Source organism: Pinus tabuliformis, chromosome 4_1 (genome assembly GCF_031772625.1).
Source record: "Pinus tabuliformis cultivar Carrire ecotype Pingquan chromosome 4_1, CPIR1, whole genome shotgun sequence".
In the NCBI taxonomy this organism is placed as follows: Eukaryota; Viridiplantae; Streptophyta; class Pinopsida; order Pinales; family Pinaceae; genus Pinus; species Pinus tabuliformis.
Genome location: NC_142303.1, coordinates 248,397,365 through 248,541,543, shown reverse-complemented (window position 1 = coordinate 248,541,543; position 144,179 = coordinate 248,397,365). Strand labels below are relative to the sequence as shown.

Genomic DNA, 144,179 nt, shown 5'->3' with positions numbered 1-144,179 from the left:
TATAATACTAGTGATTACCCCATTACTATTGTAGTTATACCCCTTATTTATATTGTTGTGCCCCTATTGCCCCCATATTGTTATTTCTGTGCCCCATAGAATCCCTCTATTGTTATTTTTGTGGCTTTATATTATTATTGTTAGGTCGGCTGGATTATATTGTGACTCCTTAGACTCCTATATATAGAAAGGAGATTTTGTCATTTGTATCATCCAAGAATTGTTCATTTATGTAATGTAAAGGAGGTTGCCCCCTCGAAGAGGCTGAATTCTAAGGCGTTGATCTTTCTTTTCTATCTTTTCTTGAGCTGGTTTCATAACACTCAGATTGTACTTCAGGCATGGCTCTCCCGAACTGTGATCAAAGCTTCTGCACTTAGTCATCTTTTCCATTTAATTTCTTTAGTGTGCAAGGAAGATCATAGGTGGATTGTTTCCATTCAAGACATGCTCCATTAATTCATTATGCACAATTGTGGTTCATGTTGCCTTGACTCAATATTTCTTGACAATCGTCGTTTCCACCAGTCTTCAAAGATATAGTTGCCGACATTTTTCATGCTCAGTGGCATTGTGCTCATAAATAGTTTTTGTGTCATTTATTACCTGCATGACCCAACTATGGTGAATAGCCACTTTGGTGTATCTGCCAAATATGGCACATAGTCTCCAAGAGTTGTCGAATCGTTTCGTCCATTAAACATATGTCCTTAACGCTTTTGCCTACATCCCAAGGCTCGCAGTATTTCTTATTGAAAATGGTTCGTAGGCTCATGGTCACAAAAACACATGAAAACCACTGCAAAACCAAGTCCTAGGTGCACCTTCCGTCATTTGACAGAACAGTCAAATGGAGGAAAATATTCTATCTCTCAGCTCTGTTACTTGCCATAAAATCCCAACGGTTTATTGTTTTGACTCTGCATTGTTGGTCATAACTGTTGCAAGTTCCCTTGTTTCAGTGCTAAGCTCATAGCCATCAAACTCGACTATTTTGTTTTGGATCCTTTTAAAACCATTGGGGTCCTACTAGTGGGCTTAGTTGTCTCGTGACCCTCTCACTCTAACAAGAGCCAATAGCATTGTATCCGGGCTCAGTCAACTCTCACACCACCACGTATGCTTGATGCCCAGTCTGCCTGTCGCATCCTTATTGCCCTTCTTTTCAACCTTCTAGGCTCTGACCAACGGGATGACGCCAAGCTAATGTCCTTAGTGCCACATTGCACCTCTAGAGTGGTGACATGTGTCACCTATATTTGGCCCAATATGCTACCCAAAAATGACGAATGTGTTTGCCACGTGTCCCTTTATACCGACATCATGTTGACATCACTTTGGCCATTCCAATGTTGCCATGTGCCTTCTTCGAGGAGAAAGAAAAGGGGTCTTGGGCCTTGTGTTTTACATTGATTTCCTTTATAAAATTTTAGAGGTCCCCACCAAATTTTAACATTGAATTTCTCTGCCATTATTGAATTGTTTCCATGTTTCCTCGGTGCTTCCATCCTGAGCCTCCTCCTCTACATCCCTTAAAAATATTCTAGGGTCCTCCTCCGGGGGAAGCCTCGACCGAGATGAGTTGTAATGGGCTCCACCATCGGCCAATCATTGCACTTCTTGTTGTTGTCATCATCTCGGCTGTGGGTCCCTATCTCTTTTCTCATGTGTGTTGTTACTCCAAGTCATATTGCTCAATCTCCTTGTGCTCCTTACCATTCTGTCAGGATGCACTCGTTGGGGTACTGCCATCGGGATGAGTTGTGTGATGGGATCCACCACCAGCCAATGAAAATGTTATGTCGTTGTAGATCTGTCTACCCACGTTCATCTATCACTTTGTTAGAAACTTTGCCAAGGAGCTCCATCATATTTGGCTCAGCTGCCAAACTAAAATGCCACTTAAGAGTCCTCTATTTGTTTTTAACACTACAACTTTGACCGTCAATAATTTTTTATCGAGGAGACTATTTCTGGATTTCCACATACCGTTGGAAATCTCTTTATAAGAACAATCCAACTATGCCATCTCTAAAAGCATCTGATATAATCTCCTAATACAGAAATTCCTCCAAAGCCTGGGTCTCCCTAACCATCATAAGTACAATATTTTAGCTTCTTACCTCATCCTTATATTATGATGGTTCTCTACTAGACACTGCAGCAACCATGGGACTCCCCCTAAGCTTGACACACCAAACACAATAATGTTATTCTGGTTGACATCAATGTCAATTGTCCAACACATATCCCCCATGGTTGTTGACAGTAATGCCAACACAATTGCTACCACTATCCATTAGACAATGCCAATTGTTCAACACATCTCCCCCATGGTTTTTGACATTAATGCCAACACACTTGTTTCCACTAGCCATCTAGGTAATCCCAATTGTTTAACAAATGGAATCTTGATTCCTTAATATACAATCAATGTCCATACCCAAGAGACACTCAACAATGTTTGAGCCAAAGCAGGATCATCCCTAACAAACAATGTGTATCAATTATGATATAAAATCCTAAATCTATAGTAACTCAGTATCAAAGGAACACAAATCAAAAATTGGATTCTTGGCCGAATATAGGCCTAAACATTGAAGGAAATCAAATTTGAATTGCAAAAGTGAAGAAGACCTAATAAAGGTTTACTTGATTACACGAAGTGAATCGAATATTTACTTTTCCTTTAATATGATGTGAAAACCACCTTTTTTAAAGGTTGCAACTAAAGACCATGAAAACCATGAACAAACATTAAAATATAAGAAATGCATGGATCATAGAAAACTTTGAAGAGATGGTCATTCAAACAAAGGAAATGTTTGCTAAGATGATGGAAGAAGGCTTATAATACGCTATCAACGAAGCCAAAAACATCCATTATTTTGTCAATTCTCTTATGTATGTTTTTCTATCTCACAGTGCAAAGGATATTGTGTTACTTCTGCCAAAACATTAGAAATGAAATTCATTACAGAGGTTACTCTAGTGTTAATTTTGATTACAAGCATATTAAAAAAAGATTATAATAACTTGTTTTGTGCAATAAGTTTAGTTTAACTTGCAAGGTTTGTCTATATCAGTGCAACCCTTTGGCACGACCTTGCAATGATGTACAATAATTTACAAATAATAATTGTGATATTGATCTCACTTTTTGACATCACCATAATAAGCATAAAGAAACCACCAATATTACATATGTCAAAATTGGGAAAATTTTGTTTTTCAGTTGTTAGTATGCCTTTGGAGTTCAAATATAAAAATCAATTTGAAATGTTTTGCCAGACTTGAAGGCCCCCTAATACTTTCAAATTAAACTATTCTTCATAAGTGTTAATTTTTCATAGGTCTTCTAAACTGATAATTACTTCTTATGAATTCTAAGGTTAAATCTTTTCTTGCATTCACATTCATGATAAAGTAATTACACAAAATATCTTAACAATAAGAATAAAATCCCAGTAGGATCATAAAAAGACAGCCAAACAAGAGACATAACAATTTACCTTGGGAAAACCTAGCAACCCTTTCCTTAGAGAAATTATTCATTTCAATAGTGATACATCTAAATATTCTAGCCAAGAACAAGGTCAACCTAACTAGCAATATCATTATGCTCAAACTTGGTCAAACTTCCCTTATCTCAAGTCAAATTGATGCCCAATGAACTCAGCCTTGTTGAATCTACTAGGGCTGACTTTCGGCCTACTTCTACACAAAAAATTTAAATCCTACTACTTTGGTATGCCTAGAGATTCTATCTTCCATTTGTCCTTAATCTCCCTCAAATTCATCTTATTCTTTGCCTCAGATTCAACTTCTTCTTTGCCTCAATTTCGACTTCTTCTTTTCCTCAAATTCGACTTCTTGTTTGCCTCAGATAATCTGAATTGCTTGCTTGAGTAAGAGGACGAAATGGATTTATATATAATCATATGTGATGTCGAATGGGTGTCTCCTCCAACTAGGCCAACTTGACATTAGGAGGGTTGACTCAATCCTTTTGGATCCAAAAATTCGAAATTCTTTATTTTGAAACCAACATGAAGACCATGTCTTGTATTTTTCATTACATATATATCAAGGTCTAAAATATTAATTATGAAAATAGGCCATAGCTACAAAATTCAACACTCCCTCTTAGTTAGGGAGGTATTCATAATGATTATCTAGATTTTCTCTTGTTGACAAATTTCTCTAAGAAAAGGTTATAACAATTCATAATCAGCATCAACATCATTTAATTACCATAGTCTTAGTCAGCAACTCTAGCCCATGGTAAATCAATAGCATCAATTAGTTACCTATGACATTCCATCATCCCAAAAATCTCTAAGGGGTCTCAATAGTATGCTTCAAGGAGATAATGCATCAAATCTAGGTCTTTCATCTTGAACTCAGAGATTAACTCCCTTTGAAGCTAGAATAAGGTTTCTTGAGGAATCCATGGTTGCTCCATCTATCACATGAGTCCTACTTTCATCAAAAACAAATCATATAGGATCAACCTTGATCCATCAACCCAAACCTAAGCATAATTCTTCTATTTGCAATCAAGAGATTCCTTCATGACCCTCAAAGCCTTGAGGTGGTCCCATGTACACTTCTTCAATTTCTTCATGGAGAAAAATGGGCTCTACATTCATCTGATGTAATTTCGTAACAGAAGCAACAATAATTCTAATAGAAGTGTACTTGTCAACGAGAGAAAATGTATTTTCATCATCCTCTCCCTCTTTCTGGGAGAACCTTCTAGTCTTATGTTTCCATGTATTGCACGCAAGATCTTATAGATCCGTTTAAAATTCACCATTGACTTCCCTTTGGCACAATCAAGGTATACTTCAAATTTTCTATTATGGCTGCTTCTGAGCTCGAATCTCATCTAGTGCAATATATCTCAACACAAATCATTGATTCTTTGAGAGTCCTCTTGTCACAAGATTTGCTTTGTTATTCCACTACTTTCATCTGTTGCCAAAGCCTTGGTAGCCTTCACTACCTGCAATCCTCACTAGGAGGCCAATGAAGAACGATTACAACCCATCAAAAGAAACAAAGACACGAGGCTAGATAATAGTGAAAAAAACAACAACAATAAATAATAATCAAGGAAGAGAGATGTAAAGTACTTATCCTTTGAGGATTATAGGGAAATGTTAGCTCCCTCTTGATCTTAGCTTCCTTGATTCCATTTTGCATATTTATCAGCCTCGTTCTCACCATGATGTCATTTCTTCCTTGCATGAGCTAGGGTTTCTTCTTTCAACTGAAACATTAATCTAGGTCCAAATCTAGGGCTTTTTACACAAACCCTGGGATTTTCATATCCAAAACTTTTAGCCTTCTAGGATAAATGCTAGTTTTTCATTTTGCACATATTGCAAGTCTAACGGGATCTTTAATATGCAAATTCTCCTTTCCATATCCAAATGTCCCAAAACCATGCAGCCCCAACACCTTAGCAAACAATTAAGGACATTCCATCCTAATATCAGACTAAGCAAAGGTGTCAAGATCGGGGATCTTCCAATGAGATGTCTTCACTAAATATGAGAGAGTCACAACGTACTTGGTTATTGTTTCAGCATTACTAGTGTTGTGGGGAAAAGTATCCGACTCGGATGACCCTATCCCTACTCTAAAGGTGACAGTCTTTAGCAACAACTGAAAGTAAAGCTTTAATGTTTTCCTTTATGAAAGTACAGAGAGAAGGAAGAAAAGATTAACCAACCGGTGTCTTTCGCTTTTGTCGATCCTTATCCTCTCTCTTTGTCTCTTGTTCCCAGCTCCTTGCTCCCTTTGCCGGTCCAGCTACACACAGATCCTGCACAACAGAGAGAAGAAAACTACAAGATACATGTACTCATAACTGATGCATGGATTAGAGTGAATCAAATATACAAGTAAATACAATACATCAATGCAATACAAGTATATAGGAGAACATTCAAAGCTTTATTGATAAAAGTAACAGGGTTCTGAGAAGGTTACAACCATCAATGGCTCCAATCCAGCAGCACCTCCCCAGCAGCAAGAAATCTCCTCTTCACCTCTATAAAAGCAATCACCCAATAGCTCTAACTGTAAACCAACAGCACTTCCTTGCTTTGCACAAAATTCCAGCCCCCCTAGACCTCATAGAAGAGCTCTATATATAGGAGAGAAGAAGAAAGGATGAGTCAGCTTGAGACTGACATAAAGCTGCCTTGTGTCCTCTCCCTCTTCAGTTAAACTTCAGTTCTTGAGTCCACTTGGAGATCCTTGCTTACACATGGAGATCAAGTACCTCTTACTCATCACAGGGCGAATCTCTTGAACCAAGTGTCAGTTTGGAAGCTTCCTGGGCAATTGACACCTTGCAGAATGATTGTGCCACTTGGCCAATCTCGCCCAGCGCAGGTAGCCTTCATTAGATTTGACTTTCAGCGCAGGTACAAGGAGGAGCAGTTGCATTCCAGCGCAGATGCTCAGTGGAGCAGCTGACATGATCCAAAAATAGCCTGTTTTTGAGTGTTTTCAGGTGGAGAACTGATGGGAAGTGCTGTGGTTTGCTGACCTTGTTTCTTCTAGGGGTAAGAACAACATGTTTAGGGACTGAGGATCCCTGTAATTATCGACATTTCATGCTCCATGCTGCGAGGCACAAAAATGTCTATAACAGTTGCCCCCTAAAGTATGAGGCCGTTTATCGGGTGAAATGCTTTATCTAGAGGGTCCGAAGTTCATTCCAGTGCTGAGGAGGCGCCCTGTAATACAATACAATACATTATTTTTCATTCTGTTTTCATGATCTAGCTGAGGCGGGCATTCCCATGCTCAGCTTTATAAATACATTTTGGTACATATAACAGACGATCGTCTGATGGTAGACTGATAATTCTCTGCTGAAATTATCATCCTTTGAGTAGGATGATCATCTGCTGCCTCGCAGCATGGAGCATGAAATGTCGATAATTACAGGGATCCTCAGTCCCTAAACATGTTGTTCTTACCCCTAGAAGAAACAAGGTCAGCAAACCACAGCACTTCCCATCAATTCTCCACCTGAAAACACTCAAAAACAGGCTATTTTTGGATCATGTCAGCTGCTCCACTGAGCATCTGCGCTGGAATGCAACTGCTCCTCCTTGTACCTGCGCTGAAAGTCAAATCTAATGAAGGCTACCTGCGCTGGGCGAGATTGGCCAAGTGGCACAGTCATTCTGCAAGGTGTCAATTGCCCAGGAAGCTTCCAAACTGACACTTGGTTCAAGAGATTCGCCCTGTGATGAGTAAGAGGTACTTGATCTCCATGTGTAAGCAAGGATCTCCAAGTGGACTCAAGAACTGAAGTTTAACTGAAGAGGGAGAGGACACAAGGCAGCTTTATGTCAGTCTCAAGCTGACTCATCCTTTCTTCTTCTCTCCTATATATAGAGCTCTTCTATGAGGTCTAGGGGGGCTGGAATTTTGTGCAAAGCAAGGAAGTGCTGTTGGTTTACAGTTAGAGCTATTGGGTGATTGCTTTTATAGAGGTGAAGAGGAGATTTCTTGCTGCTGGGGAGGTGCTGCTGGATTGGAGCCATTGATGGTTGTAACCTTCTCAGAACCCTGTTACTTTTATCAATAAAGCTTTGAATGTTCTCCTATATACTTGTATTGCATTGATGTATTGTATTTACTTGTATATTTGATTCACTCTAATCCATGCATCAGTTATGAGTACATGTATCTTGTAGTTTTCTTCTCTCTGTTGTGCAGGATCTGTGTGTAGCTGGACCGGCAAAGGGAGCAAGGAGCTGGGAACAAGAGACAAAGAGAGAGGATAAGGATCGACAAAAGCGAAAGACACCGGTTGGTTAATCTTTTCTTCCTTCTCTCGGTACTTTCATAAAGGAAAACATTAAAGCTTTACTTTCAGTTGTTGCTAAAGACTGTCACCTTTAGAGTAGGGATAGGGTCATCCGAGTCGGATACTTTTCCCCACAACAACTAGTAGTGATATTCTAACAACCATGTACTGTCAACTAAACATTGGTTTTGACCCTTTCAATCAAGTAGCATATACTTCATCATAGTAGTGATAATAAGGACACATCAAGTTATACACATAACTCATCTTTCTTGAGAGTATTTTGGTCTCCAAACTTGAAGGGGACTCGACTTCTTCATTGTAATTTTATCAAAAAGTGAACCTGCTCCACCAAGGTGTGCTTTCTGCATATTAGTGATAGTGATCCTTTTCCTTATTTTCTTGCAAAGAATAGATTCCAATACTGAGCATCCATATTTCATAAAATAATACTTCAATACCCTATCAGTATGACAACAAATGACATCAATGCTTCAAAAGCTTTCAAAACATCCTACTTTGCAACATCTCCAAAGAAAAGCACAAGTTTGTTATATCATACTTAAAATGTTAAGCACATGTGTGTAGATCATATATTTCCCTTATGTGGATTTGTCTTGTTTTGGGCCACAATCTGAATTACTTCTTGAAATGATTTCATACTTTAGATCGGAGGTGTATTTAGAAATATGAGCATGATTGAAGATCACTTATGAATCTTATCATTGAAGATCATATCTTTGCCTCGGTCCTATGATCTAACTGAGAAGTAGGTTAGAGTCATTGTTTTAGTCTTTCATTATATATTTGGCACAAATGAATTTTCAACCTTCAAGGCATACTAAGATTCAACCTTACTTCATTGGACTAGAGGTCAATAGCTTCAAGGAAAATTTTGATACAAGTCATACTACAAACTTAGATCTATACTTGGTCCTTATTGATCAATAGTCTTCAAGAATGTTGCCAAAGGAACTTTTGATTTCAAACAAAAATCATTGTAAGTGATGGTACATGCCTTTCATTTCAAACATCAAACCGCTTTGCTAGTCTCTTTATATGTTTGTTCTATAAAACCTCGTATTGGTCATTGAACATTCCATCATCGTGATGTGCTTTGCATGGAATCTCATACAACATAGCCCTTCAAACGATGTGCCTTGAATCTTTTGTCAGTCTTAGAATGAATTTTCAAGGAGAAATGATCATGAGTTACATGAAATACTTCACTCATGCCATTGATATTAAAGTGTCAACCCTTCTTCTATCCATAGTGTCTTCCACAAACCAAATATTGAAACTAACTTTTATAGATATTATGCACAAGAGATGAATTTGTTGGCTTATCTTCATACAAATATTTTCGAACTTCTTTTGGCTGCTTCTTGTTGTACTATGTAACAACCCCCCATTTATACGAATAATAGTTGATATTTGACATATAAATGGGGACCCTTTTTAAATTTTTTAGTCTTTGAAAAATAAATCCTAACTCTAAGAAATTGCCTTGAAAACTCTTAGAAAACAACCCAAGTTTAGGATCTTTATCGCAAATCGCATTTCACATTTTTCCCATGTGATAATTATAAACATCTTTAAGTAAATCCCAAATTGCGATATGCAATGAAACCCCCAGCTGCAATATTCTAATCAGAACGCCTTGATAACAAGCAATTTCACTTCGCAGAGTCGCAAATAAATAATGCATGCCATTATGTCATCCTTTAACAATTTGAGAAATGCGATATTGTGATTTTCGCAATCGCATTTCACATTATCTCCAGGCAGTGCTATATTACAACGTTTAAAAGTTGTGATGCGCGAATAAAGCACGAAGCGTGGGAAGTTCATGTGTTTTAATATAATAATGAAAGGTTTGACAGGGTAATTAATGTTTAACAGCCCAAGGAGAGGTAATGATGTTTCAAGTTATAGCTAGTTAACACTGAATATCTCATTTGAAATCCTCCCACGATTCAAAGTCATTTCAGAGAGCTTTCAGCTTTAATTACCCTATATCATCTACGCTGATATATATCTTCCATTTCAGGCAAGCTTCAAAAGACATGTCATTGCGGAAGGTGATGCAAAAGCAGAAAAAGCAGAGCATTACAGAGTCTGAGCTATCAGAAATGTCTCATATATTCTCTGATACATTTTGCAGCGCTGTTGGGGGAGCGATTGCATGGGAAGTCATATACAATAGGCTTGAGGATGAGCATCCCAAAATTATTGTCGTAAAGGCAACGACTGATTCAATAAAACCTTCAAGAGTCCAATTCAAAGATGTTGCCTATTCTTTCCTTCACAGAATAGGAGCGAGAGTGAAAATACTGCCATATACTGATATGATTAGGTGGGTGGTGGAAAATATCATTATTGAAGACAGGCAATTCAAGAACTCAAGGATGGATCTCATGGGGTCATTCAAAGCTGAAGACCTGAATAAAATGTACCATATACCTGACCCTCAGGACATATATGACAAGTCATACCTAGCCAACTTTGCAAAGAAAAACAAAGAACCTTTCAAGATGATCCAGGGCTGGAGGGTACTGGAGAACAAGTTCAAATTTGATCGAACGGGTATGTATCCTGTAGCTTCCTTAGAAAACCCCTACAACTATGCAGCTACTATGTTATGTAGGATATATGGGTTACCTAACAATGCTAATTTTTCCGTAGAATGGATTCCTTTAATCGATGCCTGTGTCAATTCCCACATTATGAATTAGGCCACTATCCTATCTGATAACCTAACCATTGCCATCTCCGAGTATCGTCAGAAGATATCCTCCTCCACGGAGAACCTTCCTCCATTTTATTTTAGTGCATAGATCATGGATGCCATCTGTTTCTGCACTAAATTTCCAATCATGGGTTGGAAATGGACCTTGCAAGACCCCTACCCTATCCATCTCAACCATAAACAGATTTGGGAATCCCATTATATACCCCATTTTTATAAAATATGCCATGTTGTTATTTTTCCATTACATCAATTGACTTTTAATAAGAAAGCCCCCAAGTTTTCCAAAGAAGCTACTACAGACCTTCTCGTAGTGAGAAAGTATTTTGTTGAAGAATGGTTTCCATACATCAGGGTTTTTGGCAGTACATCAGACCCGCATCTCCTCCCTTTGTATGTCTCTGATAAACTATTAGCAAGAGAAATAGCCCACCAGACTATGGGAAAAGGCTTGACCAAGACCCTAAAAGACAACAACAAATCATTGTGGTCATATTTTCCCATTCGGTGTATTTCCTTTTCGTTAGCAAATTTTAACCATGCAACCAAGGAATCAGTAAGCCTAGAGAGCCTTAGGCTCCATACTCTGCCGAAAAGGCAATTTGATCCAGACAAAATAGCACATAATATTACTACTACAGTGAAGATCAAGCCCTTTAACCATGAGGCTAATAATTTTGAAGACCTTTTACAGTCAGCTGAATCCTTCGAACAAGCATTCGAGTGGGCAAAGGCAAATCTGAGTCCTGAAGATTTTGAAAGCTTTCAGGAATTCAGAAACAAAAGGCTTGAAATAATTCTGTTGCATTTGTTAAAAACCAAGGACAAGCCTACACCTAGTGTGACTGTCAACAGCGAGGGACCAAATTCTCTCCGAGAGTCCCAAGTGGATACAGGGAAAGAACTGGATATAGGGAAATCCCAAGACACCGAGAATACAGCAGAATCCAGCAGGAGGTCAACCGAAAAGCAGGATAAGAGCGACTCGGCTAAAGATATCAGTTCTGAGATCAAAAGCATCAATTTGGAGCAGGAGTGGGACCAATTCAATAAAAAAACTACAAGACACTCATAAGACAACATATTCTCAGGAAAACACAGAATATCACACTCCTATGCATACCCAAAAAATTACAGAGTCTGAGCCGATGGATGAGCAAGGGACAAGTTCGCAGTAGACAGAAACCAATCATGTTTTGCCCACATTAGAAATTGTCCTAAAGTTGATTGAAATTCCTCCTTTAGATGTGTTCTACAGCCCACTTCACAAGGTTGTAGTAAGGAGACAGAGGAAAAGGAGGAGGATAGAGACACTCGAGATCCCACCTAGGAATGAGACGATGGACATAGTCTGGAAGGATATTCCTTCCAACCCAGCTGAAAATTTGACCAGACTATCACAGTTTACAGTGGCTTATGCAACTGCCACCATGGATAAAGCTACCAAGATATCTATTTTTTTAAGGGAAAAGGGCGAGAAGATAGCGCAACTCGAGAAACAGCTGCAAGTTGACAAAGAAAATGTGAACCAGCAAGCTGTTGAACAAATTGCTCAATTGCGGGAGAATATGGAAGTGTTAAAGATAAGCCATTAAGCAGACATTTCTGCGAAGAACATGCAAGTTCAATAATTGCAAGAGGCCATGGAAAAATATGAAGATGTCCCTATTGTCGAGGAATTCATCAAAGAAGCACTAGAGCTAAATTCCCTCCTATCAAAAAAGCGAGAACAATTTTGCCAAAAGATGTCACATATCGCTCCTTATCTGATCACCAGTGACCAGTTAATGGATAAAGAGATTGACCAAAGAACTGAATTTACTAATCTAAACACAAGAATCTCATAATTCATTGAGTGGAAAAAAACAGAAGAGGGAAGGAGGGTTAATTTCCCTGAGATCGAGGAGACACATAAGGACATTCTATTCACGGATTAGGATGGGCGGATCAAGCAAGTTGAATTAGAAATGCAAGAGCAGTTGGCGTGTAGAAGAACATAGTAAAAGTGGTAAACCACACTTTGCATGCCCCCAACCTAGTGAAAGAAGGCAACCCAAAAATAATACCCGATTTAAATGACTTGCATAAACGCTGGAAGGAATGAGCGGAAATCCAAAGAGAAGCAATCAAAAAGTTAGCAAAGACTGACTGGGAGGCATATTGGCAATACATTTTCAAACCACGCAGCCAAATCATGACCCTCAATTGCTCACTCCATTCAACTCGGATGCTGCCACCTCTCACAGATGTTATTTTCATAGGACAGGTCAGAACATAGTTTGGGGCCCCTCCTCAAGTCAAACCGATGGTCAATACTTGCGATTTAAAAGAGAAGCTGGAAGACAGCAATTCATCATTATAACCCTGCTCATCAAGTCACTTTTATTTTTAGAGTTAGTTAACTAGTTAGGAGGAAGGTTGTTTAAAACCTCCTCAAATTTTTGTATAATCTGTTTTTTAACATTAGGTAGAATAGTATTTATACCCTTCTCATGAATTTAGAGAAGGGCCCAAAATTTTATCAAAAAACATTTGCAAAGAATGCACTTCTATAAGTTTGTGAATGCCTTGATGAAATTATGGAACATGGTCATTTCTTTTAAATATCAGACTACTTTCCTTTGTTGATGCACTATTGTATACTTGGAAGATAATTTGTTCTGAAGAAAGGAGTTAATCTATGTCATTAGCCAAATGAGCAGAACTTCACACATATGGTACTTATATCTTGTATGATTAGTTCTATTTCGGTTTATAGTGATAACACTTCATTTTCATGAATTGTATATGAGATATGTTCTTTCTATTAAGCATTAATTGCACTACTGTATGATGCCTAGCTGAAATTGTTTATTTTCATATATAATCATCAGATATATTCGATATAGTTTATACATTTCTTTGACTAACTATTTAGTCCGAAGAAATTATCTTTACACGTTATCACCTATGTTTAATAAGTGATTGATCTTTATTATCACATGTCAAATAGATATCTTTTTAGATCGTGTATCGCACAGAATACCAGAGTTTATATTAGATTAAGTTAGTCAGAGATTTGCATGATAGAATAGGCCATTTAGTTATCACTATCCTTATTGCAATCGCTTGAAAACCACCCACTCTCATTTTAAAAACCACACTGGGAAACTGGTCCCATCATCCCTAGTTGGACCCACCACTTTAAACAGAAAAGGAGTTGTCTTTAAGGTCCGGACCGGGTGGTTATCCCCCATGTTGGAGCAGCAGATATCAGAGGCTTCAACATTTTGGCACTAGAAGGAGGGTTATCTGACTATGAATGGCATATAAACCTGAAGATCAATCGAAAAACATTCATAAGAGTCAAAACCCCTCCACAACTTCTACACCTTCTAGATCTCATTCAAAATCTCTAGATCAAAAATCTGTTAGAAATTATATATTATGGAGCAATGGAACACATAAAATATTGCAGAAATATAAACACAGAAAACGCATAAAACAAGAGAGACACAGATATACGTGTTTCAACCAGTTTGGGCTACGTCCACCCCGAACAGCCAGTCCTTCCTTTCTATTATCCAGCAAAATGAAGAGACACAACCTACAGCAGATCCGTTGTAATATCCTCTGTTTTCTCTCACAGTCTCACCTCTCTATTTCCCGCTCACACAATACACATCTATTACACAGCCTCAAATACAATACCCTCATACAAATAGAGGGGTTGCCTACTAGGGCAAAAAACCCTAAACTAAACACAAGTTCTACCGTAAGATCATCCGCCTAATGAACGGCCCAGATTGACTAGAAATTACTATACTTTTACAAGGCAATTTTATAGCTGTTTTTAGCTTCGGGGGCGCTACCCCCGAAACCCCCGGCCAAGGGGGCTCCCAAAGGTCGCAGCCGCCCCCCCCCCCAGACCCCCCCTGCAGCGAATATTTTACGGGCGGCGTTGCCGCCCCCATTTCGAACTGGGGTCCAATGTGGCGATACCTTTGAATATAGAAGATAATCAGGCTCCACACCCAACAATCTCCCACTTGGAGACTGATTGTAGCAACTCCACCGCTGCTCCATATGCTGGACAATGACTCCTCTTTGGACCTGGTTGTTTCTCATCTTCATCGTCATCCTTGAAGACCAATTGAAACTGAGCATATTCTCAGTTTCTCCCTAGTTACAACTTTTGTTAGCATATCTGTAGGATTCTGGCTAGTGTGTATCTTTTCCAGCTTCAACTCTCCATCTTCCAACACTGATCGTATGAAATGGTACTTGAGCTGTATGTGTTTAGTCCTGGAATGAAATGCTGAGTCCTTTGCAAGATGAATGGCACTTTGGCTATCACTGTATAACGTGCCCTTATCATGCTCCTTACCAAATTCACCCATAAACCTTTGTAACCAAATCATTTCTTTACTAGCCTCTGTAGTAGCAACATACTCTGCTTCTGTTGTTGAAAGTGCAACAATACTTTGGATTTTTGAAACCCACCTGACAGCTATTCCTCCAACAGTAAATACATATCATGTAGTGCTCCTCCTGTTATCTCTGTCACCTGCCATATCTGCATCAACATATCCTTGTAGGGAAATGTTTGAACCACCAAAGCATAATGCTTGATTTGTGGAACCTTTCAAATATCTGAGAATCCATTTCACTGCCATCCAATGTTCCTTTCCTGGATTGTTCATGTACCTTCTTACAACTCCCACTGCATGTGCAATATCAGGCCTTGTGCAGACCATTGCATACATTAAGCTTCCAACTGCTGATGCATATGGAACTTTAGACATATAATCCATGTCTTCTTGGGTCTTTGGGCACATTTCCTTGCTAAGTTTCAAATGGCTAGAAAAAGGTGTACTAACTGGTTTTGCATTGTGCATGTTAAATCTTTTCAACACCTTTTGTATGTACTCATTCTGAGACAATGTTAATTTACGATTTTTCCTGTCTCTAGTTATTCTCATACCAAGGATTTGTTTTGCAGCTCCCAAATCCTTCATTGCAAATGAATTTGCCAATTTTCTTTTGAGCACATTTATTTCCTGCATGTTAGATCCTGCAACAAGCATGTCATCTACATACAATAACAATATAATATAGCTGCCATCATTTTTCTTTTTCAAATAAACACAATGATCAGAGTGACATCTAGTATAACCTTGTTCAGACATAAACTTGTCAAATTTTAGATACCACTGTCGTGGAGCCTATTTTAGGCCATACAAGCTCTTCTTCAACCTGCACACTAGTTTCTCCTTCCCTTTCACCTCATATCCTTGTGGCTGTTGCATATATATCTCTTCCTCCAAATCCCCATGGAGAAAGGTTGTCTTTACATCTAACTGCTCAACATGCAAATCTTCAGCTGCTACAAGACTTAAAATAGTTCTGATTGAAGTCATTTTAACAACAGGAGAAAATATTTCATCAAAATCAATACCTTTCTTCTGTGCAAACCCCTTCACCACAAGTCTAGCTTTGTACCTCTGTTTTCCTCCATCTTCTTCCTTCATCCTGTAAACCCATTTATTCTTCAATGTAGTTTTTCCTGCAGGCAACCTGACTAAATCCCAAGTCTGGGTATGCATTAAGGAGTCCATCTCTTCTTCCATGGCTACCTCCCACTTCTTCCTGCTTTCAACCTGCATTGCTTCTTCATAACATTCGAGTTCACCGGAATCAGTCAACAATAAATAATATAATGAAGGAGAGTATCGTTCAGGGGGTCTACTTATCCTGGTAGATCTTCTAACACCACTTTCAGGTGTTTGGGGTGCCTGTTGTTGTTTTGATGGTTGTTGTTGTTGTGGTTGTTGATTATTATTATTTTCAGGCACCTTTACTTTTTCAGTGATTTCATCAAGAACTGCATATTCCTTGTTTTCCTTTTCCTGTTTCTTTTCCTGCAACTGATTCTTATACAAGACCTTTTCAATGAATATTACATCTCTGCTCCTAATGATTTTATGATTTTCATAATCATATAAGCGATAACCAAAATCATTAACACCATATCCAATAAAGGTACATTTCTTTGACTTTGCCTCAAGCTTTGTTCTATTTGCTTTATCAATATGGACAAAGGCCTCACAACCAAAAGGCTTTAAAATAGAGTAGTTTACCTTTTTACCTATCCATGCTTCCTCTGGAACACCACCATCCAAGGAACTTGAAGGCCCTCTATTTATTAGATAAACAGCAGTATCTACAGCATCTGCCCAAAACTGTAAAGGCAATCCTGCATGCAATCTCATGCACCTTGCACGCTCCATGATTGTTCTGTTCATCCTTTCTGACACACCATTTTCTTGTGGTGTTCTTGGAACTGTCTTCTCTCTGCGAATTCCATGCTCTGAATAGTACCTATCAAACTCTTTGCTGCAATATTCACCTCCATTGTCTGATCTAAGACACTTCAATTTCTTTCCTGTCTCAATCTCAACCAAAGCTTTCCATTTCTTGATAATATCAAATACATCAGATTTATTCTTAATACAATAAATCCATTTTTTTCTAGTTGCATCATCAATAAAAGTAACATAATAACGAGAGCCACCAAGAGATGATACCTGAGCAGGTCCCCATATATCTGTATGCACAAGCTCTAGTTTTTCGCTCTTCTTTTCTTTCCCAACTCTGAGAAATCTGACTCTCTTCTGTTTTCCATAAATGCAATTCTCACAGAAGTCCAAATCAACATTCTTCAAACCCATCAACAAATTCCTTGAGTGAAGAATCTTCATCCCCTTTTCACTCATGTGTCCGAGCCTATGATGCCATAATGCTGCATATGCTCCTTTGGAAGTTAAAGCATTAACAGAGTTATAAATACCATTGCATAAATACAATGTACCAACATTTTCGCCTTTTGCTATTACCAGGGCTCCTTTGGTGACCTTCCAAAATTTATCTGTGAAAGTTGTCACACAACCTTCACCACCTAACTGCCCTGTTGAAATCAGATTTTTCTTTAGATCTGGAACATGCCTTACCTCCTTTAATAGCCATTGGTTTCCATTCTGTTGTTTTACAAGAACCTTACCCATTCCAACGATTTTACAGGGTTTATCATCACCCAGACGAACTTGTCCAAAATCTCCTTGAACATAGTCATGAAAGTATTTCTTATCAGGTGTGGCATGGAATGAAGCCCCTGAATCTACCACCCAGGAATCAGTAATATTTTCGAAAGAAAGAATCAAAGCATCTTGTAACACTTCACCTGTCACATTTGCTTCATGATTGTTTTCTTGCTGTGCATCTCCTTCTTTTCCCTTCCGAGATCTACAGTCTTTCTTTAGGTGTCCTTTCTTTCCACATTTCCAGCACACTATCCCCGATCTAGACTTGGATCTGCCTTTCCTTGATTTACTGTGATATCCTGAGCTCTTTCCTCTTTCCATTTTTCTTCCTCTAGACTCTGCACTCAAAGCATTTCCTGATGTCTCACCGGAGCTTTTCCGTCACATTTCCTCGCTAAGGATAGCACCGACAACATCATCAAACTTTAAAGTACTAGATCCAGAAACGGAGTTACTAATGGCCATTACCAAACCATTCCAACTTTCTGGTAATGAGCACAATAATAACAGAGCTCTAACTTCATCATCAAAGTTTACCCCTACAGAACTTAACTGACTTGTAACTGTATTAAAATCATTTAAATGGTCTGCAACAGATCCACCTTCCGACATCTTCATATTAAATAACCGTTTCATAAGAAATACCTTGTTTGAGGCCGAGGGTTTTTCATATAGTTTCGACAACGCCTGAATCAAACCCTCTGTCGTGGTTTCCTTCGAAATGTTGAAGGTGACTGATGCAGCAAGGCACAACCGTATTGTTCCGAGTGCCTTTCTATCGAGAAGGTTCCATTCTTCGTCTGCCATACCCGTCGGCATCTTTGATTTTCTGCCCAATGGTAGGTATAGATCTTTCTGATACAAATAATCTTCCATTTGCATCTTCCACAGCGAGAAGTTTTGGCCGTTAAATTTCTCGACCCTAAACTTACCATCTTCCAACATTGCTCCCACTCGAACCAGGAACCCTTCTTTCCTGCGAGTTTATCAGCCAAATAGACCTTCGGCTCTGATACCAGTTGTTAGAAATTATATATTATGGAGCAATGGAACACATAAAATATTGCAGAAATATAAACACAGAAAATGTATAAAACAAGAGAGACACAGATATGCGTGGTTCACCCAGTTTGGGCTACGTCCACCCCGAATAGCCAGTCCTTCCTTTCTATTATCCAGCAAAATTAAGAGACACAACCTACAGCAGATCCGCTGTAATATCCTCTGTTTTCTCTCACAGTCTCACCTCTCTATTTCCCGCTCACACAATACACATCTATTACACAGCCTCAAATACAATACCCTCATACAAAGAGAGGGGTTTCCTTCTAGGGAAAAAAACCCTAAACTAAACACAAGTTCTACCGTCATATCATCTGCTTAATGAACGGCCCAGATTGACTAGAAATTATTATACTTTTACAAAGCAATTTTATAGTTGTTTTTAGCTTCGGGGGCGCTGCCCCCGAAACCCCCCGCCAAGGGGGGGCTCCCAAAGGTCGCAGCCGCCCCCCCTGGACCCCCCTGTAGCGAATATTTTACGGGCGACGTTGCCGCCCCCATTTCGAACTGGGTCCAATGTGGTGATACCTTTGAATATAGAAGATAATTAGGGTCCACACCCAACAAAATCTGAAGTTATAGAAACATCTCCCTCGTCTCTTGAAGTATTAAGACAACCACTTCCTTCTTATTACACCCCTGAGTCTCCCGAAGTTCACTCTTTGATACAAAAATTGGAATAGATTTCCATTTCTACCGAGAAACTAGAGAGGCCTGAAGCTTCTGAAGAAAGTGTCACTTCCTTATTACGAGACACTGGTGTATTAACTAGATTACAACGTGAAAGGCTTGGAGTAACTCCTTTTGAGTTTCCTATCCTTGCACGACATAAGAAAGTTATCACATCAAGATCTAAATCGGATACCAGCAAGATCACATCACCTTTCCATCCATTCACTTCTACTCGATCCACCTCTTCTCAACAATCCACTTCTCTAACTAGTACTACTACTAGTAGTACTAACCCAGTAATAAGTTTTTCGCCATCTATATCTACTTATGGACCAGCCTTCCCATCTTCCCAGTCTCTGACTCAAGTTATGGCCAATCAACCCGCTCAACCTTGGACAAATCTTGGTGTTGTTCTGGTTGCTAATCCAAATGCTCTCCCAACAAACCCAGAAAAATGGTTACCTAAGTACAATTCTAATGATGGTCTTCCTGTTGAAGAACATCTAAATAACTTTATGCTATCCATGAATCTTAATGGAGTTGCACATGAAGATGTTGTAATCAGACTATTTCCTTATACTTTCCAAGGATCTGCTGGATCTTGGTATTTTTCCCTTCCAACAGGCTTAATAAGAGACTGTGATACTTTTCAAGAAGTATTTCTTGCAAAATTTGGTGATGACAAGACCATAGCATCCTTAATCAATGATCTTTCCAACTTAAAAGAAAATTCAGATGAAAGGATCAAAGACTTCAACTCCATATTTAACAAGTTACTAAACAAAATCCCAACTACCTCAAAACCTACAGTGGATGTACAAATAGAATGGTACATATCCTCCCTCCCTTCTAATATTGTGATTTTTGTAGATAGAGCCAATAAGGCTACCCTTGTAGAAAACATGAAGAAAGCTCTATCTATAGAAAGAAGAATCATTGCTTTAAAAAAGAGGTCATAGACAGATGAAAGGAAATCAAAGAAAGTAACATTCAAAGATGATTCAAAAAAGAAAACTCCAAAGGACTCTTTCGACCTTGAAGGCCTTCAGAAAGTGTTAAAGACCATGTCCAATGAAATGGTCGAAATCAAGAAACAGGTTGCGAAATCATCTGCTCCCAAGAAACCTTTTCACTCATTTAAAAGAAATCCTTCTTCTACATCTCAGCCACCAAATACTATTTCTAATGCTGAGTCTGATCCGGAAACAGAAGAAGACTCGCCAACCGAAGAGGAAGTTGAAACTGAAGAAGAAGTCGAGTTAAACGGAATGTGGGACTTCATTCTTCCAACTGAAGAGGAAGCACAAGCTATGCCAGTAACTACAAGAAGTAAAAACTCTCTTGATATGTCTACAACAATTCAGAAACAGAAAATTGCTACTCTTGTAAAGGAGAAGACAGTAAGTAAGAAATCTAAGACTACTCAAATTGATTCTATTCCACTAGATCCTCCAACTGCTTCCAAAACGTTAGTGATCTCGGATACAGTAGAATATAACATAGTCGAAGATATGAAAAAGATGAGAGCAAATATTTCATTACATGAGCTGACTAAACTCAAACAACAACAAAAAATTCTACTCAGAGAGTTAAAAGCAGTTCATGTAGCCCCTCTGCCATCTGTCGTGGTCACCCAAGCTACTTATGATATGGGGAAACCTCCTTCATCTTCAAACAAAGTAAATCCTTCAGATTTAGTTTTGATAGGTGATAGGTCTATCTCTCATACACCTCCATTTCTTCTTACTTATGAGATTTTTAACAGAAATGTCCATAATTGCCTTATTGATTCAAGAGCCTCTTCAAATATTATGCCAAGAACTGTGTGCACCAAATTGAATATTACACCTCAAAAATATGTTGTGCACATAGTTCAACTGGACAAAACTGATGTTGAGGTGCTTGGAGAGATAGAATCAATTTCAATCAAGCTGTCCTCTAATCCAGAAGCTTCACAAATAATCGATATTCTAGTGGTTGATATCCCTGAATATTATGGTTTAATTCTAAGTAAGGATTGGTCTGAAAAGTTTCATGGGTACTTTGCAACTGATTGGTCTCACATGTGGTTGCCACATAATGGTAAACCAAACCAAATCAGAGTAGATCGTGAAAAATTCATGAAGTACACAGTCATTGATCTTGAGGGAAGCAATGAACCTGTAGCTTTCACCAATAACATTATTGGAAACTACTCGGCTGAGTCATTCTTGGGATCCTTTAATGCTCAAAGATATCCCTTTCCAGATAATGTTGTAATATCTCAGATAGAAAAAATTTCACAAACAGATGCTTCCAAGTGTGTAGATGTAGTTGATAAAGTTGTAAATAATTCACTATTCTAGACTCTTTATTTTGATGGTTCCAAGTCTGAAGATGGTGCAGGTGCAGGATGCATCTTAATCAACCCACAAGGAGAAAAAACCATGTTAGCCTGCAGGCTTGAATTTCAATGCACTAACAATACTGCAGAATATGAAGCTTTGATTCAAGGGTTGTACAAAGCCATTGGCCTTAATGTCAAGTATTTGCAAGTATATGGAGACTCGGAAATAGTTATTAAACAGGTAAGAAACACAATCCATTGCGTGTCTGGGAATCTCAAACATTATCAATCTTTAGCCCAGAATCTTACTTCTTATTTCACTGCTTTTAACATTTCTTCAGTCCCCAGATTACAAAATGCAAGTGTTGACTTACTTGCCAATGTGGCATCCAGGCTTATACCTTCAAAAGAAGTTAACCCAAATAGATTTTCCATAGAGTTAGTTTTTAGACCATCCATTCCTGATAATGTAACAAATTGGAGAGTGTTTAATAATGATGTTGATATAATCGATTTCCTTACATCAAAAGGATCTTATGAGGAACAAATCATAGATGAACATGAGCATGACTTGCAAATCAACCATAAACAAGATCAAAACCCAATTCTGAAATCTGTAGTCAAAATGGAGGATCTCTATGATTTGAAAAACAGATTTAAGAAGATTACCAACTCCTAGACTCAGATTTCTACTCTGAGATTTGAAGTGGTAAACTTAGGTACAACTGAAAAACCTCAAAATGTCAACCTACGTCTTGGTTTATCACCCGAAGAAAGGATATCATTCATCAAGTTGTTGAAAACATATAAAAGTGTCTTTGCCTGGGATTATTCATATCTCAAGACTTATGATTCCTCTATAAGTCAACATACTATACCAATGACTTCTAATGAGAAACCAGTTCAAGAGAAGCTGAGAAAGATTCATCCAAACCTTGAAAGTCAAATCAAATATGAATTGAACAAACTTCTAAAAGCAAAAATAATATTTCCTGTTAGACACTCAAAATAGGTATCAAATATGGTTCCTGTAAGGAAAAAGAATGGAAATATTAGGATTTGTATTGATTTTAGAAACATGAATAGAGCTTGTCAAAAAAATAATTTTCCTTTGCCTACCATGGAAAAAATATTGCAATCAGTTGTAGGTTCTGAGTTAATGTCTTTTCTAGATGGATTTTTAGGATACAATCAAATCCTTGTACATCCAGATGATAGGTTAAAGACGACAATCAGGACCAAGTGGGGAATATATGCTTATCAGAAGATGCATTTTGGACTTATCAATGTGGATGCTACATTCCAACACACCATGGATATTGCTTTTAAAGGTCTAATTAATAAATCAGTGGTTATTTACCTAGATGACATCACAATCTACTCTAGGAACAAAAACAATCATTTGAATGACCTAAAGCATATCTTTGAAAGATGCAAGAAATATGGCATTTCTTCGAATCCCGAAAATTCATACTTTGCTTTAGCAGAAGGCAAGCTTCTTGGGTTCGTAGTGTCCAAGAAAGGAATTTATATTGATCCTTATAGAATCCAAGAAATTGAAAAGATTACTCTCCCACATAACAAAAAGACCATGCAATCATTCATAGGCCAAATCAATTTTGTAAAAAGGTTTGTTCCAAATTTCTCATAGATTGTTTTACCTCTTCGATCAATGATAATAAAAAATGCACTCTTCAAATGGGGTAAAAACGAAAGAGAGTCATTTGAGTTAATCAAAAAGGCCATCATCAATGCTCCTTCTTTAACCACTCTAGACTTTCTCAAACCTTTTTTGTTGTACACTTTTTCATCTGATACATCATATGCGGCAGTTTTAACATAGCTAAACGATCAAAACATAGAAGCACCTATCTCTTTTTTAGTTCAAATTTACAAGGTGTCGAGTTAAACTACTCATTTGTTAAGAAACAAGCTTTTGTTGTCTTTAAAACCTTGAAACATTTCAAAACTTTTCTCCTCAAAACTCATACAAAAATAATAGTACCTTACCCTGCAGTAAGGCAACTATTGATTCAAAGATAAGTGGGGGAGAGAAGAGCCAATTGGGTCACTACACTTCAAGAATACGATGTAGAAATCTGGCCAGCTAAAATTGTTAGGGGCCAAGTTTTTTGCAGGATGCTAACTGGAGCTTCCCACTTATCAACAGAAGAAGACCAAGGTAATGAAGTGCAAATATCAGAGGTAAGCCTCAACGATGCACAATCACAATATGTTGATTTGAAGTTTTATTTGAATAATGAATATGCTCCTGTGCATCTCAATTACAAAACAAAACATGCTTTAAGGTTGAAATCAAATCAGTATCAATTTGTTGATGATGTATTATTTAGAAAAAAATTATGATTCAGTGTTATTAAGATGCCTTGAGAAACCTGAAGCTGAAAAGGTTATGCAGGAGTTACATGATGGACCAGTTGGAGGTCATTTCGAAGGAAACACAACAGCTCACAAAATCCTACATGCAGACTATCATTGGCCAACACTGTTCAAGGATGCACATGACTATGCAACAAAATGCAAAACTTGTCAGACTGCAACTGGAAGAGAAAAGAAACTAGCATTCCATTTGCAGCCAGTGAATATCCAACAACCATTTGAACAATGGGGATTAGATATAATTGGTGGGATTGTTCCTAACTCTTCTAAGCAACACAAGTACATCTTTACAGCCACTGATTATTTCACGAAATGGGTAGAGGTTATCCCACTAAAGGTAGCTAATACAGAAAATATTATAGATTTTATTGATCAATACATAATCACCAGGTTTGGCCTACCCACAGCTTCAATGTTTGATAATGCATCTTATTTTTCTGGAAATACTATGGTAGAATTTACTTTGAAAAGAGGTTTCAAATTGAAGTATTCAGCCAACTATTATCCACAAGGTAATGCATTAGCCGAATCGACAAACAAAAACCTTATAAGAATCATCAAGAGGGCTATATACCAAAATCATAGGAATTGGCACAAAACATTGACATTTTCTCTTTGGGCAAATAGAATAACACAGAAGGCCTCAATCGGTTCTTCTCATTTTTCATTAGTTTATGGTAAAGAAGTAGTTCTCCCCACAAACATAGCAATCCCATCTCTTGCCCTAGTGCAGTTTATCAATGAAAACCCTTCCTCTTCTCTTCAAGCAAGACAATTTCAGATCCTTAAACTCGAAGAAGAAAGAGAAAAGGCTAAAGCTATCCATTCTCATCATCAGCAATTAGTAAAGGCCTCTTTTGATACAACCTCTGCCAGTCATAAAACTTTTGAAGTAGGTGATCTGGGTTTGAAATGGGACAAAGCATTTCGCATTTTTCCCATGTGATAATTATAAACATCTTTAAGGAAATCCCGAATTGTGATATGCAATGAAACCCCCCGCTACGATATTCCAATCAAAACGCCTTGAGAACACGCGATCGCACTTCGCATAGTCGCAAATAAATAATGCATGCCATTATGTCATCCTTTAGCAATTTGGGAAATAAGATATTGTGATTTTCTCAATCGCATTTTGCATTACCTCCCAGCAGCGCTACATTACAACGTTTAAAAGTTGTGATGCGCGAATAAAGCACAAAGCGTGGGAAGCTACTATGTTTTAATATAATAATGAACAATTTGATAGGGTAATTAATGTTTAGCAACCCGAGGAGAGGTAATGATGTTTCAAGTTATGGCTAGTTAACGTTGAATATCTCATTCGAAATCCTCCCGCGATTCAAAGTCATTTCAGAGAGCTTTCAACCTTAATTACCTTATATCGTCTGCGCTGATATATCTCTTCTGTTTCAGGAAAGCCTCAAAAGACATGTCATTGCGGAAGGTGATGCAAAAGTATAAAAAACATAGCATTACAAAGTCTGAGCTATTAGAAATGTCTCCTATATTCTCTGATACAGTTTGCAACGCCGCTGGGGAAGCGACAACATGGGAAGTCATATACAACAGGCTTGAGGATGAGCGTCCCAAAATTATTGTCATAAAGGCAACGGTTGATTCAATAAAACCTTCGAGAGTCCAATTCAAAGATGTTGCCTATTCTTTCCTTCACATAATAGGAGCGAAAACAAAAATACTCCCATATAGTGATATGATTAGGTGGGTGGTGGAATATCTCACTATTAAAGACAGGCAATTCAGGAACTCAAGGATAGAGCTCATGGGGTCATTCAACGCTGAAGACCTGAAGAAAATGTACCATATACCTGACCCTCAGGACATATATGACAAGTAATACCTGGCCAACTTTGAAAAGAAAAACGAAGAACCTTTCAAGATGATACAGGGCTGGAGGGTACTGCAGAACAAGTTCAAATATGATAAAAACGAGTATGTATCATGTAGCCTCCTTAACAAACCCCTACAACTATGCAGCTGCTATGTTATGTAGGTTATATGGATTACCTAACAATGCTATGGTTTCCATAGAATGGATTCCTTTAATCGATGCCTATGTCAATTCCCACATTATGAATTGGGCCACTATCCTATTTGATAACCTAGCCACTGCCATCTCCAACTATCGTCAAAAGAGATCCTCCTCCACAAAGAACCTTCCTCCATTTTATTTCAGTGCATAGATCATGGATGCCATCTGTTTCTGCACTAAATTTCCAATCATGGGCTGGAAATGGACCTTGCAGGACCCCTACCCTATCCATCTCATTCATAAACAGATTTTGGAATCCCATTATATACCCCATTTTTATAAAAATATGCCATGTTGTTATTTTTCCATTGCATCAATTGATTTTTAATAAGAAAGCCCCCAGGTTTTCCAAAGAAATCGCTACAGACCTTCTCGTAGTGGGCAAGTATTTTGTTAAAGAATGGTTTACATACATTAGAGTTTTTGGCAGTACATTGGACTCACATTTCCTCCCTTTGTATGTCTCAGATAAACTATTAGCAAGAGAAATAGCCCACCAAACTATGGGAAAAGGCTTGACCAAGACCCTAAAAGACAACAAAAAGTCTTTGTGGCCATCTTTTCCCATTTGGTGTATTTCCTTTTCGTTAGCAAATTTTATCCATGAAACCAAGGAATCAGTAAGCTTAGAGAGCCTTAGGCTCCATACTCTGCCGAAAAGGAAATTTGATCCAGACAAAATAGCACATAATATTACTACTACGGTGAAGATCAAGCCATTTAACCATGAGGCTAATAATTCTAAAGGCCTTTTACAGTCAACTGAATCCTTCGAACAAGCGTTCAAGTGGGCAAAGCCAAATTTGAGTCCTGAATGTTTTGAAAGCTTTCAGGAATTCAAAAACAAAAGGCTTGAAATAATTTCGTTGCATTTGTTAAAAACAAAGGACAAGCCTACGCCCAGTGTGACTGTCAACAGCGAGGAACCAAATTCTCGCATATAATCCCAAGTGGATACAAGGAAAGCATTGGATACAAGGAAATCCCAAGACACCGAGATTACATCAGAATCCAGCAGGAGGTCAGCCGAAAAGCAAGATATGAGCGACCCGACTAAAGATACCGGTTCTGAGATCAAAAGCAGTAGTTTTGAGCAAGAGTGGGACCTATTCAATAAAAAACTACAAGACACTCCTAAGACAACAGATGCTCAGGAAAACACAGAATATCACACTCCTCTGCATACCCAAAAAATTACAGAGTCTGAGCCGATGGATGAGCAAGGGACAAGTTCGCAACAGACAGAAATCATTCCTGCTTTGCCCACATCAGAAATTGTCCTAAAGGTGACTGAAATTCCTCCTTTAGATGCATTCTACAGCGCACTTCACAAGGTTGTAGTAAGGAGAAAGAGGAAAAGAAGCAGGATAGAGACACCCGAGATCCACCTAGGAATGAGTCGATAGACATAGTCTGGAAGGATATTCCTTCCAACCCAGCTGAAAATTTGACCAGACTATCGCAGTTTACAGGGGCATATGCAACTGCCACCATGGATAAAGCTACCGAGATATCTATTTTGTTAAGGGAAAAGGACGAGAAGATAGCGCAGCTCGAGCAACAGCTACAAGTTGAAAAAGCAAATGTGAACCAGCAAGCTGCTGAACAAATTGCTCAATTGCAGCAGAATATGGAAGTGTTAAAGATAAGCCATGAAGCAGAGATTTCTACGAAGAACATGCAAGTTCAGCAATCGCAAGAGGCCATGGAAAAATATGAAGATGTCCCTACTGTCAAGGAATTCATCAAAGAGGCACTAGAGCTAAATTCCCTCCTATCAAAACAGCAAGAACAATTTTTCCAAAAGATGTCACATATCGCTCCTTATCTGATCACTAGTGACTAGTTAACGGATAAAGCGATTGACCAAAGAACTGAATTTACTAATCTAAACACAAGAATCTCAGAATTCATCGAGTGGCAAGAAACATAAGAGGGAAGGAGGGCTAATCTGCCTGAGATCGAGGAGACACATAAGGACATTCTATTCATGGATTGGGATGCACGGATCAAGCAAGTTGAATTAGCAGTGGAAAGAGTAGTCGAGGTGTCGAAGAACATAGTAAAAGCAGTAAACCACACTCTGCATGTCACCACCCTGGTGAAAGAAGGCAACCCGAAAATACTACCCGATTTAAATGACTTGCATAAAAGCTAGAAGGAAAGAGCGGAAATCCAAAGGGAAGTGATCGCAAAGTTAGCAAAGACTGACTAGGAGGCGTATTGGCAATACCTTGTCAAGCCACAGCGAAATCATGACCCTCAACTGCTCACTCCATTCAACTCAGTAGATGCTGCCACCTCTCATAGATGTTATTTTCGCAAGACAGGTCAAAACATAGTTTGGGGCACCTCCTCAAGTCAAACCGATGGCCGATATATGTGATTTAAAAGAGAAGCTGGCAGACAGCAAGTCATCATTATAACCTCTGCTCATCAAGTCACTTTTACTTTTAGAGTTAGTTAACTAGTTAGGAGAAAGGTTGTTTGAAACCTCCTCAATTTTTTGTATAATCTATTTTTGAACATTAGTTAGAATAGTATTTATACCCTTCTCATGCATTTAGAGAAGGGTCCAGAATTTTATCAAAAAACATTTGCAAATAATGCACTTCTGTAAATTTGTGAGCGTCTTGATGAAATTATGGAACAAGGTCGTTTCTTTTAAATATTAGACTACTTTCCTTTGTTGATGCACTATTGTATACTTAGAAGATAATTTGATCTGAAGAAAGGAGTCGGTCTATCTCTGAGGCATGTCGAAAGTCCATTCAAGGTCGCAAGGCTTTGTTCTCTTAATAAAGATAGGTTGAAACTAAGCAGCCTTGTATGTGAGACCAAGTGTCTTGAAAGGGTCAAAACGATTCACCCTAGACAACCTTAAAATCATTTTTCAAAGGTTTGAAAGGCAGGGTAAGAGGCCTATTTAGGTCGAGGGTCCTGTAAGGAAGGACGAATATCTTGCAAAGGGTCTAACATGAAATGTATTAGGGTTTTGTGACATGTTCGTTTCTAGGGTTTTGTAGTCTTCATCCTATTGAAGGTTGTTGGTGACTAGGATTTGTAAACCCTAGTTAACATATGGAAACCCTAGTCATGTGGAGACTCTAACCCTAATCTGATTGTTCCCTCACAAAAACCCTAACTTTTGATTTCTAGGGTTTGTAGGTAATCTAGGATATATGGTAATCTTGAGCAAGGGTGGAATTGAAATCTAGGATATGACATTAAAAACCCTAGCGTTGATGTTTCTATTAGAAATATCAAAGGATTTAGGGTTTGTCTAAGAATCCTACAAGAATAGCTTCTATGTAAACCATGAAGCCCTATGTCATTATCATGCTCCTACACTTGTATTTTGCTTGGTCGTACTTGTCAATGAATGTTGTAGTTACATAATGAATGAAGTGAAATGAGAAGGATGGACTAGCAAAGCAATATGTGTCCTTGTTAAGGATAAGCATGATAGAGGGAGGGAATTGAGAGGACCCTGAAGGAACTAATAACTAAAGGAGCAAGCATGCATCATTGTATTCTTTGATTTGGTATGGCATCATGTGATAGTAGCATATTTAGAGTGTAATTGGTTGGGTTGTTGTATAAGAATCATCTATTCTTTTAAAATTTTGAGATCAACTTGCATAAGGTTCATCCTCTCATTGTCTAACATTATGTTAGAAGCAGTGATTTTGCTAAGGTAGATCCTCGTGATCCTACAAGAACCATCACTTTCGAGGTTCTTGGAAGAAGCATCATGAAAATTCTCTTGAAGATGATGGATTGCAGTTGGTCATGTTGCAGTCTCATAAGGAAAGAGATCTACTTCTCTTTAAAAATGAGATGTTAATTCACCTAAAGGTCTAATATCTAGATGATTGTATGAAAGCATAGGAATGTATATTTAATTTTTGGGTAGGACTCATATAAATCCTGCAAGAAAAGTTAGTCATTATGATGCCTAGGAAGATGTAATTGACTTACTCTAGAAAGAATGGAATGTTGAAGACTTTCTTGTTAGAATTTATATGTTCTACATCTAACATGATCTCCAGAAGAGAATGGTAACTTGGTAATCAAGTTGGATCCTTGGGCACTCTGATGCATAAAGGTAGACTCGTGTGGAGATGGTCTAAGAAGATGTTGATGCCTTGTTGAGAAGGTCGTCATGATGAGGTAAAGTTGTTGTTAATATCTATTATTAGTTATCTGGATAACATGTTGTTTTGCTACCTAGAGGAATGTTGCAAGCATTCATGATGACAGTTTGAGGCAAGTTCAACTGTATGGATGGAATACTTGAAGAATATGGCGAACAACTCAATCTCTGATACCTAGCGACTATAAAGATCAAGATGTGCTCATCTTGGGATTGGAAGGTAGCAATGCGAGAAGAAAACATGAAGGTCAAAGTTTGTACTACAAGAAGGAAGATCACTTTCGAGGAAACTATGATCAACTAGTCTGGGAAGGCTCGACAGAATACCTTCATGAATAAAGACGAGATGAAAGTTATGTGCAAAAAGGGATGACCTGGAACTTGTCGTTACAAGATTGCTTTGTGACCTGTGATACCAAGAAAGGAAGCATGCTCGGTACAATGAGATGCGGAGGAAAGAGGGATCCATGCAAGCTTTAAGGAACTGATAGCTAAATGAAAGACAAGTAAGAGAACTTATGGTAATGACTTCTAAGCAAGTTTGGAATCTTCTCTAGTTTTGAGTAAAAAGGGTCTCCTTAACTAGGAGCAAGATATCCTCCCTGTTTGAGAGGAAGTGATGGTGGATAATTCTTACCCTTATGTATCATGCACTAGACCAGGACTAACAACCATAAGTCTTAGTGAAGGCCATAAGGAAATAATGGTGTCCGGAGGATTGGACAAGCATCTAACATTGGTACTCTGTGAGGATCGGGAATCCAATATAGGATGTAGTCTCATGAAACGACACTCTTTGAGGATATGACAGGTATCCAAGATAAGAGTGGGTGAAGAGGAATGATATTCTTTGAAGATTCAAGGCCATGAATCCAAGATAAGAATAGTCCTAAAAGGACATACCTTGTGGACATCTGGGTGGGGTATCTGCCTTGTAGAGGTAGTGTGATATCACACATAAAGCCTCCCAACATAATGCTCTTGAATGAAGTAGAGCTTGTCTAGTTAGGCCTCAAAAATAGTGTTGGTCGATCATAATGTTGATGCTTACAAGATAACTTCTCAATCCAACTCTTCTTATGAAAACTTTGTCAAAGGGAGTATTGTCCTTGTACCGAACAAACAATTATGAATACGTCTCTAGTTAAGAAGGAACGTTGGAGATTGTAACTAGCTTCGATCTTCATAATTATCATTTGACTCATGTAATGATGTAATCTCTATGTATTGATAAAGCATGGGTTTTATGCTTGGGTCAATAGTCAATAGGTCAAAGCATCCATTGTATGCTTATACGGTTTGTCCGAAGTCAAAGGTCATTGTTACGTTGTAGAAGACCCTTATGGGTACATATATCAAAAAAGAAAAATATTATTTTGAATTTAAGAAGTATCTAGATACTCCAAAAGATCAAATCAGCTACCAGTTAAGGTCGGCCTTGGGTAGGCTTGAAAAGCCACATGAAAAGGCTATATAAAGGCATAACTTCAACCTCCTTTGAAAGACATGAAGCTCGCATATATGAGTTTGTGGTCTGTAGTATGGAGGAGGAGCGAAGGTATAAAAGAGAATCTTCAAGGCATGCGAAGGTGGACAGATATGTCATATGAAGTGATCTAGGGTTACCTCAAGTCCGAGATGACTAAAAGACCATTTTCATGGAGAATTCCTAGATCGTTGCTCTTGAAGATCTCTTGGGTTATCTGGCAGGTTATCTTGTGTCTTGGAGGAAGCTAAGGGTATTGTTTTTGGTTCTTGGAAGTCTCCTTTGAAATTATTCTATAAGAAGAGAAAGTTCTTTAGGGTTTTCCCCTTGGAGGGGTTTTTCCCTAGCTTGGAGCCTATTTCTAGTGTCTTTCTCTTTATGGTTGTGATATTTATTGTTTTGCCATTTATTTGATGATGAGAACATAATCTTAATAAGCAAGATGAACTAAATATCACAAGTAAATGTCACATATGGAAAATGTTAAGTTAAAGATGTTGCCTTTATTTATTTCCCAACATATCTCTATAGTCAAACTACTCGTATGTCAAGTCAAACTGATGCCCAATGAACTCAGCTTGGTCTGATCTACTAGGGCCTAATTTTGGCCTACTTCTACACCCAAGAATTTTAGTCTTGCTACTTTGGTACGCTCAGAGACTCTGTGTTCGATGTCCTTAATCTTCCTCAAACTCATCTTCTTCTTTGCCTCATATTCGACTTCTTCTTTACCTCAGATCCCACTTCTTCTTTTCCTCATATTCAATTTCTTGTTTGCCTCAGATAGTTTGAATTGCTTGCTTGAGTAGGAGGACGAAATGGATTTATATATAGTCATTTGTGATGTCGAATGGGTGTCTCCTCCAACTAGGTCGACTTGACATTAGGAGGGTCGGCTTGATCCTTTCGGATCCAAAAAATTCAAAATTATTCTTTTGAAACCGACATGAAGAATATGTCTTGTATTTTTCATTACATATATTTCAAGGTCTAAAATATTTATTATGAAGACCAACCATAGCTACAAAATTCAACAATAAGAACCATCTAAAAAATCTAATGTTTGATATATAGAACATTAGAACAATTAAACTGCCCTGAGAACTTTTGTAAGAAAAGAACGAGTAAGCTCATTTCTAGTGTCCCTATTAAATACATACTAAAATATTTGTTGGTGACTCAACTTCAAGCTCTACCATCATATACATTTGAGCACTAGATGAGGGTTATTGCGAAAAAAGCAATTCAACTAAAATATCTAGCTATGCTGAAATTTATGCTTTTAAATTTACTAATTCCTTTGGGAAACGCTCACAATAGTCGAGAATGTTTTGTTGAGTTGAGTGTTTGTTCGGGTTATGTCACTAAGCATGTAAAATATAAATTTTAAATAGCGCAATATTAAGCAGAGGTTAGAAAATCATATGACAAATTATTGAAATGTTTGTAAGAAAAAAATTACAGAACTTACTTCTAGAACCACCCAGATACAAAGAGAAATTGAAGACATGTAAGCAAAGGGAATTATCTATAAATACTCCAATTTGAGAAGCTGTCTAGATAGCAATTAGTAGGGAATTAAAATTCATCACAAAAGATTGTTGATTTTGCTAAAAAATTTGCGTACATTTTGACGGTGGTAGGCTATGTACACCTCCATAGATTACACAAACAAAATCACCATGTGTGGGGCTCTTGTCCCACAAACAAGACTCTCATACATCAATTTGGTGTCTAGCTACACTGACCTTAAAATTGGAGAAATTGAAGACATGTAAGCAAAGGGAATTATCTATAAATACTCTAATTTGAGATGCAGTCTAGATAGTAGTTAGTAGGGAATGTAAAATTCATAACTAAAGATTGTTGATTTGCTAAAAATTCTGCATACCTTTTGATGGTGGTAGGCTATGTACACCTCCATAGATTACACAAACAAAATCACTATGTGTGGGGGGTCTCTTGTCCCACAAACAAGAGACTCTCATACTTCAATTTGGTGTCTAGCTACACTGGCCTTAAAATTGGATAATTATTATTAGTATTCGAAAGAAGTCCAATAATTGAAAATTTTTCCATAAAGTGGTATATTAAATTAATTTTTAAAATGGATAGTGTACAAGATTTTAAATATATTAACACATGGAATATGTTTATACAAAGATGATTTCTCTGCCTATTTAAACATGCAAAAAAAAAATAAAGCAAATTATGAATAATATGAGCACTTGAAATATGTTTATATGAAGATAATGCCAGAGTCAATTTAAGCATGCGAAAAAATAATGCAATTTAAGAATGCTCTACAAGAACTGGCTTTCCCATTTTTAAGGGGTAGCATTGCCTCATGGCAATCATATGTCTTTTGTTAAAATATCCATACTACATATTACTCTTCTTTACAAATACTATTAAAAAGTTCACTTTGATTTCTACCGATACATAAAGCTCCTCTAGGGCTTTTAAAAAGAAACATTATTTAACAAAATGATAGCCATTTTGATAATGATTAAATGTTTTGTTACAGCTGGTATGACTACCAAATACTTTGGAATGTGAACTATTTCGTAACAGCATCAAAACATTAAAAATGCACCAAGGAAAGAGGCAGTAAAATGAAGCTTCTATTTACCAACAGCATAACTAGAGTTCAACACTTATCACGCTTATTGTGAAATATATGAAATAATGGAAATTAAGAGGTAACATTGCCTCATAAAAATCACATTCCAGTAAAGACATCCTTCAATTCAAATACTCACATACTCCACAAACTCTGGTTTACCAATTCCACTAAAACGGTCACTTTGATGTTTACTATACAACTCTAGGGCTTTTAAAAGCAACATTATTTAACAAAATAATAACCATTTTGATAACAATTGGAACATGTGTCATAGTTCGTCAAATACTTTGGAATGTGGCACTATTTCCTCACAGCATTGAGAGATTAAAAAATGCACTAAGGAAAAACGCAGTAAGTGAAACTTCTGGCAAATGGCCTAAGGTTGTGTTTAATGACATATTGTGCAAACGAAAGAAGACTTGGACACTGCAAAATAACAAATGGTTTAATAAATGGGGTACTTTCTTGAGCATGTGTCCCACAGAGTAAAGAGATAAAATCTTTTGTTATGGATAAGTTCCACAAATGTACTTGAGAGGAGGAGCTAGGGACCAAAAAAAAATACTATATTGAAGAGTTTAATCCAACTCATAAACATCAACATAAAGCGTACATAGGAGCCAATATATCTTGGAGAGCCAAAATTCTTATTACTCAATTAAGGACTAATTCTCATCAACTCCATTGTGAAACAAGGCGCTGGAAAAGGCCAAAAGAAGTGTGGGAGGAAAGAGAATGTATTTTTTGTTCTTCCGGAAAAGTGGAAACAGAAAAGCATTTCATTTTAGAATGTGAGGCTGTCAAAGGTAGCAAGGAAAGTTATGCAGACATTCTAGTAGCTAGCTCTTGGAATAATCTATTCAGCGAGGGGTTTACCAAGAAGCTGGGAGTATTTATTGTGAGACTTCGCAGGAAAAGGACCGAATACAAGAACTAGATGGAGAAGCAATCTGTCCCATAAGCTATTTTTAGCTTCGTAGACGTTAAAAATATTTCATTTCATTTCCACAGCAGTAGCAAATGTAGTTTACATTCGCAATACCCTCCATCTTCTTGCTTTAAAAAGCCCACGATATGAAATGTAATAAGAAATAGGGCCAATTCATAAATATCCAACAAGTTAATTTTGTGGAAATACCTACACATACAAACAGAACAAACAAGCCAGGCACCTTGACCAAGCATCTGGAGGATGTAAAACATGAACGAAACTCAACTGTGGCATCACTGATTACGGACTAGTGACTAGTAATTTGTCTCAGGAGTAAATGTCATTGATCACGTTTCGTATTTATTTATAAATTTAAATATGTAACTAGTTTCTTGAAGTTTGAATTAATAAATTTGAAATTTTAAACTCAAACCATAAATATACATATGACATTGACATGGAATATTTTATAATTTTTTATTTTTTATTTTACATGTTTTAAGTTCCTAGTTTTGAATTGCTATTTTCCAATTTCAATTTTTTTATTTTTTTGTTAGTTTACATATAAATGTGTGTACATATCACTGACACAATCCACCCCACCCGCTCACCCAGGTTTCAAAATTAATAAGCAGCACACAGACGTTGGTTGTCCTGCTCATGTCTCAACCAAATTTATCCTTTATTTTATAGGAATTGAAGACGAGAAATGATCGCATGGAATACACAACGTTCATAAAGTAGAAAAATAGTCAAAAGTACAACAGAAAAGATGAAGACGAGAAATGATCGCATGGAATACACAACGTTCATAAAGTAGAAAAATAGTCAAAAGTACAACAGAAAAGACAATATCAACGGTCAGGATCATGAAGCTAGACATCATTAGACATCCTATTGAAAAGACAACATCAATGTTCAAGATCATCAAGCTAGACATCTTACATTCAGATATAGCCAGTGGTCTCATGCGTGGCAATGTGCCTGCCTCTCAAGTTAAACCTGACGAAGATGCTTGGATCCAGATACCAATTACGTGAATGGCCGTAATTGATATTATACTTTACATGAGGCAAAAACTGGACTGCTTTGCAGTACATTTATGGACTGGATTCCTTTTTTTGGATAAAATCTCAGATGTTGCAAGCTTTTGGAAATTTTTTGTCTTTATGCTGCTAACCAGTCAATGTGGACCCGCCAAAAACTGAAAATCATTTCAATTTGGCAGGCAGACACCTACCAAAATAGGGAAGTATACCAAAAACATTTCCTCACATTTGAGTTGAAACATTTCTGAAGCCATTCTGGGGCTATTCCTGGGCCGTACCTGTTTTGAAAATGTTTGTGTTCACAGAGGGTAAATGGACCCATGTGTTGCATCTTCGGTAATGAGGCGTTCTAATAATATTAATAAGACACAAAAAGTTTAAGACATTACATCTGTTAGACGGATATAAGATCAAACATAAAGGTATCAAACCAAGTATACTCTAATCTCATTGTTACTGATAAATTTCAGAATGCGGAAAACTTAATTTTCAAAATATTGATCAATTGGATGACTACAATCAGTAGCCTGTCATACAAATTATAAACAGTGGTCAACATCAAAGAGAAACAGCAAGAAAAAGCTACTATGTGGCAAATATTAAACTACATCCAGATTTACAACTGCCATTTTTTTATTCTGAAAGTACTTTGTTGATTGCTGATAAAGCAAACATTAGCTGATTTTCTGATTTTCCACAATACAAGTAAAAATTAGAAACGAAACTTATACCCTGCTAAATGCAACTTTCAGCTTAAGCCACAAAAATATCACTTGAAGAAGCTTGTGAGGACTGAAATAAGAAGCATACCATCCCAATTATTCAACCGAGATTTGTTAATCAAAAATTTGAACCCTTTTACTTCTATTTTGAAGCGAACAAAGTTCCTTCTACAAATTAATTACTCCAAAAGACTTGGAATATCAAGATATCCATGAAGATACAAATATTATATATTAAATGTGTGAATAAGAATGAATGAATGATAATTTACAACAAGAACGAGAGGCTTGCTTATATACCATGCAAGTGTCATTTATATTATTTTACATTATTTACATATATTTTATTCGTTACATTGCCTCCTTCCTCAAAAAGCGTTGTCCTCAAAGCTTGTCGATGAAAAAAAACTTGATCTCTTTTTCGGCTTTGAACGTCTTTCTCTCTTGGAATAGTCATCCTCGTTGATACAAGTTGATATGATCTTCTTAGTGACAAACAAAATTGTCGCACTGAGAAAGGATCACTAGAATTTTGTAACGACTTGTTAGCATAAGACTGGATTGATTTTACGTCATTATTCTTTGAAACATCAATTTGTTGTTTCTAGTCTGAATAGTCCCGATACGTAGCATGGTTGATTCGTTCGTTCTCATGATTGAGATGTCGATATGGAACTTTTTCGGTTTGATTTCTCCTTACTGGGCATGTGCCAATTTTTATATTTTCTTCTGGCAAAGATGTTGAGATGGTTATGAAACATTCACTTGGGATGTTCATTGTCTGAACTACAACATCTAAGTGTGTCGTTTTTTTAACTGACTTGTCTTCTTGAGTTGTCATATTCACTCGATCGGTATTTGTTGTTTTGTCATCAACTTGAATTCCTACATTTGATGCTTCTTTCTCAATAAGTTGTTGTCCCTGGTTTTCTAACGACTTCTTATCCTTTTTAAGTTTTTTAATTTGCGTCAGCAATTTTTCACTATGATTTTTAAGTCGGGAAACTTCTTCATTTTTATCAACAGTGTTTTTATTAATTTCATTTTGCATATTTTGTAATACTTTTTTACCTTCTTGAGAAATTACTTTTGAAATATCTGAGGTATCTTCTGGCGTTACTGAGTTTGGTTCCAGTGTAAAATCTTGGAGCGTCATTTTCTTCTTTTTGAAAGAAAATGTCAAAAACTTTTTTTTGTATTTAGAATAAAGGAACCTAGAGTTTCCATCCATGGTGATCCCAAAACAATGTCACTATCGTTAAAACATAAGGTTTTCACGGTGAACTGTGAGGTAAAAGTATAATCTCCCATGTTTAGGTGTAGATTGCTTATGTCGTATTGTTTGTTACATGTGCCAAAAATATTTGTTTCAACTATATTTGATTCAGGAATCACCAATTGGTTAGCACATTTAGGACTAACATAATTACTTCTTTCAGCAAGACTGATAGAGATTATGATGTCTCTTCCTGCGAGTGATCCTTTGATTTTAAATACCAAATGAAGCAAACAAAGTTCCTTCTACAAATTAATTTCTCCAAAAGACTTGGAATATCAAGATATCCATGAGGATACAAATATTATATATTAGATGTGTTAATAAGAATGAATGAATGATAATTTACAACAAGAACGAAAGGCTTGCTTATATACCACACAAGTGTCTCTTCATGAAGAGTCATGTCCTATTAGACATGCCTCTTCAACCTAATTACTAGCTTAACTAATTATTATTTATGATTATTATCATTTATATTATTTTACATTATTTATATATATTTTATTCGTTACATATTTCCAAAAAAGAGGCATTTCCTATGGTTAGTCCACGCTAGCACAGATGCACATTTTTGAAGGACATGTTTAACCATAACAAATACATACAAGCTCCAAATATGAGAAAGGAAAATGAAACATCATTTTACGATATTTTAATATGGATGGTGACGGTTAAAAATATTCTCCTTGTGGATGTGGAGTAAAAGTAAAATTTTAACTCACTCGCCCAGAGATTAGTTTCAATCAACTGCAGTGTCTTGAATGGCAAATAAAAAACTAGCGTGCAATGAAAAAAATACTTCCCAGAATTGAGCATGGCCCAAAAAAGTGCCTCAACTCTCTACAAAAGCATTGCAGTAGAAATTACTCATAAGCGACTTATAACAGTCTCCACCTCTGCTGGGGTATAGAGATGGTATGTAGGAGCCACACTTGCAATGTCAACATTATTGGCAGTTACCTACGGAAATGCCAACAATAATGTGCGGAATCAGATAGCTTCAAACATCGATTTCTAGAATCTATATTTTTAGCAAAATATACCATTCCAGTCTCCACGAAATTCAAGTGTTTTATTTTATCAGTCTTCTATGCAGAAAGCTTATAAAACTAACCTTATCTTCCATGACTTGCTTCAAAATAGAAAGTGCAAGAGTCTCTGCTTCTTCCAATGTCATCTCCTGAAATTGGACAATAAAGGCCTTAGAAGTCTAATGTAGATTTGCCGTTTCTACTTGCAGGAATCAGGAATTGAACCCAAAAAAAATGAATAATGGACCCACCCATTTACACAAATTACCATGAAAGAAAAAGTGGCGTTTAAGACTGTCTACCTTACTATATTGTTCCTTCAAGGCAATATCTGCTGCTTCAACTCCAGATCCTATGGATTTTGCATCACATTGCCAAAATGTACCAGAAGGGTCTGTATAGTATCTGTACAACAAAAAGAATAAATTGAAGAGATAATTACTCTGGGTATAATGCTCTCTTTTATTTTCTAATTCCCATTTTCCACTTTGATAGTGAACATGAAGAAACGTAGGAGTTCATAGTACATACAATCTCAAGGTTAATGGGCTGAAAAACCTAAGTTTGGATACCTGCAAGTATTACGTATTGTACGAAGGCAAGAATCAAATTCAGAGAGACCTAGTATATTTAGAATCATTTATTATAGTCACTCGACAATACTTCAATATTTACAACTGCATGTTTGTTTCATGGCAAGCTCACTCATTAAGTTCTATGTTACTGAAAGACACATTATTTAATTGCATCTGATTAGTAGAAGATTTTATTGTCCCAGTATTTTGTAACGTGATTATCTATTGTAGTCACTAGTCAATATCTCAATAATTAAACAAATATCTACAACTGCATGGTTGTTTCCTAGCAAGCTTACTCTTTAAAATTTCTATGTTACTGAAAAAACCTTTGATTGAATCTGATAAGCAGTAGATGTTTTAGGAGCAACCATGGAGTGGTTGAGCATAAGAATAGAGCAATCATGGAAATGCCACATTATATGCTTCATTCCTAGAATAAGAAGCTCTCTTTTTGGACAGAGGTCGTTAGTTGTGGAACATACAACACCAATCACACACATATTGTATTTGGCAGTACAATTCCTTAAAAGTGGTTGCATGGGCACTGTGACCCCACCCAAGTGGTTAACTCCCAGGGGAAAAAATTCTCCTATTTGTTCAGTTCACCTGCCAGCAGCCCTACGATAATCCACAAATAGCTAGCCTCAAAGGCCTCCCATCCATGCTTCGGTCAGTACTTTTTTTCATACTAGCCTACTCCTCTGATGAAGGTGGGTCATCTATTGTAAGGTACATCAACCATTTTTTGTATTCAAGTTCTTCCATTTGATATTTGAGGTCATTCTAATATGGATCACAGATTGAATTGAATGATTGACCGCTTTTGGTTGTATTCTTGTTCCCATGCTCCACCGTGGTGGTTATCACTTGCCCCTAGTCCAATGTAATCCTCAGTGAGGCCTTCTTTGCCTTGTCTAGGACAGTACAAGTAAGAGGTCCTGATTCATGTTGCGCATCCATGGTAATCCATACTTTAACATTTTCCATCTTCGGGTGGATTGTTCTCTGTCACCAGTATTGTTTCCCTATTTTCCTCATCCTTGAGTAGGGGCCCAAAAACTTTTTCCTAAGAGGATGCAGCAAAAAGAAAGGGAAAAGTATACATAATGATAAAATGCAAAAGATTAGCAAGGACAAATAAAAGTGTGTGGATAAAAGGAACTTAGGCCTCACCTAGTTAGGCCTCACCCAGTTCCTGGCTAATGCATGAGCTATCTAAATAAAAGGAACTTTGATTATCTTAGACCTGATGAGAAATGAAATGCTTCATCTTTCAAGGGTCAATGATGAATCAATAAAAGCTTGTAACCCAAGCTGAAAATGCAGAAGAGAGAAATTCAATGAAAAAAGAAGGCGCACGAGAGGAGTAATAAAAATAGGCTGACGAGAGGGGTAACTCAAGTCCCAACCCTGTCATTGACCACTTACACCAACTGATTGATGGGCCAGCCTAACAATTGTTCCTCATCTTAGGGTTGTGTTGTAGCAGCTACAACCACCCTCCAAAATTTTGGCTCGCATGCAAATTTCGGAGCCTACCTTGGATCTTGCGATCGATCATCCTTGGTCACTTGTTGGTAAGTTGATGATTTCAAGCTCCCCTCCTTGATCTTAAGAGTTGTTCATGTTCACATCTTTATGCAGCATGTGTCATCTTGGGCATAGGGATTGTTGTTTGTCATGCAAAGGGAATGTTGTTTCGCTTCAAGGGAAATCTTGTGCATAGGAGTTGTTTTCATTACATAGATATGTTTCACACTCACTTCACGCACTCTTGTCACGAAGGTTGTTGCATCAAGCAAAGTATGTCTTATGCATTTTGGATGGTCTACGTTGTGTCACTAAGTGTCCATGTGCAATCACAGTCGAGTCCTATCACTGTTTACATTTGTGTCACTGATCTCACACTTAGCCATTTCCCGAACAACCTAGCCTCATCCAGCTTCCCGGAACTATGCACTTTGCTTCTGCAACCATCAAGCTTCCTCCCTTGCCTGCTAAAACCCCGCAGTGCGCAAAGACCCCAACATCCAGAAATGCGCAAAGCAGTCCGGCTGCCCTGCACTCAGAAACTGCGAAAAGGTGTCCTCCCAGGACCCCCATCCCGCAGCGATGTCATGTGCGTCAAAACTGTGCAGTGTTGTCCAAGTTGTCCTGTTAGTCTTGAATGCAGAAACCGCACAGATGAGCCTCCCAGGACCTCATCCCAGCAGCAGCCACTATTCGCTGAAGCTGCGCTAATCTACCTCTCAGCGACTACAGGAAATGGTGACATGCTAAGATCACCCCCAAGGAGTCGAGGAGAAGGACCAAGAGACTAACTGATGGCAAAAGATCAGGACCGCATACAAACTCCGTCGAATGCATGAACGTCTCGAGGGTAAGTATGGTAAGTAAAGAACACCTTTCAAAGTGGCAAAGGCCTGGTGAGATTTTCTTTTCACAAGGAAAAAATGTCGTGAGGTTGTTGGAGAGATATGGAATGACAGAATGCCCTTGCCCGCACCAATGGAAATGAATTTCAAGAAGTTATGTGGAGAAGTTGCAGGAACCGATTTGGCGAATCCGTTCGAGTATAGACAGTTGATTGGGGCTCTGATGTTCTTAGTGAATGTTAGCCTCACTCTCTTAAAAATCAATAATAAATCCAATTATTAAATTAAATAAATAAAATCATGAGAATTCCTCAAACTAAGGAGTCTAGTTTGGATGAGATTCTCTCCAACTAGCTCTCTTAAATTAGTGTGTAAGTTGAGAAATTGTCTCAACCAAGTGAGTTTAAGATAGACGCACTATCTTAAGACCACTTACTCATGTATTTAAATGTATTATTAAATTATTTGAATAGGAGTGAATTACATGAGCATGAGAGACCACATGATGGCTCTCTGCCTTTTCCGCCAGTTTATTGTTCTGTGAATTTATTTGTTGTGCATATGGTTATATGGTTGTATGATTCTTCTTCATGTGGTATCAAAGCTAATGGTTTGCACTTTGGGAGCGAGACAGCAATGATCAATCGAGTTGCTTCGAAGAGTTCTATGTTCATTTGGAGTCCAGCCACTGTGTTAATAAGTCTTTGTGTGTGTTCTTTTCTTTATTGTAATCGATCTCTGCCAACAGTGTATTCCTCTTTGGTTGTATATTTGGTGTGTTTGGAGTTGACTGTGATACAATGTTGAGATGTTGTACAAAATAGCAGGAGCCACCCATTTGAAAGGGTGGAAAATTTTGTAGAGTGTTGGCGCAGCAGGAGGATTGTTCCTGAAGACTGGAAGGAAGCTCTCTCTATAAAACTAGCGGGATTATTTGGTGCAAGATTCTTTCCCGGGACTATTAAAGTCATTTTCTGAGGGATTGTTAAAGAAGTAGAGCAGACCCCATTTGAAAGGGTGGAAAATTTTGTAAAGTAAAGTGTTGGCGAAGCAGGAGGATTGTTCCCGAACACTGGAAGGAAGCTCTCTCTATAAAACTAGCGGGATTATTTGGTGCAAGATTCTTTCCCAGGACTGTTAAAGTCATTTTCTGAGCGCCTTTGGTGATTTTCCTTTAGGAGAAGAGAATCAATGACAGAGAGATCTCGTTCATTGAACTTCTTAAGTGTTGGTCCGACCAACAAGATAGCCACTGCGTCCAAGTGAGGCATCTCCAAAATTGGATTCTCCTCCGACCACAGATGCTCGAGAACTAGCAAATGTGGAAAACCTTCAAAGTTGATATTTTATTTTTGCTCGCTGCCAAGACCTGAAGTCGAGGCTGAGTTGCCATTGCAAGAGATTTTAATTTGTTCTCAGCAACTGAAAGAAACACTAAATTCAGAAGTTCAGGAATCCCAGGCTACTTATGGATGAAGAAGAGATAAGGAAAAGATAATCGTTCCATTTCTATGCAATTGCAGCTACGTGCAGGCCGATATTGGTTTTCCCAGGTAATTTTTGGAAATTCTATTGCTACTGAAAACTCTATATTAATTATAAGACTTACTTGTAGTGTGGCAGAGCAATTGTGAAAATATTTTCGGATAAAAGGGATCGATGAAGATCATGTAGGTGAATCCCAAAGAGAGATAGCAATGTCTACGGGTGGAAAAATGATAATCGCAAATGTTTGTTGAGAGGAGACATGTTCAAAAAACCAAGTTCAATTTGATGGACAAAAGAGACTTAATTTTTGTTTTTTAATTATTGGTGGCTGCGTTTTCTATTCCGGAGAAATGAGAGGGAGGAGCATTGCATGTAACTGCATGATGTGATCTCGAGGTATATCTAAGACACGCCACTTTCACAAAGCAACAAAAGCATTTTTTAATTGCAGAAAGGTACCTCGGTGTTGAAGTTTAAACAGGAGCCACGCCCTTCACTAATTTAATACGCTACCATTAAGGTTGAAAATAGAGCCACTACAGCACAGGTTGAAAAGGGGACGCCCGTGAAATATCCAACCGGAATGGGTAGCCGTTTGTATATTGAAGGGAGCGGAGCTGTGTGGAAGCAAAAGAACACATAGTTGTTGTTGTCACTGAGAAAAGGGGTCTGATACACCAAAAATCAATTAACCAGCTACAAAAGGTGTTTGCTACTAGAAAGGGGCTCGATAGTCAGCACAAAAGAAACCTGCAAAAGAGAAGGGACTCGATAGCCCGTGCATGAGAGAGCAGCTGTCTTCTCCAGTGGGGAAATTGTTGTCCAAAGGAGTAATTCGTTGTGTGATGGAAACATGCAAGGAATTTGCTCACTGGAACGTGGAACCTGCAAGTAGCATTGGAAAGGTATTTTTTGCTTGAACTGTTCCGATTTTAATGCATGCGCTTCTTCAATTATTGGTCCTCCGTCATGCAAAGTAAATCTCCAAAGTCTGACTTTTCAAAAAAGTCTTTTGTCCATATTTTAATGGAGTATATTTCCTACATATAAAAGTATTTATTTGGTGGCAGGATTATTTTTCAAAAAAAGTATATTAAAGTGCTTTAACGATATTTGAAGCATATTGGAGTGATAAGTTTATTTTTCGTTCAAGTAATGTTTTCCCTCCAACACTTGCGGTAGAAACCAGCAATCCCATCAAACTCCAATGTCTAGATAAGGTGATATCCACAGTGGATTTTGTAGTATGCCTCAAAGGATATAAGTGTCAATCTCTTTGAAGTGTTTTTGGGAGTCATAAAGGGATGTTTTTGTAATGGAGTGATAAGGTGTGCCTTTTGATTTGTAATTTTTTATGTCATGGAGTCACAAGAGCTTTTGTGGAGTCATAAGGTGCATATTTTGTAATTTTGGAGTGATAAGTGAAGATTTTTAAAAGGGAAGCTCGTTGTATTTTGAAGAAAGCTTTTTAGCAGAGTATACTTTTATTTTTGAAGATAAGGGGTTGTGTGAGCGTGGCATTCTCATTGTTTGCAAAATTTCATTCATGATGTTGTGAAGGTGAAGGTTGATGTAATTCACTATTTAATAAAGACATATTTTTTTGTGGTGTTTGTGTCCTAGATCTGCACAAAATTGAATAAGGGGATCATAGGTACACTGTGTCGTGAATATGTTTGCATGGTTTGTGTCGCATTCATTAAATGCTTTCTTTGTCATCTGTTTACACAAACTAAATCGGCATAAGAAACGCTTAAAGTATAAGAACACTTATTCAAGCTCCTGTAATCAAGATTAAGTTCATATGCACCAAGCGTCGCATCATCAACGAGATAAGATGATCTTCCAAGCAAGCAAATTTCACATTTTGTAATCAAAGCAATCAAGTTAAGGACACTACCAAAAACGACATCAACATCATCAACACTTTTTGTATCACTTGCAGATAAACATTGTTTAACTTAATTGTATAGGTGCATTCTCGATTATAACCGACACCCTGATTTGATTTGTTACAGTGAATACATTAAGTCAAGTAAGTCTTCAACTAAGTCATCAAGATTGAACTTGTCATTTGTATCTTGGGTTCATTTTCGACATTGTTCGAAACCCTTTCCTTTTCTTTTTTTTACAAACCATCACATTCAGTGAGTACATTCAAGAAATCACAAGTGTCAGTAATCAATCAAGCAAGTGCAAACCTTACAATCGTCAAGCGAGCATACAATCAGCAGTTCAAGCAAGTGTTTAAAAGCATCAGCAATCAACAACCAGTCCAAGCGAGCATGTCATTTCAGTGATCGACTCAAGTGAGCAATTTTTTCTACGACAAGCGAGCCTGACTTCAAAGTAAGCAAGGCAACATGGCAACACGCATTCAGTTGTCCCAAGTTATTAACAATTTAATGTTATCATCAGCCAGTAACATGGTGCACATTAGCAAAACCACTCTTGCTAACATTCAAGTGCATATTCAACATGCACATGAAATGATTGAGTTCCTTCAACTGGAGTCGCAACTACAGAGAAATGAGTTGCAAGAGAAGCGTGTTGCTTCCAAGTCTTTGACCAATCTAGAGACAGTTGATCATTCGACTTCATTCATCCAACCAGCTTCAAGTGTTGAAGTTGTTCCAGTTCAACTTTCTTCCAAACCCATCATCAAGCCATGGGAAGAAATTCAAAGTAATCGAAATCAACGCGGCTTAGGATATGTCAAAGATAACGACAACTTACATATCCCTGATTATTCAAAGCCCATTCAGTTCGTCAGTGCCGGATTACTTGAACAAATCACCTCAGCAAGTTCTCAGCAACTTGCAGACCGACGTCAATGCACACAAACTGAAGTTGCAGACAAACAGAAATGCACACAAACTCAAGTTGCAGACAAACTGAACTGTCTTCATTGTCAAAGAACCGGTCATCTGGAAGATCAATGTTTTGATCTCCATCCTTGTCACCATTGTGGCAAGTCAAATCATTCATCAGAGAAATGCAGCAAACAACAACAATCAAGCAGATTGAAGATAAATTATTCATGGATTGATCCTTGGGAATGGTCATCCACAGCCAGAAGATTGTACAAGTTTTACAATCGGATTCAGTCACACATATTGCAGCCAACAGTCAAATGAAGATGGTACTCTCGTGCAGTTGAACGTGGGAGTACAACAGTGAAACTCTCCTACACCTGAAGGGGGGAGTTCAGATATAATTTGGAGAAGATTGTCTCTCCTTTCAACTGACAAAGGGGGGAAAATGTCAATGAAATTGACAAGTGGTTGTCAGACTGAAAGCCTCGACAACATCAGCGAAGCAGCCAATGGGCATCTCCATCAGCCAATGGGCGATCATCATCAGCAAATACACCAGTGGGCGTTCATCAAATTGTGTCAGTGGACACCGTATGTTGTTTTCAAGCAAAGGACAGTTGGATCCTTTTATGGCTTGGCACATGATGGAGTTGTCAAGCGACATTCAGAGATGAATCAGTCATGTCGCTGACTCATGTTCTCTTCAAATTTGAGTTTCTTCAACATCCAGCTTTGGTGGTTTTTCAGGCAAATGTTTTTTGAGGATCAACCTGACAACTTGGAAGATGGTTCTTTGTTCGTTTTGGATTTATCATTGAGGGGGGGAATGTTAGCCTCACTCTCTTAAAAATCAATAATAAATCCAATTATTAAATTAAATAAATAAAATCATGAGAATTCCTCAAACTAAGGAGTCTAGTTTGGATGAGATATTCTCTCCAACTAGCTCTCCTAAATTAGTGTGTAAGTTGAGAAATTGTCTCAACCAAGTGAGTCTAACATAGACGCACTATCTTAAGACCACTTACTCCTGTATTTAAATGTATTATTAAATTATTTGAATAAGAGCGAATTACATGAGCATGAGAGACCACATGATGGTTCTCTACCTTTTCCGCCAGTTTCATTTGTTGTGAATATGGTTATATGGCTGTGTGATTCTTCTTCAGTGAACACCCGTCTGGACATATGCTATGTAGTGAACACGTTGAGTCAATTAATGACCGAGCCTCTCCATGAACATTGAATTGTTGCCAAACACATTTTGAGATATTCGCATGGGAATATCACCCTTGGCCTGAAATTCTATTGGAGATGTTCAACTTCATGGATACATTGATGCTAAGTGGGCAGGAAATATTGTCGACAGAAAGAGTATGTTTGGATGTTGTTTTAGCCTTAGATCTGCCATGATATCTTGGATGAGAAAGAAGCAGAAGTACATAGCACTGAGTAGGGTACATTGCCGCTAGCATGGCTAGCTGCGAAGCAATTTGGTTGAGGAAGCTCTTTCGAGAGTTATTTGAGCAGATCCTGCCTACTGCAGTGATATATTGCAACAACAAGAGTGGGATATGTCTAGCAAAGAAACTCGTATTTCAAGACATGTCCAAGAACATGGAGATCTGATATCATTTCATTCAAGACATAGTGCAGAGAGGAGTCGTTAGGCTCCATCATATATCGATAGATGAGAACATTGAATCGGCTCTTCCCCCCCGTCTGAGCTCCCAAGGTGAGAAATTGAGATGAAGGGCTCCTAGGGTTGAGGGATCTCTGGACAATAGGGTATCACCCCTATCCATTACCCATAGGGTTGGAGATGTTGCTCCCCTATCTAGGTCTATGCAGAGTATACCCCAGTTGGCATCATACTCACAAGTTGCACTTGTTGGGATTATTGTTCCTCGTCTGGCCAACGAGTTGAGAGAAAGGTTGGGGGTGTTTGATCCTTATCTTTGGTAAATCAGGTATCTCACCCAAGCTAATTATGATGCAGGTGTTCTACACATGACTCCCTCATCTGGCCAACGAGTTGAGAGAAAGGTTGGGGGTGTTTGATCCTTATCTTTGGTAAATCAGGTATCTCACCCAAGCTAATTATGATGCAGGTGTTCTACCACATGACTCTTGAGGGTCATTGCTGGGAAGATCAGCAGGCAATAGGATGGATGTGATCCTTACCTTTTATATAGCAAGTAGTATCTCGCCCATTGATTACATCATGGGATGGTTGTGATCCTTGCTTGGTAAGTTGTATCTCGCCTATTGCTTGATGAGATGACTTGGGGTGAGAATGTCCAATAGGACCTTCCCCATAGTCATGGACATGGGGTGAGAGTGTCCAATAGGACCTTGCCCATTATCATAGACATGAGGTGAGACTAGATTCCTCTTTTCGAGAGGACCAATTTTGACTATTGAAGCACTCAATTTGGACAAGGGAAAGTGTATTTTTGAAGAAAAGCCCACATGTGCACAAAAGGTCAGATCAGCGCTAACAGGAACTTGGACACCCTTGGAAGCCTATAAATACAAGTGACATCAAGCTCATTATCACCAAGCATCTTCTTCTTCTCTTCTTCGTTGATTGGTTCACACAGGTCTGAGGTTGGGTTGAGGAAATTAGTTCGTACAGGTTCGAGATTGCAGGGTTCGAAGTTCGCATGTGTTTTAGGGTTTTGGTTTTCAACTGCAAGCTTGACACAGGCAATTTTCGGCTATAACTGCAAGCTTGCAGGCTCATTCTTGTTCAAAGCTCTCAACCACATGCATACTTCTTCCTCCATGTGGTTGGTCTCTAGGGTTGCATTTTGACATTTGACCGCAGTTGACCGCAGATAGGAAAAGTTGTCTTTGATCTGAAATGATGCTGGGAACATATTTCTGAATGTTGTTGGGTTAATTTTGTTGGATGATTTTGTATTGGCTCATTGTACTCTCTATTGAACATTTTATGACAATCTAATAGAAGAAGAATTGCAAAGGGTTTTCCCTGTAGTGGGTTTTTCCCTGGTCATTGACAGAAAATCTGGTGTCTCTTGTTGATGTGTTCATGGTCTCCTTTGTCATTGCATTTATTGTTCTATCTTCAATTACTTTTGATAATTGGAAATATTAACTATGGATGAAATATTGTTAATTGAATAATTGAATTGAGCTAAAGTAATTGAAACAGCATAGAGCAGTCTGAAATTTAACATGAAAAAGGTAGGAGATAATGTTAATTTTCTTTCCTCAAAATCATGCAACTACTATGATGAACAATCTGAAACTAAATATTCTTTCACCAAGACACAGAATTTCTTAACAATAGATAAGTAGAGAAATAAAACACAAAGATAAAAACACAGTCACACAATTAACACGATTATTTTTTCTTGGGAAACCCAACTAGGAAAACCCTCTCCTTGATGTGGTATTTATTGACTGAGCAAATAGATCAAATACAAAGCAATTTGTCTCTTGAGAACAAAGTTGTTCTCTTATTGATTTAGCCTAGACTTTCCCTGGAAAAACCTTGATCACAACTCTTGATCTTTTGCACACAAACAAACCCTATTTCCTTGCACATTAGCCTCTCTCCTTGTGCACAAACTCTCCTACTTTGTGGTGCACTGGGCTCCTAAATTCATGCACATGAGCCCTCTTATTTTGTAGTGCAAAGCACCACAATCTATGTGCACTTGATACTCGAGGCTACGCACACCACAAGCAGGGAGATCACACACAATCTTGTGCATACAACAATCATTACAATTGTGCCTTCGTCCTACTTTTATCAATTCGATCCATGCTATAATTAGACAATTAACAAATTTAAAACAACAGTTGTGATTGACTAGTTAGCTAAGTCGAACTGCTTGTGTAACTCGTCCTAGCTTCAATCAAGACTGAAGCTCTCAACTTCGTTCTCTTTCAAACTCGAATTGCCACTTGAAGGTCCGCTTAACTGTTCCTCCAACTCCACGCATGTATCTACAATCTCCATGAACTCATCCATCTCCACGAACTCGTCCATGGTCAAAGGAAGATAAATTTTGGTCTCTCTCTTACTAAGGCACAAGCCAGAGAAGACCTTCCACACTACCATTTTCAACAAATAACACCTATAGACTCAATCTACCCCCATACATGCACATTTACTTAGTTATGAATGTGGAAAATTTGGAACTATACGAGCCTCCCATGTTGGATCGAGAAGAGGAGAAGATACTACCTTCTATAGAGGATTTAGCACCAGATGCTCATGCAAAGTTGACCGAGGATATAGTTTTGTAGAAGATGTCTAGAACTATAAGACAAGGGCAGCATGACCTAGAGGAAGAATTTCCTCAAATCATTTAATAAAAAGCTTTTGAAGACCAAAATCCTCCCATAATGGGGCGATATTATCCAAATTGGATTATTATATTATTTTCCATCCATCTCAACGCTCTCACAATGGAAAATATGGAGGAATCATCTGGCAGCTTCATTCTTACCAATGGTCGCAATTTAAAAAATTCGAGTGAAAAACTTCAGGAGCCATTTTGATGCCTTAAATGACCACTTTATGTTCCCAAACTTACTATGGACCTAGATTCCATAATCTACACGTTGATACATTTCCAACGACACAAGAATCACCTCAACTTGAGCTCGTATGAGAAAGTTATGCCTCACAAAAGTTGACCTTTCGTGATTGACCACCATTATTTAAAAGGATGCCACACCATCCCTCGTTACTCATGGAAAAGGGAGTAACCACATGGGGCATATGAGAGAGACTCCATATGGGTTGAATTGTAACTCGTGTTTAGGGTTGAATGGGGACAAATTTAGCCCCTACTTGACTATCGAGATATGTTATAACCACCCCATTAGGAGGAAAAGGAGTTCTATTTCATTTGAGTGCATTTTTGTTCCATAATAGAGCAAAGTCAACGAGTGTGGATATAGAGAGAGAGTATAACAAAGAGACGCTTGTATTCTATAGCCACTGATGGGCCAAAGGTCTCATGTACCTCCATAGAGAGTGCCTACTCCTTTGTATTTGCACCATTTCCATTCCATACAAAAGAAATCAGAGCAGCCTTACCTTCCAAGTGGGTTTCCTCCAAAACGGGCTTCATAGAACATATCTTGGTGTTCATTGTGGTTTGTAAGTGATTATATTTTACCTATTCTCTATTTTTTTTGTATTTTATATATTGTGTGCATAAATAACAAAAATCAGTAATAAAAGATTTAGAATCCAAAGGAATTAACCCTCCATAGTATAGATTTCTGATTATTTTAATAATCCTATTATGATGAACTATCCAATGGAATATTCATGGCAATTTACGGATCAATCAAAAGCATTAAGTGTAGTTGTAGTCTGTCACTAATAAGTTTCATCATAATATAACAAATTTGTTTAATACTCATGAGTCATCATCAACACTACTATACATGCACCATCGTCTCATATGGAAACGATTTAATCCTCATTTTATCAAAATTCACGTCTCAACAAGTCTTGAGTCTATGGGAATGTAGAGTGTTTCAAACCACCAACAACAAGATTATTCGAAGACATGTTCACCCCTCGTGAGTCATTTTGCAAGTGCAAGCAAGTGCAATGTGCCCTACACAGGTAGTTTATTCCTTGCAAATGAAGCTTGTCACTAGTCCTAAACATCTTTGCTAGAATGGATACACCGAAGTCACAATGTCTCAACTAAAGTGCTTTCAAGTGTAGAGAATGTTGGATATCCCTTTTATAAGTTGACTACAATGTATTGTAATAGTCCCATAATAGGAAAGGCCACGCTTGCCACCACTATACATCTAAAGCATCATCAAGAAGCATAATTATTCTCAAAATCACATTCCATCTATCATTTTAATAATATTTACCCAACAGATCAATTTTAAAAAGACATGTTCATTTTAATTAGGAATAGTTTAAATAATCAAAATCCATCACTTTGACAAAGTTAACAAAGCGATAAGATCTTGATGAAGTCATGTAATCTTCCCCGAAAAAACATATATATATTAGCAACAATATTTTCAAAATATTACTATAAAGGTCAAATTTCAAAAAAGTTCCGAATAAAGCCTAGACGCAAAGCAACACATAACATAAAATAGAGTGTCATGTACTTACAAACAACTCCCAAAATATTATTATAAAAGGTCCAATTTCAAAAAGGGCCCAAATAAAGCCTAGATGCAAAGCAACACAACATAAAATAGAGCGTTAGGTACTTACAAACAAGGCCCATTCTCATCATGCCCTGCAATTAGAAGAGATACTCCGAAAGGTCGTGACTGCACAATTGAGGCAATGGAAGTAAGAAACATATTGATACCATGAAAAGCAAATAAAACTAACTATTTTCTTGCTTTAATTGATTCATGAGAATGATCAAAAGTTGATTAATGATCAAAAGGTATAGTTTGCCATACAAACATCCCAACCTAATTTGTTATCATTCTTCAAGTAACAAACTAAATTGACATCAATGAAGAAATTATATTATAATCGAGATTCTTTCATTCATTGACCACTATGGATGCATGAAGAATGAATCGTTTATTTTATTAAGCTACATGCTAATGGGCCCAACTCCACAAACAAGGACACCCACTAGTCAAGGCTCCTCTTTACATGTAAACACATCACAACATGAGAGAGAAATGATGGACCTTTTAGGATGTAGACATTTCATTACCATAGACTCATTAAATACATGATAAATCAAACAATGGAGCACAATTCAACAATGAGCAACATGCACTCTACATTTCTTTTCATACTTAATCTTTAGTTTACATTCATGGAACAACATTTGATAACATAAAGCATCTAAATGCTTGTGCATAAGTATCACTTTACAAATGACCAAATCAAGTCAAACACACTATATCTCTTCAAAACAAGTTCATTCATAGAGTTAGTACATTCTAATAGTCATTCCACGATATTTTCTTAGTGTTAGAACAAAGAGTAGCATAATATTATAAAGTCACATGTCACATTAATAAATAAAGTTAAGATATGTAAATTGCTAGTTAGATTATAGTTGTGTCTTAACACATTGCTAGTTGATTGTGGCACAAGGTAGCATTAACACAAGCATGGCCAACAATTGTCGATACATTAACACATGCATGGCCAATGATTCTAGCACAAGGCAATCATTCACAAGTAACGAAGGCAACCCACACTAAAAATAATATAAAAATCAAAGTGAGAGAGATGTGTCATAAAATATGGGAACAAGTTTGAAAATTATGGAAAACACATAAATATTTGTATTCAAGGTTTATTCCACAACACAGTGCAGGAATTTCTCTCAAGGCAAATAGAGTGGCTACGAAAAGGCAACGATCAACAAGGCTATGAAAAGGCAATGATCTACTATAAGACACTCATGATTAAGTATCATGACAAACATGGGAAGGAAATTATCTACAAGAAATTTTGAGAGGGAAAGCAACCACAAAGAACAAATAACATTGATCTGTGGCGAAAACGAACACCACAAAATTGTAGGAAGAATAAATGTCATTGAAGTGATGTCAATTACCATGTTGTGTCCTTTAGAATATTTGTGGATCTTAAGTACCACATATGTTGGTCTTCTTCATTACAAATCAATCATCATTGTCTCATCTACACTTATTAATAATTACTTTTGTACTTTAGACCATATGCGTCTTTTTCCTATGAATACTTGTGACTTTATATGGCTATTGCAAGGTATATCACTAGTGGTGTCACAATTACTATAATTATCTTCCATTTGTGGAAAATAGAATTCCATGGCCTACAATTGTTCTCTTCAGATGGTAAACACCTTTTCATTTCAAAATCAAATATCTAAGTTATCAAGATTCAGATATGGATTCAAATATAAATATACAAGATTTTTTAAAAGCAAGGATCCAACTACTATAGGGAAACAACAAGAATAATTATAATTTTTAAAAAATAACAAATTATATAAATATTAAATATTTTAAATATATAACTTAAGTTATATTTAAATTTTAATTAGATACATACTTACATAATAATTACAATAATAACTTGGATATATACTTGAATATATTAATAATAACAACATTATAAGCTATACATAGATGATGATAATAATAATATATACTCAACAACACGAGGGTATTGGTATGTCTAGTTGCCTTGCAAATTAACAAATGATAAATTAATCTACCAAGACTATAAGAGTTAATATGAGCCTACACTCCGAGGGGCATTTATTCTTCTCAGAGGAAGCACAAGAATGCTTCTCCACCTAGATAGGATATGAGGCAATACAAATTCTCCATGTGGACAAGATGATATGAGGTGATACAAATTCTCCATGCAAACAATGGGGTATGAGGCAATACGAATTCTCCATGTAGACAGTAGGGCATCAGGTAGTGTGAATTCTTTATGTAGATGACAAGATATGAGGTGGTGCAAGTTCTCCATGTAGGCAATGTATGAGGCAACACAAACAAAATATTGTGATATATCCTAAAGGGGATAGGTTTCATGCTTGTGGGATCCATTTCAAAGCAAATCTTGGACAAGTACAAGCAAATCCAAATATGATCCACAGAACCCCGGATCCATACCCTAAGGTCAACAAATCGAATAACTTAGTCAAATATGCAAGGCAGCAGAAAATAATTGCTAAGAAAGAACACTTATCTTAAAAAGATTCCATTGTTGCCATAAAGTTGCATTCAATCCAATGTTCTAATACTCAAACAACTCAAACTCGAACTTGTGTCGAATTGACCCCCTACTAAACCAACTCGGTCTTCAAAACAATTTGAGGGGCTACTTTGGTATCGAACCAATCCAACTTGACCAAGACAAGCCAAGTCGACTTGTCACAATCCCATGGTCACAAGCCAAGTCACTTTTTTAAATATTAAAACATAATACATAATCTCACTCACCCTAAACCATATAACCTATTTATGAAGAGACCACCCCCCACCAAACCGACCCTCAATTTGCCTCACACCTCTGTCATTGAACATTCAGGAGCATTTGGAGTTTTAGGAGTAGCATCGATCATGATTTTGATGCAAATGACAATAACTTGGGGTGGATTGATTTGGATGTGGATCCACTAGTAGTAAGTGACATAGTTGTAGATCCAGACATAGCAGGCAATGGCACTACCTAACATAGTCATGCAGCTTGTGCTTCTACTAATACTATTACCGCAATTGCAAATGTCCTTAAGGAGTTCAAGGAATCCTACGACTGAAAGCTAGATGATGATGCCAAGTATAACATTTCGACAAGCAATGATGAGTTTGAGGATTGATCATGTTGATCAATGATATGAAGCAGGCCAATAGTTTATAGCATATTGTTTTTTGGACTCTAGAGGTCATTTAGAGCCTCATTGATTATGTATTTTGTTTCAAATATGTATTGCACTCAATGTCATTTTGATATATTCACCCTTACATGGTATATACATGAGAATATTTTGCATATTTTGTCTGTATTGGTTTGGAATTTTTAAAATATATTTTTCCATTTAGATTTTGATATTTTATTTATTTTTCGAGTAAACCAAGTCATTAAATTTAGATTGGTTCGAGTCATGGTTGAGTTCAAGTTGAAGTCGAAGTCGAAGTTTGACCCTTGGTCCAATCTGATTTCGGGTTGTAAAACATTGGTTTGAGAAAGATACATTAAAAGGAATCAATGTTCATGTGATTGACTTAGTCTACAATGTACATAGATAATCCCAAAAATGATATCTCATCTGCCATGATAGCTTCCATGATTCATTGCGGAAGAAGGCATTCAAGCTGAAAAAGAAAAAGTAAATGAAAACATGGTAAAATAAAAATAGAACAGTTCCTAGTAGTAGTCGTAGTCGCACAAACCCATGACCAATCATCAAAGCAGAGGCACCAAACAAGAAAAACTAATACTTGTGACTTGTAGGATAAAAATATAAAGTCACTTGTGGGGAAATATCCAAAACCTACCATAGACATGTTTCACTTCACTAAGGGCATCACATTTGTAACTTCTTGACGTTGTTGCCCCCACAATGTCTTCACCCTACTTTGTCATAAAAAATAATTTGCCAAGGAATTAAAAAAGTAATATATATATATATATATATATATAGACATGCTTCACTTCACTAAGGGCATCACATATGTAACTTCTTGACATTATTGCCCCCACAATGTCGTCAACCTACTTTGTCATAAAAAAATTAATTTGCCTAGGAATTAATATATATATATATATACACATATAGACATGATTCACTTCACTAAGGACGTCACATCTATAACTTCTTGACATTGTTGCCCCCACAGTGTCATCACCCTACTTTGTCATAAATATCTATATATATATATAGATATATAGATATATATAGATATAGATATAGATGTGATGCCCAAGAAGTTATAGATGTGACGCCCTTAGTGAAGTGAAGCATGTCTTTGGTTGGTGTTGGATATTTTTATATTATTTCAAATTTCTACAATGTTCCACAATATGTGCCCCCCACACATTTCCCACACTTCGGGGAAGGCAGACGCCTAAGGATACGCTTCCCCACATCCCCTTTTGGAGGAAATGAATGGGAAAACGTTTCCCTAAAAGGGGTGTTGAAGAATCTAAGGCATGGAGTTAATGAGATTCTTCCTTATAACTATTTGTGAGGTCTTTTAATTTTTCTTCTTAGCATAATCTTCACTTGTTCTTATTAGAATGTGTCTTCTTATATTCATCAAATAGTTACCAAAAAACAAAGAGACAAGAACACAAGATTTTGGCTTTCTGCCAGGGCCAAAACCTCTCCCTCTTGGAGAGGAAAACCCGCACAAAATTCTTCTTATAGAGATTCCAATTGATGAATACCAAGACCATGACCCTTGACCTATTATGCCATTCCAAGACCAAGACATCAACCCTCTTTGTTGTCATTGTTGCGGTCATCATTATGCTGCACCATTGAAGCCATCTGATATCTTCATTCTTGTTGCATCATGACTATTCCTTCATCGAGCTTTTCAACATCACAATGGGATCTTCATATGAATGAGGGTTGCACTGAGATCACTATTGTATCATAGTTACACCATTGATATATTCATTGGAATACCACCAAGATCATGATTGCATCATGACTGTGTATGTCGAGACAAGATTATTCTTCCAACGTGTATTGCACTGTGCTTCGTCACCGAGACTATAACTATTCTCTCCTTGCACCGAATTATGCAACTATGTCGAGACTGTATAGTTGTGACCTTTTAACTAGGTCGAGACTTCAAAGATGTCACTGCAATACCCATCTGAAACTATAGTAGTCTTCCTTCATACGAATTGTTGAACTATTGCCCTTATCCGAGGTTCCTGTACCACTGTACCTTGTCCGAGATTCTGGGCTTCTTGCACCCATCCGAAATTACAGAGGCTTGTCTAAATTCTTTGTCTTTCTGTGGTGACTTCAGCTGCGTATATATAGTAGTTATGTCTCTGTATTTGATCTGACATGTCAGTGTGAAGTGTTGTGTCTTCTTTTGTGAGCCGACTTGACATTTTTATCTGTGATATATAACGTTTAGCTTGTTGCCTTCTTCAAGAGGGTTGTGATCGTCTTTGGAGGGCTTATAGACTTGTATATATTACACATATGCTCAAGAAGAGCTCTTTACACGTCTTTGACTCTTTGACTTTCCTAGATCTATGGAATGAGTTAGTGAAGCACCACCCGTTTTAAACCCGCGAGTCTATGGCTGGGTTGGGTCACTTGCATAGAACCCGCGGTTTAGACCCGGACTCGACGGGTTTTCCATAAGACCTGGCTACCCGCATCAAACCCGCGGGTAGCCCATTAGACCCCTATCGAACCCATCTAGGACCCGTCGGGCATGAAAACTCACAAATTGTCCAAAATTTTGATTTTTTTTTCTTTTTTGGAGATGAGGTGGAGGGAAAGGGAAATTGGCGGGAAAAAATGTTTTATAAGCACCCTCTCTCCCTTCAATTTCTCATTCACTTGTCATTTGAGTGTTTGGCTAATTTGTGTGAGTGTTGAGAGTGAAGCTAAAGGAGCCTGAAGGAGTTGTTGGAGGCTAAAGGAGGCTAAAGGAGGCTTCATCGGATCAGAGTAAGCTTTAGGTAGGCTTCATGAACCTAGTTAGAATGTTTTCCATGTATTCATTATTATTTTTTTTATGTTTGCAAATTTAAACAAAGAATAAACAAACAAACAAACAAACAAAATTAAGTTTGGGCTACCTGTGGTTGAGTTTCTCACAAACACAGGGTCGTTGTGTGGCTGAGAAACTCAGCCACAAAACCAAAAAAATTGCAAATTAACAAAAAAAAAAATTCTTCTAGATTTTGTCACCTTGCCACCAAAGGGTTTTAGACAATCTCGTGATCCGGCATGGCCACATGGTCAACGAATCATTGTCGGTAATGACCACAATATCAAGAGAAATTATTGTGATGCCACAAAGCATGCAAGCATAAACAGGCTGAAATACCACCTAGCCAGAATTCCTGGGAATGGTGTGGGATGTTGTCCAAGTTGCCCTGATGAAGTCACTACTGAAATGGTAGCCGCTTTGGAATCCATTAAAGAAGCAAGTTCTAAGAGGGCAAGAAGAATGGATGAGATTGTTGGGATAGGTAGATCTTCATCTCAAAGTGAAACACGGTTTCAAAGTCCAGGTATTGGTAACTCCTCTTCAAGTGTTGTGGCAAATAAGAGTATAACCTCTTCTTTCTTTAGTCCTCGTACAATTCCAGGATCTCAACCAACCTTGGATAGTTTCAATGAAAAGAAGAGGGAGGAGGCAGATATGGCAGTGAGGAGGTTTTGGTACCATAATAGTCTTTCATTCAACTATGCAAAATCTTATTTTTATCAGCCCATGGTGGATGTCACTGCAAGTGTTGGCCCTGGATACAAAGCCCCATCTTATAATGCACTTAGGGAGAAAGAGCTAGATGAGGAGCTTGAGTGTGTCAAGGAACAATCGGGGAGCATTAAAAGCTCATGGAAATTTACAGGTTGTACAATTATGTCTGATGGGTGGACAAATCAGAGGGGTAGAACAATAATAAATTTTGTTCTAGCTTTCCCTAAAGGAACCATGTTCCTAAAATCCATTGATGCATCTGCAAATGTAAAAGATGCACATTTAATTTTTTCATTGTTGGTTGATGTGGTGGAGGAAGTTAGGGTTGCAAATGTTGTCCAAGTAATCACGGACAAAGCAGCAAATTATGTGGCAGCTAGAAGGTTGCTTTGTGCCAAATATCCCACCATTTTTTGGACTCCATGCACTGCCCATTGCATAGACTTGATGATAGAGGACATTGGGAAGTTGGAGTGGGTGCAAGAATGCAAGCATATTACCAAGTATATTTATAATCATGCTTGGGTGTTGAACCTTATGAGGGAATTCACACAGGGTGAGCTTAGTCGCCCAACTGTCATATGGTTTGCTTACAAACTTTCTTTCCCTCCGAATCCTTTTGTATGAGTACCAAGTTTTGAGAAGAATGTTTTGTAGCCAGCAATGGGTATTTTGGAAAGATAGCACAAAACCAAAAGCAATGTCTATGAAAACATCTGTCTTTGTTGATAATTTGTGGGACAAAGTCACTGAGATTGTCAGCTTCACTGAGCCCCTTTGTGAAAGTCTTGAGATTGATGGATGGAGAGAAACTTGCAATGGGATATGTTTATGAGCACATGGACAGGGCCAAAGAGGCTATCAAGACTTTCTATAAGGGAAATGAATCTAAATATCACCCTATATGGCAAATTGTTGATTCCAGATGGGACAGACAACTACATTCACCATTGCTTGCAACAGGAGCATATCTCAATCCGAGCTTATTCTATAATGAGGGGTCTAGCATTCAAAGAGATCCCAAGGTCATGAGAGGTGTCATGATATGCATTGAAAAGATGTTCCCGGATCAAGATATTCGGGACAAAATCAACATACAACGAGATATGTACAAGAAAGCATCTAGCATGTTTGGATTCAGCTCAAACCAATGTCTCAAGGTCATGAAAATGCCTTGTAAGTGCAAATTGTTAGAACTTAGCTTGTAATTTTGCTAGTTCTCTTTTATATGTTTGGCATTGCAAATTGATAACCTTTGTTGTTATTTTTTCACAGCTCATTGGTGGATAGATTGTGGCACTGAGGCACCACAATTACAAGAATTCACCATCAAAGTTCTAAGTCAAGCCTACAATGCTTCTTCTTGTGAGCACGATTGGTCAGTGTTTGAGCACATCCACAACAAAAAGAGAAACGGGTTGGAGCATGAGAGGTTGGAGAAGTTGGTTTTCATCTACTACAACCTTCGAATGCTCACAAAACAAGTGCGACCAAAGGATACAGGTCCAATTTTATTGGATACTATTGATTTAGAGTCTGATTGGGTTGTGGAAGAGGAAGCCCTTGATTTGAGTTGGCTTGATGAAGAGACTGAGGATCTCTCTAGTTTGCCATCTCAAATGGAGACTCCAAATACACCTGCCTCACAAGTGCTTCAGCCTTCCAATGTTACCACTACCTCCATGAGGGCTTATTTTAGGCGTGGTCATCCATGAGTGATGAGCCTCAAGATTGTTATGAGACAATCATTTATCATTTATGGCATATGTATTTGAATTTTGAACTTGCTGACGTTTTATTTTAATTATGGAATCATGAGTCCTTTTCTTATTCAATATCTAAATGTTTTGCTTACAAAAATCGAATATGTTATGTTGTACTTTTATAGATATGAGATGATGTTATGAATTATCGCATATATTATGGTTTTTATAACTTATTAGGATTGGAATTGTCATTAGTTTCTTTTTTGTTCTTAAAATTTACCATATTTTAAGTTTTTTTGTATTTTGATGAGTCTTATACGAGTCTTATAAGGGTCGTTCCCGAGTCTTATACGAGTCGATGTCGTGACGAGTCATGCAACATTGGAATGAGCAAGAAACTCATTCTTATAATTCACAAAAATAATATTTCTTTTCTTTACAAGTACAAAGATCAAAATTACATGTATAAATACCGAACCTAGTTACATTTTCTTCAACAAGGGGAACATCTAGGTGGCCCCCTCCCTTAGAAGGGGGACTATTGGGCATTCCCTTCTAGATTTTTTGTACAATGATCCATGAAAATAGATCAAAAAGAGGAGATAGAGCTTTGAAGTGTCCATGACTTTGGTAATTAATGGTAATATTAAAGTAAAAGTGACATTCTCCTTTATCTTGCCTTTTCTACCCTTTTGCTAAAAAACTAACATTACCATTATTGTTTCGAGATGTTTGAGAGTGATTCCAACCTCATCAGAATTCATATGGATAAACTAAAATTTCATATCCCATTCTGAGTTCAGCAGGCTTGATAGTTTTCAGGATTTCAGGATTAGCAGGATTATAGCATTTCTACTAGATTGCACAATGATGAATTTGCATGGGATGAGTTGGTATTGTTGAGATTTTATCCTTATTATTTGTATATTTTATAATTTTAGAGATGGGGACGCCTATGCTAGGGATTCCAGCATACCCCCCTCCCCCCCTTGAATTTTCCTAAATTTTGGGGTGCTCCCACATGTCCCCCTTGTGTGTCTCCAAGCTCCCGCACTCCCCCATCCTTGAAACTTGGTGGAGCATAGGATTTTTATGTATATAACCTGTCTCAAGCTGACAAGCATGTATTTTGTAAATGGGATTCAGTCATTTATGTGACATATAATATAGGGAAATACTGAAGGACAGATTTATGATCATTCCATAGGCAAAATTTTGGGCAACTTTTGATATGCCTTCTAGACCTTGTATGGTGGCAAATTCCAAAATGTAACTATTTTTTTCTCAAAAAAAGAAATGATAATTGCAGATACAATTGCACAACTTAAGGGTTGCAAGTGTAAAACATTGGAAGCTACAAAAGGATCATAACTAATTCCCCTAGACCAACATTACAAGTGAAATTCAAAAGTTGCTTCTGGCCACTGCAAATTGCAACTGTGTAACAAAAAATAGTCAAATAGTTCGTGGATAATATATATTAATATTACTAGTCTATCCTAAAGTACAGAACTTAAGATTAAATAAAACTTAATATGTATAACATGAAGTTATTAAAACTTTATATAAACTATCACATTATATATAACTTTATGGCATTATTTAAGGTGTATGGTTTAGTTTTAAATCTTACATTTTAAAAAAATGGTATGGGAAACTCTAAATTTTTCAATTTAATTTACAAAGGTTACAATTACAAGGGATATTGTCACTGAACAAAGATAATAAATAGAATTGTTTGACAGAAGCAGACAAAGGATTCCAATAAAGTGAAAGAAGAATTTTCTTACAATGCTTTTGTAAAAAAAGTACGTTTTATTAAAAATTAATGGGGTTACTAGGGGTGGGTGATGAAAATGTGGCGAGTAAAGGTCTTCTGGCTTGTGCCTTAGCCAATGAAGACCTCAAATTGTCCTATCAGTATGAGCGCAAGCTCAAGAGTTAGACTTCAGTTAGGATGAGTTATTTCCAGTTTACTGGAATAATCATCAAGTTAGCATGCATAGAGTTGGAGCTTCGGTTAAGTGGAGTCTTCATCAATTTGACTAAAGAACGAGGTGGCAGTTACAAGTTCAGTTAGAGCGAGTTAGTCTTCAGTCTTGATTGAAGGAAGGACGAGTTAAGAACTCTAGTGTTGATTGGAGAGAGAGAGAGTGTCACTCTCAGTTAACTCGTTAAACAGAACTTGAGTTCTAAATTTGAACCGGGTCTCCTTGCATGCTCGAATTGGGCCTATAAAGAGGAGAATGAAGGCACAGGAAATCATAGTTTTTTGCACAAGGTTTGTGTGACAAGATAGCTCACGAGTTTGTGAGAGGAGCCTTGATTGTGGAGAGCGAAGAGATTGCGTCCTAAGTTTTAAGAGAATAAAAGTGTGCTATAACTTAGGAGGTTAGTTGTGCGTAGTGAATAGGAGCTGGGTCCTCAAGAATAGGAGGCAGAAAGTGCGCTAGAAAATAGGACCTGAAGTGCATTAGGAAATAGGGGATTTGCGCAAGGGAATAGGGCTGCCAAGTGCGCAAGGAAGGAGGAGCAGGATCTCGAGCAGGTTTTGCAGAGCAAGTCAAGGAGGCAGTAGACGAACAGTTGTGTGCTAGAGGGCTGAGATCAAGCAGTAATCAAGGCAAGCTGAGATCTATTGTATCAGCTGAGATTTGTGAGAAGCAGAACGCTTTATCAAGAGAGACATTGTTTTGAATAGATTTGATTGCTCCAGAACAATCAATAAAATACCACATCAAGCAAGCAGATTTTCCCTATTGGGCTTCCTAAGAAAAATAAACTGTGTCAATTTGTGTGATGTCTTTTTATTTGTGTTTATATTCCATTGCTTATGAATTGTTAAGAGACTCTGTATCTTGGTGAGGGTAGACTAGTTTTTGGATTCGAGTTATTCATCTAAGTAGTTGCAGAGTTTCGTTGAAATTTAACAGTGGGAAGTGTAAGGGGGGGTCCTCATGATCCCAGAGGAAACAATCTTTTTTATTAAGCCTGGGGGCTTAGGAATGTCTCGAATACCTTAGTTAAGGCTTATTTGCTGTGGGGTGGACTCTCTATCACCATGGATGAAGGTTTTAAGTCTAATATTTTTTGGTGACTCAATGTTGATAATCAAAAGCAGTGATTGCTCTAGCCAATCCATGGAGAACAAGTTAAAACAATAACCTTTCGAATCAATCAACTCTTAGCTCATTTCAACCAAATCCTATTCTACCATATCAAGAGTATTGATGTTTGTATCATCGGAAGGTCTTCTGCATAGGCTAAGTGTCTAGCATGCAAGAGAGAGTCCTCTTTAAGAACTTGTTAGAAAGGAGCAAGTATTATGATTTTTTTCCTAAGTTTTAACTTGGGAAAAAGCACATTAAATAATTTATTAATTAATGTTGGTTTTTGGGCTAAAGTTTCTAAGAATAAATAATCTAATTATTTAAGTGACTTAGATCTAAACTCCATCGTTGATCTATGAGGGTTAGGATTTAATCCTAGCCCTTTATCACTTTGGAGATTAGAGATTTGGCTCAATAGTATAACAAGAACCCAAAAGAGAGGATGAAGACACACATTGCATTTTGAGGAAGCACTTTTCTCATGAGTGAGATGCTCGAGTGACTGAGGAGAAAGAGGAAAGGGTGCAAATACCAATGTGGAAAAAGTCGAAGTCGGGATTAATTCGGCAACGGCCCAAAAGTTGAAAAACTCGTCAAAGTCTGGATTTTTTTGAAAAAGTCGGCAAAAAGTCGGCAAAATTGAAAAAACCCAAAGTTATTCATTTTATTTTTTATTTTTTAACATCTAGAGTATCCACAACATCAAATAAATGCATTTCCACATAAACATGTAAAGAAAGCTAATATATAATATGTATATTAAGTCTAATGCTACATCACATATCAAAATAGTGAATCAACTCCTGAATTTTGGGTCCTGTCTGAGTCTCAACTCTCAAGAGTCAAAATATCAACAAAAAATATAATAAATGTATATCATGAGTCATCTAAAAGTCATCAAGTAATCAGTCACTGAGATCCTCTTCCCCTTTTAATTTTTGTTTCCGCTAATTGTATTAAGAAATAAGTCATGCATTTATTCAGTGGATTGTAATCTGCTTGGGTAATAAGGTGTCAGGTGGTAGGTCCAATGAAAACTAACAGTGAGTATCATAGTAGATGTGAAAATTAACACTTGGTGACTCCAAGCTACTTATTTTCTGAGAAAACAGTAGATGTCAGATTACTAACCTAGCCTTGGCATCTATTATTCAAAAACTCTTGGAGGTAAAATCCACTTCTGATACATAACCTTTGCCCACATTTACAGGGAGTTCACCACTAAAGAAGATTCCCTTTCAAAACGTGCTCTCATTGCAGGAAGGATCTTTGTTGTCACAAGATTTCGCAGGTACTTTGTTCCTGTCTGAAAAATGGGTTCTTTTTTGAGGCACTGGTTTTGTTTTTTTTGGACAGGTTGTTGCTATTTGATCTTCATGACCTCCTCTTTGTTGTTTCTTCTGGAAGCATTCAAAAACTGTAACAATCTTTTTGATGGTGTGGGGTTCTTTCTATGGAACACTGTTGTATGCCTGTCCTTTTGGTACTTTTGTAATATTTTGAAGGGGCAGTGGCTGTTAGAGTCTGGATCACTGAAAGCCTGGAGGCTTAGCCAATGTATACTTTGCTTTCTAACTAGAAATATGAAGTATAAAGATTTGTTTTTCCTTGGAAAACAAAAACATATCTTAACCTCAAAACTAACAGATTACAAATGAGGCTGCTATGCTCGCAAGAAGTATGACAAACAATACAATGCAATAACTTGAAAATACATGGATGGAAGCTTCAATTTACATTTTTTTTCACCTTTGCGGCCTCTTTATCCGCGGCCTGGGAAGGGAGGCAGACTTTTTGGGTCGACTCCCGATTAAATCGGGAGTATAAGGAAAAAATCGAGATTTTTTCCTTTGTGAAAAAGTCGCCAAAAAGTCTGGGGATTAAATCGTTTAGTTCAAAAAATCGCGTTTTTAGGATTAAATCGGGATTTTTTCCAGACTTTTTCCACACTGGCAAATACAATATTCAAGCGCCCATAGGTTGACAAGTCAAGTTGTAGCAGGCAGATAGAGACACACTGAGTTATAGAAGGCAGGACGAGAGGGTTGAGAGTGATCTGCAGGTAGGCTGAGAGAGCTATGAAGTGATCTGCAGCCAGCCCGATTGGGCTGAAGCCTGAGAGTGATCTGCAGGCAGGCCAAGAGGATTGAGAAGTGATCTGCGGGCAGGAAGAGTGTATGTTATGTAGAGGAGAAATAACTGCTGAGAAGGTCCAAGTTCCAGCAGGATGTGGATGTGTCATGTTGAGGAAGAGGTTGTAACAGCTGAGGCCGAGTTCTCGCGGGTCACCCCAGTTGCTATAGGGGTGCTAAAACTATGCAAGTCGAATTTTTTAAGGGAGCCAAATGTTAATTTCTGTAGCTGCAGGAGGTCTTCTTCAAGTTTTGTGTCTTAGCATGGAGAATACTTCGATTTCCCTCTCTTGTTGCTAGCATGCAAGGTGTCATTAATTTTCTTATTTCTTTCCAAAGTTTAACTTAGGAAAAGTTCAACAATTATTTATTGAGAACTATTAGGCCCAAGTCTAATGATACGTAGATTACTTTATTTAAGTGGCTTAGGCAATATAATCTCAACCATTGATCTCAAGTGATCTTAGGATTTAGTCCTAGCCATTGATCACTTAGGAGATTAGGGTTAGGGATTTGGCCTAATGAAATCATTAAATAGACCCAATCATGAGGTGAAAGACGTCATTATTTCGGTTGAGCACTTGAGTGAGAGATTTTCCCAAGAGGTTGGCTCGACTTCAATAAGGAGAGAGAGAGGAATTTAGAGGGTTGAGTTGGAGAGAGAGGGAGTCCGCGACAATAAGGACTAGGTTGGTTTGTTGGCCACGGTTCACACGTGCAGCAGTACAGGGAGGCCGCAACTGACACGAGCAGCTAAGACAAGTCATACAACAATGCAGGGGCTAAGTTTGGACAACAAGCCGAATTTCCTTGCAAGCTGAAAGTTTCTAAGTGGATTTGTTTTCCTCGGGAATCAAATTGAAATTTTAAAGTTTGATCATTAAGTTTTCCATCTTAATAGTATTTGAAGACTAACCTTATGCTGACATCGATTTATTTTATAAATGAGGCAAGGATTGCCCAAGAAAATGTGCAAGATGCAGCCAAGCCCTAAACCATCACACCTAGACTTCAACCACACCTCATGAACTGTAAGTCTCAGGGTTTGCTCAAGCACTGGACATTGGTTTGTGAGGGGAGATGCCACAAAGGAAATCATAGTCACGGGTAAAAAGGGGAAGCAAAATTGCGACACTTGGACATTGAGGGATTGTACCTGGTCCAAAATAAAAATTAAATGTTTATCATTCAAACTCGTTGACACCCAAGACAGCGACAAAAGCACTCCGGAGAAATGAGAATGATTTTCAAAAAGCTTTGGATGAATTAACAGATCCCACATCCAATTCTACTCTAAAGAGGGTAATCTTGAGTCCAGATGAAGAAAGAGGAAAAAATCACTTTGACAAGAAGATATTGCAGATATGATGTCGATGGATTTCATGTGGAAACGGGGCACAATTGCGACCACATGTTTTGGTCAAATTTTGCGGAGCCAAGGGGCACCAAAGCTAGCTTTTCGAGCCTCAACCCAACCGCCAAACCATCAGGAAATTATTTAAATAATCAATGGATTTCAAAAAGGACCGTGGAACCATTCCAAATTAAGTTGTGGGTTCCACTATAGCTATCCCAACCAAAGCATTAGAGCTAGTTAACATGGGCATAAAATTAAAATCTACCTTTGTTCTTAAATTTGTGGGGGACCTTTAAATCATCAGTGTACATGTGGCAAAGCCACTTTAACTTTTTAAATTATTTTATTTTCTAGAATTAGCTAGACTTGGTATTTTTAAACTAAGTCCTCTATAAAATTAATAATATTTTTATTTTAAAGGAGTTAAATCTTCCTCCTATAATGAGAGGTGCTTTCCTTATTTGTAATCATGGTTGGAGAGTGGGAGTATCCCTCTCCCTGGGGACTAATAAAAAAATTCTTTGGTTTATGGGTGTTGATTTTTCGGGTTGATTTTCTATGCCTCTTCTTCTTAGTTTTTTTTTTTTTTTTAACCACATGGTGAATCGGTAACTGCCAGTCCTAATCTATGGGAGACCCAGGATCAATCCTCATAGCTGCCTCTATAACACTAGGAGTACATCCAACTACCTGCAAGTCGATATACTAAGATCCTATGATTTTAGCAAGAGCTAGACTCACGTGCTACCAAGACGGGATTGGGGAATCTGCCCCTTTAGCTATCACCACAGCAAGCCAGTGTACTCAATGAGATTTGAACTACGGTCTCCCAAGCTTCGCCCAAGTAGACTTACCGTCAAACCACACATCACTGTACTAAATGTAGTTTTTTTTTTTTGGTAGGTAGGCGCCCATGGGGGATTTGAACCAGTGACCTATCGCAAGGAGTGCCTTAACAATGCACCCATTCACCGTCAATCCAAAGCCCAGTTATTGCCTATTATTTGTGCTTTAATTAGGTCAATTTTGTAGGGATAGACTGGTGATCACAAAATTGCTTTATCGATCCAATGAGTAACACAATCATCGGTAAGGGGAGGTCTAGGCTTCTACGATCTTCATCTCACCCTTAGTTCTCACCAAAAATACACATTTTCAAGTGTTGGACAATCCCTTTTAGGGGGAATCTTCAACCGAATTTGTGGGATATTGGTGACAATTGTTAGTATAGTGGTTGGGGCATCTGAGATGAGCAGGTCCTGCTAGTGAAGTTATGTTCCTGTGGGTTATCATAGACTTGATTGAGTGGGAGAATTTCACCCCCACCCATTTGGTTCTATAGGAATAGCTGACAAAGAGGGGGCTGTGATCCCAACCCCGCCTATTTCCCTTGAATGTTGGCACTAATCTTCATATCTTTCCATCACTCTCATTCCCTTCCTTTTCCTTCCATCACTCTCAATTCCTTTCTTTTTTCAAAAAACCATTTCAATCCCTAGGGTTGTTTGTGATATCACCTTGCTCCATATTGTTTAAGCCCTAGTAATCCTAATAGGGGAGTCCTCCTCAAAGCCCAAGGAGAGTCGATCAAAAGATAGGAAAGGTAGGTTGTTAAAGTAACATTGGGTGACCTACCCAAGTGCCACTCAGATTATGTAGCGTGGTTTGGAGCTACTAATCCATGCTAAATCAACAATCACATCAATATTCAGTTGGCCAATCAATTACAGTTCCTCGAGCCAAGCATAATTGAAAACCCAAAGAAGCTAAATGGAAGGAGCATAATTGAAAACACTAGACAGCTAAATGTCTATGATGACTGCAAACTTGTGGTGAAATGGCTCATCGAGAAGAAAAGACTAAAATATGGAATTACATGAATGTTTACTTCAAGCTGAAGACATGGAGGAAAGTTTCTCTTCCATCACCTTCAACCAAATCTTCTAAGAGTTCACTCAAGAAGTGAACAGACTATCCAAACAAGCCTACAGCAAGGACTATGGGTCTTTGATTGTTCATGTATATCACGAAAAGCAAGAGGTGATCCTCCCTACAAGGTCTATCAATATATACCTTCCAAATGCTTTGGGCATATCTAGATACCATGCCTTTGGTTTCCCTGTTAAAGGATAGATCCTTATGGATGATTTTAGTTGATGAAGTATAGAACTTTTTATTTTAGTTGAATCTTCTATGATTATTAGATTACAATTCTCCCTTTGAAGAACTTATGCAATGTAAACCTTTTATTTATATAATGGAAAAGTTCACAATTTTTTTCAATGGAAAAAATTCGGTAGCTTACTTTTTAATCAGGAATTAAATATATTTATCAATTTAGCATAATACAAAGAAGAAAACATTGTGTGATCTTACAATGAAGAAAACATTGTGTGACCTTACAATGAAGTCATTCACGAAAGATGTCTCATCAAATGATATATACAATCTACTAGATTTCCTCATTCAAAACAATCGACAATCAAAATATAAATAAAGGCACAACCACAAGCAAAAGTTGTAAAACTTTAAAAATGCTTGTCAATAAAATATTTAAAAAAAAAATTATCATCTAAAAAGCCAAAACGGTACCTTGCTCATAGAAGTTACATGATTAAAATGATGGAAAAGAATGTTTTAAAAAATCTAAGCACAAATTGTCAACAAAGATGCATCAACTCAATTCAATTGAAAAATTCAATGACCACCACTGTCAAAATCATCAATTGACAAATCAAAATGAGTATTTAATGAATATATCAATTCACAACTTAAATTAATCAGTTAAATTGTAAAATCAAGATCAAAAAAGAAAAACACTTTACAAGGGAACCTCACCTTCTTCCCAAGCAGGGGTCATTGCATTGATCAATGAACTTACCAACAACAACATTACTTTGAACAAAGATATCATTATTTACATTGCAAATAATCAAAATTTTGATACAACTACTTTCAAAGGCATACTTGAAGTTCCAATCTAGAATCCCATCAAAAATAATTTGGGTAGAAGTCAACTTGGGATGGATTAATGATTCTAAAACATATCAATGAACTTACCAACAACAACATTACTTTGAACAAAGATATCATTATTTACATTGCAAATAATCAAAATTTTGATACAACTACTTTCAAAGGCATACTTGAAGTTCCAATCTAGAATCCCATCAAAAATAATTTGGGTAAAAGTCAACTTGGGATGGATTAATGATTCTACAACATATCAATGAACTTACCAACAACAACATTACTTTGAACAAAGATATCATTATTTACATTGCAAATAATCAAAATTTTGATACAACTACTTTCAAAGGCATACTTGAAGTTCCAATCTATAATCCCATCAAAAATCATTTGGGTAAAAGTCAACTTGGGATGGATTAATGATTCTACAACATATCAATGAACTTACCAACAACAACATTACTTTGAACAAAGATATCATTATTTACATTGCAAATAATCAAAATTTTGATACAACTACTTTCAAAGGCATACTTGAAGTTCCAATCTCGAATCCCATCAAAAATAATTTGGGTAAAAGTTAACTTGGGATGGATTAGTGATTCTACAACATATCAATATTTCTTGAAGCTTCAAGGATTTTTCTCTCTTGCTTCCTCATGTTCTTCAAGGATGAAGCCTTCATAGATGGAATGGCATGTAATTTACCTAAATTATATTATTTATATTTACATTGATGATGCAAGGTTGTGTCACTTAGCATATTTGTCTCTTTGGTACTGGATATGTAAATTTTCTTAACTACATATCAAAGATCTTTGTGTCATTCACATTTGTTAATCATTATTTATGTCCTTCTGGACAATATGGCATGTCCATGTGGGTTGTGTGTCATCACATTTGTTAATCATTATTTATGTCCTTCTGGACAATATGGCATGTCCATGTGGGTTGTGTGTCATCCTTGTGCTATGATGCAATGCATAAGTGGCTGCATCATATCCCTAGTAGTAAGCTACTAGGTAGATGGCCCTACCCCTAAAGGAAAACATGTAATGTCAAGTGGTTCAACAAACCATGTATCAAAGATTAACCATCTCATTGGGAGTTGTAATCTCTTGTATGGAAAGGACATCAAAGGTGCAATAGATTTGATAAGAAAAAGATAAGACAATTACATTAATATCTAACGAATGACCATTAAAGTAGGTCAATGAGACTACAAAGTATAACCAGCATGAACACGTTGTGGGGGTGCAAGCGCAACTCCTAGAAAATGTCTAAAATAATATAAAGAAAGAAAGCTACATAAGTATAACATCAGAACATATGTATAAAACCGTGAGAAAGGTACAGTGTTACAAAATACCAAGTCGTTGATTGGATTGGTAATCAAGCCATCAATCTTCAATCAAGCTTTCCATTAGAAATGGAGGGATTAAGAGCATCAAAGATAATCAACCAAAAGGTCTTTTCCACTTGTTTGATCCTTCACAAGAAACCTACATCAATCATTAGAAGTTTCGCGTTTATTTGTCGTTGAATGCTTCTTGGAGAGTTTGAATCCCTCTATTGCAACTCTTTGTGTCACATGAAACCACTCTTACAACCCAACCCAATTGCAAATCATGAGGACTCCATATCATTGGCATTGATATAGTATTCACCAGTGCTTAATTTCTTCTCGCTTGTGATCATGGCTCTCCTTGTAGCAAAGCCTATCAAGTCAAGTGTACAAGGAAAGAGAAGATGAAGGTAGAAATAGCTTAAAGAACTCCTAGTGATATAGTGGATGAGCAAACACTAGAAACCAAAATTAGTGTATGTTCCAAAGGTTCATATGATGGCAAGTGGTCATATTAGATTTGTATTCAAGATAATGATGGATGTGGATCAGAACCAGTGGTATCTAGTTTTGAGAAAAATCCCTTAAGATTCATATTTAACCCATAAAGAGTTAAAGCAAATACGGCCATTGTTCTGTCACGTTGCCTTATCACCCCTTGGCATTGTGGGAAAAAAGTTTTTTGGGTCGTAAGTAATACGTTAGGTTAGTATATTACAATGGATGTGAAAAAGAACATGGAAGCTCATCAATGATTGTGGCTAAAATATACAAAGAATTAAATCTAGGGGATGATCCCCTCGATAGATTGAGATTATAGCAAGGTTTATTCAATACAAACTGGTCCTAAAGTACCTAAACATGCAATGTTTGAAGAACCTAGATCATTTAAAAAATGCTTGTACAAAGATGGGAGACAATAACTTGATAGATAACATAACCCAAATGATAAGCCATTCCAAATATGGCAACAAGTCCTTAAGAAGCTTTGATGAGAGGCCAAATCAATTTCAAGACCTTGGTCCTTCCAACAAGGGAGAACCTTCAATCCCACACCCCACTCCCAACAAGGAGACAAGGAGAAGATGGAAGAGGCAAACACTAGAATACTTCACAAGGAGATATACAAGGTTGGAAAAAAAAAGCAATGTCTATTATCACATGGAATCAATAGTTTGCAGTTTGTGTTAGATATGGTACTTGGACAAAAACAGAGCAAGATAGAGAAAACAGCCATAAACCACTCTTACCTATACCCAAACTCCTTTTAAGATGGAAACAATAACCTAGCAAAACCTTTCAATGAAGAGGAAAATCCGATAGAGGCATCCAAGAATAGTGAAGGAGCAAGGCCCATCCCTATTGAATTTATCTATGAACGTTTCGAATTGAAGAAGGCAGCAAGGTGCAACAAGAAGATCAAAAAGCATACATACATATAGTAAAAGAAGAGAAAAGGCCTCCTGAAATGAAATACCAAAGAATAGGACAACTTTAAATAAGAAGGAACACTCTTACCCAAGGAATAATGAAAGATGCCTCCTAAGTTCAAGGAAACAAAACAAGGTTAGTGACACTAAAAAGGGTGGCAAAGGGAGTTTAAAAACTAGTATTGGAGCTATCATCCAAAAATGTCACTTATGCAAGTAGCTAAGGAATAAGAAAAAGGTAGAGGTAAATAAGAGGGGCATAGAACCATAAAAGGGGCCCTTATAGTAGTGATGGACTCTCAAAGGGAGTAATGATTTGTCTCTCCATCAATACAAGGGGTTCAAGGTCACCTCCAAAACAAAAATCCCTAAAGAAAACAATCAACAAATATAATCTAGATTTCTCTTTGTACAAGAGACTATGTTATAATGTGAAGATGTAGTGGAACCATTCTAGAGTCTAAACAATTTTGTTGCAAGCAGCGCTAAAGAGACACCATGTAGATTGGCAATGCAACAGAGATAATCATGCAAGCTAAAAGGATGTTTTCTTCGGTTCTACAACAAATTGCACCTTTTATGTGATGGATATGAATAATGACAGATTCTGTCATTTTTTGTGGGCCATGCCATAATAGAAAAGATTGCTAGCTTGAAACCATAAATGAGTCGCCTCCTTCACAAATCACATAGTTGGAGGGGATTAAACTTGGCACTAAATAGGAAGAAGAGGGAGAAGAGGGAAAACCTAATACCTTGGTTGGATTCTTCCAACATTATTTTGAAGAGAAGGCCCTAGGGGATGTAAAATCCCTAAACCTCAAACCTACCTAGAGGAGTAAAAGTACAGGAAATGCAATAGCTAGCCCTTGCTGAAACACTATAGATTTCTTGTTTCAAATAGTGTCCTCAATGGGGAGATTCAAAGCTTGGGGTGGGGTTGAGGGACTTCATACCACTTCCCCATTCTTCACTAACTAGAAAAAAATGCAACAAAAAAAGAACCCAACTCTTCTTGGCTCCAAAATGAAGAATTTAAAAATTTGATAGCCAATGAATGGGATCCATACACTCCAAACTCAGATGAATATACCAAGACAACATTTTTTGACAATCTAAGAGGATCAAATCCATCACAAAAAACTAGATTAAATCACAAAATAACTCAAAATCAAAGAAACATGATAGAGTAGAAGGCAAGGAAGAAATGGACCAATTAGAAGGTGAGAGATGCAAATTGATAATATGGGACGAAGCCTTATGGAAACACAAGAGAAAGGTCATATGGTTAAAAATTCTTCGACAAGTATGCTGAAAACAAAAAAGTATGTAAGACCATCTGGCAAGTAGAAAACAAGAATGGAAATGTACATACTAGGTTTATTGGGACTGAAAACATTAAAATGGAGCACTACAAAGGCACCTTCCAAGACCCAAGTAAGCAAAACATTAGGGAGATTCCTTTAACTCTCTCCAAATTCAAAAGGCTAATCATTGAAATGCCAAAAGAACCACTCTTGGCCCTTGTTCAGGATGAAGAACTAAAAGGGACCTTGGCTTCTAAAAAAATGAAAAACCCCTTGAGCCAAATGGCTTGCAAGCGGAGTTTTACAAGAGTTTTTATGATGGAATAGCAACAAACTTGCTAAGAGTGGTACAAGAATCTTGAAAAAATGGTGATACTTATGGGCATGGCCCTATTAACTATACCTCCATAAACATTGTCTCTAAAAAGGAAAACTCGTTATCCCTTAACTCATATAAGCTCATCTCCTTTCCAATTTCTTTAACAAAATCATAGCCAAGGTCACCACATGAAGGCTCAAACATACCTTATGAAAGGTCATACTTGGAGATTTGTTTGGATTCCTAGAAGGCAAACAACTTTTTGATGCTACAAGGGTTGTCGAAGAAGCACCACACTCTATCAAAAAGAATATGTTACCATCCCTTGTGATTAAACTAGACCTATCAAATGCTTATGATAGGGTTTGCTAGACTTTCTTAAGGTTAGTAATGCTCGCAGCTCAACATAGGTCAAGATATCAATATAGTCAACTAGATTGAGGAATGCTACACCTCAAGTTTATTTGCTTCCTAATTATGTTCCCTGTATATGTGATGGAAGTGAATAGACTGGGATCTAGATTACAATTAGGCTACATGTTGAAGACTTCCATATAAGCCTAAACTCCTGTGCTCCCTAGTTCTTGTCATCCAATCAACAACTATCTTGGAGTCACCATAAATGTCTATGCCCCAAATCCCTTCCTCCAAAGCATTGGCCATCAATAAGTTGGTTGCCTTTACATCTACAGAGTTGTTTTTTCCTAGACCCAATTGGCACTCAAATGATATCTCATGATGATCTAAGATGTGGAGGATGCCCCCTACACACCACTCCCTGTTGGGTTTTAATCAACAGCTCCATAAAAGAACCCACAAGGGGTAGACCTATTGCACTATTCTAGATCTCCTACCACCTTTGCACTATTCTTAATTTTTAACCTCCATTTCCAATATATACACTTCTTGATGCAAGGTGTGGACCACTAGATGAAACAAATAACCATGTACTTGGTCAACAAAGGAGGCAATTTCCCTCCAGAAGCAAATTCAATGTCACAATCAACATCAAGTAACAATTTCCCCACATTTAAAGATAAAGGATAATTTATGTTTAAGCAATCATATCGATGGGATACTTTGTTAGTCATATCATTTTTATAAGTCACATAATAGTATTTAATGTTGCATTATTACTATTCTATGTTAGAAAATACACATCATATTTGTTGCCTTCTATCCCATATGTATGTTAGTTTCTTTGTTATTAATTTTAACATAGTCCTAGAAAAGAGGCATCATATATAATGCCTTCAGTGGCGTATGTGCATTATTATTTACCTTGCTAATTTAATGTAGTTTGTTTATTGACTCTTCAATTATGAAGAGGTTGATCCACAAATGTAAGCCTCTTATGTCATGAACAAATGTCTCATGATTTATCTCCTAAATTCATCTCTAAATGAGGGACTTATAGCCCATTCGCTTCACCGACATGGATCTTGTACATAAGCTAAAGTCTTATCTTTGTATGATGTTGGGTTCTTTGCCTCCATAATTGATTCCAAGGCCTCTATTTTAGATGCACTTCTAAGTGCACTACTCTACAACACTATTTGGAAGTGGTAATATGTTGAAATTGGGTAGCATTGGGAGGTACTCTCACATGCCCTTGGTGCTAGGCTTGTGAGAAAGAAACACCCTTAAAGTGAGTGTGTGGACTTTGCCCCCAAGTTTGGGGTTTTGGACCTAAAGTGAGTGGGCTTTGAACCCAAGGATGTTATAATTTAATGATAAGGTTGAGTTGGAGGTTCCTTGAAGGACATAAGGGCTTCCTAAGTGTCCTAAGAGACAAGTATAAATATAGTAACCAATGGAGAGGCTAATGAACAAGAGCGTGAAGGACAATTTCTCGTGTGTAAGAAAGAAGGCAACAAAAGGAGTTGCGGGTGTGCCCTAGCTACAGGAGTGAGAGGACAAATAGTTTTGAAGGATGAAAAGAGGTCGTAGCTTAAAGGAAGCGAAGCCACAAGCAAGGATTAGTTGTTTCAGGTCTGTTGGTTGAATAAGGGTCTAGTTTTGGAAGCTAAAGAAGACCGCAGCCATAAGGAGGAGGTCGCAAGCCTAGATATGCTACCGATTGGCTAAAGGAGTAGCCAAAAGGAAGCGACAGGAAGGCTGAGATCCTATATTGACTGGTCGCAGGGCCAAAGGGCCACACGCTGCAAGAGGGCCGCAAACTGAAAACAAGCTCATGGGCCATTCAACAATTTCCATAGCTCATTTTCATCCTCACCTCTTGGCCAACAAAAAGCCCTTCAAGAGTGGATTTGCAACTAGTTATAGGTAGATCCATGGCTAATGAGAAGGCCAACAAAGCTAATCTTTCATTTCCCACCCTAGTTCTCTTCTCCTATTTTTATTTTTCCTCTTCACTTCATTTTTCTCCCTTTTCTTTCTTACATTTAACATTTAACATTTAATGTTTGGACTCAAATTATCTTTTTCTTATACCTTCATTAATTATTGAATTTCTTTTGTTTGTTGAGTCTTAGTACCATTCACTCGTGTTCAAATCTATTTCAGATCATCATAGATCAAATAGTCCAATTTACATGAATTGTTGTTGGATTTCCTATGGTTGCTTATGTAATATTCTAAGGAAAATTTTGCCCTAGGTTTTTCTTTAAACAACTAGGGTTTTCAACAACTTCCCTTAATGTGCAAAAAAATGAAATAACTAATCCAACATAAATATGGCCTTCAATAAACAATATTGCTTTTTCAACAACACGGCAATTCATACAGTGCATAACTACAATTCAATCATTCAAATATTCAATAGTAAGGATATAACTCGAACCCAACAATTCAAATAAAATCAATCTGTTCTAGTGTAGTTCCAAATACTTCTAGGCTAATTTCAAATTCAACAGAGATAATTAATATATTCCTTGTATCAACTGACTAAATTATACTAATTTAACCAGAGAGATTAATGATCCAGGTGGATGTTGGTGGCCACCCACCTATCCCACTTAGACCCCGACAACTCTCTTTCAGTTTTTTCAGTTTCCGTAATTGTAGCACAATTTACTATTTTTAGCAGTTTTTCGGGGCCTGAACTTCCGGAGCCATTTTGAGGCCCTAAACAACGTTTTTTGGGAAATCTGGGAGCAACATGGGTCGATGAACCGATGTTGCTCTTCCCAAAGTTGTAGTGCTTGAAAAGATCTTTCTAACGAGCTATTGTACGCGTCAAACGAAGATCGAGTGCCAAAGTTACGACCCCAAGAAGATGATCAACCAACTTATCCAAAATGGGGCCCACAATTTGGCATTTCATCTTCTAGGGTTAGGTTTTGGGATGTTAAGGGTTTTCCATTGTTTCTCAACAATAAATAGGCCTTCAAGCCTCATTGAAACACAGTTTAGAGGCATGTAGCCGCCACATCCCTTCTCAAAGATAAGCTACCATCACCCTAGCTGGTTTATTTCCATTTCTGTTTGTAAGCATATTTCAGTGTTTTACATTAATGAAATGAAGTATTATTTCCACTGCATCTCTGTGTATATGGTTATCTCGGTATTTTGTTGCGTTTCTGTTTAAATTTGGATCAGTGGTATCAGAGTGGTCTGCGTTTTCTCTGTTTTTCTTTGCATGTCCCCAACGAGATCGGGATATAAGGAGTTAGGGCTTGAACTGGTTGAACCTTTGCAAGACCAGCCTCGCAAATCCCGACAGCCTCCCATGGCAGATGAAAAGAAAGACGAGGGGGCATGAGATCCTATCAAAATCTTGCTCGAAGAAGCCCTCGAGCGGCAAAGGAACGCGATGATGGACAGCTTTGCCCAGATCCTTAAGCGGCTACCCAGAGGCGACACATTGGCTTCCAACAGCTACTATGGAAACGCCACACCCTTTCAAGTACAAGTTAATTTTGAAATCCCCATCTTCGAGGGTCAAATAGACGCAGATGCTATAGATAAATGGTTAAATGAACTAGATGGGTATTTTTTTGTTCATGAATTTTCCAGTCAGGAAAAGATTATTTTCAGTCTTCTCAAAGCAGCGCCCCACGTCAAGGACTGGTGGGAAACGTACTACGAGCAAAAGGATGAAAGTACGGGCTCACTATTTTCAGCCGCACCTGCTTGGAATTCATTCCGGGATGCCATCAAGGAGCAGTACTACCTTGTCAAAAGCTATGAGGACAAATACATAAAGTGGACCACGCTGTGGCAAGGAAGGACCAAGATGTGCCAGAGTTCACAAACATTTTTCATACCCTTCGCACACAGTTGGGTATCAAGGATTCTGAGTTGCATTTGGTACTCAAATACCACGGCTGCCTACACAAATACATCCAGGAAGAGATGAAGTTTCTGAACATCTCCTCGCTCGACACGGCCTACCGATACGTTGTCAAGATCGAGCAGGAGTTTAAACAGAAGAAGCGAGACTTTGGATCTGCGAATCCAAAGACCAAAGGACAAAGCCAAGGCAGGGTGACCCAAGACAGCCCGTCGAAGCCACAAGAAAAGAACAACACCACGAAGTCAAAGAAGGACACAAGAAAGTGGTGCGAGTTCCATAAGAGCCCCACTCACAACACAAGTGAGTGTCGGACCAAGCAGTCGCTGGTGGCCGAGTTGAAGGCTTCAAAATCAGATGCATGTTCCAACCCTGAGTCAGAACCCGACAAGGGGAATGGCAAAGGGAAACAGATCATTGATGCGGAGCCCAACGCCATTGTTGCCACCGCCAAGATCCAGAAGAATGAGCCTAAAGATCCAGAGGAGGGGGAGCATCTTTTCCACTCACAAATGTGGGTGAAGGGTTCGCCGCTGCAATTCATTGTTGACAGTGGCAGACAAAAGAACTTCATTTCAGCAGAGGTCGCGAAGCGGTTGGGCCTACCGACTACACCACACCCGCAGCGATACAATATTGGGTGGCTTCACGAAGGACGAGATCTCTGAGTCTGCCAGCAATGTCACCTTCCCTACAGCATCAAGCCCTTCACAAACGAGGTATTGTGTGATGTTGCACCGCTTGATGTTTGTGATGTCTTATTAGGCCAACCATACTTATGGAGGCGACATGTTGTGTATGAGTCAAGGCCTTGTGTTGTTATTATTTCTTTGGGTAATTCATTATACAGGATACCGGAGGTAGCCCCACCTACCGCCACCTCTTTGAGCAATGCTAAGAAATGTAGCAAACTAATCTCCCAGACTAGGAAATTCATTTTCTATTTGGTTTGCTCCCAAAGTAAGGGGAAGATCGTCGCCACATCCATGACCCCCACGAAGGGTTCCTCCACGCAGCAACAGCAACAGAGGGATACGGTCATGAAAGAACACATGAACAACTTCCCCTCACTCACAGGGACACCACACAAGTTTTAGGTGGGCGACAAAGTTTGGTTACATATGCAGAAAGAACATCTTACAAGAGCCCATTAGAAGCTCAGACCACTCCGACATGGTCCTTACAGCATTACCAAGGTTGTGGGAAACAATGCTTTAGAGCACAGCATTCCTCCATTCCTTCACCTGCACCAAGTGTTCAATGTGTACTGCCCTCGACCATGCCTCCCACCATTACTGGACACATCCACAAATGCATAACAGCTCACTAAGGACCAAGTTCAGCAGATGGAGGAACTCAACGCAATGGGGACCATTGCTTCCTAAGGGGGGAGGAATGATCTAGGTGGATGTTGGTGGCCACCCACCTATCCCACTTGGACCCCCACAACTGTCTCTTTCATTTTTTTCCAATTTCCGTAATTGTAGGACAATTTACTATTTTTAGCAGTTTTTCGGGTCCTGAACTTCCGGAGCCCGTTTTAAGGCCCTAAACGACGTTTTTTGGAAAATCTGAGAGCAACATGGGTCCATGGACCGATGTTGCTCTTCCCAAAGTTGTAGTGCTCGAATAGATCTTTCTAACGAGCTATTGTATGCGTCAAACAAAAATCGGGTGCCAAAGTTACAACCCCGGGAAGTTGATGTACCAACTTACCCAAAACGGGACCCACAATTTGGCGTTTCATCTTCTAGGGTTAGGTTTTGGGATGTTAAGGGTTTTCCATTGTTTCTCAACAATAAATAGGCCTTCGAGCCTCATTGTAACACAGTTCAGAGGCATGTAGCCGCCACATCTCTTCTCAGAGATAAGCTACCATCGCCCTAGCTGGTTTATTTCCATTTCTGTTTGTAAGCATATTTCAGTGTTTTACATTAATGAAATGAACTATTATTTCCGTTGCATCTCTGTATATATGGTTATCTCGGTATTTTGTTGCGTTCTTGTTTACATCTGGATCAATTAACTTCAAAACAAGCACCTGTCTAGCTACAGGGGTGGTCTGCAAATGCGGCTATAAGTAAGAATGGAGGGATCTGAGAGGTCATTTGACCTTGGTTCGTTCTTGAATTCACTCAGAACTCTTCAGATCTTTTCTATGTTTGCTTCAAGAGCCTCGATCTGCTTTAAACCTCTGTCTAGCCTCAATGGGGGTTCGAACCAGCTAAAAATCTCCTATGCAATCTTAGATAACCACAAAAAGGTTAACATTGCCCCCATCCTTCATTTTTTCCCTCAAAAAATATAATCGTTGAACTCCTAGAAAATTTCGATTTGCGTTGGATGGTTTCACAAGGTGATCTTCGCAAGGGTTTGACCTAAGGGTTTTCGATCTAGTCTAAAGTGCTTCGCTATGCTTCAATAAACTTCAATTTGTTCCAAGATGACAGCAATCGGTCAAATTAAGAGCTACTCTCAAATCTCTCTTAATTTTACACCCAAATTTGCCCAAAACTCCTTCGATTTAGCCACAGTGCCACTGTAATGCTCCGAATGTCATTGATTTATCACAAGTTTTGGCTTGTCTCTTCACAAGCCTCAAGAAGGATTCATTCTACTTGAAGTAATGCTCAAGATACCCTCGTTGATTCGTTCTAATTCAGGGAAAAAGACAGTTTCTTTTGCAGGTATGGTTACCGGTCAAGCTAGCTCTTCTTTGGTTTCATATAGCTCCATGCTGAAATATGGTTTTGGTCTTCCAATGGTTCAAGAAATTCCTTCCCTCAATGTTCCTATGAATCAAGAAGCTTTCTGTTGTGAAAAATATTTGCCAGAGATTGGCTTGGTTTGCAGGTTTAATGGGTACTAGTCGCGAATGGTCGATTTGCACAAATGGATCTCTAAGTCATGGAAGCCCCTTTTGACAAACAAATTGAACATTTACACTATGGCTCGAGGTTTTTTTGTTGTGATTTTTGACAATATAGAGGACAAGAAAGCCATCTGTGAAGTTGGGTCGTGGTTTTGGGGTACTTTTGGTCACTTCAAACAGCCTAGGACCCCCACTTTTGATCCAGTAACGGCATCTGTCCCCACAGCCCCAATTTGGGGAAAGCCTAAAGGCTTCCAAACCTTCCCTTGCATTTCTGAAATCTTACATCGCTTTCCTCCATTGTGATTGTGTTAGGAAAGTTTTATCGTCGTTGTTCTGAAACGGGAAAAAATTTCAAGACCACTCATGCCTGCATTTGTGTGGATGGACTTCAGCAAGGGTTTTCCCACAGAGATGAATTTGATGATTCCAAACTATGTTTAGGTCCAAAAGCTCGACTATGAGAATATTTCATTTCGGTGTAGAGAATGCTGTGAAACGGGGCATGTAAATAAAAACTGCCCCAAATGTTCTCAGAGTAGCAAAGACCAGAAAAAATCTCGAAGGCCCAAATGGTAGGAAGGAGCGCAATGTGATCATTATACAGTATACAAAGAGGAAGAGCTTCAGGACAAGAAGGAAGTAGATACGGCCAAAGAAATTGCATCTGCGGCAACAGAATCAAAGCAGGAAAAATCAAATGCCAATGTGGATCCTCCGATCACCAGTGTAGAAATTTTTGCTAATCTGTAGCCCTCCCCGTTTCAAGGTTTTAGCATAAAGTTTAATGCCTTCAGCCCCAAATAGTTAACTGATATAAACTTATAATGCTAATTAATTTACAACATTCAAGACTACTATACACTTTGCATTTTTTTTCTTTTGAGCTAATAAGAAAATAATAACAAGCACACACAGAATTTAAAACACTTCTACACAGTGAGTTTTGGTCAACAATGACCCTGGAAAAACACCACAGTGGGGAAAACCAGTGCTAAGGAGGAATTGATTATTAGCTTCTCAAGAAAAATTATTACAGAGATAATAGCAACAAATTTACTTATCTCTCCCTTGGAAAGAGTGCAGTCCTCCTCCTTAATTACTGGACCACAGACTAGCCTTCTTTGCTGGAATTTCGAGCCACATGACTGTGCTTTGACTGCCTTAAAACACATGCCAGTCAACCATGAATTTAATGCACTGACCTGCTAAAAATCAACGCTGACAGGCTACAAGCTTCTCCTTGTTTTGTGTGCTACCTGTGATCTCTGTTTTGTCCCGAAATTCACATTGGCAGCTACAGGAATGCCTCTAACTGTGCACAATGGGTAGACTAGCTGCTTGGACATATGTGCAACCTTTTTCTCTGCCTCTGCCACAAAAATCCTTCACTAGCAGCCCCTCCTTCAACCTAGAACTGAGTGTTGAAGTCTCTCTGTTTATCTCCTAGATTTTCAAGCTTCCTCCATAAGGCTTGAACTCAGCCTCCTAGAAATTCGGGCCTGCTGTAGCTTCTAGTTTCTCTGGTGTAATCTTTTCTCCTTCTGTTATTTTCTCTTCTTCCTTAGCTCTCCTCTCTTCTCCAAAATGTTCATGTGAAGAATGAAATGAGTTTCTCTTGCCTTTTCTCCCTTTTTGTCTTTCATTAGATAGGAGAAACCTACCCTATTGATCAAGGGCTGAGATTAGATCTCAGCGCATTAAATCAATGGTGGAGATCATTCCCTCACTTGACCCCCTTTTAATGTGGTCCCCCTCATTAATGACTGCTGAGATTAGATCTCAGCTCATGAGATCAAAGGTGGAGATCATTCTTTCCCATGACCCCCTTTTAATGTGATCCCCCTCATTAATGGCTCCTAGTCACTCTATAACTTTAGTTTTATATCTTATACTTTTTCTTCACATAAAGTCAACTTTAAAATATAAAGTGACTTTATTACTAGAAAGTACTATTGTACTTTTTGTCATAAAGTCACTTTAAGACATAAATTGACATTAATATAAAGTACCTGGTACATTACCACATAAAGTGACTTTTTCCTCTTGGCTTTAATATAACCCATAGAGTCCGATGCCAAAAAGGTAATTAAAGTGTCTTTCTAAGCAAAAAGGCTAATGCACTAGGAAACACTTCCTTGGTACCCTTAATAGGTTTAACAACCAATAAGGATTCCCCAGACACAGCATTAGTGAAAAAGCAGCAATCCCTCATGGAAAACAGATCTCCTCCAGAAACCACAAGGAATAATGTTGAAAAGGCATCTTCTTGGGTAGATCAGGCAGATGAGGAAGATCTCAAGAATATTATTGTGCACTTGCTAAAGAATGATCCACCAGAATTTGCAGATAATGTGGGTTGGACTCAAGTTGGGAAGAAAGGAAAAAGTTTTTCACCAAGAAAAACAAGAAGTCAAACTAGATCAAAATAAAAATAGTGAAAAATGGAATGTAAATGTGTCTGGATATTGGGGTTTTTTGGAAAAATTTTACTTGGAAAGAGACTGAAATTTTTGTGTCATGGGGAACTTGCTTGAGGGTTTGGATTGAGCCTCTGTGCTCAATCTCAAATTTGCAAGCCTTGGATATATCTAAAAAATGTAAATGGTTCTGGCCATGTATCCAGTTGTTTTAATACAAATGTTATCTGTTCCGTTTAAAAACAATGCTTAGCAAATGAAAATTATTTCCTTATCCCTTTCTCACAATGGTGTATTTATTAATTGGGTCATTTTTCTTTGATACAGAATCAAGTGACTGATGCAATTGTGAAGGAAAACGATTTCAACCAACCCTACCATGTGTCAAATTGCACAGGAAAAGGTGTGGAAATAAAGCAGCTTTTGTAAATGAATATCCAGATACAGCAATAGAGTACTGTCAGAAATTACTACTGTTACTGTTTGCTTTATTATCAGTAGTGTGGAAAAAGTCGGGAAAAAATCGGGATTAAATCCCCAAAATGCGATTTTTTTCGCTGGCCGATTAAATCGGCCAATTTTTTCCCAGTTGAAAAAGTCGGGATTAAATTGGGACTTTTTCCAAAAAATCGTGAATGATGTAGTTTCTTTAACGATTTTTTTTTTTTTGAAAAATCGGGATTTTATTTAAAAAGTCCGGATTTTTAAAAAAATGAATATTTTTGTATTTTTTTTAATTTTGCCGACTTTTTCAAAAAAACTCCCACCTTTAACGACTTTTTCAACTTCTGGACCCTTGCCAATTTAATCCCAACTTCGACTTTTTCCACATTGATGTATACTACTACTTTTACTGGAAATTGGCAGATTTAAAACAGACCCTGCTATCTAATATTTACAAGGTCTAACATCTCTAGCTAGTTGTCAAGAAACATTGAATCAAGTTTAATTTAGCCCAACTGCGAATTATGTCCTTCTCACAGTCAGATATGTAAATCAAATCAAAATACATGAAACAAAGGTAAAATAAAAATAAGTCTGAATAGATTTCTTAAAGTAACTCACAAGGTACTTTGTAAGAGCTCGATAATGTGCCCCACTTAAACAACCCATATAGTATTTATATGTCAGACAAAATTAAATAAAAATCGCTGAATGAATAAATTTAAAAACTCTAGATATGTTTGATATTTCTGGAAGTGCGTTGTGGGGTACTGAGAATTCTGTCCATCTCACGGTTAGATATATAAATCAAATCAGAATACATGAAACAGAGGTAAAATAAAAATAAGTCTGAATAGATTTCTTAAAGTAACTCACAAGGTACTTTGTCAGAGTGTGATAATGCGCCCAACTTAAACCATATATTTATATATGTCAGACAAAAATAAAAAATAGCTGAATGGCTAAATTTAAGAACTCTACATATATTTCATATTTCTAGGAGTACGTTGTGGGGTACTAAGAAATATTTACATCACACAGTCAGATATGTAAATCAAATCAAAATACATGAAACAGAGATAAAAAAAAATCAAAATAAGTCTAAATAGATTTCTTAAAGTAACTCAGATTGTACTTTGTTAGAGCATGATAATGTGCTCAATTTCAACAACCCATATGTTTGTATATGTCAGACAAAACTAAATAAAAATAGTTGAATGAGTAAATTTAAAAACTCTAGATATTTCCATTGTGGGGTACTTTCAAAGAGAATTATGATGTACACATGTAATCAAATATATCTATTCATTGACACAAACTAACTAGCATTATAGGTTATGGAACAATTCTAGTTTAATAAGAGGCTTCGAAGCAAATACCATAGAATCTTCATCACCTTCTCCAAATCGAAGTGCAAGATCACACAAAGCTTGCGTTGTTGACTCAGTGCTCATAGGCTCACCATAGGAGAACCTATGGTTCTGTAACAAAAATGTCCACATAAGCTAGATGAAGTATTGCATTATGTTTGTCTCGTGCTTAAAACTCTCAAGCAATAATCAGAATAGACCTGAGTTTCAACACGTGCATGTTCCACAAGTGTCCGAGCATCAGCTATCAATCCACTCATAGCACAACCAACATGTTCGTCAATCTCCATAATTTTCTCCACACTGCTTGGCTCCTGAAGGAAGTGCAGAGCGGGTTCTGTCAAAAGTTGAATATCTTCCTCCAGAAAATACAATAATATAAGAGAAGTTTAACAGAAGGAAGGGAACAAATTAGAAGCTGTATATAATATTGTGCTTGTTACTGAAAGTATGAAGATATTTTAGTACATCAAAAATGAAACTAGGGACTCTTCAATACAAAACACATAAATAATGGAATCACAGAGCAAAAGAAGAGTATGACAAAGTGGGCCTTCAATACAAAACACATAAATAATGGAATCACAGAGCAAAAGAAGAGTATGACAAAGTGGGCCTTCAATATATTGTATTGACACCAATGTTATATTTATCGTTATTGGCAATTTATCCCCGGGGGTCCAAAATTTTAATTATTGGCAATATTGGGGAAAATATCATAAATTATCAGGAAACTTTAAAAAATAAAAAAATAATCATTTTTTTCAATTTTTTAACTTCTAAAACAACATCAACATCAAACAAACACATTGCTACATAAATATGAAAATAAAATTGATATATAAGATGTATAAAATGTCAAGTGATAGTAGATACATCAGATATCGATATTGAAATATGATATTTGTCCCGAATCATAAGATCTAATAGAATGATACAAAATCATATCAAAACAAAAATAAATGTATCTCATGAGATGAATCATGGCAATGAAAACAACAGCTTTCCCCTTGTTTGCTTGATGGAAAATGGTCAATTCATCCTCAGCAATGTTATCAGAACTAGACCAAAAGATTGGTCAACCAAAAAATACATAAAATATTCAAATTTTGAAAAGAAAATATAATTCATGTGCATCCATATGAATCCAAATTATTATACACAAATATGCAAACTTTCTCATGTAAATAACAAGGGTGCATATAACCAAAATATCACTGAGTGCAATCCATCTCTGAATCGAAATAGATCAATAGAGAGGCTCTAAATGGCCTCCAAAATCCAAAGAAAACCATGCTACAAAAAATAGCTACATAACATCAAAATCATTGCCAATATTGGGATCATATTCATCAAGATCACCCACTAAACATTAAATTAAGATAGAAAAAGCTTAACATCCTAATCAATAATTTTGCTTGAGTGAAGTGTACATTTTTACTAGGGTCATGAAGCAGGAGCTCAACAGTCAATGCCACCAACATCGAGGTACATAGAGGGCTTGGTGATCTTGATTAAATGTTAGTTCCATACACTCGTACATCATAAAATCCAGTAGAAACATTGCAAACCCACCAACCCTGAAATCCTAAAGACTATTCAGTCTGCAGGATTTTGAGTGGGATCTAAAATTCTACTTTCTCCGTATGAAATCCAATGAAGTCAGAACCACTCTCAAACATCCTCAGTCAATTAATAGTAATGTTAAAAATTTAAGTAAAAGGATGTTTTTACTTTTATAATTTAATATTACCATTAACTATTAAGGTATGTTTCTCATGAGATGAATTTTGGGAAATGAAAACATAGATTTCCCTTTGTTTGCTGGATAGAAATAGAAAGAGTATCCTCACAGCTCAATCCCCTAAATCACTTTTAAGAAATTAGGGTTAAAAAAAATTAAATAAATGGTAATATGTTGAAATTGACAAACAGGGCAATAATTTTGAAATTTTTCGTGACAAGTTGTGGCAATAATTCTGATATTATCGCGATATGTGCAACACTGATTGACACCAGTCAATGAGATACAATGTGGGAGATTTGAATGACAAAGCATCTGTTCCTGCGTAAACAGACCTTCCATTATATGCATACACAGGTGAAGAACCAGAAACAACAGAGCTTAACTATTCAAGGTATAGAAGTTAGTCTGAGATGTTATTATATCCGCACTTTTAACCCTTACAATTTTCTCCTTACCTGTCAATTCTAAAAATCTCGGATAGATATTAGCTCTCTGTCTCCAATAGTTTATATTTAGCATACAACTACGAGTGTATATTGCAATTAACAGGTCCCTTTACCTGGTTGCAACTACCAAGCTCCAAACAAATTTTTACTGGAATTTTGAATAATGGATGCCTCCAAAAAGAAACAGGGACTTTAATTGGCCATTAAGATCCTAATCATAATTTTCAAAATCGTTCCAAGTTGACTCAGACTGAGTCAACTCAGCCAAATTGGTTGCTGGCTGAACTGACTCGGCCATCTGCTTGGTTCGGAAGGCCAGTTTGCTACCAAACCAGCCCTACTCTAACAAGTAGGTACTTGAACCTTACTAACATGCAAAATTCATTTTTTCTTTAAAAAGGTTTGACCAAAAACGCTGGCATGTAATTGTCATGTTAAATTCATGGCATTTTCTTCATCTTTCCTTTTTATCCTCTTACTTCAATTTTAAAATCTTGATACTCCTTTATGTTTCATTTTTATCCTTTTACTTAAATTTTTAACATTACCATTAATTGTTTCAGGATGTTTAAGGCATTTTCTTCATCTTTCTTTTTTATCCTCTTACTTCAATTTTAAAATCTTGACATTTCCTTTATATTTCATTTTTATCATTTTACTTAAATATTTAACATTACCATTAATTGTTTCAAGATGTTTGACAGTGGTCCCAATCTCATTGGGCTTCATGTGGTGAAAGTAGAATTTCATATCCCATTCAAAGTTTCAGGATGTTTGACAGTGGTCCCAACCTCATTGGGCTTCATATGGTGAAAGTAGAATTTCATATCCCATTCAAAATTTACCAGACATAACAGTTTTCAAGGTTTCAGGATTGGTAGGATTGCAACATTTTCACTGGATTCTATCACATGTGAGGGTGGGTATTGTATTGCATTTAATCAAGAGCACCAAGCCCTTTGTGTACCTTGATGTTGGTGGTATTGATTGTTGAATTCCTTTGTCATGGCCTTAGCAAAAATATACCCTTCACTCAAACAAAAATCATTCATTAGGCACGTTAAGCTTTTTATACCATATTATAAGGATTAGATTAGGTAATCTCATCAAACTGGGTGGAGGCACAGGGTGATACTAATGATGAGGATCCTGATATAAGCAATGGTGGACCATTGCTTGTCATTTATGTTCTTGCTCATTTATTCATAATGCTTTCTTTCCCAGTTTCAATAATTTTTGGAATCATTAAATATAATATTTTCATTTAAATTTAAATATTCTATGTATTTTTTAGTATACCAAGTTATTGAAATCAGATCAGTCCAAGTCCATCCGAGTTCAAGTTGACCCTCAACTGATTCCAAGTCCGAGTCCAAGTTTTAAAACATTGATCCTAATAGCCTCTATGTTTATATGAAATAAGACCATACCAATGTTAAATTCACAATATGCATATGAAAAAAACCACGGAATCTATCAAAAATCATCGTGTTCATAGCCTGTGTATGTCTATTAAATTTCCCTAACCCTAGCAAACATGCAAAATATTTCGTAGTAATTCCTTGTTGTAAATTAAATTAAAATGCAGATTATTGAATAATCTGCACAGCAGGGATTTTTAAAGTAAATAAAATCCAAAATCAGTGGAACCAAAATGAGCCAATTTCACATGCAAACACGGAAATCGCTGCCCTTCAAATCTGTTGTTCATTAATTAAATTCACAACACACAGGGCTCCCTTACTGGAAAAATGGTCCACTGAGAAAAATACAAGCTACACCAAACTATTTCTAAATTTACTGGGCACCTATATGGGTTGTACGGCCCTCAGAAAATTTCTAAAACAACCCTTTGCCTGCTGACCTGCTGCACAGCCCTCTATACAAACTCATGTGACTATCTGCTGTGCGGCTGTACAAGGGTGCAGCCATCCTGCTGTCTGTTGCACGACTGTTGCTCTGCAGTTCTACTACCCTGTGTGTGTGACTATCTGCTATACACCAGCACAGATGCTGCTCTACCTGCTGCCCTGTACAATCTGCAGACTGCTACTTGTCTGCCCAAAAATGTATCCTTTGATTTATAGATGCTGGGTTTTGCTCCTCTTGCTGCTACCTGTTTGCACTCTCCTCCCTTGAACTTTATCTCTAGATGAAAGTCCTCCACCCTTGCTGAGATCTCCTTGAATCAATGCCCTTCATGACCCAATCACTTAATGTCTTGTGTGCCTTCCTCCTTCACCTAGCCTTGCTTTTATAAGCTTGAGTTATTGACCAACTCCACAACCCTAATCTCCAATGTGATTAACACTTCAGATTAGATCTCAACTCACTTGAGATCAATGGTTGAGATTCATCTAATTCACTAATGCAAAAAACATTTGCATTTCATTAGATTGAACTCACTTTTTCTTATAAAAAGCAATTACTTTAATAAATCCTTTAATCAAAGTAATTTTGCTAGAGTTGAAGCCTTTAAATGACTTCCACATGTCTACACACTTACACCAGAACAGAAGTACCCCAATGCTAAAACATCAACACTCCCTCTAAGTGAGGAAGGTACTTCTCAACAAGCCACTTGGAACTGGCTTCCCCTTCGGTCTTGGTACAATGTCCCATATGTCATCCTTCACCATGGCATTTCTCCAAACCTCCTCATTTTCTGCCTCATCAACAGTGTTACTGATCAATGCCATCTAGTACAGAAACTTCTTCAAAGGCCTGCTCTCCCTAGATGTGCTCATCGGAGCCTCAACATAATCCTAAGCATCCCTCAATGTCTACATAAACCACCTAGGTCTCCTAATAGAACTGGAAGGAGCTAATGACTTTTCCCCACTTTGACTCACTGAACTAGAAGCCTCTAAACGTTGCTTCCCCTTTGGAGCCTCTTAATCCTCATCCTTTGTCACTGTCGGTGGCAACAATGAGACTTCCTAGATGCCAAGTCCTCCTCAAACTGCTCACAATTATCTTCCTTTGCACAAGTATGAAGATCCTATAAGATTTTGAGGTCTTTTATATCCAAAAAAATATCCCCTTCTCTCCTGAAGCCTCCAACTTAATCCTCTTCTCCATAGGCACATAGATGTATACTAGACAACCAAATATCCTCAAATGTCATATCTTTGGATGACTTCCACATGTCTACACACTTACACCAGTACGGAAGTACCTATCCATTGCTACAAACATCAACACTCCCTTTGAGTGAGGAAGGTTGTTAAAATTGGCAACTAGGGCCAAACTCCATGTGGGTCATATTATTTATGGCAGCTGATATTTTTATTGGATCCCTCTCATTGAGAGGTGTAGGATTGATCTAAAGATCATCCGATTCCGATAAGCATTTATGAAGTTATGAATTTATGAATTTATTTATGTTATGGACAAATTGTTAAGTCAACGAGCAACAAATGTAGGCTCAGAAGCCCAACAGTCATGTCTATTCAACCTCTATATTTTAGTATAAATAGAAGAGGGCTCCAAGTCATTTCTACACACACTTGGATCTCTTCCTCTCTCTACTTGTCTTTGGGTTTTAGTACGAGGAGAGATCCTAAGGAAAAGTCGGAAAAGCCAGAACTACCAGAACTACCGGAAAAGCCGGAACTGCCGAAAAAGACGGAAAAGCCGAAAAAACCGGAACTACCGGAAAAGCTGGAATTGCCGAAAAAGACAGAAAAGCCGAAAAAGCCGGAAAAGCTGGAAATGCAGGAACTGTCGGAAAAGCCGGAAACGCTGGAAAAGCCGAAAAAGCCGACACTGCCAGAACTGTCGGAAAAGCCAGAAAAGCCGAAAATGTCGAAAAAGCCGGAACTGCCGGAAAAGCCAAAACTACTGAGAACTGTCGAAATAGCCGGAGCATCTGTCTCCGAAGGAAGGCAGCATGATGTATGAGATCATGGGCAGCATAATAAGCAGCATGATGATATGAGCATGGGAAGCATAATGATGAATGAGATCATGAGCATGGGCAGCTTGATGATGAATAAGACCATGGAAGATGCAGCATGATGAACAACATGAAGATGAGAGCAGCTCAGTCATCAAGGCTCAACACATGTGACAGTACAGCAAGGTGTCACACGGTAATGTGCAGCAAATAGACGAGATGCAGCACTATGATAGGTGAACAAGTCACCTTAGAGAATCAGTTGAAGTAATATGTCTTCAACTGATCTCATGCCAATATCAAAAGTCAAAGTGATTGACTTCTATTGTAAATGTACTATCTCTCTCACTTTCTTTGTTGAACTTTGAAGAACATAAAAGAAGAATTGATCAAGGGTTTCCCCACATTGGGGTTTGTCCCTGGCTAGCGCCACATCTTGTGTCCTCTTGTCTTGGCTTGTCTTCTGCGATTTATATTTATGTTCTATCTACAGTTTACTTTATGCTGATGTGATTGCTAATGTGGAAAAGAAATTGAAATAAATTACTCTAGCATCAAACATACCTAAAATTAACAAAGGTATTTCTCAACAAGCCACTTGGAACTAGCTTTCCCTTCGGTCTTGGCACAATGTCCCATACATCATCCTTAACCATGGCATTTCTCCAAACCTCCTCGTTTGCTGCCTCATCAACGGTGTTACTAATCAATGCCATATAGTACAGAAACTTCTTCAGAGGCCTGCTCTCCCTAGATGTGCTCCTCAAAGCCTCAACGTGATCCTAAGCATCCCTCAATGTCTACATAAACCACCTAGGTCTCCTAATAGAACTGGAAGGAGCTAATGACTTTTCCCCACTTTGACTCACTGAACTAGAAGCCTCTAAACGTTGCTCCCCCTTTGGAGCCTCCTAATCCTCATTCTTTGTCATTGTTGGTGGCAATAATGAGACTTCCTAGATGCCGAGTCCTCCTCAAACTGCTCACAATTATCTTCCTTTGCACCAGCATGAAGATCTTATAAGATTTTGAGGTCTTTTTATATCCAACAAATATCCCCTTCTCTCTCGAAGGCCCCAACTTCATCCTCTTCTCCATAGGCACATAGATGTATACTAGATAACCAAAGATCCTCAAATGTCCTATCTTTGGCTTCACCCTTGTGAATGCTTCCTCAAGATTCATGTCCCCCATTATCCTATGAAGACTCATGTTCTGTTGAAAATGTAGCGAGCAAGATCTTCCAACTTATGCCTTAGCTAGTGAAGACCTTGAATTGTACTTCTCCCAGTATGAGTGCGAGCTCATGGGTTAGACTTCAATTAGGATGAGTTATTTCTAGTTTATTGGAATAATCATCAAGGTAGCATGCGTAGAGTTGGAATTTTAGTCAAGTTGTACTCTTCATTAATTTGACTACAATACGAGGTGGCAATTAGCAGTTCAATTAGAGCGAGTTAGTCTTCAGTCTTTACTGAAGGAAGAGCGAGTTAGATCTACAGTATTGATTGGAGAGAGCACGAGTTAACTTGTGAATCATAACTCGAGTTATAAAGTTGGAATTGGGCCTCCTTGCATGTTTGCATTGGGCCTATAAAGAGAGGACAAAGGCATAAGTAGATTACATTGTTTTGTGCACGAAGGATTGTGACAAGACAAAGCTCAGGAGTTTGTGAGAGAGCCTTGAATGTGGAGTGCAAGAATTGTGTCCTAGATAATAGGAGCCACAAGTGCGCTAGAATTTAGGAGAATTGGTTGTGTGTAGGTTGTGTGGAGCTGGGATCCTAAAAAATAGGAGCTCAAGTGCGCTAAGAAATAGGCCCAGAAGTGCGCTAGGAAATAAGAGATCAGTGCAAGGAATAGGGAGGCCAAGTGTGCAAGGAAGGAGGAGCAAAATTGAAGCAAGAGAGCATGGTTTATAGAGCAAGTCAAGAAGGCAACAGAGGTTCAATTGTGTGTAGGGACCGAGATCAAGTAGTGATCAAGGAAGGCCAAGATCAATTGATTTAGTTGAGGTTTGTGTGAGAATAAAAACGCTTTCTCGAGAGAGACAGATTGCTTTGTAATAGATTCAATTGTTCCAAGACAATCAATAAAATAGCCACATCAAGCAAGCAAGTTTTCCTTGTTGGGTTCCTAAGAAAAGTGTGTCAATTTGTGTGTGTTGTGTTTTTATCTCTGTGTTTTTATTCTGTTGTATATGAATTGTTAAGAAAATTTGTATCTTGGTGAAAGTAAACTGAAACTAGTTTCAGTTTTCAATTATTCATCTAAGTAGTTGCAGAGTTTCATGGAAATTTAACCTGGTATCATAGCAAAGATCAATATAAAGACCAGCACCAGATTGACCAGTTAGAGTAGTGAAGAGAGCAAAGCAATTCTTTGGATAACAATATGGTGTTCCAAGGACTCAGGTCAAATCATAGTTTAGAGGGAGCCTCGCATTTTTGTGCATGGAAGGAGCGAATATCAATGTTGTTGGAAGATAGTGGGGTGCTAGAATTTGTGAAGAATCAAATAGTGCCACTTATAGATGCCCAACAGTTGGCCCAGCATAACAAGAATGACACCAAGGCGAGGAGGATCATTCTTGAGGGGATCAAAGACCATATTATCCCTCATCTCCATGAGAGGACAATAACATATGAGATGTTTAAAGTTATCTTAGATCTGTATCAAGGTTCCAGTGATGCTAGGAAGCTTGCTCTCAAGGAGAAGATAAGAAGTATCCAGATGAGCAAAGGAGAGTCCATCATCACATATCTTTCAAAGTTCACTCAGGTTCGGTGTGGCCTTGACAATAGCAGAAAAAGCCCTTGTGAGTCTTGCGCTTTTGGGACTCCATAAGTCTTGGTGTAGTTTCCAAGATGCAGTAAGCAACAGAGAGAATATCCCCAGATGAGAAAGGTTATGGAGTGATTGTGTTCAAGAAGAGATCTAGAGAAGCAAGAGAGCAAGTAGAGAACCTCCAACAAAGGACAAGGAGAACTTTGCCCCGGCAGGCAAATGTAACAGAGCCAAGGGCAAGAAGGGCCAAGGAGAGGTCGAGTCCAGTCAGAAGGGTGAGAAGAAGAAGGATTTGAGCAAGATCAAGTGCTTCCATTGCCATGAGTTTAGGCACTATACCACTAAGTGCCCTAATCGGAAGGAGGACTCCAGTGAGGATCATGTAGCTACATCAACGAAGGTAGATGCGTTTTCTACCTAGTCCGCGTTTTCTACCCAGTTCAAGAAAGATTTCTCATTGATAGCTTGCATGGCAAGCTCAGCAAACAACAATGTATGGTATATTGATTCAAGAGCATCCTTCCAGCCACTTGAAGGAGAAGGACTTGCAGTGTCAGATTGAACTAGGAGATGATGCCCTATATGCAACTAGAGGAATTAGTGCTGTCAATTTTCAGAGGGAGTCAAGTAATCCTCTTCATCTCAGAGATGTCCTCTATGTTCCAAGCTTGAAGCAGAATCTTGTTTTGGTAGCCACCCTTGAGGACAAGGGCTATGATGTCATTTTCAACAGAGGTAACGCTTACCTCCAACACTTTGCTTCTAGATGTAAGAAGCAATTAGGTGTGAGGATGAAGAATCTCTACAAGTTCTAGGTAGAGACATGCGCAGCCTTGAGCAACAAGGCAGGAAATGCACAAAGTAGAGAAGCAATGGTTGAAGAGAGCAGAGCTCTGAGATAACGCTTACCTCCAACACTTTGCTTCTAGATGTAAGAAGTAATTAGGTGTGAGGATGAAGAATCTCTACAAGTACCGGGTAGAGACATGCGGAGCCTTGAGCAACAAGGCAGGAAGTGCACAAAGTAGAGAAGCGATGGTTGAAGAGAGCAGAGCTCTGAGAGAGTCCCTAGAGCAAGAGCAAGTTAGAGTACATGGGAAGAAGCTACCCAAGATGGAGCCTCAACCAATATTTTAGTTTGAGTCTATGCTAGTTGGCAATTGGGCCTATTACCCACCATTTTGTGGGTGATATCACTAGGAGAATTTTTTTTCTCCAAGATGGTCCTCAGTCGACAGCGACCAGCTATCTCATTGTGCCATTTCTCCACCACCTAAGCTAGCCATGTGGTCCCTTGCCCATCTACCATGATCGTATGTTTGAAGGTGGGCCTCGAGAACCTAAAGGTATGCTTTGTCATTTGGAAATTGAGTATTGTAGTTTGCTTATCATGGACACTTTTGGGCATGGATTAATAGGGGAATTCATCGAAAAGAATGGGCTAGGTTTGTGCTCTAGTCCCCTAGACCCCTTTTAGGTATTAACCTTCGATTCTAGTCTCGTGGGATCTCTTTTACTGACCATTTGGCTCTAGGGATGGTATTTCTTGGAAACCCTGATTTTGGTTGCATGGTTCCGCTCCCTTATGCGCTTATATTACCCTCTTTCCATTCATTATCACCCCATTCATCATTTTTCCCACCTGGGTCCACATTCCTCCATTGGGTCCACATAGGGTTAGCTTGCCCACACCTTAGGTCATCACCTAGAATGAAGCCCAAAGGTTGATGCAGCTGAAAAGAAAGTTAAAAGCATATATGGCCACAATCAACAGGAAAATGTACCACAAGATGCAAAAGATGGTCGGGACAAATACATTTAGCACGTGGGCAAAAGCCAATACATGAGCTCTACCCCATCATCATGGCCATCACCCTGGTTCCTACAGGTTCTATGAGCCTTCTTCATCATATAGGAACCCATGATTGTCCCAACCCCTGGTGGGCAATGAACCGCCCCACCTTAAAAGGGGGATTTCACTGCTATATCTTATACATCATGCTCTAACCCCTTGAGCCTCGAGTAGTTAGTCAAAGAAAATCATAAAAGGTCAAAAGGCATATAAAGAAGGGTGGAAAAATCAAGGTCGAGGCACCTCATGTACCACGATTGCTCCCTCCTATACATTATAAACCCAAGTGTGGGCTTCCCTCTTATTAGCTACCCTTGTACCCCAGCATGTGACCCAGGGCTACCCCTTCTCATCCCATACTTCATTCACCCATCTGTCACATGCCACCACCTTTTGAAGGATGTACCTTGAACATATTATCCCGTTTAGAAGTAGAAACCACCTAATTGTCATATATGTTGGACTAGGATTTTTGTTGTTCTAGGGATAATTGTTGCATGCATTTATTGCTTAAAATTGTGGAATTTGTCTCTATTATAGCATCTCTCAATGTATGGGCCATGTAATAGGAGCAAAATCTCCTAGGGATAATTCTATCAACGAATTCGACCTTGACAATCCATTCCTCTTGCACATCAAAGTATAAAAGCTGCAAGGTTGCTTCTTCTTGACCTAGAAGGCAAACGAAGTGATCTTGAGGCCTCCTTGACTAGGAACCAAGAAATCCTACTCATACTCAACATAGACTCCATTCTCCCAAAGATTAAGGCACTGATCTACCAAGGGTGGTCACTAAAACTCATATTCTCTCACATCCTTCCAGGACTAGCCACATTGGGGTACCTAGGGCATCAATTTCCCAACAAGCTAGCCATCAAAAGAATTTGATCTCCTAGGGTCTCCTGCGTTGACCATTCCCCTAGCTCTCCTCCAATTTTGAAGACATTCTAACAATGGAGTTGGGAAGAAAGCCAAGCCCTAGCTCCAGGGTCAAAACTTGCCCTGCCATCCCCAAGACTAGTACCTCATAGGTCAAAACAACATCTTTGAGTGAAAATACTTTCTTTGATCCTTTCCCCACCTTCTTTAGGGTAAGAATATCATTGGTTGCTACCTACTTTCCCCATACCCTAGACCGGGTCCACTTGGCCCCGTATGGTCCAGCTCCTTTAAAAAATCATTCTTCAAGAACCATCCAGGATACCAATTCTAACAAGGATTTTAGGGATTGGGGAACTCCTTCACAAGTCTTATCCCAAAAACCTAACCCTCAAAATCCTCTCTTCCTTTCCCTAGAATACATAGTACCTTGCTTAGAAAGCAAGCAAGCTCCATCCTTCAAACTTTTCTGGGAAAGGGTTTGTTTGGGTCACTCATATCCATTGACTTATCATTCATTAGTGACTCCATACATATCGGTTCTCCTCCCATCGGTGAAAGTCAATAAATATAAGGGAGCTTTAGGTGAGGTGACAGTGGACTAACTCTCCATTTGTTGCCCTTGGCCTAGCATTTGCCCTTTAGGGATCCCCCTGAGGTCCCCTGCTAGTTTGAGCGGTAACAGGGCCAACCAGCAGGATGATGAGAAGCATAGCCTAGGGCGATTGGAGGCAGCCACTCAGTCAATGACTCCCAGTACAGGGAGAGTTCCAAACAAGTGGACAAAGGAGTTGTTTGGGGGTAATCAAAAGAGAGTTGGGTTTCCCAGTACCACCTTTAGTTAGAGAAAGCAGCCAAAGAGCTACACAGGGTACATGGCACTTATGACTAAGGTGACAGACTCGCAAAGCATGGTTGGAAACAACAGGTCTTCAAATTAGATTCTACAGCAGGAAGCAAAGAACTCTTCTAGTTCAAAGGGAGCAGTTGCAGCAGCAAATAATGTGGTAGTGTTGAAAACAGATCCAGGTGGACGAGGTTCTTCCAAGAGTACCTTCCTCACTAAGAGGGGAGTGTTGAAAATGTAGCGAGCAAGGTCTTCTGGCTTGTGCCTTAGCCAGTGAATACCTTGTATTGCCCTTCTCCCAATATGAGTTAGACTTCAGTTAGATGAGTTATTTTCAGTTTACTGGAAAAATCATCGAGTTAGCATACGTAGAGTAGGAGCTTCAGTTAAGTGGGAGTCTTCATCAGTTTGACTACAAAACGAGGTGGCAGTTAGCAGTTCAGTTAAAGCTAGTCTTCAGTCTTGTCTTGACTGAAGGAAGAGCGAGTTAGATCTCCAGCGTTGATTAGAGAGAACACGAGTTAACTTGTCAATCAAAACTTAAGTTCTAAATTTGGAACTAGGCCTCCTTGCATTTTCAAATTGGGCCTATAAAGAGAGGACGAAGGCATAAGTAAATTACATTGTTTTGTGCACAAAGGATTGTGACAAGACATGGCTCACAACTTTGTGAGAGAGCCTTTATTGTGGAGTAGAGGAATTGTGTCCTAAAGAATAGGAGGCACAAGTGCGCGAGAATTTAGGAGAATTGTTTGTGCACAAATTGTGTGGAGCTAGGGTCCTAAAAAATAGGACCTCAAGTGCGTTAAGAAATAGGGCCAGAAGTGCTCTAGGAAATAGGAGATCAGCGCAAGGAATAAGGAGGCCAAGTTGCAAGGAAGGAGAAGCAAAATTGAAGCAAGACAACAGGGTTTATAGAGCAAGTCAAGGAGGCAGCAGAGGATCAATTGTGTGCAAGAACCGAGATCAAGTAATGATCAAGGGAGACCGAGATCAATTGTATTAGCTGAGGTTTGTATGAGAAGCAAAACTCTTTCTCAAGAGACACAAATTACTTTGTAATATATTCAATTACTCCAAGATGATCAATAAAATAACCACATCAAGCAAGCAAGTTTTCCCTATTGGGTTCCTAAGAAAAGTGTGTCAATTTGTGTGTGATGTATTTTTATCTCTGTGTTTTTATTCCGCTACATATGAATTGTTAAGACACTCTGTATCTTGGTGAAAGCAAACTAGTTTCAATTTTCAGTTATTCATCTAAGTAGTTGCAGAGTTTAGTGGAAATTTAACATGTTCTACAGATATATGTTCATGTTCCATGTGTTTGCTCAAAGGAACATAGGCAAATCCAGGTGATGTATCATAGCCTTGGCAAAACCAATGGTAGACCAGTTCTTTCTCTTCGCAACCCCATTCTACTAAGGTTGTACAAGATTGTCAACTCCCTCTTAATCCCTACTTCCTTGCAAAAATCCTTGATGTCAATTGAGGTGTACTCTCCCCCATTTTTCAACCTCATGACCTCGATCCTCCTCTCTTTTCAGTTCTCCATCTAGGCCTTGAACTTTATAAACCAACTGAAGACCTCATCCTTGATCTTCATAAAGAAGATCCAGGTTGATCCAGGTTTTCTTAGAATAGTCATCAATATATGTCACATAATATAGTACTCCCTATATTGATGCCACTAACATCACTCCACACACATCTGAATGTATAAGATAAGCCCCTTGAACCAGCTCTCGCTGCTTTGAAAAGTAACTTTAGCATTCGTGCCAAGTGCACACCCTATGCACACACCCTACTACTCAATACTAAAATATGGGAGACTAGTGACAAATTTCCTCGAAATTGGCAATGCCTTATAGTGCAAGTGTCCCATCCTCTTGTGCCATAGCTCACACAGGTTGTCATTGTCATGTACCAAGGCCTGAACAGGATAAAATTCTCTATCCTCCATCATTGAGACTAAGACCAAGTTCTTCTTCAATCCTGGTACATCCAACACGTCCTCAACTTCCAACGATCCTCCTAACTCGAGTTGGGATAGGATACTTCCCTCTCCCTTCCAAGCTCACCAAGCTCCACATGAATCCCCAAGTCTTTCTTCATTCGATTGCTAAATAGCCCATGTGTTATTGTCATATGGCGAGATGAACCATTGTCCAAGTACCATGCACTCTTGGTGATGGTGTTGGTACTTGGTAGAAACTTTGAAGATTGATGGAGAAGCCCTTCTCAAACTTCACTACAAGCTCATCTAGCTGAAGTTCTATTGATGTTGTTGTCTACTGCAACTTCCCCTTCTTCTTCTCCTAACACTGTGACGCATAATGCCCAATCTTGCAACAAATAAAACACATGAGCTTACTCAAGGCTTTCTTCTTCCCCAACTAAGAGGTTTCCCCCTCACCGTTACCCTTCAAACCCTTCCCTCCGCTCTTCTTGGCTTGACTGACTAAGGCTAGGTTCTCCTATCCATCTCCTTGCATGTTGGCTTTAGATTCCTCTAGAGCCTCTTCCTACATGAAATCATCCTAAGGCCTCTCCTAATTGGGAAGGTGCTCCTGAGCACAAATGCCCTTGACAAATGTTTCCATGACTCGACGAAACCATTTAGTGCCACATTTACGAGTTCTATGTCATCTACTTTCTCCCCAATCATTGCAAGTTGATCACATATCTATGTAATCTTCATGAGGTAGCTAGTAATATTATCGGATCTTAACATTTGCACAAATTTGAGCTTTTGTTCTTCAAGATCATCTTCATGTTCATGTTGTCAGTCCGAAACACATCCACTAAAGCCTTGAACATCTTCCTGGCCGACTTCTTCTCTGCCAAGAGAGGGATCAAATCATCCTTCACAGCATCCATAATAACCACCTGAGCCTTGATGTCCTTCTTCTTGTGAGTTACTAACTGCACTAGGCCTGTCGCTGAGGGAATTACCTTATCCACAATTTCCCAAAGGTCATTTTCCTTCAATAGCATGGCAACCCTAGCCTTCCAAAACAAGCAATTTGAAGCCCCATCCAACTTGTCTTCAAACCCAAGACTTGTTGCTACCATTTCTAGGTTTGATCAAAAACTATAATGTGCTAATTCCTTCTAACACCCACAAGAATCTCACCACCGTTGGTTTATAGATCTACTAAGATCTTCTTGCGAATCTGACGGATCTGCTACAAATTGTTTTGGATCTATGTTTTGTTCCTTTAAAACACCCACAAAAAGTTTTTACCATTGCCAAACTGCTTGAATGGTACGACCACCCTCTCTCCCTCTGAAGTATGTGGCCTCCACCAATCTCATTGTTGGTTGATATACTATGCAAACTTTGAAATTGGCCTCCCTCTCAGAGCGTGAGCTCTGATACCATGTTAAATTTCATTAACCCCAACAAGAAAGCAAAATATTTCTTAATAATTCCTTACTGTAAATTAAATTTAACTACAGATTACTGAATAAATTGCACAATTAAGATTTTAATAGTAAATAAAATCAAAATTCAGCAGAAACAAAATGAGCCAGTTTTACACATGCACATAGAAATTTCTACCATTCAAATACGTTGTTCATTAATTAAATTCACAACATACAAGGGCCCCCCCATTAGGAAAATGGCCCAATAAGAAAAATATAAGCTACAGCAAACTATTTATGAATTTACTAAGCACCTATCTGGCCCTCAAAAAATTTCTAGAACAAGCTTGTGCTTGATAACATGTTGTACAACCCTCTATACAAATTCACGCCACTACCTACTATGTGGCCGTGTTATTGTCTGTTGTATGATCGCATGCCTATACAATCATGTTGTACAGTTGTTGCTCTGCAATTCCATCACCATGTACATTGCACAACTATCAATTTTACACTTGCGTGGATGCTACCATGCTGACTACCTTGTACGGTCTGCAAGCTGCTACTTGGCTACCCAAAAATCTATACTTTGAGTTCTGGCTGTTGGATTTACCTCCTCTTGTTGTCACCTATTTGCACTCTCCTCCCTTGGACTATATCTTTGGATGAAAGTCCTTCACCCTTGTTGAGATCTCCTTGAATCATTGTTCTTCGTAACCCAATCACTTAATGTCTCGTGTGTGTCTTCCTCCTTCACCTAGCCTTGCTTTTATAAGCTTGAGTTATTGACCGAATCCAAAGAATTTAAACTGCAAAAAATAAAATAGGAGAAACAATGATATTGAACCTACGGGATGTAAACCCTTACACTGATAATCCAAAAAAGCGAGCATTGCTCATGGGCATCTTCGAGGGGGCAACCTCCAAATGATCAGAGCTTGACTATAATGTAAATGCATGGTAGAACACTAGATAGCCTTCTACCTCTATAAATCGTTTCACACAAGCAAAACCCCTACTACCTGTGATCCTGTCATTAATGAGTACCAACCACCTAAAAGGTCTTATTTAATAAAGACGGCCCCTTACAATGAGTAAGCACACATCAATTACCTAATAGACCTCCTTCAAAGAAGATTGCCTCATACATTAATTGACTAACCCCTAAGTACCCAAAGGAAGGGAGGCTAGGGTAGAGCTCTAACCAACCTTATATGAATATATAGGTGAAAAGCTCGACACACACAACTTTAACTTTTCAATGTGTGGAAGTGTGAGATTCTATTGTCTACGTTTTTAACCCTTAAATTCTCTCCTTAGTTGTCAACTCTAAAAATCTTGAGTATAAACCAGTACTCTGTTCCCAACAATTTACTTTTAGCATACATCTATAAAGAGTATAAATCACAGTTAACAGGTCTTTTTACCTGGTCACTACACAAAAGGAAAAAGAGGCAACTACCAAACTCTAAACAAAATTTTACTGTAATTTTGAATAATCAATGTCTCCAAAAAAAGGGTTTAATCGACAATTAAAATCCTAACAGCCTCTAATGCTTATATGGAATATGAGCAAAACAATGTTAAATTCATGTTATGCACGTGAAAGAAAACCTGTGGAAGTAGTCAAAACTTAAAAGTCATCTTGTTCATAGCTTGCAGCAGACCTGTAAGTTTTCATAGTGGATACTTTGATGATACAAAAATTATTGGATTAATGTAAACCGGGGTTCCAATGGTTAATAAGACTAATCTCCCAAGGAGCACTCTTTTCTCACTCACGAGTGTAAGTGATATTATATAAAGTTGTAAAAAAAGAACGAAGCACTAAGTGTGGCCTCAAATGGAAAACTATACAAGTAGAGCCTACACTGTCCAGCCAAGACACTGTAAAATTGGAAATATGGTATTATTTTACAACACTACGCTAATCTCGTTTTCAGAGGCTTAGTTATTGGTCTCGATTTCTCATTTTGATTGAAGGTACGCGCTTCCAATCATATACTTGAACCAAAAAGCTGGAAAGTCCAGAAAAAGCAAAAACATTCAAGTAGAATACTTTTAAACGATTTCTCATTTTAATTGAAGGTTCGCGCTTCCAATAATATACTAGAACCAAAAAGCTGGAAAGTCCAGAAAAAGCAAAATTGTTCAAGTAGAATACTTTAAAACTAGATAATATGTGTGCTAACTGTTGCAATTTTATACTTAATATAAATAACATAAGCCCATCATATCTTTATGCAATCGAAGTAGTCACTGCATTCTTGGCCAATCAAATGACATTTGGCCATAAATTGCGTGGGTGGGCATGAGTGATGAGATTATTAACTGTGCAATCAGCTGCAAAATAAAGAATGTGTGTAATAACAAAGCTCGGGCATAAGTGTGCTGTCTCACTAGCACAATTAGCACAACCGGTTGAGGATGGGCCTCGTCAGCAACGCGACCCGGGATAACAAAGCTCGGGCATAAGTGTCATGTCTCACTAGCACAACCGGTTGAGGATAGGCCTCGTCAGCAAGTGTCATGTCTCACTAGCACAACCGGTTGAGGATAGGCCTCGTCAGCAAGGCGACCCAGACCCAGGATGGGGTGGTGTGCCCTATGCTAGGGAGGAGACATGCTAAAAAAATTCAGTTAGCTAAGGGCTGGTGTGCCTAGGCTGGGTGGTGTGCCTAGGCCGGGTGAGGGCTGGTGTGCCCCGGCCAGGTGCGATCACAGGTGACTTTGACGGCTATCCCCGGGTGACTTTGATTGCTATCCCCGGGTGATTTTTAACAACTTAGATGCCCCTGGGTAGGGATCCTATCCTCAAGCCTAAAAGATCACAGACAACTTGACAAACAAAACAAAACAAAAAAACTTAGGCATAAAGACATGTACATGGTTCACATTAGATGCAGTAGCCTGGGTGGCGGCTGGCTTTTCTTCACGGCAGACAAAAGCGAACTAGTAGGCTTTTGGCATTTTACCATTCCCGTATTGGGGGATGTGATTTGGGAAATGCACCAAGTCAATGGGATACTATGAACAAACAGAAAAGCAAGCAGGTGATCTGCAACAGCAAAAAATTAAATTAGTAAGAATTAGTAAGTGACCTGTACGATCCTCTTCGGTCTTCCAGAGTTTGGGTTCTCCCTAGGGTTGGGGTTTTAGGATTTAGAGTTATATCAAATTCATTTTGTGGATCTAGCGTTGCAACTGAAACAGAAGGCATGGAATGCAGACAAATGGATTAAATAAAGAATCAAACCAGCAAAGGCGATGTGATACGCTTCTCCACTGCCAATATGATTCCCCGCTTTGTTTTCAACCCCACTGCAGTAGAACCAAGCTGCAAATAAAATAAAAATATATATAAGTTAACCGCTTGAAAAGCAGTAGAACCAGGCTGCAAATAAAATAAATAAATATATATATATATATATATATATATAAAAGTTAACCGCTTGAAAAGCAGCAGAATAGATGGGTATTCAATGAACAGAGAAATACACTGAACCTTGATTGCTTCCATGGCGTATTCGACTTGGAAGAGCCGCCCCTCGGGAGAAAAGGTGTTGACTCCTCTGTCATACTCGCTCCTGAAACCCCGAAATTGATCAAAACTTCAAAAAGAAACTGAAAAAGCAGCTTCGAACTGTGAAATGTTGCAAATGAGGGTTCATGATGAAATCAAGAAGAACCAACCTGGTGAGAAACATGATGATGAATTGTTGTACAGAAATCTGTAGTTGCAGGGCCTTTCGTTGTTGCGCTAAGCTAAGAAGGAAAGCCCAAAACACTCAAATGACAGAAAATATATTGGAGTGTGCGCGAAGGAAAGTTGTTATAGCACTTTTGTATCAAGTTAATGACCTCTTCGACACCCTTGCCCTTTACATTTTTTTTAATTGTGTTTTTAACTGCGTTAAAATAAATTTTTAATCGGGTAAATGCTTTATTAAAAATTATAGTTTTTTTAAGTGCAAATTTCTATGATTCATAATGTTTATAAAAAAATATTTGAATTAATTATATAGATAGTCTTTTAAATGTATTTGGAACCACATGGTTCTAAAGCGTCCATCATACTAGAAAATTATCTATGTGATTCATCCCAAAAAGCTTTTTATAATTTTATTTTATTGTTGAGAATTTTGATTATTGAATTTTATTTCTAAATATTTTAATTTATTTTAAAATGATTTTTACTGAAAATATTTCATTAATAATGGTTATAGTAAATTCCAGGGTCGTAAAGCTTTTTTTAATGCGGAAAGATGTCTTAAGAAGAGGATTGATCTCAAGGATCGATCTTTCGGGGTTCATCTTCTTTTTATTCAAGGGACCACGGATAAAATCGCGAGGATCCTGAAAAAGCATAATATTCCTTCTTCTTTTAAACTCTTTCGCACTATTCGAAATTCTATTCGTTTGGCCAAGGCCCCTATTAACCCTAAGGATGGGAAGGGTGTTTATATGATTCCTTGTTCATGTGAGACTCCTTATATTGGTGAAACTAGTCGGTCAATAAATCAAAGGATTTGTGAGCATGTTGTAGACATAAAGCATGGAAGGTCTCGCTCCTCCGCATTGGCTGAACATGTGGAAAAAACCAATCATCACATTTGCATAGAAGAGGCAAAGGTCATCGCTAGGATTGACCACTTTCATCATCGGAAATTCAGAGAGGCCTTAGAGATCGAACAAATGCCCATCAATCTGAACAGAGACGATGGTTGGAGTATTAGCAGGTGTTGGATTCCTACTCTTTCTTCCTAGATTTTTCTTGTTTTCTTGGTTAACTTCCTAATCTTTTTTTTTCAATAATAATAAAGTTAAAAGTAGTTAATTATTTAATTAATTAATTAATTAAATCAAATAATTATTATTATCTCAAATTTCTTATTGAAATTGATATTACTTAATATTAAAATAAAATTATTTTATTGATTCTATTTATTTCTTAATTCAAAAATAATATTAGTTATTAATTTAAAATTCTGATTAAAAATTAGTTATTTAATTAATTAATTAATTATTAGTATTACAGTTTTTGTATCTAAAAATTCTTTTTTTTTCTTTTTTCTTTTTTCTTTTCTTTTCTTTTTTCTTTTTTTCTTTTTTTCTTTTTCTTTTTCTTTTCTTTTTTCTTTTTTCTTTTTTTTCCGAAGGTGGCAAAACCTATCAAACTCAGGTGTCAAACCAACAGTGAGGACAACCATCTCTGGCTGCTATCCGCGAATGTTGTTGTTGTTGTTGTTGTTGTTGTTGTTGTTGTTGTTGTTTTTTTTTTTTTTTTTTTTTTTTTTTTTTTTTTTTTTTTTTTTTTTTCGAAGGTGGCAAAACCTATCAAACTCAGGTGTCTGCTATCCGCGAATGTCGGTTTGACTCATCACCGTTATCAAGGAAAACCACGCCACCTGTAATAACCCGTTGGTGGTCCGTAAGGGAGCAGGCTTTCACTCCTGCCAGATGCCTCTGGGTCTTGGGCCGTTAACCTGTTTCCTTACGTCCGAGGAAGACGAGCTCTTAGCCAAGCAGAAGCAGTTTTACGGCATACTCCAGGCCGAATTGTATCTAAAAATTCTTACCGATATTTTGTAATATAATTTAATAATACTAATATTATTTAATATTAAATGAAATTATTTTATTTATTTCTTAATTCAAAAATAATATTAATTATTAAATTAAAATTCTTTTTAGTTCTGGGTCAAAGGCTTAATTTGTTATTTCAATTTTTTAGTCAAACTAGCTGTTATTTCTAATGGCTAGTTAGCTGCTCTCACCATCTATTTATTCCATTTCCTAGATCTAATTCCTCATCTTGTCCTGAAGATGAACCACACTGGTCGGTATGAAACGCGTCGACCGGATTTTATTTTATGTGAATTTTCACTGAAAACGTTGTTACAAATAATTTTTACCATTGAATTCTTAAAAAAATAGAAGGTAGGAATTTACACCATAAACTTGATGGCACAGTGTGACATTCACTAACACTATATTCACGGGTACAAGTCACGGTTTCTTATGAGTTTTCTTCAACTGGCAAACCTTAGGTCGATTCTATGTATTGTTTTTATTTTGTGGATTGTGCAATCCGAGCTCCAAAAGCAGATGTTCCAGAATCTAATGATCGTGGTCAAGCTTATAATTCTTACCTTAATTATTTAGATCCAAGTTCTGCCTCTCATTCGGGTCATTTCGATTTCTTCCCCTCAAAACCTGAGTTAGATTAAGGGAAGCAAATAGTCTCCTTGTTCAAAGGTAAGGTATGTAAGAGCAGTGAGAAAGGGAAGGTTGAGTAAGCATTTCTGAGGTTTGGTGGGGGACTTTTAGTTGCTCAATTAACCATAATTTTAACTCGTCGAAAAAATCATCCTCACCATAAATGGGGTGATTTGAGTGCCCGTTATACAACATCATTTTTTCATATGGCAAGTAATTCTAATATCTTTACATTACCCAATACCAACTTCTTCCAATGGCTTTGTGATTTTGTGAATTTGTAGATTCCTATGTTACCCACTACTTTAGTGTGTGGCTTGTAGTGAGCGAAGTATCCTAGCTTCACTCAGTGCTTATTTAAGAAATATTTGCTAGTGAGTGATTTAGGACAAGTCCAAATACTAGACCAAAGCAATTATGGATATTGAACCTCCTTCAGAGTGTGTGTGTGTGTGTGTGTGGTGATTTTTGTGCCTCCTTTAATGATTACACTACTCAGCATGCTAACTTGACATGGATCCATTCTCTTAATATCTAAGAAGTGAATTTTGGTCCCTGTCATATCTTGGATTTTCTAGTAAGTCATTGTGAGGTCAATCTCTAATTCAAGTATTGATTATAGTAGACTTTGATGAATGTAAATCACATCCTTGTGAGCTAGTCTTTTCTATCCAAAATGAAACCCGTCTAAAGGAATACACCACTTGCACGGTGTACAATTGATCTTTATAATTTGAGTGGAGGGAGATGGGGGATCGAGCTAAGGTTTATGCAAGTTGGTAAACGACAGCAACATGATTCAATCTAAGTTGAGGAGGTTGGGATGTGAGGAGGAGGTCATGGATTTTGTTTTAGGATCTCTTGGAAGACCATTGGATCTGATCTAGTCTAGTAATCATCTCATCCAAAGCCTTGTCAAAACCACGATGTACCCACCACCTAGGATTGAATTCACTAAAAGAGGAGACAATGGTCATTATCAAAGATATAGAAAAAACATTATATGACAAAAACAATTGGGATGGTGCATTTTCATGAGTGGAAGTGATGAGACAAGTAATCATTCCCGAGGTCTATAAATGTAAGGACATCTTTCTACTTGAGTTGTACAGTTAGTTAGATTCAATAGATTCAAAGGCTTTAGTTCAAAGCCTAGGATTGAATGGAGGATTACTCTTGTCACATGGTGTCTCTAAAAATGCATTTTCTCTAGATAATACCAACAAACCTTTGGAAATCCCATGTTATGACGAGGTTGGAAATCATGGTCAGGCTTCAAAACTAGAGTTCATTGGGGAAATATTAAACTATGTACTCATGAGTTGATCTGAATTTGAAACTACTTGAAATTTGTTTGCAAGGTATTGAATTCAGAATTAAATATGTTTAAAAGATTTCCATGTCTTGCAGAAAGAAAACACATGAAATTTTCAGCTGTTCATGACCCATTTAAGCATAGTAGAGTTATTTCCTTTTACTATTTAACACATTAAAATGAATTTGATCTGCAAAATAAATCAACCACAAATGCAAAAAAAGTTGATAAAGCAGTTCACCCCCTCCAAGGCTACGTCTGCTGGGTCCAAAGCTCCCACCGGGCTTGTCCTTGTTTTTATTAAATGCTCAAATTGAAAATACAGTTGAATAGAAGCATCTACGGGAGAAATAGATGGTAAAAATGGATTCAAAACACTTGAATCCTTCAGGATTGACTATTGGATCACCTCCAATGGATACCTGCAACCCTATACAGTCTTCACAAAACTGGGCCCTAGTGGCTCCTAGAACTTTCACGGCTCCAAAACCTCTGAAAATGACCTTAGATGGCTGTAAGACCTACACCAATGGCTTTAGAAGGTCGAAAATACCCAAAATCAAAAAAAAATTAATCCAAAACCGACTTTCCTAGCCAAAGTTATGGCCATTTAAAGTTTCTCCAGTTTGCCCCTAGAAAAACTCCAGCTAACTTTAGTTAACTCCAGTTAGCTCCGCCAATTATGGCGGGTCCGCCAAATTTGGCGCTCCTGCCAAAATTCCGCCAACTTAACTGCAGTTACATTTAATGTTTGGTGGTTGCCTCGGATTTCGTGCCCGGCGGAATATTCATTTTTTAATTTTTTTTGAAAAATTAAAATTTCTAATGTTATGGACAAATTCTTCTTTTTGCCATAACTTCCTCATACGGCGACCGTTTTTCGAACCGTTTATGGCGCCGGAATCGGGAAGACGAGCACTTTCCAGTCATTCAACTTTGAACTAGTTCTAAGCACTTTAAATTTTGAGCATTTTACGACACTTAGGACATGAGCACTTGATCACGCCTCCCCATTGGGAAGCTTTTGGACCCCAAAAGCCTTCAACTACCTGTTAAAGAGGTGAGGGTACAGCTCCCTCACTCTGTCCACCTCCATCCACTTTGCCTTGTTCAGTTTGCTGCCTTTGAAACCAACCCGAACATAATCTACACTGCCCCTCCTTGAAGTGCCTGTCCTTCTGTCAAGGATTGTATCTTCTTTCAGCTCATCTAAGAATTCTGGCAAGAAATCTTCTATAGATGGTAGCTGAACAGCATTTTCATGATCAGCAATCAAAGGAGGTTCATACAAACGTAAGTTATCCACATTGACAATAGAATACATTTGCATGTAGAAAGGCAAATCTAATTGAAAAGCATTATTTCCAACCTTTTTGAGGATTTTGAATGGACCATAACAAATAGGCTTCAGCTTTTTACCTTCTCCTTGCATCCTTTCCTTACTAATGTACAGCCATACCTCATCTCCTTCTTGAAACTTGTGATCGACTCTATGCTTGTCGTGTCTTTCCTTGTACTTGCCTTGACTCTTCTCAAGCTGTTCTTGAATTTGCTGATGTATTTGCTGAATTCTTTCAATGAATGAACGAGCTTTGTCAATGTCACTATGTCCCTCAATGGCGACATCTTTCTCAAGAATGAAATCAAGAGGTGATTTTGGCAAGTAACCAAAACAAGCTTCAAACGGTGAGGTGTTTGTGGAAGAGTGCTTGGCACGATTGTAAGCATGCTGTATGTAGTGCAAATGTTCATCCCAAAGCTTGGGATGCTTGCTACAATAACCTCTCAAGAGGTGCACAATGGTTCTGTTCACAACTTCAGTTTGTCCATCTGTTTGTGGATGGAAAGCAGTACTTTTCTTCAACTTTGTGTCCGTCATCTCCCATAGGTTGGACCAAAAATTCCCCACAAATCTGGAATCCCTGTCACTAATAATGGAAGTAGGCAAACCAAAGTGAATCCATACATGATGAAAAAATAATTCGCAGTTTGTTCAGCAGTTATAGTTTTCTTACAAGGCATAAGTATACACATTTCGCTGAAACGATCAACTACTACATATAAATAATCATGCTGCTTTCGAGATTTTGGCAAGCCTCCTACAAAATCCATAGAGATGCTCTCCCATGGTCTAGAAGGTACTGGCAAAGGAGTGTATACAAACCAAGCTTCCTGTTGCTAAGCTTGCTTGTAGCACATAATGAACAACCTCTTATGAACCTTGAAACAGAATCTACCATGCGAGGCCAATAGCAATACCTCTGTAGATGTGCAACTGTTTTGCTCACACCAAAATGGTCAGCAATAAGAGAAGAATGAGCTTCTCTTATGACATTTATCCTCTCCCCCTGTGGTATACACAACTTGCCCAAATGAAACAACGAATTGTTATGCATGTGATAGTCATTTTCCTCTACATGATTCCCTTTACTCAAGTTAGCATACACATCTTTAAAGTCATCATCAGATGCATATTGTTCTATGTAACTATCATGTACAATGGAATCATTCTTAAGTAAAGTAACAACACCAATAATAGGCCTTGAAAGCATATCAGCAACCTTATTCAAAGTACCTTTTTTATACCTTATTACCAAATGGAACTGTTGCAAGAAGCCAATCCATCTGAAGTGTCGTGACTGTTGTAACTTGCTTTGTGATTGCAAGTACTGTAAGGGCTGATGGTCGGTATGTATAACAGTTTCTTTGCCCATCAAGTAGTGTTTCCACTTTTTGACGCTTTGTACCAACGCATACAACTCCTTATCATATGTAGGATAATTTACAACAGCACCATTAAAAGTTTCAGAATGAAAAGCAATAGGCTTACCATGCTGTAGAAGAACTGCACCCATAGCATAATCACTAGCATCAGTTTGTATCTCAAATGGCTGTCTCAAATCTGGTAATGCAAGGACTGGAGCTGAACTAATCTTCTCTTTCAAAGATTCGAAAGCTTTTTGTTGCTTGCCTCCCCATTGGAAAGCATGCTTCACACTTGTCACTGCATGCATAGGAGCTACTATAGAAGAGAAGTAAGAGATAAACTTCCTCCAATATTGAGATGCACCCAAAAAACTTCTTACCTCTGTTATGGATTTGGGAGTAGGCCACTTCACAATAGCCTCAATCTTAGTAGGATCAATTCTCAAAGCACCTCCTCTTACTATGTGTCCCAAATAAACCAAAGAAGTCTTTCCAAATTCACACTTTGACATTTTAAGAAATAACTGATTCTTCTTCAAAACATCAAGTACTTTTCTAACATGCATGACATGATCTTCTCTAGACTTGCTGAAAATTAAGATGTCATCTAAGTAGACAATAGCGAAATCATCAAGAAAAGGACGCAAGACATCATCCATTACCCGCATGAAAGTTGCAGGTGCATTGCACAACCCAAACGGCATCACAAGCCACTCAAAGAGTCCTTGTTTGGTTTTAAAGGCTGTCTTCCAAATGTCACTTTCTTCAATTCTTACTTGATGATATCCACTGCGCAAGTCTAGCTCAGTGAAATATCGAGCATCTTTCAGCTGGTCTAGCAAATCATCTATCCTTGGGAGTGGGTAACGATTATTTACCGTTATCTTGTTCAAGGCCCTGAAATCAACACACATACGCCAAGTGCCATCTTTCTTTGGAATCAATACAATCGGTGACCCACATGGCGAAGTACTTGGCCTTATGAAACCCTTGTCCAACAAGTCCTTGATTTGCTTCTTTATTTCAGCATTCTCCATAATAGACATGCGGTACATGCCTATGTTTGGAAGAGGACAATCTGGATGCAAATGGATTTCATGCTGAATCTCCCTCTTAGGAGGCAAACCTGTAGGCTCCTGAAACATCTCATGATATGCATCAACTACATCATACAGATCTGATTTAAGTTTTGGATCACAATTGTCAAATGACTCATGATTCACATCAACCTTGGGCTTAATCATAAGAAGAACAAAATTCTTACTTGAATTGACCAGCCTTTTTACCTGTCCTGCATTCACCATCGCTATATTTGTCTTCTTGCGATGAGCTCTAACAATGAACTCCTTGCCATCTTTGAACATATGATATTTGTTTTCATGGCGATGAAAGATAGCTTTCCTGTCAAACAAGTAAGGACTTCCCAAAACAATTCCTGCTATATCAAAAGGTACCACATCAAGTTCAACTGTGTCAATAAAATGTGCAGTAATTGCAAAGCGCAATGTGCACTTTCTTGAAACTTGTAAATTTGCATCCTTGCAAATCCATCCAAGTGGATATGGCTTCGGATGTGGAACGGTCTCAAGTTTAAGCTGCTTGACCAAGTCCTCTGATATAAGGTTTGCTTGTGACCCACTATCAAAAAGTGTGTCAATTTTAGTATGTTTTGAAATCACCCTCACATGAAACAGTTCAATTCTTTCTTCCTCATTAGGAGCTTGTACATGGCAGTTTGAGGTACTAGTGCTGGCTTGAGTTTCAATTTCTTTTCCCTTCAAGTTTTTCAAACCCATGGCTGCAATTTTGGTTTCATCACCTGAATCTTCCCCTAAATCTTGTGGTGTAGATGTAGTAGCAGCAGTTTTTTGTTTCCCTTTGGATTTGTTAAATTTAGGTCTTTTTTCAGGATATAATTTCCAACAGTTTTCCTCCTCATGACCTGGTTTAGAACAGTGTTTACAGATCACTTTCTCACTCTCCTGTTTGACAGATGCATTCTTTTTGCCCTTTCCCTTGGAGGTTTTCTCTTTGTTTTTCCTCTTGGGGGGCTTGTTTCTACCCTCTTCAAATGTGTTTTTTCCCCTTGCCTCTAAATGGGTAGCTTGGACACAAACCTCGTCCAAGCTAGTAGGGTTAAACATCAAGATGGTGTGTCTAAGGTAGCTATGCAAGCCACCAATGTAATTCAGCAAGGTTTCCTGGGTCTGCAAATCTACCCCTAACAAGAGAGCTCTTCTCCTGAATTCTTGGGTGTAGTCTTGGACACTCTGACCCTTAAGTTGTCTGAAATTTTGCCAATTCATAATGGCCTTCTGCATGTGAGCAACAGGATAAAACTGTTTTTTAATGGCTAACAGAAATTTAGGCCATGTTAAGGTAACCTTACCAAATTTTTTGATCTCCTCTTTAGTCTTGGCCTCCCACCAGACCAGTGCTGCTCCATCCATTCTCAAAGAAGCCAACTGAATCTTTGTGGCATCATCATGCATATTTTGGATCCTCAAGTAAACTTCCAACTGCCTAATCCAGTTGTCAAGCTTTTCTGCATTCACTTCACCATTAAACATAGGTAATTCGAATTTTACATCAAGCTTCAAAAAAGGACTTTTCCAGAGGATCTATGCTTATGAACAGAAGAAGACGAAGATGAAGAGGAAGAAGGTGAAGATGGGGTGGTGGATCACCATTTCCTCCATGTCCTTTCTTGGAATGATCATCATCCTTCTTACCTCCTGAAGAGCCCTCTCCTTCATGTGGATGTTTGGACCCTTCTCCAGCCAATTTCTCATTTCTTTCTTGGTACAATATCCTCACCATTTCAGTGAGGTCCAAGAAAGCCTTTCTGAAGACTCTTTCTTCTTCTCTTGGATCTGTCTCTGTAGGAATTTCTCCTTCATGTTCAGACATCCTTGAAGCTTCTGCTGAGACTCTTGAGGGTGAAATTGAAGGTGGAGGTGATGGCTCTCTGGCCTTCCTTGACTGAGGATTCTCTCGTTCTATAGTCAACTGTCCTTCCCCTCTTTTAAGTTTCAACCTGGTAAGCATCAATACTTTGCAAGACAGTTAGAAGATCTTTGCACAAAAAACCTGGCTCTAATACCAACTTGATCTGAATTTGAAACTACTTGAAATTTGTTTGCAAGGTATTCAATTCAGAATTAAACATGTTTAAAAGATTTCCATGTCTTGCAGAAAGAAAACACATGAAATTTTCAGCTGTTCATGACCCATTTAAGCATAGCAGAGTTATTTCCTTTTACTGTTTAACACATTAAAATGAATTTTATCTGCAAAATAAATCAACCACAAATGCAAAAGAAGTTGATAAAGCAGTTCACCCCCTCCAGGGCTACGTCTGCTGGGTCCAAAGCTCCCACCGGGCTTGTCCTTATTTTTATTAAATTCTCAAATTGAAAATACAGCTGAATAGAAGCATCTACAGGAGAAATAGATGGTAAAAATGGCTTCAGAACACTTGAATCCTTCAGGATTGACTATTGGATCACCTCCAATGGATACCTGCAACCCTATATAGTCTTCACAAAATCGTCCAAAACCGACTTTCCTAGCCAAAGTTATGGCCATTTAAAGTTTCTCCAGTTTGCCCCTAGAAAAACTCCAGTTAGCTCCGCCAATTATGGCGGGTCCGTCAAATTTGGCGCTCCTGCCAAAATTCCACCAACTTAACTGCAGTTACATTTAATGTTTGGTGGTTTCCTCAGATTTCGTGCCCGGCGGAATATTCCTTTTTTATTTTTTTTTGAAAAATTAAAATTTCTAATGTTATGGACAAATTCTTCTTTTTGCCATAACTTCCTCATACGGCGACCGTTTTTCGAACCGTTTGCGGCGCCGGAATCGGGAAGACGAGCACTTTCCAGTCATTCAACTTTGAACCAGTTCTAAGCACTTTAAATTTTGAGCATTTTACGACACTTAGGACATGAGCACCTGATCATGAGTGATTCTTCAAATCCTAAAATAGATGGATTAGGCTTACAATGTTGTTGGATTAATGATTCATTTATATTATCCTTGATTTAGTTGTAATTAAGAATAATTATCGCTATTGTGATCATATCTCCTAGAGATAATTTGGTATTAAGATCATACTTGTTCACTGAATTGAGAAGTGTTTGTTAAATAACTATAGACAATGATTATTTCATGAAATAGTTCTCATACGTGTATAAATATGTGTCTTGGTAAAAAGAATGATTAAGTTGGTGTTTAACATTGCTAGATTATATTATTATAATCCATTTTTTTGTTGGTTTAATAAATCTTCATTTAATATCAAAGCTTAGAATGTCGTGACCAAGCACATAACAAATTGAAAGCTTAGAATGTCGTGATCAATCACATAACAAGTTAAGGGACGAAGAAGCTTTGCATCATTGTCCTCTGTTTTTTCTATTTACTTGGTGCTTAGATTATTTAAATACAATTACTTCTAATAAAGAAAAAATAGTAAGTTATGCTAATAAATTAGAGATTCTTTCATGTGATCTTGCTCTTAGCCCATTAACAAAATGGATAAACTATTAAATAGAGAAATCACTATGTGTAGCCATCATAAAGAAAAAAACATTATTGCGGTAACATGTTGTGCTCGGGCTAAATTACAGATCTACTAGGATGTCATTCTAAGTAGCCAGTGGTGAATCAAAACTAAGAAATAATGAATACATTGTGGTCATTTCCTTTGGAATGTTACACTGAGCCCATGGTCATTTGCCTTGGAGTGATACAGTAGGTCCGCTAGGTGAATAGAGGTCGAGGAATAGTGAAGACATGGCAGTCATTTCCCTAGGTATGGAATCAACATTTGTTGAAGGACAAGTTAATCTAATTTATGTTGATTTTTGTAGCTTGGGAGGTACTCCAAGCCTTGAGGTTCGAGGGTTTGGAGGAAGGAGCTCCACAAATGGCCTTGTGGGCTTGAAACCCAAGCTTGGGTTTTGCACCCCTTGGGGACAAAATTGTGGAGAGATTTTGACATGTGATGGATGAGGATGATAGTACTCATCGAGGCGAATCTGACGCATCAAAATTCATCTGATTATGAGTTGTGGTTGAAGAGAAATGAATTTTTGAAGTTAATATGGGTAAATTTGTCTAGTTGGGCAGGTCATCTTAAGGTTAAAGTAGTGCCCAAAGACAAATTCGTTGGAGCCACTTGATGCCTATAAATATAGGTCAAGTGTGAGGCATTTAGACACATCCAAGTAGCATATTTCATAGTCTACACATCAAGAAAGGTAGCGCGAGAGTAGAAAGCTTGAGTGCAGGAACGCGTGAGTGCAGGAAGCGCGAGTGCAGGAAAGTGTGTGTGTAGGAATGTGTGAGTGCAGGAACGCGTGAGTGCAAGAATGCGTGAGTGCAGGAACACACGAGTGCAAGAATGCACAAGTGCAGGAACGCACGAGTGCAAGAACACGTGAGTGTAGGAACGCAAGAGTTCAGGAACACGCGAGTGCAGGAACGCGTGAGTGCAGGAACGCGTGAATGCAAGAACGGACGAGTGCAGGGAACACGAGTGAGGGTTGAGCGTGTAGCAGACTACACCCGGGGGACATAAAAGATGAGAAGGGATAAGTATGTATTGTATTGATGTGTTAATGTTTAATTGATGTTATTGAATGGTGTCCTAGGAGAGGACAGTTTGGAAGTCTATTAGAAGCCAAGAGGAAGGGTATCCTAGGTGGTTGGATGCCTTAACCAGGAGCAGATGCTACAACAAGGATTGGTCACTCGTGGTATGTTGAGGGGCAACGTGAGAGTGGACCAAGTGTGGATAGTGGATTGGGCATTAATGTTATGTTGGAGGATAACGTGATAGTGTCCAGGTTGGAGCCTGGTGTGCACCATCTTCATGGACCTAGGTGGTTTCTAGAGTGGCAGTTGTTGAGCTCATGGGTCTGATCAACCAGGACCAGTTTGTGCAGCCCTAGACTTGTGCGTGGAGAAGGACTTCTACAACAGATGATGGGCAGTCCTCCTAGCCCATGTTCATTGTGGGAGATGGACATCTTGCAGTGATAGGTGGTAGCCCTTCGTGCCCTATGTTGGTCTTCAATGGTGTAGGAAGACCATAGTGGGTTGAAGTGCCTGAGTAGATGAGGAGTAGCAATGGCCAAATTGAGAGTTGTTCACAAGTGGAACTGTGAACAAATCGACAATAGTCTCGATGTGTTGATGTGTTGATGGACAAACAATCAACTAGTGAGCAAATTGACAATCAAGGTTTAGTGGCCAGGTCGACTTGGAGCATTGATAGAGGCAGGAACTGCAAATCAGGAGTCAAAGGACCGGGCAGGTACATGGTATGACTGAGGGGAGCTGAGAGAGTGGACTACATCAACCAGATGATTAGAGTATCTTGTTGAGGGTAGATTGGTTGTCGATGGACTGACATCAAGCCCTAGTTTTGTATATTGTACTAGTGGATGTATGAGGGCCATTATCCCTAGTATGGGAGCCCTAGATTGTTGTATTATATGTTGATTAATATAACGAAGTTGGGTTGAAAATTGTAAAAAGTTGTCCATATTTTGTGCACTAGTAGATTTATTGTTCTTTATATTACGTTGTGCAAAGTAGTATTGTTGAGATTCTTGGTTTGGTAGCGTTAGAGATTTTAAGCCTCTATCCTAGACCCAAGGTTGTGGAAAAACAACAATTTATTCAATCACGTTCGAGTTGCACGGTAGAAGTGGACTTCACATGCCCAAATAAAGGTTGGATATCAATTCCTAATCTGAAGTATGTGTATAATTTCTTACATTCGACATATCAAATAGAATTGAACTTTTTATACAATAGGCTTTCCACCATAAAACATGCCAGTAAAGTTAAGTACTTGTAGAGGAATTTTAGGGAATCTGTTGGATCGATCATGCATATGAAACATAAATCCTACTAAAAAGGCTTTTTTTTTTTTTCTCTCTTAATATCTTTCATTTTTGCACAAAGGATAATTTGTGAAAAGCCTTATCTCCTTCGTCTCTCTATTTTTTGTACAAAGAAAAATTGTAAAAAGAATAATAATTTTTGCATAAAGAAAATTTTGTAAAAACGATGATATCATTGCTCGGGTTTTTTGGAGATGAAATAAATAAGATGTTTTCAAACGTCCTTCCCCTCTCTAACTTTTTGCATAAACGAAAGAATTGTGAAAAGAATAATATTGTCCTTCACCTCCCATTTAAAGGAGATACTGGAATCTAAAAAATAAAGAATTGCTTGTAATTGCACAAGTGTTGTGCTTTCTCCCTACTCTTAAATTAATAAAAGGATTTTTTTTTATGGTGGTTGAATCCCATTATCAAGAATGGTTGTTTGTGTCTTGTTTCCCAGTTGAAGTGGGGCAACTTGCATTGATTTTAAATCTTCATTTTCTATTGGTGGCAAGCAACATTATGTTATATAAGTTCACCACTACAAACTATTCCAATTAGAGCAAAGAATGCAACAAGTTTTCATCGTTAAAGATTTATGAGAGCTTGTAATTAGAGGGCATATTTTTTCTTCTGATGAAGAATACAAAGCATCAGATTCCATTGGAAAACAAAGTTTACATAACTTATAAAGAAATATAGTTAAGCACCTTCTTTGATAGGTAGTGTAGGTGATAAGGATAATTGGTTAAACTAATCTAATTGAGTTTAACCTTAATCCCTAGCCTCCTAGCCTCAAAAGGTTTGTGAGTTTCGTTAAAGGAATTGGCATGAAGACCCGCGACCACGATGATGTAAGTTAGCAACAGTTGACACAACAAAATGTTAGAAAATCAGAAAGGCAGAAAGATTTTATTATCGTGATAATCACTTGTGATGTATTGTTATATTCTCTAGGTCTTCTTTAACTTCTTTATGTATTCTTTTATATTCTTATCATCAATCAACTATCAAAACATACATACTCAAAGAGCAAAACAACAAGGACATATGATGAAGGCACTCAGCTAGGGCAAAACACCTCTCTTAGGGGAAAACCCAACAAAATTCTCTTCTCTTCTTTAAGAACCAAAACAAATGAGACAATCAAGACTCTTAGACAACAACAACTCCTCCTTCGATCTACCAAGTCAGCCTCCCAAGAATATTAGTCCAAGAGTCAACACAAGTCAATCCTTTCAAAACAAGTCAACAAGGATCTCAACCCTCTTTGCAACTTTTGAAAATTCAATCTGCAATAGTTCAGACCTGTAGTAACACTAATTCCCTATTGTAGCTTGCATGTGTGACAAAAAACATAAACAAATTTGGCTTCTTTTGATTGATAATTGCCTCTTCCTCCTTTGTTATAGTTCTTCTTTGCTTACAGTAATATAATCTTTCCTTTTTATGCTCCTCGCACTTATTCTTCTTCTTCTCTAAGAACTGCAGATTGAATCACACTTTGTTACAGATCCATTTGGGCACATCAAATCCCAACATTTAGATCAGTGATTTAGGATTCATCAAACCCTAAAATAAGTTGTTTCATGCCCTAAACAAGTCAACCCTTTGAGTGCCTCCTTCCCAAACAGTTCCATGACTTGAAGACATCCATAAATTGCCTCTAGAGGGACCAGTGTAGGTAAGCCCTTATGAAGGTGCGCTACAGAGTAGTTGAGTCCACTGCCAGGGTGCTCTACAAAGCACTTAGGCTTCCTTTCACCTGCGCTGAGTGAGAATGAGCGAAATTCACATAGGGTTTGGGGAATATTCTTATCTTTTGGATTCATCTAGAAGTTTCCCTATCTTATCAACTCCTATGAGCTTGAAAATGGATGAGGAATGAGTTAAGGATCATCCTATCCTCTCATCCCTTCCTCCATGGAACTAATTTAAAGTATGGAAGGCCATTCAATGTCACCATTTATGACAAAACCTCCTTCGTCCTCCTATAAATTGACCACTCATCTAAGTGATCAGCGGCTCGCTGGATTATGTTGAATTGTAAGGAGATAATGCTGCTATGAGACTTGACTTTGTAGCAAATGATGTGATGCCACAAGCTTGTCTTGCTTTTGATGTGATGTGGATAGGATCCAAGTTGAAGGAATGACTTTGATTCAGACACTTGTAATTCCTTCTTCTATCTAATAAAGTGTTTGACCCTTTTTCCATATTTGTGTTCTTTCATAATGCTTATATGTATGAATTGCTTCTAATTCCTTTCGTTTATATTCAATGGATCATATGCTTTGATCGATTTTCGTCTTCTATTGTGTTGACAGGGTAATTTTCAAGCGGATTAAGTATGGGAAGGAGCGACGGAATCGATATAAGGGAGACGAGAGGAAAGCAGAACTATGGGTAGGCCTTCCATCCTCTCTTCTTATCTATTGCTTATAGGAAAAGTCCAAAACACTTTAAACTGTTGTTCTAGGCACAACTACTTGTCTAGTGAATTAGTATTTATCCGTAGATGCTAAATTCTCCAAAACAAATTGGCAACCATACTGGGGAAGAATCCTCTTTCCTAGTAGCTTATCCACCTCCTAAGACATCCTTGTAGACTCTATTTGTGTTCATAGATTGTAATTCAGTTGTTTACATTGAAAAATTGGTCAAAACTATGTCAAATTGCCTCTTGAAATGGCTTACTGTCACCAGTGCAAGCTTGTGAGGGACACAGTGTGCTGCAAAGCATCCCTGGCTTAGGGACAGTGCTCTAAAGCACACTGTCTCCCACTCTGGGTTGCGTTGATCCTCCTAGGATCAGTTTCCCACCTTTGGAAAGAGTTTTTACCAAATTTTCTTTGTTTGTTTGTTTGCTGATTGATCAATGAATGTTATGTCTCTGAAAATGAGTGTTTATCTCCTGGTCTAGCCCAAATTTGATTGGATTGATTAATGTTTCTTCATGTTTTCTTTGTCATTATCGATCAATAGTCAAAGTTAGGATATAATTGATTAATATTCATTCGAAAGAAAGTGTCGTAAAGTCTTCTTTTCCTTCGAAATAGTACAGTCATAAAAGTCTTTGTTCTTATGAAAGATTGATTGATTGTATGTGCATATTTCCTTTTTGTTCATCATAACATTAAGGGATTCGAAAAGAAAAACTTTATCATTCATATTGTAGTTTGTGAATGCTTGAAAGGAATGGCTAGGGAAATTGCATTAGATGTGCTCTTTTCTCTTTGTCAAAGATTTGATTGCTCTGTCCCTACTAGCTAAGGATTTTCATCGTTAAATTGAATGGAAAGAATGCTTATCATATTAGTTGCATTTTGGGAATTGCAAAAATACATCACGTGGTGAACCTTGAAAGGCAAATTCTTAAGAAGATCAGCTTAAAATTTATCTGAATTTACCTAATGGAGCATTGTCACCTAACCAAAAACATTTATAGGTTTAGGCTAGAGACGTGTTCTGGTGTCGTAAAACAAAGCAGTTGTCGCTAACTTGTCTGCAATACATCCCGAGTGTGATACCTCATTCCACGTACGTGAGTATATCGTAGCTCATCCATGTACCTTCAGGTATATAGGGCGGTGTTACAGTACGTAAAGTATATGGGAATGCTCTCACTATGCGGTTTTGCATTAGACAACGCTTATACGAATTGGGCCTTCACATACTTTCGGGTATATATGGGAGGACAACACTAGGTTGCTATCCATCCTTAGGTAACCGAGTTGGCCGCCTTATACACTGTGATACACCAAACACAACATTCGGGGAGATTGCCTGCCCGTACTTCTTGGTTCGCCAGGAGGTATTCTGCAGTTCACAGTTGCGTGGTAAACCTTTTGCCTAGATTACCCCTCTTTGTTTTGTTATGTTACTTAGATTAAAATAAATTAATTGACCGCTGATAACATCCTCCACGCTCGGTCCTTAGCTGATCTTAGGTTGAAACATATGGCGGCAAATCCCAAGTCCACCGATCAAGGAATTCCTTTTGATGGGAATCGTAGTCCTTTTCCTCCTTTTAGAAATATCGGTGCTCCATATATGGCTACTTTGTCCCTTCCGGGATTTACCATTGGCTTGCCAATATGGTTGTTTTAATTATCCTTGGTTCAAAATTTCGTGATTTCTCCACAATCGAGTACTCCTCCAACTAGACAAAATCAACCTCCAGTTGATCCTTTGCCTTCTTCCTCGGTTGTTTCTACCTCCCCTTCTTCCTCTTCGCCTAATGAAAGTATTGGTACTAGTAACCAAGTGGATAAGAAGAAGAAGAAAGGGAAGAAGAAGAAGAAGAAGAAAATTCAACAGAGGGGCAACCATTGCTTTGAATGCAACATCTGATGAGAACCATCCATCAAGCCTCACAAAGTTCGGTATCCATGCAGACTTTGTGCGGGAAACCATATTCTTTGAAGTTGTCCTGATATTCCTCAAATCTTAGAAGAATGGTCCTCTCGTTCACATCATCCTGTGACATCAACTTTTGGAGATCATGTTGGTGACACACCATCAACTAATGGTAGTAAAGATCATGGAAAGAAGGGTAAAGTTAAGTTTCCATGTAGGTTATGTGAAGGGAATCACCCCATTCACCTTTGTCCCTATCTGGATGAAGCCAAAAAAGTGTTGGATAACCGTCCTGCTTCACCACAGTGACTTCCATCTGGTTACAGGAGACTCTCCCTTAATCCTTCACTAGTTAATGAATTGACTGACTCAAATCAACCGTTGGTCAAACCCACTCTCTCTGAAAGTGAATCCTATGAGTCTATACCCGACCCAAATCAACAGGTCAAGGTAACAGTTGACTCGATTTCACCTTCAGCTAATCGTACCTTTCTCGAAGAGAGTGAATATGATACCACTCAGGTTCTTTTTGTTTCTTCAGATTCTAATGAGCTTGGGGGCAGTCCTCCTGTTCCATCAAGACAAGAGGAAAATCCTCCCGCTCTCGTAACTCAAGGGGTTAATTCTCCCATTTCTACGGTACCCCCTCCAAGTAGTTTGGTCACTTCCTTTGATTGGAATTGACTGGCAGGATTTCGTCTTCCTTCTTATGTGCCTTTCCAGATCATAGTACAGGTTTGTAATATGATTGTATCTGGCACTATTATAGATGAAGGTGCATCTGTGAGTATCATTTCCTCAACTGCTTGGCAAGCGCTCGGTTCACCGCCACTTGTGCCTGTTACCCAGAATCTGTTGGCTTTTAACAGAGGAACCAGTCAACCATTAGGGATCCTTCCTCAGTTACCTATTACTTTGGGAGGAAAAATCATTTATCTGAATGTGATGGTAGTCCCAAGCCCTTTAGATTACAATTTACTTCTTGGGCGCGACTATGTTTATGACATGGGAGCTATTGTTTCAACACTCTTTCGAGTGATTTTTTTCCCACATGAAGGCAAAATTGTCACCATTGACCAGCTTTCATTTCTCAGTCCAAATATGGCTTTCAGTCAACCATCTTCCCTAATTGGTCCTTTTGTACCAATGGTATCATCCTCGCCACGGGTTAATTATGTGGCACCCTGTTCCATACCTACATCAACTAGCAATCAATTCAATGATGTTGTACATCATGTACTAGGGGCATTGGAACCCGATCTCTCCTTCATGACCTCTTATGAGTTGTGATTCAAGGAATAATGGAGGATAGTTGTTTTACTATGTCAACCGTGTTAAAAAATGAAACAGGCCAATGAGGATAGTTCCTTGTCTTGTGTCAACCTCGTTAAAAAAAAAGAAACCAAGGATATGAGGATAGTTTTTTTACTGTGTCAACCTCGTTAAAAAATGAAATAGGCCCACGAGGATAGTTCCTTGTCTTGTGCCAACCTCGTTAAAAAATGAAACCAAGGATACAAGGATAGTTCCTTGTCTTGTGTCAAACTCGTTAAAAAATGAAACCAAGGAATATGAGGACGGTTCTTTTCCTGTGTCAACCTCATTAAAAAATGAAACAACTCCCATGAGGATAGCTCCTGGTCTTGTGTCAACCTCGTTAAAAGATGAAATGAAGGATATGAGGAGAGTTCCTTGTCTTATGTCAAGCTCGTTAAAAAAATGAAACAAGTAATCAGAGCATAGTTCCTTATCTTGTGTCAAGCTCGTTAAAAAATGAAACAAGGTCCCTTGGAGCAAAGTTCCAAATCGAGTCTTTGATTAGATGTCGTAAAAGAACCTTCATTCCATCCACCTGATAGCCACAAGTAGTATACTTAAGTGAATGTAATGAAGCTTGGGGGGCATGCACCTACTGGTAAAGTTAAGTTTCCCTGTAGGTTATGTGAAGGGAATCACCCCATTCACCTTTGTCCCTATCTGAACGAAGCCAAAAAGTGTTGGATAACCGTGCTGCTTCACCGCAGCGACTTCCATCTGGTTACAGGAGACTCTCCCTTTCATCATGCTGGGGGCATGTAAACCAATCTCAAACATAGTTCTTCGTTTCAAGCTTGTGTAAAAATGAAACTGAATCCAAGCATAGTTTTATTGTTTCAAGCTTGTGTAAACATGAAACTGAATCCAAGCATAGTTCCCTATGGTTCAAGCTTATGTAAAAATGAACCCATTTCCATTTTAACCCTCGTGATTGCCATTCTATCAGCCTCTTTCGCCAGATGAGCCTTAGTTGTTTTCATCCCATTGCCACCATCCCTTTGGTCGATCATACGCTTTCACTTGGTTGTTTTACCCTTTTTTGAGGAACAATTTCAATGAGTGGTCTTATTAGCCAGCCTCTTCACATAAATCAACATGTTTTGAGAAGTTCCAACATCACCGGAACTAGTTGCTACCCTAGACACCACTCGTTCCTCAAAATGGAGTCCTCTTTAAGCTTTTTTCAGACTCTCTAAACATGAAAAGATTGTCGAGCGCTTGTCCTTTCCAGCTCGTTAACGGATTGGAAATGATATCTCTCTTGTATTATTTTACGCTTTTTTGGACTCGAGAGATTAATTTACGAAAAAGAACTTGTGGAGTTTTATTTTGTACCTTTTCAAACTCTCTAAACATGAAAAGGACCGAGTTATCTTTGTCGTTAAACTCGTTAAAAGCATCAAATAGCGACAAAACTTTTCCATCTAAGACAAGACCGAGTTTCACCTTCCCTAGACTCGTTAAAACATCAAATAGCAATGGATTCGTCCGAATGGTGAAATTATACAACAAGCATATGTTATCCTCCTCAAGCTTGATAAAAATAAAGAGGTACTAGTCACCAATGACTGGGGAAAATGGAAAAATGGGAAAACCACTTTATGGTAGCAGGTTGCTCTTGAACATGACACTTTCACTCCATCATCGTGACTATCTGGGTTGGGTTATTAGCTTGAAGGTTATCACACCGTTGGTCTATCATACCTTCCATTGCTTTGTTTTGGGTCAATGCTACCAATTCACTTTAGTGTCGCCGACATGTTCAAGAGAATTCATTTAGTCAAAATCCATCTTTTGCAATACCATAAATCTTCATTTTCATGACCGCCATTCCTGAACTTTGTGTCGTCAATCAAATTCCATCTCTAAAATCACTACACTCATTTCGTGTCATTGATGTGGGATACATCAAGGCCCTCCTGTGACAAGTTGCTTCTTGTCGACATCAACTCATTATCCAAGAAGTTGACTTAGAAACACCCATTCAGTACCTTGAGGCTTGCATACATCAATGACAGGTTTCTCGCTTTCGGCGATAGGCATACATCAATGGCCTTCGACCAAAAGACTTTGTATGGTGTTTGACATCAAATCATCCATTCACACCATGCAGAATGTACTGCAGTACCTTGAGGATCATTATCATTATTGGTGATTTCTCTCGCATCTGTTAACAGCTTACATCATTGGCTGGTAATCAGATGGTGTCTTCCCATGTTCGACTTCAGATCACATATTCACATGGTTAGACTCGTACTTGAGCGAATGGTTGAACGAGATTGAAGACCCCGAATCTAGTTTCATCCATCCGGGCTGCGATATCAGGAGTACTAAATCATATGTACAATGGCTTTACATTGATAGTCATTCCGATCATGGGTCTATATCTATAGACAACTGTTTATGTACATGTAATGAAAGTTTATAAGATGAGCATGGGTATGCCTTCCCTCAGCAATTCATGTAAAATCAAATATCATGATATATGTATTGTAATTGATGCAGGTCACCTTCCACTTCAATACCTCCTCATCACATCATAAAGCATTTCATTCGACATTGGCATTTTTTTGACTTCATGCTTTAGGGGGCAACTGTTACAGATCCATTTGGGCACATCAAATCCCAACATTCAGATCAGTGATTTAGGACTCATCAAACCCTAAAATTAGTTGTTTCATGCCCTAAACAAGTCAACCCTTTGAATGCCTCCTTCCCAGATAGTTTCATGACTTGAAGACATCCAGAAATTGCCTCTAGAGGGACCAACGTAGGTAAGCCCTTATGAAGGTGCACTGCAGAGCAGTTGAGTCCATTGCCAGGGTGCTCTGCAGAGCACTTAGGCTTCCTTTCACCTGTGTTGGGCGAGAATGAGTGAAATTCACATAGGGTTTGGGGAATATTCTTATCTTTTGGAGTCATCTAGAAGTTTCCTTGTCTTATCAACTCCTATGAGCTCGAAAATGGATGAGGAATGAGTTAAGGATCATCCTATCCTCTCATCCCTTCCTCCATGGAATTAATTCTAAGTATGGAATGCCATTCGATGTCACCATTTATAACAAAACCTCCTTCATCCTCCTATAAATTGACCACTCATCTAAGTGATCAGGGGCTGGCTGGATTATGTTGAATTGTAAGGAGATAATGCTGCTATGAGACTTGACTTTGGAGAAAATGATGTGATGCCACAAGCTTGTCTTGCTTTTGATGTGATGTGGATGGGATCCAAGCTGAAGGAATGACTTTGAATCAGACACTGATGGTTGTAATTCCTTCTTCTATCTAATAAAGTGTTTGAACCTTTTTCCATATTTGTGTTCTTTCATAATGCTTATATGTATGAATTGCTTCTGATTCCTTTCATTTATATTCAATGGATCGTATGCTTTGATCAGTTTTCATCTTCTGTTGTGTTGATAGGGTACTTTTCAAGCAGATTAAGTACGGGAAGGAGTGATGGAATCGATACAAGGGAGACGAGAGGAAAGCGGAACTACAAGTAGGCCTTCTATCCTCTCTTCTTATCTATTGCTTATAGGAAAAGTCTAAAACACTTTAAATTGTTATTCTAGGCACAACTACTTGTCTAGTGAATTAGTATTTATCCATAGATGCTAAATTCTCCAAAACACACTTGCATGGATACCATACTAGGTCGAATATGTTGCTAATATATAGTCTTAAAGGGTTGTCAAAGCCCTTCAATGAGACTGACTTGATGGAAGGGTAGGCTGACTTGGTGGAGGAGAGATACATGACTATTTTACATAAAAATATTTTTTCTTCTTTTATATAAAAAGGCCAATAAGGGTCTAGAATATGATGACAAGTACAATGACTCATGAATCAATCTTAGAAGCACTCAATGGGTGCTTTGACTTATAAACATAATAACTAGAGCATGAAACTCGTGCTTATAAAAATAATTTTCTTTGATCTTTACAACTACCTAAGAATTACATTATACCATGAGCCAAACAATAATTATGAAGACCGATACTAGTTACATTTTCAACACAACACAATATGTGTTAATGACCAATGAGTGGGAGTAACAAGTGGCACAGAGTGATTGACGAGGAATGACCCAAACAGGTGGCAAAGTGATTAACAATGAGCGACTAGGATAGGTGGCAAGAATGGAGTGGTTCATGATGGGTTAATCATGCTCACTTAATTAAGGATTAAGTGGTATCAAATAAGTAGGGATTAACCTTAGTCCTTGGCAGTGCGGCCCGAGTGTTTGTGAAGTTCAATTGTCAGAATGGCCCAAGGACCCGAGACCAAGATGACATGGTACATAATTGACTAGATGACGTGGCATAATAGTTACATGTCACACTAACAATGTGACATGTGGCAAGTGGAATCATCCCTATTGAGTGGCCAAGTGGTCTATTTTCGTATGACACATGGCACCACCCAAAGGAGACCTCGCGACATGATGACAATTCCAAAATGTCCTCAAATGGTTAAGGGTGTTGTCATATGGATTGGTCATATGGGACAAATCTTTTAGAGCCAAGTGGCTGAAATTGGGCTCAATGGTTATGCACTTGGATTTGAAGGTGGTCCTATGGGCTTCAATAATAGCCCTCGAGGGTGTCATCATTGGCCTTAGGAAAACAGGTCTCGTTCAGGTTGGCTTCGGTCCTATCAATCTTGGAAGATGGTAAAACACATGTTTACTTTTTAGTTAGCCTCGACCCAAGTTGAATTATGAAAAACTATATATATGCCATTTGAATGATCATTCATGTGTAAGCGTTCTCACGAAGCAACATGATGATATCTAATGCGAGGAGTGTTATGGTGTGTGGAGTTATGAATCAGTGTGAAGGGTGTGAAATCTAATGTGTAAGTGGTTGATTGTCTAATAGTGCATAGATGTAACAATTTGAGATCGTAGAGTTGAGAACTAGAGTTTATATTTACATTTGTTTTACATGTTATGGGGATTATAAGGTCATGATTGAGCTTATTCAAAGAGTGGTTGAGCTCTTGCTACGAGAAACTAAGTCTAAGTTTATTTGAAGGCTTTAGTTTATAAACAAATCAAAATGAAGAGTGAAGAGGATAAGTGATTTGTGCTAGGAACCTGTTTATAACCCATAATGTAGTTTGTTGTCTGTGTTCATGATTTTGTTTAATGAAGTTTGTTGTCTTGATGAAGTATGAGTAATGAAGTTTTGTTGATCAAGTGATGAGTATGAATTGGGTATTCCTGAGCAGAGAGGAAATTTTGATTTGAAGACTCTATTGAAGCTTGTGGATCTAGTGTGAAAATCTTATGAAAAGGAAGTCCATTGTGATTAAGGAGGTGGGTGCCTCCATCACGTTGTTGCCTACAACAAGTGGGTGCTTGTATAATGCAGATGTTGGTGCCTCAATTGGGTTGAAACATACAACAAGCGGGTTCTTGTAGAATGCATATGTTGATGCCTCAATCAGGTTGACTCCTACAACAAGTGGGTGCTTCCAAATTTCAGAGGTTGGTGATTCAATCAGATTGTTGCCTATATCAAGTTGGTGCTTACAAATTCTTGAGGTTGGTAGCTCAATCAAGTTATAGCCTAAATAAATTTGGTGCTTGCATATTTTAGGGTGACAGTATCTCCTTCTAGTTGGTTGCAGTAAATTATTATAATCAAAGATTGAAGAAGAAGATAAGAAGATTTGTAGTTTTCTCCCTCAAGGGTTTCCATGTATATCTCCTTGTTTATTTGATTGATTATATTGATGTGTTATGTTTTCAGTTATGACGAATTGTTTAATTGGTTAAATTTGCCATTACATTGATTCACCCTCCACCCAATTATAATTCCAAGAATTGGAATTAGAGCGGGTTCCTTTAGGTTCAATCTAATAGATGGAAGCATCTAAAGAATTATGGCCAATAGAGAGAAGAATAATAAGGCGGCATCTCAAAGGAGGAAAAATCATATCAGAGCACGTGATTGTAAAAATAATATATTGGATGCAAAATTCAATCAAAATGAGCAATTAGATGTAGTACAATCCACCTCAGAAAGCAGATGACAAGGAACAATGGATAACCAAGTTGGTTATGAATCAAGTGGAGCATCATTATTGAATGGATCAAGGTATGAAATATGTAAGGAAAAAATTGAATGTTATCTAATGGCTCTTGAGGCTTTGATGTGTGGAAATTTGTGGTGAATGGAGAAAAGAATAATAAATATAATATAGAAGCCATGAATATAATCTCAAGTACACTACCAAAATTAGAGTCTGATTAGGTAATTCGATGTGAGACCACAAAAGAGATGATAGATAAGCTCCAATATATCTATGAGGAAAGTCACAAAGAACCAAAGAAGATTGAAGATCATGAACCAGACAATGAAGGAAATCCCCTTGTTGTTGATCATCAAAAGAACAATCCATATTCAGAAGTTGAAAGTGAAGGAGATACAGGAGAGTTGAAGCCTACTTGTAAATTACTTCATATTTTTTGTTGTTGTTTGTATAGACCTCCAAGTATTAGTATTTATGAAGTGGAACAGGAGGATGAAAGAATATCCCATGAGAACATTCTATCTATCAGCTCACTAGAAGAAGACAATGGTCAAAAGAAAATATCATACTCTTAATGTGAACTTGTCAATCTCTAATATGAGATAGAAGAAAAATTTAAATAAGAATATGTCATCAGTCCAAAGACTCAATTAAGTAAAATGAATATGCATTGATGGATCCTCCACAAGACAAACAATGAGATATAGGTATGGCTTTGAGGCTGTCACAAAAGTTTGTTCAAGATGAGCTTATTGTTGCTCTAGAAGAAATAAGGAGACTCATAATTCTAAACAAAGAACAAAAGGAGACACTTAAAAACATGGATCACGATGTTGCTATTTTGAAGGCCCAACTAGAAGAAGCATAACTGATGGAAGAAGTGGGGAAGAGCAAGATAAAAGAAAGGGAATATCATTGTGAAGTTCTAGAAGATGGGATTATTTATTTAAGTGGTGATTTGGAGAAAGGAAATAATCAATTGATGAAGTATGAAAGGAAAAAGTAGAAGGAAGTCCTGGAAACAAGGATCATGATATTCTAAAAAATAAACTAGAAGAATGTAAAAGGATTGAGGATGCCTTGGTAAAGAAACTTAAAGAAAAGTTGCAGGAATATTTAAAACTATTAGAGGAAGTTGCCTCTACAAAGAAGCAATTATAGGAAGAAAAACAAAATTTGAAGTTGGCCAAAGGAACTAAAATTCTGCACATAATTCTCAGCAAGCAAAAATATCCCCTCATAAAGACAAGTCTTTGTTATAAGGAAAATCATGGGACACCACATGGAGAACAACTCAAAAGCTATGTCGATATTTTCATAAGATCCAACAACAATACAATTAGAGACATTATTCAAGAAAAGGACTAGCATAAGCATGTGCATATCATTTGCACAAGCAGTATTAAAAGAGGAGTAAAGAATCAACAAGATGCTCATAAAGCCACCCACAACAAGGAAAGAAACCATCATAAGTTTGAAAGTGCTACTACATTAGGAAGTCATTCTAATCCTCTCAAGGGATCTACAAGCAACGATTGAATATGAGACAAGGATCAGAAAAGAGATGAATCCTTTCAAAAGCATAACAACTCCAGAATAAATGCTTCCTCAAGACAATCCCTCTCAGCAGGTATCAAAATACATTTTTTATTCATGTACAAAATTTGGACACAAAAAGCAAGGGAATGTGGGATCCATGCAAATAATGATTGTATCATAAATAAAGGTTGTTATCAAACTTCCAAGAACAAATATATGGACAATCAAATTAGAAGTTACAATAACAAAACAATATGAACCATTTTTACCATTATTCATGTTCAACACAGAATGCTACAAATGTCACAATGTTGGGCATATAACTCGTCACTACATAATTGACTTGAGATGTTTCTCTAAACAACCCAAGAAAGAAGGTTCCCTGCTCATACAAGAAAGATCACCAAGTAATGGAGAAGGGAAAAGGAAGAACCAAAGATAAATTTGAACACTCATATCTAATATGTTGGTGAATGATTCTTCACGTATATGAAAGTTTGAGACAAGATGAAACTTGAAGAAGCAACAATTTGTAGGATTGAGTACTTTGAAACAAGTAATGGAAATAGTATGATTAACATAAATAACAAGTTGAAGATTTAGATGAAATTTTAATCAAGATGTAGGAAAAGGCATTATTAAAGAAATCCAAGGCATGGGGGGGCAACCCTAAAATATAGAGTAACTGAAATAACAATGAAGAACATCCTTGATAAGGTGAGCTCAGGGCTCATTGGGTAGGTTTGCAGGAATATCATACCGAAAAAAGGCAATCATATGAGAATGAGAAGAAAAATTGTTTCAAAGAGGACCCTAAGTTGGAATTGAATCCAAGGTTTCAACATATACTAAAAAAGAATAAGTCAAGGAAGTTGTATGTCAAAAATTCAAAGATAATATTATTAGATAAAGCCCAAGGGGAGAAATAGCATGATCACTCAAGCAAAACATAAAATGAAAGCCATTGGTGGAATAATATGTGTGAAATTTTCAAGGCAGTATTAAACGTGGATTGGAACAATCATACAACTCATTCTAAATGGTGCCATAGTAGATAACTTAAATCAATAGGAGAAGCCCAAGTTTAGTGGGAGCACGTGTATTACAATGCATGGTTGCTAATTTTTTCTCTATTTTTTTTCAATTAGTGTCCCTTGTTTCAGTGGTAGCACTAAGTAAGTTTAGCAACAACTAATTTTAGCAGTTTGTTTTATCCAGGGTTATGACTAAAGACCTTTTAGGGAGAGAGTGATTAGCCATTGGTTTTTAGAAGCAAAGGGGAGAGAGAGAAAACAACAACAATGGAGAAGTGAGCAAATATTGGAGATAATAGAAAGAGATTTTGAAAATGGCCGTTGTTTTCAGTCCAAGGCATAATCATCAACAACTTGTTATATCCCTTTAAAGGGAGAATGGTCAGAGAGAGAATATCCAAACCCACTTTGCCATTGATGTCAAAGGGGGAGAGAATGCAACCATTAACTAGTATCATGAGAAAGTGAGCAGTCTTTGGACCAACAAATTGATAAGGGGATTTTAGCCCATTGTCATAAATGATAATCAATGTCTAGTGGTGTTCCCATAAATGGAAAAGGGGGAGATTTTTGGCCAATGTGTTGTCATTGATGTCAAAGGATGTATGGAAACTTGAGGTTTCTTTGATTTTATTGAGTATTTGTTTTTGTTATGATGATCTAACGAGCATGTAAAGGGTTTGGTTGAATAGCCCTCTCCAAGAGATTTCTAATGGTACATGGCACTTGGCATAACTCCGAAGAGATAAGCAGTTATCACACTTTGAAGTTTCAACAAGGTTTTGAAGTTCATAGTCCTAGGTTGACATAATTGCCTAGTGATTAGGCTAATTGAGGTCTAAACTAATCTAATCGGGATCATCTTTAATCCTCAGTCTCACGGTACGAAATGGTTTCCAAGTTTGGGTAAAGGAATTGGCTCGAGCACACATGACCATGACGATGTAAGCTAGCAACAATTGACAGTCTGGGGACCCACGACCACAATGATGTAAGATAGTAGTAGTTGATGTTAAAAATATGCAACTGTGGTCAAATTCCACTTTGGAAAATTCACTTGATGGAGATAATGATTTCATTGAATTCCTCTTTTCGAGAGGACCAAAATAGACCTAAAGATCACTCAAATTAGATAAGGGAAAGTGTAATTATGAATAAAAGCCTACATGTGCATATTTGATAAGGTCGACCCTAAAGAAATGTGGACCACCTTGAAAGGTTATAAATACTAGTTCCATCTACCTCATTTGGACACAATCATGAGACAATCTTCTATCTTTGTTTTGCTCACCCAGCTCTGGGGATTGTCCATGGAGGAATAAGTTTGCTCTGAGGTGAAATTGCACGGTTTGAAGCTTTCATCCCAGATCTAGGGTCTTGGGCCACGACCACAGGCACAACATGGAAGGATCTCAACCACAGTGGCTCCCACAAAGTCTCATGTGTGCGATTGGAGCCTTCCATTCGCACAAATAATTCACTGTGCATGCGATTGGTAGTTAGGGTTTTCACAGACATAGTAGCTCGCTCGCCATAGATCAAATTCGGCCCTAGTCGCTCGCTCACTAGGCTTAAGGGTGCGACTGGGATGCTAAAGTTGCTCTGATTACTCCTCGTCCATGCAACTAGGAATTAAAAGATGAAATCTCAGTTGTTTGAAGATTTCGCTAAGTGACCACAGGGTTCAGCAGTTGACTGCAGTTAATGGCAATTCAGTACAGACTTCAGAATCAATATTTTGAGTATAAGATTTGTTGGGTTTATTTCATGGATATTGTAGTTGTTTTTGTTGGTTAGCTGCATAGATGAATACATGGATCATTGTACTCTCTTTTGCTAAATCATTTGATGACAATCTATAAGAAGAAGATTTTTCAAGGGTTTTCCCCATAGTGGGTTTTGCCCTGGTTTTTTACCAATCCTGGTATCTCTATGTGTGAATGATTTTCTCTATTGTTCATTTATGTTCTGCTACATTGATGATGATGGTATTTTTCTTTCGACATGGTTGCATATGATGATGAATAATGATGTAAGTCTGAATAATGTTATGTTGTTATGGGGTGAACTTAATGTGTTAATGAAGAAATGCAATTATCAAAGCAAAGAACAATATAGCCCTAAGAAAAAATAACATGGAATCGGAGCTGGGCTAAAGAAAAGTCATGGAGATCACCCCCATGGAGACACCTTTGATGGAAGCAAGAGAAGATGGAGGAGACCTAAAATAATTATAGGGTGATCCGAGTTGACTCAACTCCTGGATTTAACCAAGATCTTTTGCTTTCGTGATGTGATTATAATTGCAATTAAAATAGCATAAAGGAACATAAATGCATGATGTAAAGAAGAAGGAACAGGACAAGAATCATCAACGTAATACACAAGACGTTGATAACAGAGTTCGTCTAGGAGGGACTACGTCTTCGGGCCCCGGTGTCAAGATGGTGTAGGCCGCTGCATTAAGTGTTGTCAATAGTGATGATGTACATAAGAGGTGACGTTGCTATCATACAAGGAAAATTCCCTCACGCAGGAGTGGCTCCAAGAGATGTTCCGCTACAGGAACTCTCAACAAAAAAGGAATCCTATCAGTATGACATAAACTCATGCATGATGATAATAAGCATATGTTATAGACATATTTGGGCACTGCAACCCCAATCACATATATGCATAAACCAAGGGCTTCTAAACCCCTAAAAGTGTTGTTTCATACCCTAAAGGAACAAGGTTATTTGATTACATCATCTCCCAGAAGTTCTCCATGAAAAACTACTCAGAACTGGTCAAAACTGGACCATACAGACTGCTCCATGCATAGGGTGCGATGCATCTCACCTATTACACACAGGGGGTGCAATGCATACTGGAAAGCCCTTCTGTAGGGTGTGATGAGCGAGAGCAGACAAATGGCAGAAGCAGTTTGCTAGGTGGAAACCCAGAGAATCTTCTAGAAACTGCTCATATGACACTTGCCTCTCTGAATTCGCCCAGGGATGAGTAAGAGATCTGAAATCTCCAAGTGGAACCAAGAACTATCAGTGAAATGACACTAATCAAAATCCCAGAAGCTGACTCACTCTCCTGTAAACATCTATATATGGATCCCTCATCCAAGAGATCCGGGGGCTGGAATTTGGTAATTTGCAAGGAAGTGCTGTTGGTTTCTCTTTGAAGACGTTGTTGGGTGATCTTGCTTTGTATGAGGTGAGGAGGGCTTTCATGCTGGGAGGATGATGCTGGATCAGATAGCCTGGTTGTAATCCTCTCTTCTACTACTTCTATCAATAAAGCTATTTGAGTTTTCCTCCATATGCTTGTATATCTCTGAATCTTGTATTTGTATATGCATCTATATGATTAATGTATATCTAATCCTACATTATTTATGGTTATAAATCTCTATGCTTTGATGGTATTTTGTTGCCTTGACTCTACAGGTGTTCTTTGAAGCAAGACAAGCGAGAAAGGAGTGGCGAAAGCTCTATCAAGGGAGAGAGGAAACAAGCAAGGAGACTAGCGAAAGACTGAGGTTGGTACTCTTTGCTTCTCTCTCATCTATCTCTCATAAAGGAAAACAAAAGTAACTTTAGTTTGTTTGTTTCTAAGATAGCTAACCGTCTTAGTGGGACTAGCAGCTTTGAATGGACACTAGTTTTCCCGATAACAGCATCCCGCCAACATGGCATCAAAGGGATCTCAATGCAAACATACATGGCGACACATGAGTATCCCATCAACATAATGACAAAGGGATCTCAAATCAAACATGATGAATCATGACAACAAGTACATCCCACAAATGATTCTCCATCACATCAAGCAAGAATCATGAAAACAAGTAAGAAACAAGATCCCTCATCAAGCATCAAACACGGATCTGTGTAGCACAATGCATAGCAAAAAGAAGTACATGAACACAATGCATATACCTCACATCTTGGGGCCATCTAAAGAAAAGGATGTCAAATTGCTGAAGCTGGTTGTACTGTCAATCTCGCGACGTTGGATCTCATGGAATAACTGCTTGCACATTGAATGCTGACACCTGCACTCCACTTTGAAAAGTGGTCGAAAAATGAAATGAGCAAATGGAAAATTTGAATACACCATCAAATTTGTGGTGTCGAATAGTGCAAAATCGACTATCAAATTTATAAATTCTTAGAAAGTGGAAATCTAGGGCTTAAGGAATATTTTAGATTCCCCCTAGAGTCCTCAAATATTTCCTCCTCCGGGTCCTCTGAAAATCTGTTGCTCAGATCAAGAAACTAACTGTGCCATCAGGTTCGTGTCGCTGAGAGGTGTAAGATCGACATAAAATTTGTCCAATTTGGACACTGCAAAAATTTCACCCTCTTGGAAATTTTGCCCAATCATGGTTCCACCTGCAATAAATTAATAAAAAAAATTACGTCTCGATTTCTGTGTGCACTCCTTGTTCCTCCATGCTTGGGCGCATTGACGAAATGAAGGTTTATATAAATTTTTTGGCAAAGTTATCAAAAAAGTTGTTTGGCAGATTGGTATAAAGTCTGAGTAATACGGAGGAGGTCGGGGTCAAACCCTGACCCCTCCATATGGTCGTTTTTTTTTTTTTTTTAACCTCATATGGTCGTTTTGGGAGTCGAGTCTGCATTGGGCGGCCTGTTCCTCCATGCTTGGGCGCACTGACGAAATGAAGTTTTATATAAATTTTTTGGCGGAGTTATCAAAAAAGTTGTTTGGCAGATTGGTATAAAGTCCGAGTAGTAAGGAGGAGGTCAAGTGGTCAAACCCTGACCCCTCCATATTAATACACTTTTTTTTAACCGCATATGGTCATTTTGGGGGTCGAGTTTGCATTGGGCGGCCCACCCCCTAACCCTTCGTAACACCTGGTATAAAATGGGGGGCGCATTAAATATTTGTTGGTGGCGTATTGTTTAAGTGGCACGGAGGTTGGTTGGGTACTCATCATATGGGGCCGCCCAGTGGGGGTTGGCCCACGTGGGCCAGGCGGGTTCGATCCCCGCTGGCCCCGCATTTAATATGGCATGTGTTATGTGTGGTGGGGCGTGGGCTGGGTCCACCGGAGGTGGCCCGCCCACAACCCTTTACTGTTTATGTTTAATGTGTATGGTGGAGGTTGGAGGGTCTGGCGGGGTCATGGCCGCCGGCCCATATTTTAAACATATTTTTGGTTGAAGCGATTGGGTCGGCGGGGGTCATGGCCCGTCGGCCCCTTTAATAATTTTTTTTTTTTTGTAATGTAGTTTGGGGTGCGGGGGTGGTGACTCGCCACCTCATATTATATATATATATAATATTTATATTTTTATTTTTTTTTTTTTTTTTTTTTTTTTTATTTTTTTTTAAATAGGACCATTTTTTCATTTTTGTCTAACATAAGGGTTATTAGACAAATTAAAGAGGCAACAATTTCGCCCACTTTCAGGAGCTAGGTTTCATGCCCCAGGGTCGGTCAAATTGTAGGACACTTAAACCTGGCCCACAGTCCAACTTTGACCAAAACTTTGACTAACTCGTTCTCCCTCATACGAGCTCGGATTGACGAATTGTTCGCACCGTTGTGATCAGGACGACAAGATCTACACTTTGGTCTTGGTTCGAAAGCATTCTGATCACTTTGATTTTCAAGATTTCATAAGCCCTCTTTGTCCTGTGTGTGTCCTGGGAGCCACCTGGATCAATCCTCCCCACTGAGAAGCTTTGGGTCCTCCAAAAGCATGAAAAATAATCTGCAAATTTTCTGTACCTTGTCTGCATCACAAGCTTCCTGGAAGGTCTCGCTTCCATCTCCTTCACCTTTGTTCTTCGGAGCCTTAAGTGATGAGCCGACCTCTGCAACCTCTGCAACCTGTAGTACATTGTTTTTTTCAAACATGTTTGACTTTCATGACCAACTAATGACCCAAGAATCCCATACTTGCCACGAGTTTATAACACATACTCGGTGGTCAAGTTTACATAAAAATGGAAACAATACCCCAGCTACGAAAACAAGGCCAACATATCATTGTTGCTTCAACAAGTGATGGAAAACATATCATTACTGCAACACATGATTTGCAAAGATAAGGCCAAAACTATTTTTGCTTTGACAAGTGATGGAAACACAACATCACTTTCAGAGTGTAAAATGCAACACAAAATAAGACCAGACATCATTGTTGCTTAACAAGTGATTGAAAACACATCATCACTTTTACATTTTAAAATGCAACAAATGATTTACAAAAGCACAATCATGACAAGCTAACATATCTAGAAACCATTTTTCACTTATCAATGTGAATTGGTCGCTTCCTTGTGGCGCATTCGCTGGTCGAACAATCGTTTCATCGGGTTCATGCATCGACACTTTGTCTTTAAGGCGCTGCTTTGGATGGAGCCTCCAACAAGTGGCTCTTTATGGCCACATTTGTCGCAGTGACTACAATAGGGCTTCTTCCTCCAATTTGTTTAATTTGTTTCTTTTCCTGCTGTTGAGAGGGTCTTTCACGCCTCCTTTTGTGTGCTGCTATTATTTTCCAACACTCAATATATGTATGGTTATGTAATCCACAAAAGGCACATGTTTTTCGATGCCTAACAACAAGAGTGGTTATACCTTTCCTTGCTGTCTCTGGTGTCAGTATCGCAATGGGAGCTTGCCTCAGCTCTTTCCCTGCAATGGGCAATGCCATGGGATGATGGGGATGTGTTCCCATCATTCTCTTTCCTCAACAATTTCAACGATGTCTCGGAAGAATTTGACACCTTCGAGCATTCTCCTTCGGTGTATCTCAAGCCTGAAAATTGAGGTCTCTGAACAAATTCTAATGGTTGAGTTAGGCCTTGGTTATTAACATCAAGTTCTTTTTCCTCCTCGTGCCTCATCATGGTAAGGAGCCTCATGTTTGTCCCTGTAATTGGGATCTACAAATCTCCAATATAAATCATACTATGTGAAGATGAAACCGAAAGTAAATCAACATCTTTTACCTCCTCTTTCGATTTGGAAAGAACTAACGATGGCTTCTCATCATCTATTGTTGGTGGTTCGCTAGCTGTCGTGGCACATTCCCCAACTTCCTTTCTGACATACCCAAGTCTTGCCTGACGAGGTAATTCCTCTACTTTGATGGGGTTGATAATGCCTTGGCCATTAATGCCCAAGACTCTTCCTTCATTACCCATTTTCTTCAATTTTTGGAGCCAATTTTTATGGTATGATTTTCAAAAATAATGAAATCATCATCAGGACACATACATGAATTTAGAGAATTACATTTTACCTCACATGGGTCACGCTGCAGATTTTCCAAGGCCTCGTCCTTAGCCTATAGATGTTGTAGCAAACTATGTTTTTCCTCTTTCTCTTCATGTAGAGGCATCTTCAATTCAGCATTATCTGTTTGAAGACTTTGGTTGTTGTGCTTCAGTTCTTCCAAGGCCTCTTCCGTGGCTTGCAACTGAAGCTGCAATCACTCATTTTCCTTTGCCTCTTTTTTTAGAGTTTCATACATTATTTCCACCCTTTTGGAAATTTTGAGCATGGTCTTGTACATCGCTTTTTCATCCTCTATTGTTGCACGTTCCATTGTTCACGCTACAATTCACATCCACGCAAAGACTGCTCCGATACTAAACTTGATCTGAATTGACTCAACTCTTGGATTTAACCAAGATCTTTTGCTTTCATGATGTGATTAGAATTGCAATTAAAATAACATAAAGGAACATAAATGCATGATGTAAAGAAGAAGGAACAAGACAAGAATCATCAACATAATACACAAGACATTGATAACGGAGTTAGTCCAAGAGGGACTACGTCTCCAGGCCCCGATGTCAAGATGGTGTAGGCTGCTGCATTAAGTGCTATCAATAGTGATGATGTACATAAGAGGTGACGTCGCTATCATACAAGGAAAATGCCCTCGCACAGGAGTGGCTCCAAGAGATGTTCCTCTACAGGAACTCTCAATAAAAAAGGACTCCTATCAATATGACATAAACTCATGCATGATGATAATGAACATCTCGCCAACATGGCATAAAAGGGATCTCAATGCAAACATACATGGCGACACATGAGTATCCCATCAACATAACGACAAAGAGATCTTAAACCAAACATGACGAATCATGACAATAAGTACATCCCACAAATGATTTCGCATCACATCAAGTAGGAATCATGAAAACAAGTAAGAAACAAGATCCCTCATCAAACATCAAACAGGGATCTGTGCAGCGCAATGCATAGCAAAAAGAAGTACATGAACACACTGCATATACCTCACATCCTGGGCCATCTGAAGAAAAGGATGTCAAATTGTTGAAGCTGGTTGTACCATCAATCTCGCGGTGTCAGATCTCATGGAATGACTGCTCGCACGTTGAATGCTGACACCTACACTCCACTTTGAAAAGTGGCTAAAAAATGAAATGAGCAAATGGAAAATCTGAATACACCATCAGATTTGTGGCATCGAATAGTGCAAAATCGACTGTCAAATTTCTGAATTCTGAGAAAGTGGAAATCTGGGGCTTAAGGAATCTTTTAGATTCCCCCTAGATTCCTCAAAGATTCCCTCCTTCGGGTCCTCTGAAAATCTGTTGCTCAGATAAGGAAACTGACTATTCCATTAGGTTCGTGTTGCTGAGAGGTGTAAGATTGACATAAAATTTGTCCAATTTGGACACTGCAAAAATTTCACCCTCTTGGAAATTTTGCCCAATCATGGTTCCACCTACAATAAATTAATAAAAAAAATTATGTCTCGATGTCCGTGCATGCTCCTAGTTCCTCCATGCTTGGGCGCACTGACGAAATGAAGGTTTATATAAATTTTTGGGCGGAGTTATCAAAAAAGTTGTATGGCAGATTGGTATAAAGTCCAAGTAATAAGGAGGAGGTCAGGTGGTCAAACCCCGACACTTCCATATTAATACTCCTTTTGTTTGTTGTTTGTTTGTTTTTTTTTTTTTTTAAACACATATGGTCGTTTTGGGGGTCGGGTCCGCATTGGGCGGCCCGCCCCATAACCCTCCATAACACCTTCTATGAAATGGGGGGCACATTAAATATTTGTTGGTGGTGTATTGTTTAAGTGGTGCGGAGGTTGGTTGGGTACGCATCATATGAGGCCGCCTAGTGGGGCCAACCCATGTGGGCCGGGCGAGTTCGATCCTGTCGGTCCCGCATTTAATATGGCATGCGTTATGTGTGGTGGGGCATTGGGCGGGTCCACCGGAGGTGGCCCGCCCACAACCCTTTAATGTTTATGTTTAATGTGTATGGTGGAGGTTGGAGGGTCCGGCAGGGTCATGGCCACTGACCCATATTTTAAACATATTTTTGGTTGAAGTGGTTAGGCTAGTGGGGGTCATGGCCCATCGACCCCTTTAATAAATTTTGTTTTTTTTTTTTGTAATGTAGTTTGGGGTGGCAGGGGTGGTGGCCCACCACCTCATTTATAATTTTTTTATTTTTATTTAAAATAGGACCATTTTTTCAATTTTGTCTAACATAAGGGTTATTAGACAAACTAAAGAGGCAACAATTTCGCCCGCTTTTGGGAGCTAGGTTTCATGCCCCGAGGTCAGTCAAATTGTAGGGCACTTAATCCTAGCCCACAGTCCAACTTTGACCAAAAATTTGACTAGCTCGTTCTCCCTCATACGAGCTCGGATTGACGAACCGTTCATACTGTTGCGATTAGGACGACAAGATATATGCTTTCGTCTTCGTTCGAAAGCATTCTGATCACTTTGATTTTTGAGCTTTCATAAGCCCTCTTTGCCCTATGTGTGTCCCTGGAGCCACTTGGATCATAGGGTTTGAAGAAAACCATAGGCAATTTGTGTATTAGGGTTTGATGGATATCATGAGAAGAGGGTTTGAGAGAAACCCTCGTTTATGGAAAATATTTGAGATATGAAATCTAGAAACCCTAGCATGGTCAAAGTAAATATGTTCAAGCATTTGTGATAGATTTGATGAAGCCCTAGATGGGATAGTCTCTAGTAGGCTTGGTTGTTGACAAAGTTGATTGAAGTAAACATATTTATGTGGACAATGGACAATAATGGCGCTTGAAGGTTGATTCAAGAGGAAATGGATCACCTTTCATTGAAGATGAGTTCTTTCCAATTTATCATGCTTATTTAGGGCCTTACTTTTGTTTATACTTATTGATCTGATTATTGTTTTGATTATTACTTATACTTCCTGCATGTATATTTGAGTATTTGGATGTTTCT

At 38.2% G+C, this 144,179-nt stretch overlaps 1 protein-coding gene across 1 annotated transcript; it reads right to left on the bottom strand.

The window, feature by feature from the left end:
* Positions 1-39,047: 39,047 nt before the first annotated feature.
* LOC149175203 (proteasome subunit alpha type-5) lies at positions 39,048-106,342 on the bottom strand. Its single transcript, XM_089419544.1, has 9 exons — positions 106,183-106,342; positions 105,995-106,076; positions 105,746-105,826; positions 86,865-86,978; positions 86,674-86,775; positions 52,960-53,018; positions 39,764-39,866; positions 39,545-39,610; positions 39,048-39,390 (listed from the first exon to the last, which is right to left on the bottom strand). Exons 1-9 carry the CDS (start codon positions 106,194-106,196, stop codon positions 39,298-39,300), a joined length of 714 nt encoding a protein of 237 aa, XP_089275670.1. The 5' UTR covers positions 106,197-106,342; the 3' UTR covers positions 39,048-39,297.
* Between the last annotated feature and the right edge of the window lie 37,837 nt (positions 106,343-144,179).

What these genes read in the sequence shown, in the direction of transcription:
- LOC149175203 (XM_089419544.1), bottom strand. An exon ending in ACGCCATGGAAGCAATCAAG is followed by an intron (nt 105,827 to 105,994) that starts GTTCAGTGTATT and finishes TTTTATTTGCAG; the next exon opens with CTTGGTTCTACTGCAGTGGG. An exon ending in AAGGTGATGAAGATTCTATG is followed by an intron (nt 53,019 to 86,673) that starts GTATTTGCTTCG and finishes TCAATTGTGCAG; the next exon opens with TCACGACCTTTCGGAGTATC.